Raw genomic sequence first — 122540 nt, 5'->3', positions numbered from 1 at the left:
CAAATGAGGGACTGCGGGTTGAGCTGTCAAAAGAGGGACTGTCCCTCCGAAAAAGGGACAGTTGGGAGGTATGTTGCATACAGCAGTAAAGAGTGATTGAAGTTTATCAGAGCACAACTTACATGACTAGGGGCAGCTGTGAAATTGACAATATGTCTAGCCCCATGTCAGATTTCAAAATTGAGAAATGGATTTCAGCTCAGAATTCTGCTGGAGCAGCACTATTAACAGATTCATTTTGAAAAAAATGTTTTTTCCCATGACAGTATCCCTTTAATACAAGTGAATTTTGTTACAACAGCGCCACCTGCTGGTCATTTTCCACCAGTCTGACCACCAAGTAGTCAAAGAAGTTGTCAGGAGAAACAAAGATGTTGCTCTGATGTTCTTCTGCTTAGGAAAAAAATTAGAAACCTTTCTCACATCTTTCCTAACCAGAAGAACATCAGAGCAGCCTCTTTGTTTCTCCTGACAACTTCCTTGACTACTTGGTGGTCAGGCTGGTCAGAAATTGACCAGCAGGTGGCGTTGTTGTAACAAAATTCATTAATATTAACAGTACATGTATCCTTTAATATCTTTGAATTAAAAAAATAAATAATGAATGTACATTGCAAACGTTCTTAGAATAGCACTCTCCTCAATTTTACATTCATTTATTTTAAAGGTTTACTTATCTTTTAAAGAAATGTAACCCACTCCTACTAACTTTTGCAGTTTATTATAATTACATTAAGAAATTACACACATTTTTTTTATTGTTTGAAACATCACCACCTAACTGGCTTCAGTCTGCGGAAAAGTCATTTTGTCAGGAAAGTAAAATCTTATGATGATGCTCAGCTTTATACTGAGATGTTCTACTCACTAATATCATTTTGTAAGCAAAGAAATATCACAATAAATTGCTTTCCTCCCAGTAGCCAGTTGGCAGAAAATTAATTTTGGGGGAAAAATAGCATCTTGTGATAATACTGACCAGAAAAACATCAGATGGCTCTTTTTTGCTTAGTTTTCTAAGCTGAACAACATCGTAAGACATTACTTTTCTCCCCAAATAAATTTTCATCCAACAGGCTACCGCTAGAAAAAGCAATGCCATGTGATGTTGTTCTGCTTAGAAAATTAGGTTGGTGAGCAGAGAAGAGTCTCTGCTCAGTTCTAAGCATTCCAACATCACAAGACCTTTTTCTAAAGACATACATTTTCGGCTGATAATTTCCAATCAATCGAACTGAATAGCAGGCGACGCTGTTGTTGCAAATCCAGGTATCTGCTAATATATTGAAAACAAGAAAAAAAACCATTGAGGGGAGTTTACATTTCCTTGAATTCTCAGCTCTTATTCTTACTTGCATTTCTCCTCCTGTACGTTCAATGTATTTTTAGAAATGTAAAGCACTACGTATACCAGTAATACTACATAAATTGATATTGTATGTACAGATATCTGCAGCGCTGATGTAACTCTACCTCCGATAGCACTTTACTTTTGTTGCTAACGTCTAATCGCCGGGCTACGCTCTAAGGCAAGCTAGTTGGACGCACTCTAGGTTCAGATGTTCTCTTTGCAAATGGGATTCCAAGATGTAGAGTGCCAGTACTTTTACTTGTGTTTTGTTGCGTAACTCAATGATGATTGACTGATTGATCTGTCCCGTTTCAGTTCGCCGAATAATTCGCTAAACAGCGGAAACAATTAGCGAAAATTTGCAAAACGCATTGAAGTCAATGAGGTCAAAATAATTTTGACGCGCAACAATTCTGACACGAGCAATCATTTTTATACGCGTGACTATTTTGTCCAAATGCATTAAAGTCAATGGGCGAATAATTTTGACACGCGACAATTTTTTTGGGCGTGCTGGATTGTTTGCCACAAACTTTTGGCGCAGTTTCGCAAATGTTCGTGGGTGGCAAAACGTGGAAACGCACCGCAAATCCATGCCTGGCGAATTTATTCCCCCATCACTAGTGCCCAGTAATAGCTTTTTACCACCATTTAGCTCTATTCATTATATTGTTTTCCCCGATGAAGGTTCCTGTGTGGAACCAAAACGTTCGACTGAAATAAACCTCCACTTTTTTGACTTTTTGATCATGTTGAAAATCGCCCTTGGTGCGCTGTCACTTTTTGTAGTATATATATATATTTATTTAGACCAACGTTTTTTTCCCTGATGAAAGTTGCTGTGAGGAACTGAAACGTTGGTCTAAATAAACCTCTACTGATTTTCAAGCAGACCCTGTTGTAAAGATGTCCATGGTGTGCCGTCAACTTGCCTTCGATTTCAATTGTTTCTAGACTGGCACCCAGTGATTTTTGGGCGAATGGAGCTCTGTATACACTCTCTCTCCCATCCCCCTCCTGTGACGTGACGTGCATGAAGGCGCCACGACGCATGAGGGCCCATGAGGGTTGGAGCCCACCGGGTTTTTTCCCGGTGTCCTGCCAGGCCAGTCCGACACTGGCGACTAATCTCCCCGAACTGCCTCCTGCCGGCTTGAATCTAAATTGCCAGCGGGATGGCACTCGGAGTGCTTTGTTTTCCAAAGTCTCGAGAAGTTTCCTTGTGAGGCAACTTCGGACGACTTCGGAAAATTAAGTGCACCGATTGCCATCCCCTCGGCGATTTACATTCTAGCCGGCGGGAGGCAGTTCGGGGAGATTAGTCGCCCCAAAGAAGAAGAGATTTGCCGCTGGGCAACTAATCTCCCCAAATCTGAGCCTGTGTCTCTGCCCTTAATCCTACAGTATAGTGAATATTTTCTGTTGTGCTTCTCTGCATATCCAGTGGCAGGTTATAAATAAGAAGAAATCTCCAGTAATTCTGGACCAGCTCCTGTAGTTTCTCACAAACAGTAAATAGTTCTATTATGTTAGGTGAGGGTAAGTGCATGGCGTGCCCAGTCCCACGCTGACTCCTTTATCTGAAGCAGAAAGCGTTTCTCTCTTGCCGTGACTCTATATACAGAGCAGAAATGAAAGGAAAAGCTGCAGCTGCAAATACAAGTTGTTATTTTCATTATTCTCTGTTATTTGCTCCAAACGGCTCGTGTGAGTTTTGCTAAAGGAATCAGTTTGAGGCCAGAAATCCATGAGTATGTGGGGGAGGGTCTCCTCTTGTATTTTATCCCAAATAAAAGCTTTTGGTGTCAAGCTGTTGAGCCCAGGATAGTGGTGGAATCATAAATTACTGGGCTCCACAGCAAATTATTTTTCAGATCCCCAAAATGTCTAGAGATTGACCGGTTTCATCAATACTTATTGATATTTTATATGAATTAGTGCCTCATGGGGCCCCCTACAGCTCTTGGGCCTCCCTGCAGCCGCAGGGTCTGCTTCCTCTGTAGTTAAATCCCTGACATGGGATATTTTTTTAGGGATGCACCAGGATTCGGCCTTTTTCAGCAGGATTCGGATTCAGACAAATCCTTCTGCCCGGCAGAACCAAATCTGAATCCTAATTTGCATATGCATATTAGGATTTGGCAGAATATTTTGCAAAGGATTCAGGGGTTCATCCAAATCCAAAATAGAGGATACGTTATATCCCTAATTTTTTTATTCACATAGCACTACTTGTATATGTAGCTCTGCGCATTACATTAAAGGGGTGATTCACCATTAACTTTTAGTATGTTATAGAATGGCCAATTCGAAGCAACTTTTCAATTGGTCTTCGTTATTTCTTTTTTATAGTTTACAAATTATTTGCTTTCTTCTTCTGACTCTTTGCAGCTTTCAAATGGAGGTCACTGATCCCATCCAAATACCAAAGTCTCTGTAAGGCTACAAATCAGGCCCGGACTGGCAATCTGTGGGTTCTGGCAAATGCCAAAGGGGCTGCTATAAGGTCCCATAGAAAGTCAGTATTTAGTGGGCTGGTGGGGGCTGTTTGGGCCTCTATGTGGGCTGATTGGGCCTCTGTGTACCTGAAATGCCAGGGCCTATTTTAATTCTCAGTCCGGACCTGCTACAAATGTATTGTTATTGTTATTTTTTATTATTCATCTTTCTATTCAGGTCTCTCCTATTCTTATCCCATTCTCTTATTTAAATCAATGTATAGTTGCTAGGGTAAATTGGATCCTAGCAACCAGATTGCTGAAATTGCAAACTGGAGAATTGCTGAATTAAAAGCTAAATAACTCACCAACTACAAATAATTAAAAATCAAAACCAATTGCAGAATATTCCTCTCTATATCATACTAATAGTTAACTTAAAGGTGAGCAACCCCTTTGAAGGGGGCATGAATGCACCTGTATTACGTAATGTAAATGACATTTTAAATTGTTTCAATGCATTACAGTACTTATATCATGAATGTGTAACAAAAGAGTGCCCTTGCTGTTCTGACTGGGACAGGGGCTGGATAGAATGTTTAATTACTGATGCAGGAAGCAACTCCTGACATTTCTCTGCTCAGTTCTATCACTCAATGGGACAGGAAAGAGAATCATCAGGAGATGCTTCTAGCATCAGTACAACATTTTGCCATTATGTCCAACCCCTACCTGGACAGAACAGCAGGAGGAGCGCCAGTCACACATTCATGATATAAGTAGTGATAAAAACAGCTAAATCTGAAATCTAAATTTCTAAAAAAAAAAAAAGTAAATTGCAAAAGTGCTCAGATGAGTGCTCTAAACAATTTTACATTAAGCATATGATCCCTTTAAGAGAATAGACAAGGAACAATGCAATAAGAATACAAAGAGTATAAATAAACATATACAAATTAGTTATCATATTTAAGAGTAATGAAAAAGGAAGAAAGTCCATGCACCATAGAGCTTGCAATCTTAATCAACAGATGATCCTTTTTTCTGTTAGCCATAAAATCTACAACTTGTCTGTCTGGCATCTTCAATTAGGTCAGTACAGCTGCTTTGCCCTGGTTGCAGTTACATTTAGAGATACAGAACAGAACATGGATTCTTTATATCACCTGAATGATTGAGACCCGGAGGTTTTAGATTGCTAGCTTCATTGCTATACCCACCTCCCTAACTAGGCCAAATGAGGACCGAACCTCTGACCGAACAGAGGTTCATGCTGGCACAGAATGTGGCAGATACATATATTTTTTTCTGTTTAATCCTCTGTCTTTCCGTGTTTCTGCAATGTGTAGAGAAGGACAGGCCACAGGATAACCAGAGCTGCTGTATCTCTGTTTCTTTACCTTTAAGGCAAGGACAGAGATAAATTGTAGCAGTCAGGGGAGCCACCCAAGATATGGATTGGCATTAATCACGTAGCTGCTTTGCATTACTATTGCTCAGTGTAGCCAAAGGTGATTACAACTGAAATCCAAACTGATTATTGGGGTCTCTATTGGGGTCACTGACCCCAGCAACCAACTTCCAAGCTACTACCTGGTTAGTAGGGCAATGAAGGCCCTAGCAACCTGATAGCTGTTTTAATTCCAAGTCTGAGAGTCGCAGAACTAGCAGCTACAGGAATCCAGCCCTGGCACACGTCTCACATTCTTCTCATACTGATTTTATTTGCCCTTTGGAAAGATAAAGTCTTGGGCATGGGGTGAGGCCAGCAGAGTTTGAAACATGGCAAAGTGTGACTCAGAGCTGTTTCCAGGCCTATCATTTATGATGCATTCAAATGTAGGAAGAGATCATCCAATAGTAAAGTAGTAGCCAAAAGTATCTAATAAAATTAAAAAATCATTATTAGGACCTATGTAAGCCTGAAACATTTCGAGCCTGGAGTGGGCACTTACTCATAGGCTCACAGCCTATGAGTAAGTGCCCACTCCAGGCACGAAACGTGTCAGGATTACATATTTCCTAAGAAAGATTTTTTAATTTTATCACATACTTTTGGCTTCTGGACCAGAAACGGAGCCACACACCATTATCTATGCGGTGATTTCTCATCTTTATGATGTTGTCTATATCTCCCACTTCTACTTGTAAACTCTAGTGGGCAGGAACCTTCTTCTCCTTGAGTCTCGTAACGCTCACCACTTAAAGGGACCTCCACCTAACTGTTGTTTGCATAATGAAAGACTAAAATCACTTACATTCTACCCCAGGCTGGTGCTTATTTTCTTCCCTGTCCCTTGCTTGGTTCAAACACAGTAAAATAAGTACATTACTTATTTTTCGGACGCCGTCCCCCTTGCACACAATGTTTGCCTTTTTGAGTGTCAGAACAGGGCAATTGCATTCTCTGCACTAGAAAAGCTGTAATTCTGTTTGAGTGGAATCTTGGCTCTTGAAGTTACCAGGATCATCTTTTTTGCTGCCCTTGGTAACTTGCAAGCTGCTGCCCCGATGCAAGTTTATCAGCTCCCCTGTGTGCATGTGCCCACCACATATTATTTGGGGTTTTTCAGTTCTTTAGCTTTTTATTCAGCAGTTCTCCAGTTTGCAGGTATCTGATTATTAGGTTTCAAATTACTCTAGTAACCATGCATTGATTTGAATAAGAGACTGGGATATGAATAGGAGAGGGTCTGAATTAGTTAGAAATCCTTGACCCGCACTGGACCCGCACTCGCTCACCCCCACCTTCCCCCCTCCATTTATAGACTTGTGCCGACCTGCCCTGCCAGTAGGTTTGCCACCTGTCTGGATTCCACCCGGAAAGCCTGGTTTTTGGATGGGCTGCCCCGGTGATAAGTTCCTGTCCGGATTTCCAAATTAGGAAATCCGGACAGGACATGGATGTGAATGACATGGCGATCAGCCAATTGCTGATCACCACGTCATCATGCCCCTGCCACCCGCCCCACCTTCCCACATAACCTGCCCCACCCCACGTCACCAGCCCCCACGTCACCCCCACGTCACCAGCCCACCCCCTGCCGTTTTAGGGGGGGAGGAAAAAAGTGACAACCCTACCCACCAGTGACATCACAAAAGGGGTGAGGCAGGTGCAAGATTATAAAACAGGAAGACGGGAAGTCCGAAAAAGGAGCGGCGAGGTCGGCCCGAACCCACCTGAGGGTATTACATAAATAGCCTGAATAGAAAGATAAGTAATACAAAGTTACAATAATGATAAGATTGCAACCTTACACAGTATTTGTTTTTTATATCGGGTCAGTGACCCCCGTTTAAAAGCTGGAAAGAGTCAGAAAAAGAAGGCAAACAATTCAAAAACTCTAAAAAAAAGAAAAAATGAAGACCAATTGTAAAGTTGCTTAGAATTAGACATCCTATAACATGCTATAAGTTAACCTAAGGGTGAACCACCCCGATAAAGAACAGCCTGGGATATTCAGTAAGGGATTTTAGTCGCTCGGGGGGGCCTGATGAATTGGCACCTTCAATAAAAAAAGGAACCGACCCAAGCAGAACAAGACTCCCATATTGATACTGTTATCCACCCCCCCCCCCGGCACCAACAGAATCCCCCTTTCTCTTTTCACATCTGAATGAATCTCCAGGGAATGAGGCCAAACACCTCCCATTCAGCAAGTTGTTGTTGGACGGACAAGAAAAGTTCTTCAGGGAAACGGGAGGTCTCCCCCTCCAAGCTGAGCCAGCACGTCTGGAACGTATGGGGGGCCCCATATATAGATGCTTTCCTTGTCTAGGAATCATTACTTGTCCTTCCTCACACTTCCCAACAGATTCCCATTCCTTCAGCAGTCGGACATCTCCCCGTGTCTGACAATGGCTCTCAATGTCCCTGGCTTGGTCGCCGTCATCTTCTTTTATGCCATGACTCTTCTCACCGGGCTCTGGGCTGCCTGGAAAGCCAAAAAGAGTGAGAAGAACAAAAAGCAAACAGAGGTGGCTATCGTGGGGGGTCGCAACTTGAATGTATTTGTTGGACTCTTCACCACCACTGGTAATGTACTGGGAGAATACGGCTCATTTCATTAGATTTCAATGGGGATTTTGTAGAGTTATTGGGTGGGCAGTGTTGTTATTAAATCCTCAGTTCATGGGCTTCTCAATGCTTTTTTGGCTTTGCATCTCTCCCCGTTGGTGTTTACGTTGCTACCTGGCCCCTATGGGTCTGTGAAAGGTCGGGAGATGAAGTGGAAAAGGTCCGAAATAGAATATGAATACGGGTATAGGATCTATCATCCAGAATGCCTGGATCCTGGGGTATTCCAGATAAGGGGTCTTTCTTTAATTTGGATCACCAGACCTTAAATCTGCTAAAAATGGTTTCAACTTTAATGAAACCCAATAGGATTGCTGGATCTGGTACAAGGTACAGTTTTATTATTGCAGAAAATAAGGAAATCATGTGTAAAATTTTGAATTATTTGATCAAAATGAGAGACGGCCTTCCCGTAATTTGTAGCTTTCCGGTTAACGGCTTCCTGGATAACAGATCCTTTGCCTGTAGCAATAAACAGAAAGACTCGCCGATCTGCTTTCTACTTGCTAAATACCCTAGTAACCAGATGCCAATTGAAAACATTGTAAATTTCAGTTGAGAAAAGGGGTTCAATTTCAGTATGTTATGGAATGACCAGTTCTAAACAACTTTTCAATTGGTCTTATTTTGTTATACTTTTTGAATTATTTGCTGCCTTCTTCGTCTAACTCTTTCCAGCTTTCAAATGGGGGTCAGTGACCACATTAGGCAATAACTATTGTCCTGTGAGGCTACAATATTATTGTTATTGTTCATTTTTATGAACAGGGCATCATTTATTATAAGGCTTGCCTAGCCATTATATGGTTCCATTACAACTTGTCATAGGTGGAGAGGGATATAGTAGATTTATTATGTTTTTTAGTCAACTGTATAAAGAAACATTTCAGTAAACTTCACACCCTCAGTTAAATAATTGTTTTCTTTATATCAGCTTTTACCTTTAGAAGTAGGTGTCCTTTCATTGTATCCCCTCATTATTTAAGACTGAAAGTGGGTAATGGTAAATTCAATCCAAAAAATGTACCCCCTACTGTTAATGATAAGGATTTTTGAAGTCACTGAGAGGGTTCTTTGACCATATAAAGGCACAAGGCTGCAGGCTGAGTTATACAGGGAACTCTGAGTATCACTCATGTATTATAAGGGATAATGTACCCCCTACTGTAAATGATAAGGATATTACAAGTCACTGAGGGGTTCTGTGACCATATAAAGGCACAAGGCTGCAGGCTGAGTTATACAGGGAACTCTGAGTAACACTCATGTATTATAAGGATAGTGTACCCCCTACTGTAAATGATAAGGATATTATAAGTCACTGAGGGATTGTTCTGTGACCATATAAAGGCACAAGGCTGCAGGCTGAGTTATACAGGGAACTGTGAGTATCACTCATGTATTATAAGGGATAATGTACCCCCTACTGTAAATGATAAGGATATTAGAAGTCACTTAATGGTTCTGTGACCATATAAAGGCACGAGGCTGCAGGCTGAGTTATACAGGGAACTCTGAGTATCACTCATGTATTATAAGGGATAATGTACCCCTACTGTAAATGATAAGGATATTAGAAGTCACTGAGGGGTTGTTCTGTAACCATATAAAGGCACAAGGCTGCAGTTATACTTGCCATGGAACTCTTAGGTAACTTCTAATTCTAAATACACAAGTTTCAGTGAATCATGTGACTTATGTGACATCAGTGATGACATCATTGAACACCCTTACAAAGATATATTTTATATGTTTTGCATTTGTTTTTGCCTTGTCTAGCCACATGGGTTGGAGGTGCCTACATCAATGGGACGGCAGAAATTGTCTATCTTCCCTCAAGAGGACTAGCGTGGGTCCATGCTCCCTTAGGGTTTGCTGCAACCTTCATTATCGGTGAGAATATTTGTCCTCCTCTACTAACCTATAACTGCCACTCTGCCTAATGCACAAATATTTCATATAATCACTAGGACAGAGGGAGGGAGCTTGTGGGAATAGTACATGGGTGATTCCTGGGCAGTGTCGGACTGGGACACCAGGGGCCCACCCAAAAACCTTTGACCAGGGACCCACTCTCATTACTATTATTCTCCCTCTCCTCACTCAACCTTTATTCTCCTAGTCTCTTTTCTTTACATACTATAATCTATTATTCCATCTATTTAGCCTCTTTGTTCTCATAGAAATAGGGAATTGCCATGAAGTAGGTCAAATGTTAAACAGCATGAGGGCCCCCTGACACCTGAGCCCACCGGGAGTTTTCCTGGTATCCCTGTGGGCCAGTCGGACACTGTTCCTGGGCTTAAAGGGTTAAAAAATCCTGTTGTGATTATTTTGAAGAGGCTTTGGCTGGAGGTTAGAAGGGGCCCAGCTGCTGAGCTGCAGGAGTCTATTTGTGGAACCTGTATTGATTCTGCCTCCTGCACATTTCCCTGTTCTCTGAAGTCGCATATTTACCGACTGAGAACTGATGTCACATGAAAGAAAAATAAACCGAGGCCTGAGGCTGGTCAGTCCCAACTTTAGGATATGTTTAGGGGCCTCCATATAAGAGGGGCCCCACGAGAGGAAAATGTAGTAAAATAAGCAACATGCCATTACTGGTATTGAATCTGTTATCCAGAACCTGGGGTTTTCCAGATAACGGATCTTTACATAATTTGGATCTTCATACCTTAAGTCTACTAGAAAATCATGTAAACATTACTTAAACCCAATAGGCTGGTTTTGTTTCAATTAAGGCTTAATTATATCTTAGTTGGGATCAAGTACAAGCTACTGTTTTATTATTACACAGAAAAAGGAAATCATTTTTAAAAATTTGTATAAAATGGAGTCTATGGGAGACAGCCTTTCCGTGATTTGGAGCATTCTGGATAACGGGTTTCCGTATAATGCATCTCATACCTGTACTAGGTACAAATAAATAACTATCAATGCTTTGTTAATAAAGAGGTGGTTCTTCTTTAAAGGAGAACTAAACCGCCCATGATGATAAGTCCCCAATGGCCCCCCTCCCTGCCTCCCCCCTGCTAAGTGTTACCCCAGAATTGTGTCCCCTGTAGGATTACTGACTAGCTAAAGGGTGAATTTATTCGCCCAACGCAAATTTGTGGTGAATTCCTGTGATTCGCCGCCGACTGGCGCCATCTTCTTCTCTTCGGTAATCTTCGCAAAGTGAGCGCCGTATCGGTTGGAGCAGTCTTCCGGTTTGCGACAACATTCCAGTGATGGAAATTGCGGAAGGGGAGGAAGAAGACACAAAGATTACCAAAGCGCCGGGAGATGGCGCCCGTGAGCTCCGCTGCGCTCACTCTGCATGTGCGATCAGTAATTCGACAGGGGACACAATTCTGGGGTAACACTTAGCAGGGGGGAGGCAGGGAGGTTTAGTTCTCCTTTAAGTTAACTTTTAATATGTGATAAAATGGCCAGTTCTAAGCAACATTTCAATTGGTCTTGAATATATATATCTACGCTTAATTTTCATCTGATTCATTAAGAATTCTATTGCTTCATTATACATTTTACAAAGGGACTACGTTTTACCTGCAACTTACTTGCTGCTTTCAAAGTAAAACTCCCAAACTTGGCTGCCCTTTTATTAGACACCAGTGGGATCACCTGACTATAGCTGGGAAGGGTGGGAGCTACAACATGGAGCTGGTCACTGCTCCTGTATAACTATAACAAACAAGGGAAAGTTGTAAAAAGGGCAGCCAAGTTTGGGAGTTTTACTTTGAAAGCAGCTAGTAAGTTGCAGGTAAAACTTAGTCCCTTTGTAAAATGTATAATGAAGCAATTGAATTCTTAATGAATCAGATGAAAATTGAGCGTAGGACTGGCCAGATATGGGATGACTTTGACGTAGTTGGCCAGCTTAAATATATTGCAATATATGGACAAACAATCCCTGTTTTGTTTAAAGGGTAAGGCATTCTTCAGTAGCAGTATGCACAAAATGTCTCTGTCTTAAATATATTGATAATGGGTTGAGTGCAGAGGACTCTTGTATTTGACTATATGTATTTTGTGGTCACACCCTCATTGCACCCCCGCCTAATGGTTTTAAAAAATAGTGGTGAGCACAACGTTCCCTTGTATGTTATATATATATTTTATAGTTTTTTAATTTTTTGCTTTCAGCTCTCAAATGGAGGGTCACTGACCCCATCTAACAAAACAAATGCTCTGTAATGCTATACTTTTATTGTTATTGTTACTTTTTATGACTCATCTCTCTATTCCGGCCTCTCCTATTCATATTCCAGTCTCTTATTCAAATCAATGCACGGTTGCTGGGATTTTTTTTTTATTAATTGAGGATGAAGTCTTGGATGTTAAGGGTTAATCTATCAGCACACAGTGTGGTCAGTGGCCCATGTGTCCATGTTATTATTTTGTTGGGATGGAACAGCCTGTGCTTGTTTTCTGTGCTCTCTCCTCTGCTTTCACACTGCGCAGCTGGAATGGGGCTGCTCTCCCGACCACACACTGCACAAAGGCTTAATGGGGGGTTCACGCCTGTAGGATTACTGAGCGCTAACAATGGAAAGGCCATAGACTCCATTTTATCCAGATAATCTTAATTTTGAACTTTTTCTCTGTAATAATAAAACAGTAACTTGTACTTGATCCCAACTAAGATATAATTAATCCTTATTGGAGGCAAAACCAGCCTATTGGGTTTATTTAATATTTACATGATATTCTAGTAGATTTAAGGTATGAAGAAGAAAACCCTAGGTCCTGAGCGTTCTGGATAACAGGTCCCATACCTGTAATAAAAACCAATTGCAAAGTTGCTAGGAATTGGCCATTTTATAACTTACTAAACGCTCAATTAAAAGTTTAAGATTGCAATGCACCCAATCACGTGGGTTTGAGTTTTGAGTTGGGGTTGAGTGTTGGGTTTATAACAGTAAGGGCTCTTACACACGGCCGTTCCGACCTGCGCTCCCCTGCGTTCCGTTTTTTGGCGTTCAGCCGCAGGGGAGCGCAGGAATAGACGCAAGTCATTATTTGAAATGGGGCTGTACTCACTCAGGCGCGTGTAGGCGCCGAACGCAGGAAAAATGCAGCATGTTGCGTCTGAACCTGCGTTCGGCGCCTACACGCGCCTGAGTGAGTACAGCCCCATTTCAAATAATGACTTGCGTCTATTCCTGCGCTCCCCTGCGGCTGAACGCCAAAAAACGGAACGCAGGGGAGCGCAGGTCGGAACGGCCGTGTGTATGAGCCCTTAAGGAGGCAAATGGCAGGATTTATGAAAGACAATGAAAAGCCAGCCTGAAAACAGTGGAGAATTAGGCCACTTTAGACATTTTCAGTAACTAAAGGGGAAGTGCACCTTTAAATGAACTTTTAACAATTTCTGGAAGTGCCCAATATAAGCAACTTTGCAATTTGTCTTAATTTTTTTTTTTTAAAATCTAGTATGTGTTTGAGCTGTTATGAAATGTAGAAGAATAAACTCCACTGGAGAGCAAACAGCTGCAGCTTCTGTGTAGTTTAGTTAGAGACCTGTTGCTCTACCTGTTTCATGGGTCCTTTCTCTCTTACTTATATTATATTCTGACTCCCTAAATGCTTCTTGGTCGCCAGAAAAGCAGATTCAATTGATCCCAAACCTAAAAAATATATATATTTTTTAAAAAAAACATAAATAAATGAAGAGCAGTTGCAAAAATTAATTAATTTAAGTTAAAGGGGTGGCTCACCTTTTAGTTAATATTTGGTATGTTATAGAATGGCTAATTCTAAGCAACAAGTTGGACTGCATTACATCTTTTTTATAGTTTTTAAATTATATACCTTCTCCAACTTTGCAATGGGGGTCACTGACCCCATCTAAAAACAAATGCTCAGTAAGGCTACACATTTGTTGTAATTGCTACTTTCTATTACTCATCTTTCTATTCAGGCCTCTCCTATTCATATTCCTGTCTCTTATTCAAAGCAAGGTGTGGTTGCTAGGGTAATTTGAACCCTAGCAACCAGATTGCTGAAATTACAAACTGTAGAGCGGCTGAATAAAAAGCTAAATAGCCACAAATAATAAAACATGAAAATCAATTGCAAACTGCCTCAGAATATGACTCTCGAATTTGTACTAAAAGTTAACTTAAAGGTGAACTACCCCTTTAAATTACCCTATATAGAGGTACAGAAAGATCTGCCTAATTTGGTTTGAGAATTTACTTTTCTATTGCTCCCAAATAGGATGTTGGGTTCACAAAAATAATTAAAAAAAAACACACACACAAAAGCCCACTGCTCAATAGTAAGTTGTTTTTTTTACATGTGGAAGAAATGCACTTTTTTATTTCTAGGAAAGGGAGAGTACACATCTACAATAATATTGTTGCCCAATGAAACATACTGTGATTGTTTCAGAACACAAGTATTTACTGTATTTGCTCTGTGTGAGTGTGTCTTGTACAAATATTAATTTCTTCAAATATTCATGGAGCCACCTAGTGACAGTTATAAGTATTGCAGCAATATGTTTTAAAGGCAAGAAGAATAAAATCCCACTTTCTTTAATGAAAAAGAAATCTATAAAAAAATGTGTACTGTTTTTATATTAAAACCTGACAGTATGCAGTGAAATTCCTCCTTCGTGTTACTTGTTCTGACTGCTGCTGATAGGAAACTTCAGACGGTCCCTAACTGCTCTGCAGGGAAACGATCATACTTTCAAACAGCAGGGGGAGGGACTCCCCAGAACTCGAGCAGCTTTGTTTGTTTCCCTGTCGAGCAGTCGGCAAACTGTAGAGATTTGTACCCACAGACCCAGTGCAGTCTGTATATTCTAATTATTAATCAGTCTTGCTGTATCGGCTTCTGGCAGATATTATTTGACTTGTGCTGTTTTGATAATGTATGATGATCCCTAAGCAGCCCAGACCACACTGAGCATGTGCACAGTCTTGGTCTTGCAAAGATGTATAACAAAGTTACAAGATGGTGACCCCCTGTGGCCAACTTTGAAAGCATAAATCATTTGTTTGATTAGGCTTGTGGTGCACTACGTTCACTATTTTGGATTCGGCCGAACCTGCGAATCCTATGCTAATGGTTCTCAGAATACCGAACTGAATCTGAACCCTAATTTGCATATGCAAATTAGGGGTGGGAAGGGGAAACCATTTTTTACTTCCTAGTTTTCTGGCAAAAAGTCACGCAATTTCCCTCCCTAATTTGCATATGCAAGTTCCGATTCTGTTCGGCTGGGCAGAAGGATTCGACCGAATCCGAATCCTGCTGAAAAAGGCCAAATCCCGAACCGAATCCTGGATTCGGTGCATCCCTAGTTATATTTAGTAGTCAAAATACAGCATTTCTAGCATTATTCTATTTTAGACTTTAGTTTCCCTTTAAAGTGATGTAAACCCCAAAAATTCAATAAGAAAGGCTTGGATGCCCGTGGGTGAAATTTAGTCTTATTGCAAGGTTGATCCAGGTACTGCCCTTAGGAGCCAGAATTTCAGATTTTACTCCCTCTGAGCAAAGGGAAGTTTCCTTTTTAAAAAGGTTTTTCACCTGTAAACGGGTTGAGATAACTTAGTAAGATGTAGAGAGTGATATTCTGAGACAATTTGCAATTGGTTTTCATTTATTATTATTTGTGGTTTTTGAGTTATTTAGCTTTTTATTCAGCAGTTCTCCAGTTTGCAATTTCAGCAATGTGGTTGCTGTGGTCCAAATTCCCCTAGCGACCATGCATTGATTTGAATAAGAGACTGGAATATGAATAGGACAGGCCTGAATAGAATGATGAGTCATAAAAAGTAACAACAACAATACATTTGTAGCCTTACAGAGCGTTTGTTTTTTAGATGGGGTCAGCGACCCCTCCCCATTGGAAAGCTGAAGGCCAGAAGAAGGCCAGTTGAAAAAGTTGCTTAGAATTAGCCATTCTATAAGACTAATACAATTATTAGTAATTCTAGTAATTATTAATACTAAAAGTTAAATTAAAGGACTTCACTTGAACAAATGTTAGACATGAATCTTTACTGAACTGTTTTCCAGGAGCACTTTTTTTTGTCAAGCCCATGAGGTCCAAAAACTATGTGACAATGATGGATCCGCTCCAGGAGACTTTCGGGAATACAATGGGGAGTATTCTTTTCCTCCCGCCGCTGCTGGGTGACGTGTTCTGGTTTGCCTCCATCCTGGCCTCATTGGGTGAGTCGATTATTATTATTATTTACCATGAATATCCTGTAAATGATATCCTTATAAACGGTGCTTAGCGATGTCATTGGTTATTATCGCTGCTTAGTGATGTCATTCCTGTCACATGACTCACTGAAACGTGTGTATTATAATAAATAAAGTACCCCCTGTTGCAAAATATGAGGATATTAGAAGTCACTTCGAAGCTCCACGACCTGTATAGAAGCACTCGACCTTCGGCATTGTGCTTTTATATGGTCATGAAACTCCTCGGTAACTGGTAATATCTAGTGATAAACAGATTTATTCACCAGGCCCGAATTCGTGGCGAATTTCTGTGTTTTGCTGCTGGCGAATAAATTCGCAAATTTGCTGAGAATATTTGCGGGCGTCAAAGGTTTTTTCTAACGTCCAATGTCAATTTGTGGGCATCAAAATAGACGCCGGCGACTATTCCGATAACGGCGACAATTAAATGCACATCCATTGGCTTTAATGAGCATGAAATTGCCAACGGCGTCAGAAATTATCTATTTTGATGCCTGCGAATTGACGTTGGCATCAAATATCGTGAAAACGGGACAAATTTGCCCATCACTACTAATATCCTTATATTTTACAATAGGGGGTACTTTATTCACTATATTATGCTCTGGGGTTACTGGCGTATCTTTTCCAACTAATTTCCAGGGCACAAGCGAAATTACAGGGGCACGGAGAGGATCTCACACTACCCCATTTTCTTCTTTTGGAAAGTCATTATTCTGTGCTTCAGTACAAGCTGATTATACTAGTTCTATATAAGTTATTTCCTTACTTGCTGAGCTAAAAAAAATACATTTTGGGTACAGTTATTGAGTAGAGAAGAGTCTCCTGACATTTCACTGTTCAGTTCTAAGCAGAGCAACGTCACAAGACTTTCCTTTTCTAACTAACTTAATTTTCTGCCATCTAATTGGTCAAAATGAACAGCAGGTGGCGCCGCTGTTCTAAATTCATATAAGCGGTGAGAAAATGGAGCATGGATTTATAAAATGCTTAGAAGAGTGCTGTGAGCAATTTTATATGCATTTATTCTCTCTTTGCCTGCAGGAGCCACCGTGAGTGTGATACTGGATGTGAAAGGCTCCGTGTCTATTATTATATCAGCTTGCACGGTGATAATATACACATTGCTTGGGGGTTTGTATTCAGTCGCCTACACGGATGTGATTCAGCTTCTCTTTATGATAATCAGTCTGGTAAGCCATTGTTTCGACTAGATTTGTGTGCGTCAGTGCTCAGCTGCACCCAAACTCTTACTAACATTGCACCCAAGCACCCAGTTATTCAAGCATAGCTTCTGTGTTTAGTGATGAGCAAGTCGCGAAACTGCGAAAAAATTAGCGAAACAGCGAAGTCAAGTCAATGGGGGGCAAACATTGTTTTTTACGCATGCGACAATTTTTCTTGCTGAAAATGCATTAAAATCGGTGGGAATTTTTTTTCGTATTACGACTTTTTTGTCTCTGCAACATGTTTATCTTGGTGACTTTTTTGTAGTGGCAAATTTTTCCCACTACAAATTTTTGCCGCAGTTTCGCAAAAAAAAAAAAAATCACGGATGACGAAATGCAGAATTTTGCCGCGGATCCATGGCTGGCGAAAACATTTGCTCATCGCTATCTGTGTTCTCTAATGTCCTCGCGGTTGGTTGGGATAAAAGGAAACACAAATTAACAGAATGGATTACAGAAGGGTTCTTAGTACTGGTATGGGACCTGTTATCCAGAATGCCCAGAACCTGGGGCTTTCAGGATAAGGGATCTTTCCATAATTTGGATCTTCATATATTAAGTCTACTAGAAAATCATGTAAATATTAAGGGGCAGATTTATCAAGGGTCAAATAGTAAATTTGAATTTGAGTCAAAATTCACACATTCAAATTTGAAGCCCCCTATATGAATGTATATTGAATGTGAGATTTATCACAACTCGACCATGGAAACAATCCTAATTCGAATATTCACCAACTAAAACCTGCCAAGTTCATGTACAAGTCAATGACAGAGGTCCGTTGAGCCATTTGGAGATGTTAATAGCCTTCCTGACATTCGAGTTTTTTTCAGGAGAAAAACTTGATTCATACGTATCGAATTTACGTTCGATCAAATATAAGACATTCACATTTTTTCTTAAATAACCTCCCAGTCGAATTGTGAGTATATTCGAATTAAAAAAAATTCACATGAACTCGAAATTTTACCTTTGAGAAATGGGCCTCCCCATAAACCCAATAGGCTGGATTTGCCTCCAATAAGGATTAATTATATCTTAGTTGGGATCAAGTACAAGCTACTGTTTTATTATTACACAGAAAAATTAAATCATTTTTAAAAATGTGGATTATTTGGATAAAATTGAGTTTATGGGAGATGGCCTTTCCATAATTGGGAGCTTTCTGGATAACAGATCCCATACCTGTATATATGTGTAGTGCTCGTGCATTGCACCTTGGTATCACTGTGAGCACTGAAGTGAAACTTGGAGAGCTTTGTGTTCCTCCTGTCAACCAGTAGGATCTCAGCTATTTTACATGGAGATGTTACTCCCTCGAGAGGTTGGTGGAATTTTCCCAGTTGGAGCTCTATTTGCAATACTAGGACCTTTCAATTTTCCCATTCTAAAGTATTTTAAGAGAATGTCTTAGGAGCTGGAGTTGTATTTTGCAATCTAAAAACATCTTTCCAAATTCTTGTTTCAGAACAGCGATGCTTTTGCATGTCTATATGCATCTATGGTTTATTGAGTCTTGTTTTAGAAGTTCAGGTATGGGACCTGTTATCCAGTAGGGATGTAGCGAACTGTTCTACGGCGAACTTGTTCGCGCGAACATCGGCTGTTCGCGTCCGCCGCAAGTTCGCGAACGTCGCGCGACGTTCGCCAATAGGCGTTCGCGTCAAAATCGTTCGACCATTCGACCATTCGATCGCTAAAATCGAACGATTTTCGTTCGAATCGAACGATCGAAGCCATTGGATTGAATGAAATCATTCGATCGAATGGCTTCGATCGTTCGATTCGAACGAAAATCCTTCGATCGTTCGAATCGAACGATTTTCGGATGTTCGAAGTTCGCGAACTGTTCGCGAACTGTTCGCATTTTTTGCCGGTGTTCGCGAACGGCGTTCGCGAACACATACTCGGCGGTTCGCTACATCCCTATTATCCAGAATGCTCGGGACCTGGGGTTTTCCGGATAACGGATCTTTCCGGATCTTCAGACCTTAAGTATAATAATGTAAACATTAAATAAACCCAATAGGCTGGTTTTGCCTCCAATAAGGATTAATTATATTTTAGTTGGGATCAAGTACAAGATACTGTTTTATTATTACAGAAGAAAAGTGAAAAACATTCAAAAATTTGGATTCTTTGATTATAATGGAGTCTATGGGAGACAGACTATCCGTAATTTGACACTTTCTGGATAACAGGTTTCTGGATAACAGATTCCATACCTATACTTAGATGTGAGGTGGTCCCTACTAAGTGTCTACTCCCAGTGCACATGGGCCATGCTGGGACCCATGTATGTGCATACTGAATGAGTGCACCAGAGCCAGGAGATTGTACACTGAACATTCTAACCTGTCATGCAGAACAGGTATGGGACCTGTTATCCAGAATACTCGGGATCTGGGGTTTTCTAGATAACAGATCTCTCTGTAATTTGGATCTCCATACCTTAAGTCTACTTAAAAAATATTTAAACAATAGGATCTTTTATCCTCTGATAAATATTAATTATATCTTAGTTGGGATATATATATATATATATGTGTGTGTATGTATTTGCAAGGGACATATTTAAAATGTTATTGGGGCCCCAATTGACACACTATTATTTTGAACATGAATTTATAAAGCACCAACAAATTCTGCAATGTTGTACAACAAATAGGTGTATACACGTAGGGGCTGATTTATCAATGTTCTAATTTTGCACTAAAACTCCCGAACTCGAATTATAACTTTCAATCAAGTATTAAAGGAAAAGGAAAGCCTTGCAGCACTTGGGGTGCCAAATGTTAGGCACCCCCAAGTGATTTTATTGACTTAGCTGAAACTCCGGGCCGGTGCTCCTATCAGCAGAAAACTGCACTGGCCTGGGTTATACCAGTGAGCACTACGGAGCGATCCTCTTCCTTCTTCCTCTTTCCTTTGCGCGGCTGCGCATGCACAGTAAGACGAAAAGCCAAACTTTAACGAAAAAGTCGCTATTTTATTCAACTGCGCATGCGTTTGCCCCGGGAAATTTGAAGAAAGAAGAAGCCGGAAGAGGATCGCTCCTTGGTGCTCACTGGTATAACCATGGGCTGGTGCAGTTTTCTGCTGATAGGAGCACTGGCCTGGGGTTTCAGGTAAGTAAATACAATCACTTGGGGTGCGTAACGTTTAGCTCACCCAAGTGGGATACGAATTTCCTTCTCCGTTAATTTAAAAAAAACTTGTTGAGCAAGTGCAACAACCAATAAAGATTTATTTATATACTATAAGAAAAGATCAGCATGGACAGTTTGGTCTTGCTCAGGCACAAGAAAAGTCAACACCAGGACTGGCATCCATGGGCATTTGGTAAATGACTGATCTACAGTAAAATGCTTCTTCTTCTACAATATTTTATTGTCTTTGGACATATTTTTCTCTTCGAATTATTATATTAATGATATGGTCTCATACAACTCCATATATGGTGTACATCCAAATGTTGTTTTTATGACTTCCTCGTCCAGTGTTTTACTATAACTCCAATCAAAAACACCCAGTAGGAAGGATAAGCAATCCATATACTTTACCCACAGGCCATAGAGTGTTATTATTATTATTATTTAAAAAGTGCATCTTACTGGGGAATAGTCCCAAGGAAAGTCAGCCAGTTATCATTGCTCCTATCAACCAGCAGAATATTAACGTAAATATATATCCAATGGTGGACATGCCATTTGTTACATAGTAATGTAACACCCTCTTGGCCACCCGCCTGGTACCAAGGTTGTACTCTGCTTACCAACTCAGGTCCTGAGTTCCCTTTGCAAGGTGTAAGGTACTGGGAATTCTTCTCATGGCAGTGCCTCCACCTAATGTGATCTCGGAATGCACCTGCGGATGGCCCCATTAGGAAACATTCAACACACACACACACACACGCACTTGATTCTGTGTAACAAATAACTTTATACAAGATAAGGGCAGATTTAAAGGGGAAGTAAAATACAATCACATCACAATATGCATGTAACTAGCATGACCCACTACCCTGGGAATCCTGTCCTGGGAATCCTGTGCCAGTTCCATCCTGGTCTCCATGCCAGGCAAAATCCCGCACTACTCATTTGCAGATCAAAGTCTCAGTCCCTTATCCCAAATGAGCATACTTGGTCTCAGGCAGCGCTAGGAGCCCAAAATACCAGTTAGGTACTGGCTCCCTCGTGGCAGGCACACATAAAGCCTGTGACACCATAGAACCCCCACTTGATCCTTTCCCTTTCCTCTACTCTCCCAGGCAGACTCACCCGAGGGCTCACACACAGAGCTGGCAGGCTCACACAGAGCGTAACAGGCATCCACAGCGATGAGAAATCTTTATCCAACAAATGCAGCTTTGATGAATCCATTACTGAACTAGAGCTCCCAGCACTGCCTATAGAGCGAGCACACACAGTTCAGTTTTGGAAATCCGGAGCTTCTGACCCTCCTGGTCTTGCTCCCAGGCATGGGGTCGTCTACCCAAGCCTCAGATGCCTCCTGCCTCTACATAGTGGCAACTGAAATCACTATCTCCTTAGTAAAGTACAGTCAGCAGAAATCCTCCAGCAGTAATGGCTTTGAGCACATGGAAATCTCCTTTTATACGGTGCAGCAGCGACACCTAGTGACAACTTTTGGAATTGGCCATGTTGCACCAACACAAGGGCACTGCCCCTTAGGAAACCCTGTAGTTAGTCCCAAACATGGTTTCTGCACCATGAGACTCCGACCGGAGGGGAATTAAAGACACATGTCCATCAAGTTCAACCTTCCTGACTCCAAGATGCAATGGGACCAGACCTTGGATGTACTATGAGCTATCTTCCATAACCCTGTATTCCCTTCCTTGCTAAAAAGCCATTCAACCCCTTCTTAAAGCTATCTAATGTATCGGCCAGCTGGACTGGGAACTCTAAAAGACACCTATCTCAATATTGTTGATGGGGAAGGAAACCAGTAGAGGTGCCCCATGCCATGTATGTCAGTATCTGTAACTCTTACAACATAAGAAAAGCCTCAATTTCTAGCAGTAGAATATCATTTTGAGACTGAGAGGAAAGCATAGAGGAAGCATATCTCCGTGCTGCTGTTACATTATATATAAAAGTCACGTGACATACTAATCATCTCTTATTTTAAACGTAGTGGATTTGTGTACCATTTGCTCTTCTAAACTCAGCATCTGAAAACATTGCTTACACAGCAGTGAATGCATTGTACCAAGCGCCGTGGATTGGTAAAATACAGCCAGGATACATTGGAAGATGGCTGGATGATTTCGCATACCTGGTAAGCGCTTTTTTTACTTCTGTCTGTAGTGGAAACGAATTATACATGACATTATAGACAAGCCGTGCAGATACTAAAGATATATGTAGACATGCTCCATGTCTGGTCAAATGAGATGGTTTGCTCCTTAATAGTCTGGCATTAGTTTTTGTTTCTCCCACCAAAATACAGTCTACCTACCAACATGGTGGCTACATCAGGTCACTGGAATGTTATTGCTGGTCAATGTATTAGGTTTTCATAGGATTTATCCATGGTAAGGACCTCAGATCTGAAGGCATCTTATGTTCCTTCCTTCAATATAGGTTTCCTACTCCCAACGTATATATTAAATGGGTTAAATTATTTTTGTAAAGCTCCTCCAAATACAAGAGAATGTCAGCTCCAGCCATTGGACACACTCATTATTATAGGCGACTGATATATGTTCAGAGACTAGGAGAATCCATGTATCAAAGAGGACCTTGAGATAAAGTAGGTTCTGTGGTTCCCTCCACTGACTATACAATAGGCAACTACCCAGTCGGCCCAATTTTCAACAGGATCACAGAGTTTACCTTTCCATTGTATATCTCACATTTGATTATTTCAGAGCCTGGGAGGCATTGCATGGCAGACATATTTTCAGAGAGTACTTGCTGCTTCCTCTTCCAAGAAAGCCATGGTCACATCCTACCTTTCAGGGTTGCTTTGTGCTGTGATGGGGGTTCCGTCTATTCTGATTGGTGCTATTGCTGTCTCTACAGGTAAGGGAGCTAGTCCAGAACTCTCTCATGTGCCATTAAACCTTGTCAATGATATATACCCAAATGAATGCTTTAACACTACCTAACTCACACATGTTCTTGCCATAATTTAAGACTGGAACCAGACTAGCTATGGCTTGCCAACACCCTATGAGAGAAGAGAGTCGAACATGATATTACCCCTGGTCCTGCAGTATCTTTGTCCTACCTATGTGTCTGTTGCTGGGTTAGGAGCCATAGCAGCAGCTGTTATGTCCTCTGCTGATTCATCACTTTTGTCGGCCAGCTCCATGTTTTCGTACAACATATACAAAAGGTTGCTAAGGAAGAAGGTGAGCTACATTTTGTTGTTTTAGAGACCTACTAAGTAGACATCTCCCATAAAATCAAATGACAGGGGTTATCAAGGAGAAGACCTCAAAATTCAGATGATGGATGTACCATTAATTAATTTGATTAAAAACAGTTCATTGTGTGGTATCTGAGGAATGTGTTCATTTCAGCGCTAAAGGCAAAATAGTTCCTACCCTATAGCTCCAGATAAGGAATTGGGAGGATCTCATCTAAAATCCAGCTAAAATCCAGGCAGGGTTTAATGCTTTCTTCACAGAAGGAATAAGAAGCGCATTCCACAACCTGCTCTCACCGTGAAGAACCACCTACACTGCTTCAAATGAAAGCTCTGTCCTTCTAATCTAAAGGGGTGACCTCTGGTGCACTGATCTTTTTATGGGAAAAAGATGCCCCACTATCTGTCTATAACGCCCTCTAATGTACTTGTAAAGTGTAATCATGTGGCTTTGCAAGCGTCTTTTTTCCAAGGAAAACAACCTTAAATCTTCCATCCCTCTAACCAGTTTAGTCTCCTTAAGAACTAGAGCCCAAAACTGCACTGAATACTCAAGGTGAGGCCTTACTACCTAGGACCCATAAAAAGCCAAAATGATGTTTTCATCCCTTTTTTAATGACTATACTTTATTTGCTTTAGTAACCACTGGCTGACTCTGACTAGAGTTACACAGCTTGATGTCCACAAAAATCCCCAGATCCTTCTCTAATAAGAAACACATTGCCATTTAGTGCATAACTCCCATTTATTGTATTTCTTGCATTATCGATATTGAACCTCGATTTTCAAATTTAATTTGCTCTGCAAAGTAGCAGCTTTCTGCATGGTACTTATAGTTTTGCGCGGATCAAGAGATTTTCAATTTCCAACATGGGCAGCAAAAATAATTTCTGTTGCTCCCTATACAAACCAGAATAAAGTTGTTATAGCAAGTGACAAACCTAATTTTGAACTGTAATATACTGTATCAAGCCAAGGCATTTACAGAAAAAAAGGCAGATTTTAATCAGCTTAATTATTTTAATTGTATTAATTAAGAGCTGTACATGGTATCTATGTGAGGGGGGTACATGTCGTTTTTAGGGATGCACTGAATCCACTATTTTGGAATTGGCAGAACCCCCGAATCCTTTGCGAAAGATTTGGCCGAATACCGAACCAAATTCTAATTTGCATATGCAAATTAGGGGTGGGAAGGGGAAAACATTTTTTACTTCCTTGTTTTGTGACAAAAAGTCACGAGACTTCCCTCCCTACTCCTAATTTGCATCAGCAAATTAGGATTTGGAAATTGGTTTGGCTGGGCAGAAGGATTCGGGCGATTCCAAATCCTGCTGAAATAGGCCGAATCCTGCCCGAATCCTGGCCAAATCCCGAAACAAATCCTGGATTCGATGCATGCCTAGTAGTTTTACAAGGTCCTGTAAATAGTTAGTACTGACTATTTGAATATGGGTGTTAGAACAAGGCAGGACATGTTTATAGGGACTTCTTCTATTTCACTTCAAGCAGCCAGAAACATAATACAGCCATGATGCAGGTTCCATATTGTTACACCGTTTTTGAGATGGAGAGTCCCAAGTGGTCCAAAGTTAACACATGGGCAACTAGAGGGACATTGTATGGTGCTTCATGGTGGTATAATCCTGGAAGACAGATGAGTTGGTTGTGAGCTTTTGAAGAGACTGGCCACCCCGATTAGCACATAATACATTTTGAGTTATTTTGAGTTATTGCAAACACTTGTCTATAGCCATCTTGAGTATTTTCATTTGTTCACAATCTATTGAGCAGGTTACTGTGTGCAATTATAACTGTGTCAGTGGTTACTGACTTAGTGGTTGATTTGTCAGAAAACCAAATATAAATGGTTTAGTGATACTTCTTTCCATTTTTTGTGCAGGCTTCTGAAAGAGAAGTCCTCTGGGTGATGCGTCTCTCAATGGTTCTGCTTGGATCAGCTGGGACGGGCCTAGCGTTTCTGTCCAACTCTGTGTATGACATGTGGTTTCTCAGTGGTGAACTGGTGTATGCGATCTTGTTCCCGCAGCTTTGTTGTGCCCTCTTCATCCCTGGCACCAACACCTATGGTTCGGCAGCTGGCTTCATACTTGGCTTTGTTCTGAGACTTCTGGGTGGAGAAAGTGCCTTGAAGATCCCTCCTGTTCTCCATTACCCAGGATGCATTCTTGTTGATGGCGTCTTCATACAGCAGTTTCCATTCAAAACATTCACCATGACCGTGAGCTTGATCACCATTGTTGTCGTTTCTTATTTGGCTGAGTTTTTGTTTATGAAAAAAATATTGCCCCCTCAGCTGGATGTCTGCAATGTATTTAGAAAAGAGACGTCTCGTCTGTCTCAACAGGAGTTGGAGGAACAGGCGAGTCTCCAAAAGACCTGACTACAGGGAAACCACTGCTAGCTGCCATATATATATAAATCTGACATTATTTTGCTCTACCCCGATTATTTGCTTTTATTTATCCTACCTGATAAAACATACATAGGAATAGATAGACTATACGGTCATGTATCAATCAAACTGCTCCTTAACTTGACAGCAACAGGTAAACCATTACCTAAAGGGCACCAGTACTCTAGAAATATATATATATGTATAGTGTAGTGGCCTGTTGTGTTTTCTCTACAGTTATCATTTATAGGATTTAAATATATAAATATGTGTGTCCATGTGTCATTAAATCAAAGATGACAAAGAAACAATAAAATATAATGAAGAATAATAAAGTGGGACAACAGGAGGGGAAAAAATGGGGTCTGGAAAGAGCAGTATCAGACTAGAGGCCTACCAGAAATCCTTAGACAGCAGGCCCACCTTTCTTCGTCGACTCGACTCACACTCTCCTTTTCCTCTTTTCTTTTCATACTATTACCTTACTAAGTTTTTCCCTTACAGAAATGGGGAGTGGACCTGATATAGGAATAGAAAGTTGAATGGTTGGGGGACCAGGAGGGCCCATGGGGTATTTTGACCCACCGGATATATTCCTGGTATGATGGTGGGTCAGTCTGACATTGAGAAGGAGAAGAGAAAGAGATGAAATGCAAAGCAGGAAGGTATAGAGAGAAAGCAAATGGAGAGAAAGAAAAGAAGTAAGATTAGAGTGAATCATGGATAAACATAAGGAAAGAGGAAAAATGAGATCACAAAGAGGAAGAAGATGAACAGCAAGAAGACAAAACAATCAGGGAAGACAGCAGATAGGATGAATGTAAATAAACGTTTAATTATGGATTTTGCATCTCTTTACTAAGAAAGTATAACCTATTTTAATACATACGCATTATGGATGTAAGGTTATATATATGAATGTTTATAAAGAATGTATTATAATAAAAGGCATTTATTGAGCTAAAAAGACCAAATCAGAGTTTCTTGACTATCATTTCATTCAAATATGGTTTATTAAGAGGGATTTTTTCCCCCAGAACATTTGCCAGTGCTTATAGTTCAGATATAGGGTTATTACATCAACGTTCTCTTGTTTGACTTGATCTTGAGCGTTCATTTGGAATCCCTGCCATAAATTAGACAGGACTAATGCTGCTTGCTAAAAAGAAATTACAGAAATAGTTCGATTTCTCTATGAAGATAACAATAACTTTAAAAATGTTGTATCGTCAAGGCAATTTCCTTAATCTGAGATTAAAATTAATTCACTCAAGTAATTTACAGTCAGCTTTAAAGATGAAAGACAATATTGATACAATGATTATACTTCAGATCACAGAGTATATGATGGCATGGCATGATAATTAGTGATGGGCGGATAAATTTGGCTGGCACGAATTTGCGGCGAATTTCTGCCGCCGGTGAATACATTCACGAATCTCCCTCGAAAAATCGCCGGCGTCAAAAAAATCTGGACACGCGTCCGAAAAGTCACTCGCGTCAAAATCGCCATGCGTCAACACTATTCTGATGCCCATTGACTTTAATGCCAGCATCAAAATTGACGCGAGCTACTTTTTCGTCAATTTCCGATTTACACGATTCTTTCGTGAGTTAACTTTTGGTATGATGTAAGGAGCAATATTTTGAGACAATTTTCATTTTTTATTACTTGTAGTTTTTGAGTTATTTAACTGTGTCAGCAACCTGGTTGCTAGGGTCCAAATGACACTAGCAATCATGCATTGATTTGAATTGAGTAATAAAAGGTAGCAATAATAATAAATTTGTGGTTTTACAGAGCATTTATTTTTAGACGGGGTTAGTGACCTCCATTTGAAAGCTAGCAAGAGTCAGAAGAAAAAGGCAAATAATTCATAAAGTATAAAAAATAAATAATGAAGACCAATTGAAAAGTTGCTTAGAATTGGCCTTTTTATAATATATATATATATATATATATATATATATATATATATATATATATATATATATATATATATATATATATATATATATATATATATATATATATATATATATATATATATATGTGGGATCAAACGGCACTCACCATTCATTGGGTTTCTCGCCGGGTGCTAACCAATAAATCAATAAAAGTCCAGAGAAAGCACTCATGGCATTAACCATCAGTTATATATCAAAGTATATTTATTCGTGCATGGTGCATCAACCACTTTTAGGTGTCCGTCAAATATGGATGGATGACCTACAAGCATTAGTGGCACTAAAACAGTGAATGCAGACTATTACACAAAGGACAATACAGAGATTTGGTTTCTTCACTTATAGGTAAAATGCTATAGCATTTTCACTAACAATAGTACATACAGGGTTGGTGTTTAAGTGCAAAATCTGATCTGATATCTACATAAATGGAGGATCTTGGAGAAGTGCCAGTATGGGGAGCAACCTTCTGCAGAGACATGAGTCAAGATGGTTTGGGAATGAAATACGCACACATGTTTGCCCTCATCTGGATCAGTTTTGATAAGGATTTGCAAAGAGTGTTCATGACCATACTGTAACCAGATGACACCTACCTCTCTAAATCAGTGATCCCCAACCAGTACCTTGTGAGTAACATGTTGCTCACCAACCCCTTGGATGTTGCTCTCAGTAGCCCAATAGCAGGTGATTATTTTTGAAATTCCTGTCTTGGAGACAAGTTTTGGTTGTATAAAAACCAGGTGTACTGCCAAACAGAACCTCCTGTATATTGACGGTCCACATACCAAATAGTCAATCACAGCCCTTACTTGACACCACCCAGGTTGCTCCCCAACTCTTATTGCTTTTGAATGTGGCTCAAGGGTAAGAATGTTGGGGTTATCTAGATATCTAGATAAAGTAAAGCTCTACTAACATTTAGGTATATTTAGGATGTTATAACCAAATACAGAACTGGACAACAGAAGAGCAGAGTCTGCAGAAGACATGATGGCTGCTACAAAAGTTCCCATCCCAGCCACTGACACATACATGGGACATAAATGCTGCAACACAATGGGCAAAATCATACCGGATTCTCCTCTTTCATAGGACGTCAGCAAACCATAACTAGTCTGATTATTAGTTAACAATATTCTGGGTCCTATTTCAGGCACTTTCCAAACCAGGGTTGTCTATACACAATGAAATGCTCTCCCGTGGAAGCTGCAACCGCTCCAACTAAGATGGATGGGGTTGCCAGAAGTAAGGAGATATAAGCACTTAGGGTGGACGTCACTTTTGCTTGTGTGGTTGTAGCAGAAAAGACTCTTTAGAAATATATCTGCCGTGGAATATTCCCAAGGCCCTAGAGCAGTTGGTGACAATGTTATTTACACCATCCATGGAGACTTGCTCCTGTGGATCATATGCTGGATGCCAAGCTCTGAAAACACTCTACTAACCTACGTAGAATTACATTTTTATGTTTATGAGTAATCAACCAGCAGGGGACATTACTGTGGGGCCTGTATTAGATGCTGTAGTTATAGTAAAATCCTTTCTTTCTTAGCCTAGTCTTCAAAATGGCTTTTTGACTTTTAAGACATCACTATGATGTCTTGCCAACAGTGAATGTACCTTCATTTCATTTTTCTGAAAGGGCTTCAGGCTGTTATATGAATATGTGATGGATATGGGGTGAGCATAAAGCTAAGCAGGGGTACAATTTCTGTAAAGCAAGTTGCCATTTTACTGGCATTAGTGGTGGTCAAAGAGCTCCTGAAGGTAACACGGAATGTACTGTTCCAGACAGTGAGTTAACTAACCCTACTGAGCAGGATTTAAACTATTCCTGTTGTAATAAATATTTATATTTCTGTATGTGCCTTGTTTCCTTGTGTGTATAAAAGGGGAGGAATTCAATAGTTTTCTCTCTGGATTTACCTTAGTAGGTAAAAGTGATGGAGGATCTGAGCCAAGAGGATACCTCATTAAAAGAAGGGAAACCTAGAACCCTATGTTAGGTTGGGTTCAGGGACCCCATGAATAAGGGCTTTATTGAGGGACTGTCTACATCCTTTAATGGTGCACTTAGTAAGGACTTGCTAGCAAGAGCACTTCTGTGTTCCACCGAACAAAAAGGGGAATGTGGGAGCACTCAAAGGGCAAGTAAATTGCAATAGAAGTGCAACTGATCTGGCCAAATTAGCCACAAACATAGAAGAAAGAGGGGGATCTATCAATGAACATTCTCTGGGCTCCTATTTCATTAGCAATTTAGTATCTGTCCAAGTTCATATATTTTCAACAAACAGGTGTTTTTAGTTATAAAGCTATGGTGATAAAATTGTCAAGCCACCATTCCAGGTCAATGTAAACCCCACACTTTTTCACTTTATTGGAAGAGAGGGGATTGACCAATGCACATTCCTGTCTCCCCCATTTTCATTATTTTTCTTATTTAGTGTCTGTGCAAGTGCATCACAACTTTTATGTGGTTGTAGCACTCATCCCTTATACCCGTCTCCTTTTCACTCCTACAAAAGCCACAGTGGCCTTGGCAGTCTCTCTTCATACAAAGCTAATGGAGGCCAGTGAAACCAATGCCTATTGGGAAACTCCAATGAAGCCACCAGTCACCACAAAATACTTGCAAATCTTATAAGTGTCAAGAGACAAGCCAAGTCTTGGCACAAAAGTGAAGGTCTAAGCTAAGGATGGAGCTGGTAGGAAAGTGAGTCTTGAATATTAAATATTGGACAGCAACCAGTATAGGCAGCACCCAGAAACACTAAATTGAATGAGCACCATCTGTACAACAGAACATTGCCAAGAATTTTTACTCTGCTGAGCGTCTCAGTTAGACAGTTAAACAGGTTTTCTAGCACATGTTAAAATCTTTGTTTTGGTACTGGTTGTCAGTAATCAACAAACAAATGTAATCTACACAGTCAGGTGTTCAGGCAGCTTCACAGCATGATCGTCATGTGTTTTTGTGTTGCTGTCTACTGCTTTCATGCAGTTTGTGTTCCCGAAATGACTTAAAACAAAAGGAGAAAATAATCTGCTTGCGATACGGGCTCTAAACTGCTCTATAGACATTCAGCATTTGTTTTTCAATTGTCTATTACAAGTAAGAAAAATGGAAGCAATGGAAACCTGCACTCGGATACGTTTGTACCTACAGTACAAAATTAACCCCAGTAAATAACCTGAGTTTACCCAATGAAGCAAGTATGGCGGCAAACCAGAAAACGTCTCCAATCAGTGCTGGGATAAAGAGAAGGTTGGTCATTGAATTTCCTGAATAGGGGCCATCATAGTCATATAATTCTTGGATCTCATTGGGGTAATAAAAAATACTGCACCTGTTAAGAGGAATTCATAGATTGGTTTTATTATTGAATACACACAGATTGGGAATAACATATAATACATGACCATTGTGTCATCTGTTTTCTTGCTTGACCTTGGTCAGATCAACACTAACTCAATTGTCTACTAATCGACAAAATCTTGAGCTATCACATACGTTCTTAATTACTGGTTTTATAAAAAAAATCTCTAGAACAGATTTTGTTTTTCGCACCAAAATCTGTTGTTGAATCTTTGGTAAGGGTCCCCACTTTAGCCCATAACAAGGTTACAAACTCATGTCAACATTGCTGTATCAACAATTCAGCCAACTAAATGTTCACCCCAAATTCTTTCTCTTTGACCTTCTTGCTTTTATTTGAGGGATGTCTACAGGAGCAAATAAGCATTCTTCTCGTCTCTTACCCGAACTGGGCTTGAGGCTGGGCAACCCATCCACTGCTCCAGCCTCTCTGGTGGCAGCCCCACAGTTTGAGAAGCATTGCTCTGCGATGTTGAGCATCTTTAACACTGACTGTATCAATGGCACTGACATTTATCTTCCTTTTGGGTATTTAGGCGAATAATAAACAGCTAAACTGTTTAATTGTCTATAAATATGCACAATCTCTATGGTTGGGTTTCACTGAGGAAGGGCCATGCGGTCCCGAAACGTTTGATCGTTTGAAAAGTGTTGTATAGCACCTTTGAATACATTTGGGATCACCCCGTTTGCTGCAAATACAGGTATTGGCATTCTTCTTTACTTGGATATCTTTTTCTCCCCTGTGTGTGAGAAAATATGTGGTCCAGCTACCTTCTTAACCAAGTCTTTATCAAGGTTGAGGTAATAAAAAGCTAAATCTCTAGATATGGATAAGCCTCTGATGCCTCTATATACAGACACCATCTGACTGTGACCAGGGGATCCCTGCCTGTGCAGCCCTCAGCTGAAGGTAATATTGGGATCAGGTGAATGATAACTAATATTTTCAATCATGCAGTACAACTAAAAGGCTTGTACACTGGAAGGGTGTCCAAAACCCAAAAGTGAAACCACCTTTAATTTGCTTTGACATTTTGCAGTTTGGGTATCTCTTGCAACTTCACCAGCGGCTGGGCTTATTAGGGTTTGATGGGAGTTTGGGTTTTGTGATAAATTATTTGACTAGGGATGCACCAAATCCACTATTTTAGGATTCGCCTGAATCCCGAATCCTTTGTGAAAGATTTGGCAGAATACCGAACCGAATTCGAACCCTAATTTGCATATGTAAGTTAGGAGAAAAAGTGTGAAAGAGAACCATGCGCAGAAGGTGCAGTTAAAATAACTTTACTTCCTTTTTTGTGTGATGAAAAGTCACGAGATTTTTTGGATTCGGCCAGGCACTTGGATCCTGGCCAAAACTTGGTCGAACCCCGAACCGAATTCTGGATTTGGTGCATCCCTTCTTTTGACACAATGATTTCTTCAGATATTTGCATTGTTATTCCTGTGGAAGTGACCATTGACAGACTTGCACCCATTGAAGCTGGACCTGGTAACTACCAGTTGTCTGTTTGGGTTACTCCTTTACACATGTGGCCATTAGCACTAACTGGCCTTGTTTAATGCTATGACGCAAAGCTGTATCTGAGTTGGTTGTCCTGATATCACACCTTCTTTGGGTCAGGGCACACAGGCAGATTCCTCTTCTTCGAGGCAACTAGTCTCCCCTGCCTTCCCGTCAGCTAAAATGTAAATCACCGACGGGATGGCACTCGGCGCAATTCCTCACGAGTTTTCGGCGACTTCCGAAAACGAATTGCACCAAGTGCCATCCTGCCGGTGATTTACATTTTAGCTGACAGGAAGGCATTGGAGGCAGTTCAGGGAGACTAGTCGGCGAACAACTAATCTCCCTGAATCTGCCTGTGTCCCCTGACCCTTAGGGGCATATTTACTTAGCTCGAGTGAAGGATTAGAATAAAAAATACTTAGAATTTCGAAGGATATTTTTGGCTACTTCGACCTTCGACTACAACTTCGAATCGGACGATTCGAACTAAAAATCATTCGACCATTCGATAGTCGAAGTACTGTCTCTTTAAAAAAAACTTCGACCACCTACTTCGCCACCTAAAATATACCGAGCACCAATGTTAGCCTATGGGGAAGTTCCCCATAGGTTTTCTAAGTCATTTGGGATCGAAGGGTTTAATCATTCGATCGAACGATTTTTCCTTCGATCGTTCGATTGAACGAATTATCAAAGTCGAAGGATTTAACTTCGAGGGTCGAATATCAAGGGTTAATTAACCCTCGATAATCGACCAATAGTAAATGTGCCCCTTAGTGTATATTTTCTGCAGGAAAGCTTCATACATGGAAGCCTTTGTGAGTAAGGTTCATATTATGCATATTGATTTGGTCATTGGAGGGTTGGACTTCCCTGATTGTATAATATTTTTCCACTCTGATGAGGGTTTAAAATACTCAAAGCTGCCTTTTTCTCGAATTCTGCTAGTCGATAATAATGTTTCACACAGTTAGTGATTATCCAAGAAAATATCTCAGAATGATTCTCTCCAAATTCTATTCTAAATTTCCCTCTGGCTGTTCCCCATCCATTGTTCTGGGCTCCCCTTTAGGATGACAACTCAACAGTTGAAGGAACATTCCCATGGAGTGAATATAAGGGTGGGTATTGGGCTCTAACAGTCTCTAGAATTCACTTAAGGCTTTCCGGGTGGTGTGGGGAGCTTGTGAGCAAGTATTAACCAGTGGAGTCCACCTACATTAGTATACGATCATATCATTCCAAACATGGCTCTTTGGTATTTGGTTTCATACAGTAGATAGTAACACAATCATTTCATTTGACTGTCCATCAAGTTCAACCTTCTTGTCTTAATGTATCCTTCCCAGCTGTTGGGTTCAGAGACACAAATGTTCAGTTTCACCGTCACCATGGCAAATACCAAGCAAATCATAATCTCAACGTGGAAAATTATTTATTGAAAATAATTATGGAAATATTAGTACAAAAGCACAATGGTATCTTCTGGAACAAGATGCTGTTTTTTTGTACTTGATCTCATCAGTGATAGGAATTTACCAGTTGGAGCTCAGTTCAAGGCTTTTGTGACTTCTCTTTGACAAAATTCACCTTCATAGTTATAGCTTCTAGAGCTCTTAGACTTTCTTTGCTGCATATGTTACCATGGGTGCAACCGATTCCTCTATTGTAACCCACAGCAACCACTCAACAGTTATCCTTGTTTAGTCCAGTACAGGTAGTACAATGAAAGTCAATGTCTGGTTGGTTAGTTGGTTGGTTGGTTGAGTGACTGGGCTAGTGCAACTTTGAACACATTTTGGCATCTGTGCTGGAGTTAAGAGCAAGGTGCCCTGGCATTGAAGTTATAGGAATAATGAATAGAGCTGACTCCCAGAGAACACTCCAGCAGTTCAGTGCTGAAATTCAACATCATCTGTAGGACAATAAGTTGGACATCCCTGATGCAAAAAGTCAAGAAAAAGATGCTGTGTGTCCTGGACAAATGCCTTTTATTTCCTTCTGCTCATATACAGGTATCGGATCTATTATCCAGACTGCTCGGGACCCAAGATCCTTCCGTAATATGGACCTCTCTAACTCTAATAAATAATGTTGACATTAAATAAACCCAATAGGCTGGTCTTTTCTCCAATAAGGATTAATTATATCTTAGTTGGGATCAAAAGAGAAAAAGGAAATCATTTTTAAAATTCTGAATTATTTAAAATAGGAGTCTATGGGAGACGGCCTTCTGTAATTTGGAGCTTTCTGGATTGCAGGTTGTATCCCATACCTGTATTTGTAATACCGTATATACTCGAGTATAAGCCGAGTTTTTCAGCATCCAAAATGTGCTGAAAAAGTCTACCTCGGCTTCTACTCGGGTCAGCGGGCAGTAGCTGAGATTGCAGTCACTTTTAATCATTCCTATACCAACAGTTCACTTGGGGAGAGACTGCAATATCCCACAATGCCCTCTGTTGGTTATATGAAGAATAACAGTGACTGCAATATCACACAGCGCCATCTGTTGGTTATATGAAAGAATAACAGTGACTGCAATATCACACAGTGCCCTCTGTTGGTTATATGAAAGAATAACAGTGACTGCAATATCACACAGCTCCCTCTGTCGGTTATATGAAAGAATAACAGTGCGCCCTCTGTTGGTTATATGAAAGAATAACAGTGACTGCAATATCACACAGCGCACTCTGTTGGTTATATGAAAGAATAACAGTGACTGCAATATCACACAGCTCCCTCTGTTGGTTATATGAAGGATTAACAGTGATGGCAATATCACACAGCACCCTCTGCACATGGTAGTGGGACAGTGGGACAATGCACACAGTAATCCGTTTGGCAATTCTCTGTCACCATCAAGTTTTCGTAGGTAAAATTAGGTACCTCGGCTTATACTCGGGTCGGCTTATACTCGAGTATATACGGTACCTTAGAATTACGCACGATACACGTATGATGCCCTTATTGTGGCCCCTGTGGGCACACGGCTACATTATGTCTTCAACTAGTGCAGGAATGTTTTTTATCAGTTTTAGAATTTATACAACATAGAGAAATTGACTTCCAGGTTCTCCACAATTACATGTATACAAATATATATATATATTAACTTTTCCTAGAATAATGTTAATTTCCCGAGTGTCCTTCAAATACAAAAACACAATATTGTCATTTTCAGCTTAATTTTCAGCCGTCCGGTGTCACGCAGCTCAAGCAACTCCCGTCTAAAAGAGAAAAGACAAACTCAGAATCTGTTACTTAGAAATAGAAAACCTAATTACAATTCAAGCACTTCACCCCTCCCTGCAAACCCCAAAAACACATTTTTAAACATTTGAAAAAAAGGATCTCCATACCTTAAACCTAATTGAAAATAGTTTAGGTATTAAATAAAACCCAATAGGATTATATTCCCTCTCATAAGGATGAATTGTACCTTAATTGGGATCAAGTACAAGGAACTGTTTTATTATTACAGAGAAAATGGAAATCATTTTAAAAATGCAAGTTATTTCATTTTAATAGAGTCTACAGGACATTGCCTTCATGTAATTTGGGTTTTTCTTGATAATGGGTTTCTGGATAACGGATCCCATACCTGTAAACGTTTTATTTATGTAACGATACAACTTATAACCCACAAATGTGCCTCTCCGCAAAAAATAATCCTAGATAATTATTGTCCATGGATAATAATGAAATGAAAGGGTAACTAACCTTTCTCTTCCTCATGCATGTGCCACACAGAAATCCAATAAGGCCATTGATGACTTGAATGAGGCACAGAATGGCTTGAATGGCGCCGATACCCAGAAGGATAGAGAACAAGACGATGTTCCACAGCACAATGTTTTCAGGTTCCCTGCATGTGTCCCAGATCTCTGGGTTAAACAAATAGTTCTCCCTAGAGAGACAGAGAAACTCGAAAGCTGCTTTTATTATTGTTAGGATTAGCAAATGTTCCAAGAATAATATAAATCAGGGGTCTCCAACCTTTTTTACTCATGAGCCACATTTGAATGTAAAAAAGAATGCAGAGGAACACAAGCATAAAATATTTCCAGGGGATGCCAAATAAGGGCTGTGATTGGCTATTTGGTAGCCCCTATATGGACTGGCAGCCAATGGGAGGCTCTGTATTGCAGTACATCTGGTTTATATACAACCAAAACTTGCCTCCAAGCCTGGAATTCAAAAATAAGCTCCTGCTTTGGGGCCACTGGGAGCAACATCCAAGGGGTTGGTGAGCAAAATATTGATCACGAGTCACTGGCTGGGGATCACTAGTATAAAAATATTACATTTATTCTATTCATTACACTATACATTTTTACATATGCTGTTTATTTTCCTTTCATTTTATACCATCCCATTCTATCTTTCCTGTTTTTTAATCTTATTTTCTTTCACTTTCTGTTGCCTTTGTCTGTCCCTGGTCTCAAGCAATGAGAATAACGAAAGCCATCATTTGAGCGGTTGCTGCATGTTCAGTGGATAAAGGATAAGTAAACCGTTAAAATAAGTGAATGTAAAATTCATGTGTTATTTTAAGCACTTTTGCAATTGACATTCATTTTTTTTAAAATTCCAAGATATTAAAGGATACATGTACTGTTTACAACAGCGCCACCTGCTGGTCAGTTTTGGGCCAGGATGTAGTGGAGGAAGTTCGGGGAGATTAGTCGCCCCGAAGAAGAGTAGATTTGTCGCTGGGCAACTAATCTCCCCGAATCTGAGCGTATGCCCTGACCCTTAAACTCACATTTAGACCACAGTGGTCAGATATACAAAGCCATTGTAGTGCCGGCTGTTAAACCTTTAATTAGCAATGAGATATAAATGCTCAGCAAGGCATGGGCAACAAAACCACAGCCGTTTTAAAGGAGAATTCAACCCCCATATAATAAAATCCACTACCCCCTACCCTACATAGTCTCCCCTCTCTGCTCCCGCCCGCACACGTGATAATTCCAGTAATTGCCCCATATACTGTAATTAACCCTCGTTGCAGAGTAAGCGTCACAGAGCTCACGGGCGCCATCTTCTTCTGGGTTTTATTATATGGGGGTTTAGTTCTCCTTTTAAACTGCAAAAAACCGATATATTATTGTGATATTTGACTTACTCTTCGGTGGTGTTTCTGAAGGGATATATAAACATGTTATTTCCAGTGTCACACTTAGGTCCCTGTATCAAGCCCATGGCTGAGATAATGACACAGTACAGTCCCCCGGCAGCCCCCAGAGCCGACAGCAGGACTGATAACAACATCTGTAGGTGAACGGAGGAACAAGATGAGTATTACATATATATGATAAATAGTATTATATATATATATATATATATTTATAGACACTTGTTACTTGTATACATATACACAACAGCTAGGACTTAACTGAACCTTCTGCTTCGAATTTGCTGGAATTTTCACTACATTTTTGGGATTGTAGAAGTAGAAAAATGGGGACAATAACTACCCTCCTTTAAATTACTTTTTTTTTCTCATCCACCGATTTTAAAGTATTAGAGTGCCTCCTAGTGGCCAAGTGTTTCAAATCAGAAGCAAACACTGGAGCAATACAGTTATCCAGAATGTTTGGGACCAATTTGGATCTTCATGCCTTAAGTCTACTAGAAATTCATGTAAACATTAAATAAACCCAATAGGCAGGTTTTGCCTCCAATAAGGATTAATTATATCTTAGTTGGGATCAAGTACAAGTTACTGTTTTATTATTACACAGAAAAAGGAAATCATTTCAAAAAAGTTTGATTATTTGGATAGAATGGAGTCTAAGGGAGGAGGCCTCCCTTAGAGCTTTTTGGAAAACGGGTTTCCGGAAAATGTACCTGAAGAGAAATTGCCATTGTGAAAGCCGTCTACTATAAAATTTCTGGATCCTTACCCCACATCTGTTTGCACAGCACCCGTCACCTCCAGCCCCCAACATCATAAATGCGGGCAGAAAAGCCTGTGGGGCGAGAATATATCATGGTGATTATTTTGAATATAAAATATCCTATCAGTGTAAAAGTTATTCTGAGTATTTTATCACCAATTACTGACTAAAACCGGCCATACATTGAATTTATTTACACTGGTGAGTTTGGCAAACAGACAGATCTTTGGCCAATTTGGCCACCCATGTGCCACCGCCTGCTGATCAAACTGCAGCCCCACAGGGACCTAGAGGGGAAATAGACAATAGGTCCACAGAAAGCAGAATGAATCGCATTACTTTGCAGTTTACAAGGTACTTAGCATAGCTGGGTAGAAGCAGGTGGGACTTTTAGATCCGCACAACTCAAAATAAATCTAAATAAAGTCCCTGGAGACTGGAATATGAATAGGAGAGGCCTGGATAGAAAAGTAACAATCCCGGGACTGCAGGTTACTCTGTCAAAATCGTAACTGTCCTGCGAAAAACGGGACAGTTGGGAAGTATGTTTGGGTTATAAAAGAGAGTTTACATAGATGTCTGGCCAGCCAATATTTATATATAACTGCTCTATCGCCATCAAAGACTCTGCTTCTTGATCCTGTAACAGTTAATAGACTTCATCAGATGTTTCAGGCACTAGAAAAGCAAAGTTCATACCAGAAGTCCAGCTCCGACGATACCATGGAAGAACCAGACAAAATCGGTTATTTGATCCACCTCCAGAATCTGAGCATTGGGAAAATACAGGAGAAGATTGGCAACGATTGCGCATATCCCCAGGGGGAACAGGAGCACCCCAATGATTCTGGAGCATTTCCCTGTACACATTGTAACTGAACCTGATAAAGAAAAGATAAAAAAATCTGTACAAAATCATCTGTTTCTAACAAAATGCAGCATTTTAGCCATAATTGTCATTTACAATGTAATAGACCTTAGTAGAATCCCAGTACAACTGCACCTCTCCAATTTTCCACCAGACCCTATAGATGTAACACCCAAGAGCCCTGCACTGGTCCATTGCACCTCATTCATTAAAGGGGTTGTTCACCTTTAAATTAACTGTTAGTATGATGTAGACAGTGAAATTTGCAATTTGTTTTAATTTTTTATTATTTGTGGTTTTTGACTGATTTCGTTTTTTATTCAGCAGCTCTCCAGTTTGCAATTTCAGCAATCTGGTAGCTAGGGTCCAAATTACCCTAGCAACCATGCACTGATTTCTACAAGAGACTGGAATATGAATAGGAGAGGCCTGAATAGAAAGAGGAGTCATAAAAAGTAGCAATCACAATAAACGTGTAGCCTTACAAAGCATTTGTTTTTTAGATGGGGTCAGTGACTCCCATTTGAAAGCTTGAAAGAGTCAGAAGAAAAAGGCAATTGATTCAAAAACTATAAAAAAAAAGAAGACCAATTGAAAAGTTGCTTAGAATTGGCCATTCTATAACAAACTAAAAGTTACCTTAAAGGTGAACCACCCCTTTAAAGAAGGCACAACCAGCAAAGTGATGCACAGTGTTAGTAAATGAGCACATGTGCAAGTGTGACGTGTCTGACAATTTCAATTCAGGGAATTCTTTCACCCTCTTTTGTGCTTTGTGCAGCACCTCTACTCTGAATCACTTCCACTGTATCCAGGAATCGTGCCTGTTACAGGGAAGAACAAATCTAGTGAGTACTGCCTTCAGTGGAGGGTTCAGTTTATGCACGAACCACTATGAAGACATTAAAGTATTGGCTGAGACACACATATGCCTCACTTTATTCCAAGATATTAAAGGATACATGTAATGTTAATATGAATGAATTGTGTTACAACAGCGCCACCTGCTGGTCATTTTCCCACCAGTCTGACCACCAAGTAGTCAAGGAAGTTGTCAGTTGAAAAAGTTGCTTAGGAAAAAAACTAGAAACCTTTCTCAAATCTTTCCCAAGGATAAGAATATCAGATAAGCCTCTTTGTTTCTCCTGACAACTTCCTTGACTACTTGGTGGTCAGACTGGTGGGATAATGACCAGCAGGTGGCGCTGTTGTAACACAATTCATTCATATTAACAGTACATGTATCCTTTAATATCTTGGAATTAAATCTAAATACATAATGAATGTAAATTACAAAAGTGCTTAGAAAAGCCTTCATCAATTTTACATTCACTTCTTGTAAAGGTTTACTTATCCTTTATATACAGTGATAGATTTGCCAAGGCACAGCGAGTCAGTCCCACCTTCATAAAGCTGTGGGGGAATCAGCAACACAACATGATAGTAAGTGTATATTCTATTTTCTACTAAACAAGTACAAATGAATCTATTTCATGGTGAGAATCTATAGAGAAATCAGTAATTGTAGGAGGTGAAGAAGAATTTATTTCAGTGTAAATAGTTTAATTTTCAGTTCAGCCAGTAGGTGGCACCAACCCCTAAGGTTGTCCTGTTGGGGAAATTTCGCCTTCAGTAGCTTATAACAGGGAGTGCACAGGTGGGTACATCCTTTTTGACCTAAGAAGATCCGATGGCCGTACATACTAAGGATAAGGGGGCTATATTTTGCTAGAGTTATTACTATTAATATTAGAGTCCTAGAAATAATATGAATAAGAACTTGGTCAAACGCAGTACATTGCTGCAAAAATTGTGCTTTTATTGATCCACTAAAGCAAAAATGTACTGCGTTTGACCAAGTTCTTATCCACGGTTATTTCTATGAATTGAGGCTTCATTGAATCCTTTTCTATATTGTTATTGAATATTAATATTAGAGTGTACATAAGGATGAGTAAGAACAGGGTCGGACTGGACGTTGGGGGGCCCACCGGGTTACAAACCTCCGGGGCCCCCCACGTGTATGTACGAACGGTGCTGCACAGCCCACATGCACAAATGGTGCCTCGCATGCGTGAATGCCGTTGCGCTGCGCCGCAATTAGTTTTTGTGAGGGGCAGGCAGATTAAGAGAGGGAGGGGCCGGTGGGGGGCCCATTAGGGCCAAGGCCCACCAAGTTTTTCCCGGTGTCCCACCGGCTCAGTCCGACCCTGAGTAAGAACTTGGTATAAGGTAGTGATGTGCCAGCCTTGCTTTTGCCGACCCACACGACCCGGCCAGGGCAAACTGCCAGGGCAAACTCTGCATAAATCCAATGAAAACAGCAGCACTCCGGTATTATTGGCAAAAGTGAAAAACTGTATTTAAAATGCCTTAGGCAACGTTTCGGGCTACGCAGGCCCTTTGTCAAGTGAAAAACTTTACTTTATCTTGTGTTAGGGAGCTGCTATCTGGTTACCTTCCCATTGTTCTTTTGTTTGGCTGCTGGGGGGGGAAGGGGGGTGATATCACTCCAACTTGCAGTACAGCAGTAAAGAGTGATTGAAGTTTATCAGAGCACAAGTCACATGACTTGGGGCAGCTGGGAAATTGACAATATGTCTAGCCCCATGTCAGATTTCAAAATTGATTGTAAAAAAATCTGTTTGCTCTTTTGAGAAATGGATTTCAGTGCAGAATTCTGCTGGAGCAGCACTATTAACTGATTCATTTTGAAAAAATTATTTTTTTCGCATGACAGTATCCGTTTAAAATGCCTTAGGCAACGTTTCGGGCTACATAGCCCGAAACGTTGCCTAAGGCATTTTAAGTAAAGTTTTTCACTTTTGTCAATAATACCGGAGTGCTGCTGTTTTCATTGGATTTTGGAATGGCCAAAGGCACTCTGCTAGTGTTGATCCACAGGACAGGGGTACTAGAGGATTCTGGGAGGAACACTGTGAGATGATGTGTGTATTGGTGAATTAAAGATATAGCAAAGTCTGATCAATTGTGCCATAATTTATTGATATATTTGCACTTTGCCATCCTCTGTGTGGAGCTGCTTAATAAAAGTCTGTGTGGTTCATCGCATTGAGGTGGGAGAAGTCTGTGTTGCACAGAAAAGACCTTCGCCAGCCCCTTTTCCTATGTGAGGAGCTACTCTACCAGCTACGGGGAGCCAGTTCACAAGTTCACAAAAAAGGGGGTGTTTTACATGCAATTTGAAGATCTTCATACAGTACCCACAACCATCTGCCCCTTTAATTCACTTAATCCTACCGGCACTTTAGAACAGAACAGGCACAGACAGCACCAACAGTTAGGCCGACCTCCTGCTGATTCGCTGTAAAAATTGGAGGTTGTTAACATACCCCCTATGTGTTTATTAAAGTACCCCCTCCCCCGACACACGTAGGTACAATAAATTGAGTATCCAGGAGGTTCCTAGAATATACAGCAGTTATTTCTGAAAGTCACTAAGGTCACTTAGCCCTCTGGGTAACTAAGCACCGCAATAGGCTAAATCAATAAAAAAAGTAAATGCAACTGACAGATCAACTATATAACCCAACTCAGAGCTTCAGGTCAGCAGAAGAACACTGGGAAACAATATAATTACAGTCATATCAAAACGTTTGGGAACCCTCCTCAGCCTGCATAATAATTTACTAATAGATAACAGTGGTATGTCTTTTATTTCCCAGGAACATCTGAGTACTGGGGTGTTTTCTGAACAAAGATTTTTAGTGAAGCAGTATTCAGTTGTATGAGATTAAATCAAATGTTAAAAACTAGCTGTGCAAAAATGAGAGTACCCTTGTAAATTTGCTTATTTGAATGCATGTAACTGCTCAATACTGATGACTGGCAACACTAAATTGGTTGGATTAGCTACAGTAGTTAAGCCTTGAACTTCATAGGCAGGTGTGTCCAATCATGAGAAAAGGTATTTAAGGTGACCAATTGCAAGTTGTGCTTCTGTTTGACTCTCCTCTGAAGAGTGACAGCATGGGATCCTCAAAGCAACTCTCAAAAGATCTGAAAACAAAGATTGTTCAGTATCATGGTTTAGGGCAGTGGACCCCAACCAGTGGCCCGTGAGTAACATGTTCCTCCCCAACCCCTTGGCTGTTGCTCCCAGTGGCCTCAAAGCAGGTGCTTATTTTTAATTCCTGGATTGGAGGCAAGTTTTGTTTGTATAAAAACCAGGTGCACTGTCAAATAGAGCCTCCCATAGGCTGCCAGTCCACATAGGGGCTACCAAATAGCCAATCACAGCCCTTATTTGGCACCCCAGAGACTATTTCATGCTTGTGTTGCTCCACAACTCTTTTTATATCTAAATGTTGCTCACGAGTAAAAAAAGTTGGGGATCTCTGGTTTAGGGGAAGGCTACAAAAAGCTATCTCAGAGGTTTAAACTCTTAGTTTCAACTGTAAGGAATGTAATCAGGAAATGGAAGGCCACAGGCACAGTTGCTGTAAAACCCAGGTCTGGCAGGCCAAGAAAAATAAAGGAGCGGCATATGCGGAGGATTGTGAGAATGGTTACAGACAACTCAAAGATCATCTCCAAAGACCTGCAAGAACATCTTGCTGCAGATGGTGTATCTGTACATCGTTCTACAATTCAGCACAATTTGCACAAAGAACATGTGTATGGCAGGGGGATGAGAGAGAAGCCCTTTCTGCACTCACGCCACAAACAGAGTCACTTGTTGTATGGAAAAGCTCATTTAGACAAGTCACAGTCATTTTGGAACAAAGTGCTTTGGACTGATGAGACAAAAAATTTGTTATTTGGTCATAACAAAAAGCGCTTTGCATGGTGGAAGAAGAACACCGCATTCCAAGAAAAACACCTGCTACCTACTGTCACATTTGGTGGAGGTCCCATCATGCTGTGGGGCAAGTTCAGGGACTACTGGGGCCCTTGTTAAAGTCGAGGGTCGGATGAATTCAACCCAATATCAACAAATTCTTCAGGATAATGTTCAAACATCAGTCACAAAGTTGAAGTTACGCAGGGGTTGGATATTCCAACAAGACAATGACCCTAAACACAGTTGGAAATCTACAAAGACATTTATGCAGAGGAAGAAGTACAATATTCTGGAATGGCCGTCACAGTCCCACAACTTGAATATCATGGAAAATCTATGGGATGATTTGAAGCAGGCTGTCCATGATCGGCAGCCATCAAATTTAACTGAACTGGAGAGATTTTGTATGGACGAATGGTCAAAAATAGCCACATCCAGAATCCAGACACTCATCAAAGGCTATAGGAGGCGTCTAGAGGCTGTTACATTTGCAAAAGGAGCTCAACTAAGTATTGATGTAATATCTCTGTTGGGGTGCCCAAATTTATGCACCTGTTTAATTTTGTTATGATGCATATTGTATATTTTCTGTTAATCCAATAAACGTTATGTCACTGCTGAAATACTACTGTTTCCATAAGGCATGTTATATATTAAAAGGAAGTTGCTACTTTGAAAGCTCAGCCAATAATAAACAAATCTCCAAAGAATTAAGAGGGGTTCCCAAACGTTTTCATAAGACTGTAAATACATATATACCACTATATCTAACGCAATTCACACACATACAAACACTGTATATATTTACAAGTGACTGAAAATGTATTTGATTTAAAGTAGCAGGCAAAAGAAATAAAGAAATAAAAGTGAAAAGTGACTAGATTTTGTGCAGGACTGTTCATATTATGCATCATTTTTATTCATCCTCTCTCAAAGAGCAACAAAAGATTACATGCAAGTGCAAGAATAAATTAACAAAGAAAACGTTCTGCCCTTTAATTCACACTAACGAGCCCTACTGATCCATAGCAACTGATTCCTTCCTAACTTAGCTGCACTGTGATAATTCAAGCTAATTGCTCATTGGTTGCTAGAGGTTACTACTAAAGACACTTCAATGATAAAGTTCCACTTACAGAATGTGGGAAATGAAGTTGGCCATATAATACTCTGTTAAATATTACAGAGTCCCCAGTGTGATCAATATCCTTTATTCTAAATGATTAACTAGATCTTTGGGGCAGGAATACTGGTGTTTATGCTGGAACTTGGTACAGGTATGAGACCTGTCTTTCTGTAATTTACATCTTGCTAGAAAATCCAATAGCTTGGTGTCGGAAAACTGGAGAGTACAACACTTTAAATTGATCTATTTAGGATATGGAAAATTGTATAGGAAGAAATCGGGTTCTCAGCCTTTCTGTCTGAAATGTACCCAAGTAAATGTAGACTTATTTCACTATCTTTGGAGTTGTCCTAAAGTTCAAAGGGTTTGGATAGCTTTGGAGACGTTTTTGAACCTTGAGTTGAAGCTTCATATTAAAGGGGAACTATTACAAAAAAGGAAATTTAATATAAGCTTCATCATACTGAAATAAGAAACTTTCTAAAAACAATCAATTAAATATTCTGCATCGTTTCTGAAATAGTTACATAGTTAGTTAGTTAGTTACATAGTTAAATTGGGTTGAAAAAAGACAAAGTCCATCAAGTTCAACCCCTCCAAATGAAAACCCATCATCCATACACACACCCCTCCCTACTTTTAATTAAAATTCTATATACCCATACCTATACTAACTATAGAGTTTAGTATCACAATAGCCTTGGATATTATGTCTGTCCAAAAAATCATCCAAGCCATTCTTAAAGGCATTAACTGAATCAGCCATCACAACATCACCCGGCAGTGCATTCCACAACCTCACTGTCCTGACTGTGAAGAACCCTCTACGTTTATATTCACGTTTATATTCAATATTCCTCTCTCTGCATCTGTTTCTGCATGCAGCAGTCGGGTGTCAGATATTCGACAGTTAGATCCAATATGTCTTATAGGGGGGGCTTCCTTTCCTAGGAGATGAATTAGAGTTCACTCAAGCAACTGATTCCAGTACAAATCCTGCATGTAGAGAGACATGATGTCTGGTGATTATAATAGAGTGAGCTCTAATACATCTTCTAGGAAAAGGAGCCCCCTATAAGCAGAGGCGTAACTAGAGGGGGGCGGGCCCTGGCGCGGGACGTGCAGCCGGGCCCCGCCCCCCCCCGTACGGCCGGAAAATCTGCAGAATAGAGTGGCGCGCGAGTTGCCGGGGGGGCCCTGAGGGGGTGCGGACCCTGGCCCAATCGCACCCCCTGCTCCCCCGGTAGTTACACCACTGCCTATAAGATATATTGGCTCTAACTGTCAATGAATATCTGACACCCAACTGCTGCATGAAGAGAGAATGAAGAGAAACAGATGCTGAGAGAGGAATAGTGAAGATAAACTTGATTATTTCATAAACAATGCAAAGTATGTAAATAGTTGTATTAAGATGGTTTCTTATTTCAGTATGATGAAGCTTATATTAAATTTTCATTTTCGCGATAGTTCCCCTTTAAAGTAAGACCATAATTTGCACTACTCCATCTAGACTATTCAGGATTTGATCTGAAGGGGCCTAAATAATCCACTTTTCAGTCTAATTTTTTTGTTTACAGCTGCCACTAAGAAATTATTGTTCTTAAATTGGCTGCCTGAAACCACCCCCTCATTAATAGATATCCAATCTCTTTTAAATAACCTCTGCTGGCAAGAAGCCATAAGGATTAAATCAACTGATCCCCTTCACAAATGAATATCTACAGGAAACTTGGTTAATAATTTGCGATCAAATTGATTCTAGCCTTAAAGGACAACTAAACCCACTTTCTAATAAAAACCCCCTACCCTCCATAGTCCCCCCTCCTGGCTCCCCTCCCCCCGCACAAGTAAATAGGGGGGGGGGCTATGGAGGGTAGGGGTTTGTATTAGAAAGGGGGTTTAGTTCTTCTTTAAATCACTTATCCTTGACTCGTTACAGATATAACCTAACCTGCAGTGGTTGATCATATACCTCATTATATTTAATTTGCATTCCTTACTATATAATTGTATAATTTATTATATCAGTTTAATATTCACTGAGTTTATTTTCTTTTGGTAAAATGCGGCTCACCAATTTTCATCGCTATTGTATTTCTCTTCAATGTCTGGAGTCACAGCAAACTGTTTGGATATGCCTCATAGTACAACTTTGTACATTTGTTAAAATCTTGCTTGTTTTATTTTGGAAAATCCAATAAAAACATTCCAACCAGAAAATCCAATAGGCTGGTTTTGCTTCCAATAAGGATTAATTATATCTTAGTTGGGATCAAGTACAAGCTACTGTTTTATTATTACACAGAAAAAGGAAATCATTTTTAAAAATTTGGATTATTTGGATGATATGGAGTCTATGAGAGATGGCCTTCCCATAATTTCGCGCTTTCTGGAAAACGGGCTTATGGATAACGGATCCCATACCAGGAAGCTTTAGAGCAGAGATACACGTGGAGATTCAGGGAGAGTTAGTTGCCCGGAGACAAATCAGTTCTTCTTTGGGCGACTAACCTCCCAAACTGCCCCTGGCTAGAATCTAAATCACCGGCGGGATGGCATTTGGATCGGTTTTCCGAAGTCGCTCCAAGTTGCCTCACAAAGAAACTTCAGGTGACTTCGGAAATCGGAACGCTCAGAGTGCCATCGGGGAGATTTGTAGATGGGCAACTGATCTCCCTGAATCTCCATGTGTGTCTCTGCCTTTAAGGGTAATGGGTTGCTGTAAGCTGTGTCAAATGAAGTCTGGAAGTCCTGTGGCTCACTTTGCACTAAAAATATGACTATCACTTGAACCTCACTATAGGAAGCATTAGGAGAAACTATCAATGGCTACAAAAGAAGAATAGGTGTCATTGAACAGAGAAGGGGGTAATACTATAGGTATAGGATCCGTTATCTGGAAACTCGTTATCCAAAAAGCTCCGAATTACAGGAAGGCCGCCTCCCATAGACTTTCCTTTTTCTCTGTAATATTAAATCAATACCTTGTACTTGATCCAAACGCAGATATAATTAATCCTTATTGCAGGCTAAACAAGCCTACTGGGTTTATTTGATGTTTCGATTTTCCAGTAGACTTAAGGTATGAAAATTATAAAAAAAGACCCCTTATCTGGAAAACGCCAGGTCCCAGAGTCACATTGACTATCAATACCCTGGGGCATAATAAGCAATTTCAATGTACCTTATATACAGCATCATATTTGCCAAATGTATCCATACATAAACTGTACCGTAACAAACAAATATAAATACCTACTTACCAGTTTAAAAAGCTTTCATGCAGATAACCGGCAGGCAGGAGAGAAAACACCCAGATCCAACAGATATCCTGAGATTTTAAGTGCCAGGCGCTAGACAGGACAGAAGCCCAGTGACCAATCCCAGAGCAGCATATTATGCAAAGAATTTGGAATGACCTTGGCCCCTCTAACGCTGCAGGTATGTCAGATAACTTGTTATTGATTTTGTGAACATGAATGGAGCTCTGTTCTCTTGGTCACTGTTCCTGGTTTCTCTTCAATAACAGATGAACATTTGGTCAAGAGATGTATATTATTCACTATATGTTTCTTCCTGTGATGTCAGAGAGTATTCGAAGATATTTTGCTGATGGCAGTGCCCCCTTCCAGACAGTTGCGCTGCATGTACCTGCTGTGTAATTTCAGGAACCGGAGACCACTTGAGGCGAAAGACAAAGTGTATTTGACATAAGCTCTGTGAATTCTGAACTTACAAAGAATTAGGAAGCTGAACAAATTAATTGCAGGGTTTTTATAGAGTAAAAAGGGAGTTAATGTTGGGAGAGCATAGAGATATCGCTCCACAGCACTGGAAAACAAAGAACTGCTCTTACAGCCAAGCAGGTGAGTCTGCCCTCAAGGCCAGGATACTAGTGACCAATGCTAGCCTGAGAACAGAATCCATCCAATTTAAGGGGTTCATGGGCAAATTTGAATACATGGAATTTTATTCTATTTCCTTCCCAACTGGCATCCATTCGTGCACACATTCCTGTCCCAGAGAAGAATCACAGGGAATCAAGGAGTTGGAGCCAAGCTGAGGCCAATGGTGCCCGAAGTAGCAAAGAATTTAGATATAAAATCCTGGATGTAAGGGGTTCTTATTATTAGTAACATGTATTTTTGGAGCACCAACATATTTTGCAGTGCTGGGTCGAGAGATATCAGTGTATAGACTGGGTATGATAAAGCAAATGAAGGTGATATTGGTCATGGGGGTTAAAGGAATGACAAAGGTAGGGACTAAGAACCCTGATTTGCTAGTTAGGTCTCGGCCCTGCACTTGACATTGTGTGTATTATAAGGCATAATTGGGGGAATGTAATAAAAGTCGGTAACGGAAAAAATATTCGCAATGCTAAAGTTATGCCTCTGTGCCAACAAATTTTCCTTTGTGCTAATTTAATATAGCTTTTGCGAACCCGTTAACTGTTTAGCAACCACTTCAGACAGTGGAAGAACACTTGCGAATTTTGTAGTTTGCGCTAGTGCACAGTGAATGGAATAAAACTTGTTACTGTAAAAGTTGTGTTGCGGAGCTGTGTCCCCTGGGGCCCCTTCATTGCGCCTGGTGAATAATGATGCAGGGGGACAGAAAAATGCCCATGAGCCTCACAATTAGGTCTGACTGTCTGAGCCCCATACTGTAGCAAATCCAAGTAAACTGTAGCACACTGATCCAGTTTTTAAATTGCAATGGTGATTTATTGGCTCTTAGAATACAAAGTAAGGCAACGTTTTGGACCACACTGGGCCCTTTATCAAGGCTCTTAGTAGACAAAGTAGGCAACTTTTCGAACCACACTGGGCCCTTTATCAAGCCCCTTGATAAAGGGCCCAGTATGGTCCGAAACGTTGCCTTACTTTGTCTACTAAGAGCCAATAAATCACCTTTGCAATGTAAAAACTGGATCAGTGTGCTACAGTTTCCTTGGATTTGCTTATGACTTGCTTTGACCTTGAGCAGGGGGTCTGATAGACTGGTTAGCACCTGATACCCAAGAGGGTATTTTACAACAGGTAGAGCACACTATATTTTTATGTGGAATTGGTGAGCCCTATGCTGTAGGCACAAAGAGTCGAGTCTGATGGCTCACGGAAGGAGGGAGGGGTGATAGGGAACACTGTGAGCAACAGACATGGCACTTTGCAATTTGCCCCTTCTCTGTGGTCTCATACCTTTATATGATCACAGACGTGGGAGGTACATTATACCTTATATTATTATTAGCATAGGTTTGCATAGAATTAGATTGTGTCCCCTTTTGTGAATTCACCTTCTCATATTCTTTTCCTCCTGCAAACTGTGGCCCCCGTCTGTTTAGCTCAATCATCTGATGGGCCAAAGCTATACCCATCCTCAGCTGTAGCAAAACCCAGAAACAAAGGAATTGCATGTGAATGCTAAGTATATATATATACTCAGTCCGGTTACTCTGACCCTTTGGACACAGACACGCCTCCATCAGTAATTGTCATATTCATGAGTCCAGTGAAACTGTACAACCCTACACAGTATCAAGGTCTCCTCCAGTGAGTCACATCTATTTATTGTGCGGCCAAAGTGCTTGAGTTCAGAGTCACTATTAGTTTTTCCAGTCTGTATTTATTTTTACAGAGTATTGACTATTTTATTTTCTGACCCCGCTCCAAACTCACAGGAAGGGAATGTCTGACTCACAAATCCTCGTATCAGAATGTTCAGTCCAGATATTCTTACTCTGTGGACACTGACTCGGCCAGTCAGACTGTCAGCAATTCCGAGCTCCGGCAAGTTCTTTTCCTTGTAAAAAGCTGACGCTGCTCTAGTTTGCCTTAGAATATGAAAATGACTGCATTCTTACTGTGGATGCCAAGGTCAAATAATATAATAGTGACAGTCTCCCATTGATATCGGCAGACAGTATCGGACTGGCCCACCGGGATACCAGTGGACCTTGCCATTTGGCCTATTCCATGGTCATTCCCTATTTCTTTATGGGGAAAAAAAAGGCTTAATAATAGAAGAATAGAGTATAAATAAGAGTATAAATAATAAGGAGGTTGAGTGAGAGGAGGAGGAATAATAGTTTGGAAAGTGGGCCCTCTGTCTAAGCTTTTCTGGTGGGCCCCTGGTATCCCAGTCCGACACTGTCGGCAGATAGGCAATACACGCAGAGATATTATTAGCCGATATAAATCTTTTAACCTTTCCGATTGACTGAACGCCTAGTCACCATGGTAGGACAAATGTCTGGATACTCCACACACTGTCCAAAAATTGTATGAAACAAAGGACAACATTGGGGACTGCCAGAAAGGTGGTACATTTGGTCTACCCCATCCCCCAGTCCTGCAAAGCCCCTGTTAACTGTACATTGCTCTGCTCTGTGTAAAGGAAATATAAAAATATGAATAAGCGATAACTATAGGTAAGTGATTTCCACATTATGGCCCCGCTGGAGTTGTCCTGTGGCACTGAGCAACAACATGACAGGCAACAGCTGAAAGACCATGAGTTTGACTGTCATGTTGCAGGTGTAGGACCCCCCTACATGCCCAGTTACATGACTCCCTCTTGAGTGCTTTACAATGTTAGATGACTGGAAGCTGCCCCAAAGAGTAAATTAGCCCCAGAAAATCTACTATTCAAAATAGCAGTTTTGAAATCAGACCCAATTGCGCAATTTGTAAAGTAGACAGACTCTGCCATCTGCTGGTAGATGAGTGACACTACTACCTGAGACTGGGGAATACAATAGGATGCTCAGCAGTTACATTTTGACCCAATTTATTACCAGTTTCTTGAGTAATGCGAGAGTGGTGTAACAAGCTGACACATTTATCAAAGTTTTATCAATGAATAATGAAGATGAGATATAACCAACCGTCCCCAAACCTCTTACTTTTTATCCAGAGGCAAATTAAATCTCATTCTGAATAAGTGTTCAGTTTGCCTTCCTGACTCCATAATGCCATTGACCTAGTTCCTCTGACAATACCCTATAAATGTATTATTCCATTCCCAAGGGATTCCCCAAGGAGCATTGTTCCTTCATCAGGGGCGTAACTATAGAGGAAGCAGACCCTGCGGCTGCAGGGGGGCCCAGGAGGTATAGGGGCCCCACGAGGCCCTAATTCATATAAAATCTCAATAAATATTGGAGAAACAAGTCAACCCCAAAACATTTTGGGGGCCTGAAAAATAATTTGCTGTGGGGCCCAGTAATATCTAGTTACGCCACTGTCCTTCATTCTAGCAATTAATAAGCTTGTTATCTTCCAGTCGTTACATAGGGCTCGCCATCATTTTTGTAACACCCATATGTTTTCCCCCCACTCTACACTCTTTTTCACAACCCTTTCCTACTTCTCCTAGAAATGTCTTTTTCTACCTCTTTTTTTTCCCTCTTTGAAATCCCTAAACAAAAGAAGAGAATGTAAATAAATGCCCCCCATGAACTAATACCCTTCTGCCCAGCAATGTATCCCAGAAAGACGTCAGTACGTCTATATATAGGTGCAGAGATTATTTTATTATTATTATAATCATGTATTTATATAGCGCCAACATATTGCGAAGCACTGTAAAGTAAATGTGATTATACAACTAAATCACATGAATTATATACATAAAACATATGGAGTTACATACATCACAATCAATACTGGTACAAAAAGGTGAGGCAGGCCCTATGCATAGGCATAAACTCTAAAGGGAAGGGAGTAATACACAAGGTGTGGGAATGGGCAAGATCGAATTAAGTGGGTGAGAAATGTGGTACTGTATGTGGTGTTGCGTTTGGTAGTTAAGCAGAGTGAGGGTAGGCTTCTCGAAAGAAGTGCGTTTTAAGAGATTTCTGGAAGGTAGAAAGGTTGGGAGAAAGTCGGACAGACTGTGGGAGAGAGTTCCAGAGGAGGGGTGCAGCCCTTGCAAAGTCTTGAATGCGAGCATGTGAGGAGGTAATGAGAGAAGAGTTGAGTAGCAGGTCAGTAGAGGAGCATAGTAATCGGTTGGGTGAGTATATAGAGATGAGTTCAGAGATGTAGGGTGGGGCAGAGTTATGAAGTGCTTTGAAAGTCAGTGTCATTAATTTGAAAGGTAACGGAAGCCAGTGCAGGGATTGACAGAATGGCGAGGCAGAGGAGGAGCGGTTGCTGAGGTGTATGAGCCTCGCAGCAGTGTTCATTATGGACTGGAGAGGTGACAGTCTCTGGAGGGGAAGGCCAATTAAAAGAGAGTTACAGTAGTCTAGACATGATATGATGAGAGAGTGAATAAGAATTTTGGCGGCATCTTGGGTGAAAAATGATCGTATTTTGGATATGTTCCTTAGGTGGAAGTGACATGGTTTAATATCTAATATTTAAGATCTGAATAAATCATAAAAATTCAGCACATTTTGCTTGGTGAGTGCCATCTGATTTCTCTTTGTTATTGCTACATCCGACTGTATATAAATGTCATTATCATTTAATCAGAAAACAAATATAGCAGCATTGCTTCATATCATTAATTCCATTGTGTTGCATCACCTTTATAAACAGCACAATAGGTTAATCAGGGTGAGGTTTCAACTTTTAAAAGGATCACTATAAATAAGGCAGGATGATACATGTTAATAAGGTGGCTACTAGCAAAACAAGAGTGCTTTTGTGTTTGAGACGGATAATTAAATACTTTTTTACACATATTCCTTCACAGTATCCCAGGGCCATGTATAATACCCCAGAACACACAGCAGGATAAATACAGTGCCAATTCCATGTATAATACCCCAGAACACACAGCAGGATAAATACAGTGCCAATTCCATGTATAATACCCCAGAACACACAGCAGGATAAATACAGTGCCAATTCCATGTATAATACTCCAGAACCCACAGCAGGATAAATACAGTGCCAATTCCATTTATAATACCCTAGAACACACAACAGGATAAATACAGTGCCAATTCCATGTATAATACCCTAGAACACACAGCAGGATAAATACAGCGCCAATTCCATGTATAATACCGCAGAACACACAGCAGGATAAATACAGTGCCAATTCCATGTATAATACCCCAGAACACACAGCAGGATAAATACAGTGCCAATTCCATGTATAATACCCAGAACACACAGCAGGATAAATACAGTACCAATTCCATGTATAATACCCAGAACACACAGCAGGATAAATACAGTGCCAATTCCATGTATAATACCCCAGAACACACAGCAGGATAAATACAGTGCCAATTCCATGTATAATACCCAGAACACACAGCAGGATAAATACAGTACCAATTCCATGTATAATACCCAGAACACACAGCAGGATAAATACAGTGCCAATTCCATGTATAATACCCCAGAACACACAGCAGGATAAATACAGTACCAATTCCATGTATAATACCCAGAACACACAGCAGGATAAATACAGTACCAATTCCATGTATAATACCCAGAACACACAGCAGGATAAATACAGTGCCAATTCCATGTATAATACCCCAGAACACACAGCAGGATAAATACAGTACCAATTCCATGTATAATACCCAGAACACACAGCAGGATAAATACAGTGCCAATTCCATGTATAATACCCAGAACACACAGCAGGATAAATACAGTGCCAATTCCATGTATAATACCCCAGAACACACAGCAGGATAAATACAGTGCCAATTTCATGTACTGTATAATACCCCAGAACATACCTAGAATAAATACAGGGTCAATTGTATGTACAATACCCCACAACACACAATAGTATAAATACTTACAATAGAATTCTTAAAGCATAGAGTAAATTGTAGTTATGATGCCATCCAGCTATGTAATATAAAGAGGTATGAATCTTGCAAGAATTTCATCAGGAAAAGGGTGACTGTTCAGTAAAAGAGGCTAATGCATTGCTTGGGTAGCCATTAACCATTAAACCCAGAAATGTAAATTCTACAGCGTGTGACAGCCAGGCCCTTGACAGTCAACTGTCATGGTCTATGATGTGCTGCAAGGAAATGAAGCAACATTTTGCAAGAATTTTTCAAAGTAATTCTTCACAAATGCCAAACATGTATATCCATACAGTATATAATAAATACAGTGTCAATCCCATTTATAATACATTAGGGCATAGTGCCAATTCCACGTATAATACCCCAGAACATGGCAGAATAAATACAGTGCCAGTTTCATGTATAATACCCCAGAATACATACAGGATCGGCTAGTGTATGACAGCCTATACAGCCCCTATAACATATTACCTTATAATATAACAGATTGTATTCTTTTCAGAAACGTTATCAATGTCAGGTAGGATAGAGATGCCGTGGAGTGGAAACATGTAGCACAGAGTACAAAGCACATATACTTTGTTATAAATGAGATGTTTTCAGAAAATACCCCAGGGATCTCCAACCTTCTACAAATGAGAAATACCAACCCAAAGCTTCCCCCATCTTTTGCTCACTGTTTGTAGTGAAAAAGAATAAAATTCTGTGAATTCAGATCCCACGTGAGCCCCCTGACTTGGATGGATTCTGTTCTCGGTCACTATTACCCTAGCCTTGAGAGCAGATCCACCCGCATGGCTATTAGAGCAGCTCTTTGTTTTTCTGTGCTGGGGAGCTATATATCTATGTTCTACCACCGGTAACTCACTTTTACTCACGTATGTTCTCATGTCATATGTTCCCAAGTCTCTGATTCTTTTTTTAGGGGTTCTGACTCTTTTTGAGTTCAGAATTCATGAATCCCTAGTTGTCCCCAGTTCCTGAAACAGTAGGAAACACAACCTCTCAACTCATCACAACAGAGGAACCACAACTTCTATGGTACATTATTCCCTATATAAGAAGCAGCTGACTTGTATAAAGACCTCTGGCTTGATACTTTTAGATTCTAGCAGGGGGTACATTGTACACTTGTTAAAGGCACCAACATGATATTTGTAGAAGAACTGTCAGACTTATTGGATTTGTAGTCTTCCTCTGAGAGAGAAGGTTACAACCCTGGTTTGGGGCACAGCATTTTAAAAAAAGTCCTCTCATTTCTGAGGTCCAGGGTAAATCTCTTCACTGCTCTACACTGATCCCCCTTCCGATTTCTCCCAACTGCATCAGCTATTAGGAATTCCATTGCAATCTATTCTCCTGATTCTCAGCCCTTGGGATTGGCAAATGAAATGTGCAACCAGTAGATAAGGTTTCAGCTTATTAAATATCAAAAGGAGCTTTCTTACCTGCCAGTGACTGGGGAAATGACATGAACAAATATTTTTACATGTGCAGAAATGTGTTTTTGCTGGTTTAGAATTACAGCAGATAAAGGAAAGAGAGTTAAGTGATCCGATCGTATGCAACAGCGATGTCAGATAATCTGCAGATTAGCAGAATGAAGTTGGGATCATGTACAGTGTGTCCAAATTTAAATGTTCACCGGGCATTGCTTAAAATGACATTTGTACCTTCAGGTATTAAGGGTGGTTCACCTTAAAATTAACTTTAAGGTTGTTATAGAATGGCCAATTCTAAACAACGTTTCAATTGGTCTTTATTATTTATTTATAGTTTTTTTTAAATTATTTGCCTTCCTCTTCTGACTCTTTCCAGCTTTCAAATGCGGGGTCACTGACCCCATCTAAAAACAAATGCTCTGTAAAGCTACAAATATATTGTTATTGCTACTTTGTATTACTCATCTTTCTATTCAGCCCTCTCCTATTCATATTCCAGTCTCTTATTCAAATCAGTGCATGGTTGCTAGGGGAGTATGGACCCTAGTAGTGATGGGTGAATTTGTCCCGTTTCGCTTTGGTAAAAATGTTTGCGAATTTCCAGCGACATTCACGAACCGGGCGTCCAGTAATCATCGCCGGCATCTAAAGTGTCACCGGCACCAAAAAAACGTTGATGCGGATGTCAGAACCATCGGTGGCATCAAAAAAATGTTGATGCTGGAAAATTCACAAATTTATTCGCCAGTGGCGAAAAGCAGAGATTCGCTGTGAATTGGCGCCTGCCAAATAAATTCACCCATCACTAGACCCTAGCAAACAGACTGCTGAAATTGCAAACTGGAGAGCTGCTGTATGTAAAGCAGAGATTCGCTGTGAATTGGCGCCTGCCAAATAAATTCATCCATCACTAGACCCTAGCAAACAGACTGCTGAAATTGCAAACTGGAGAGCTGCTGAATAAAAAGCTGATGGAAACCAATTGTAAATTGTCTCAGTTTCAGCCTTTGAGTTTGCCATTCTATAACATACTAAAAGTTAATTTAAAGGTGAACCATCCCTTTTCTACACAGATTCCTGCATTGTATCCCAGGGTCTATTGCACTTATAATTACTAACAACATGTGGCAGGGTTAAGCCGATTTCATGTAAAACACCTCCTAGAACCCCAGTGACTGTAAAGCCCAGAACCTTGAATTTATTAGAAGTGCCCCCCATTGAAACTGGTCTCCTCAATACACCACTTTGTGTTCACCCCACTTTGAAGATGGCAAATACATAGTCATGTTAGTGGGTACAAGAAGAATATTTGAATATGAAACCTTCACCCCCATCCTCAGGTATAACATCAGAAACATTGGGGCCTGCACGGGTTATTTATATGGGGCCGCCATGAAGACAAGCGCACAATACCAATACAGGTATTATCTGAAAATTATCTACTGAAAGGCTGTCTCCCAAAGACTTAAAGGAGAACTAAACCCCAGTTAATCAAAAATCCCCCACCCCTTCCCTCCATTGGCCCCCCTCCCTGTTTTCTCCCTCCATAGTATCTGAGTTGAAAAAGTGTCCCTGGCATTTAAAAAGTATTCCCTATTTTTCTGTAATAATAAAACAGTACTTCTTTATTGGAAGCAAAACCAGCCTATTGTGTTTATTTAATGTTTACATGATTTTCTAGTAAACGTAAGGTATGAAGATCCACATTACAGAAAGATCCCTTATCTGAAAACCCCCAGGTCCTGAGCATTCTGGATAACAGGTCCCATACCTGTACCAACATTTCTGGTCATGCCCCTTGCGTGCCTCCCCAACCTAAAAAAATCACCTTTTGTATCTGTCAGCACCCCCTAGTAATCTGCAGTGTGTCCCCCTAGACTACTGTAACCTGCTACTAACTGGTCTCCATCTCTCCCCACTACAGTCTGTATTACATTTGGCTGTTAGAATTCTCCTCCTCTCATCCAAGAGAGTCCAGGCCCCTCTGCTGCTGAAGTCCTTATCATGGTTTCCCATAAAACAAAGAAAAACTTATAAATTCCTTCTCACAACCTTCAAAGCCCTTCATTCCTCTGAACCCCACTAAATCTCATCTCTTGTATCTCCATACATTCCTGGCCAACTCCTCAGCTCCAATCTGAGCAACAGCTTGTGGCACCCCCACTATTAATGCTGTTTGAATCTTACTGCTCCTCACATTTGGAACGCCATTCCTGAATTCTTCTGGAGAGAATCCTCCCTCAATGTCTTCAGAACTAAACTCAAAAACTCCCTCTTGGAACACCTGCATAATACCTGACCCAGTTTTGGCACTAATAATGCAGTGTTACCCACTGTAACCTGCAGCACTTAATATCCTCCTATTTGTGTTTGTATGTTACCCTCCCATTTCGATTGTAAGCTGTACGGGGCAGGAGCCTTCATCCTCTTCTCTTTAACACTTAGGGGCAGATTTACTAAAGAGCGAATAGGGTAACACTAGCGATAATTCGCTAGCATTGCCACCCGCATCGACATCGTTAATTCGCTAGCAAACGGGACCATCGCTAGCGTTCATTCGCACTCTATCGTCAGGTGACTTTTCGCTCTGACATACGATCCTTACTCCGCAAATTCATTAAAGTGTGGATTTTACTGAACGTTACCTCTTTCGCCTCAGACCAGGAGAAGTGCTATAAAGCAGCCAGATCTTCCTCAATCTTCTGTCACTTACATCATATCCTGTCTGCCGAAAATGCATTAAAGTTCAAAAAACGCTGGCGACTTTTCCTTTTTTCAGCGTGATTAGCTGCAAAGGTCCTAACTTACTTTTTTTGGGTAACCGGTTTTCTCCAGACATTTTATAACATATGGAACATTAATTTTTCAGTGGGCTCATGTGTAGGGCATTATATTAACTCTCTTGTCTTTATTAAGGTTCCCTGGACATGTGTAAGAAAAAGTGGTAACTTCAAGCATTTGCACCAACATTTATAATAAAGACGTCCATACAACTTTAAATTTCCTGCCCTATGCAAACTGACCTAAGCGCAAGATCACTAGCGAATTTTTACTAGGCACAAAGTAACACTAGCAAAAAGTCACCGGAGTTCAACGCCTGGGACGAAACCTTTCATTTTACGGAACTAGCGTATTTGTAGCGCATTTGTGTCTGGCAAAGTGGTGCGAGGGGTGCAAAGCTGACTCTGGTGAAATTTCGCCCATCAGTGAATCTGCCCCTTAGCTCTTTGTACTTTGTATTTAATTATATCTATTATTGTAATGGCCGTTTGTTCTATTATTTTTTTGTTTCTGCCGTACAGTGCTGCACACATACTAGCACTTTATAAATAAAATATACACGCATACATTTTTAGGTTTTCAATGTAAAACCTTTAAAATACATTTAATATTTTTTTTTATTCCAAGATATTAAAGGATACATGTACTGTTAATATGAATGAATTTTGTTACAACAGCGCCACCTGCTGGTCATTTTCCCACCAGTCTGACCACCGAGTAGTGAAGGAAGTTGTCAGGAGAAACAAAGAGGCTGCTCTGATGTTCTTCTGCTTAGGAAAGATTTGAGAAAGGTTTCTAATTTTTTTCCTAAGCAGAAGAACATCAGAGCAGCCTCTTTGTTTCTCCTGACAACTTCCTTGACTACTTGGTGGTCAGACTGGTGGGAAAATGACCGGCAGGTGGTCAGCTCTCCCTTAGGTCTGTGTTAATCAGCTGGCATCTGCTACATTGCTGCAGGAGTCAGACTTGGCAGTGCAGAAAATATAAGCTGCCAGACACGCGCCGCTTTATAACAGAAAAATTATATGTACAAATAACTTCAAAAACCACTGAAGATTTTTAACGGCTGAAAATATTGGAAAGTTGATTAGAATTGCAGTTTTTTTTTAATATCCAAAAATAAAACAGTTTTTGGGTTGACTAATGCCAAATACAACACACTGAGCCCATTGTACAGGTTCCGGGCAGCCTCATCCCAAACTCCTGCTGTTATTACATCCGAAAGGCCCTGGGAAATCCCCTTGTGTCCCCCCCTCCCTCCGCAGCAGTTAGTGCCACAAATCCATGTGAATGATTGTGTAATGTGCGAATGATAAATCACTCGGATTGTACTACATACAGGACTTTCCCCTGCCAAGTTTGTTGCAGTGGGATTTGGGTTAAATGCTAAGGATGAGGCAATGCAGATGTAATGACTTTTTTGTTGCTACTGGTTAAAGTGGAATTTCTGCTCAAAAAATGTTTTTTATATTATGAAAGAAATATCGTTCTAAGCCCCTTTTCAGTAGCTTTCCATTCATATCTGTAAATGCCGTTGCTATTGAAAGCGGTATTTGTTTCTCCCCCTTTACTTCTCTGGTTTTGACTCTTGAAACAAGGTAGCGGAAGTCTGCTCTCCCTTAGGTCTGTTAATTCAGCTGGCATCTGCTACATTGCTACGTGCCGCTTTACAACAGAAAAATTATATGTACAAATAACTTCAAAACCACTGAAGATGTTTAATGGCTGAAAATATTGGAACGTTGCTTAGAATTGCGGGGTTTTTTTTAATATAAAAAAAATAAAAAACAGTTTTTGAGTGGAGTTCCCCTTTACCCAGTGTGAATAAACCTTAAAACCAATTAGAGGGAACCTTTATTACTAGCAGGATTTCAGCACCTTTTTGCTCAGGGACGTCCAACTTACAGCCTGCCTATATAAAAAAGGACTGCCATCCAACATGGCTATTTTAATTGTATGGCTACAATTAACAAGGTCTATGTGTTGGCAACCATTAAGGATTCTCAAACTCTGTTTGTCCAAAACAGTGTCAGTGATGGACCTGGAACAGTCTGTGGACCGGTTCAGTTTTCTTCCATTGCCCAGGGTTATACTATAGTGCTCTCTTTGTTCATGGCACCTGATTGAACCCAACTGTTCCACCCAGGACCGCCATCAAACATCGCAGGGCCCCGTACGACAAAATTTCCTGGGCCCCCTGGGCTGCGCCCACCGCAAGCCCCACCTACAGGTCCGCCCTCCCCACCACATAGTAAAAAAACAAAAAAAAACATTGTTGGTTAGGGTTCCCACATGTTAATAAAAAATAAAAAGATATTGATGGCCAGGGCCCCCCCATTAAAAAATATTGGTGGCTAGGACCCCACATGAGAAAAAAAAATTGGTAGCCAAAATTGGTGGCCAGGGCCCCCTCATCCACATTATAAGAAAATTGGTGGCCAGGGCCCCTTAAACGTCCATGTCTTCCCGAAGTCAGCAGTTCTCAGAAAGATGGGGGCCCGGCTAATCAAGTAAGTGTGGCGTGGGCGGGGGCCCCCTTACCCTCGGGCCCCCTACAACTCTCCCCCCTGTCCCCCCCTGATGGCTGCCCTGACTTCCACCAAAGAAACAGCACACAACTGAATGTGGCGTAAACATATGCCCAGGTCTCACCACCACCTCCTGGTGCTTATTTGGTCATGGCAAAAATTGTACATTGTTTAATAATAGGCACAACATTTTGAAGCCAATTTTTTTTTTGCTGATTTTCATTTACAGTGAAATTCTGGGAAACATTGCATTGTGGGGAAAATAGGTGTTTTTTTGGACTTACTAAATAAGGCAATGGGGGGCCCTGAACCGTCAGTGCACAGATGGTAACAATAAATGGGGTAAGCTCCCTGCCTGCATGTTATATACAGTAGAGGGTATGTGGCTCCTTTAATAACTTGTGCTGCAGTGTATGACGTATGTCTATCATTTTGGGGAGCAGTGTCGGACTGGGATACCAGGGGCCCACCAGAAAACCTTAGGCTGAGGGCCCACTTTCGAAACTATTATACCTCCTCTCCTCACTCAACCTCTTTATTTTCCTAGTATCTTTTCTCTACATACTATACTCTATTCTTCCATTATCAAGCTTCTTTATTCCCATAAAGAAATAGAGCATGGCCATGAAACAGGCCAAAGGTTAGAAGCAGGAGGGCCCACTGACACCTTGGCCCACCGGGAGTTTTCCTGGTATCCCGGTGGGCCAGTCCGACACTGTTGGGGAGTCTGCACCACCATTGTAGTAGAGTGGGGATTGCAGGCAGTGTTAGACTGGGGTGTCCAGGGCCCACCAGGGATCAACCTCAGGGACCCCCACCTCAGACACAAGCTCTACACCCGTCAAACTAGTTATGTGTGGGACAGCCCTAAACCCGTGGCACCCGTAGGTTTACCCATGGGTCGGGCAGGTTCGAGCCGACCTTGTTGCTCCTTGTGTGGGTCCCTAGTGGGCCCAGGTTGCCTGCTCTACCCGCCTGCCACCTTAAGCTGGCCATAAACGCAAAGATCTGATCGTACGAATCGACGATTCGTACGATTTTCGGAACGTGTGTGGAGAGTCCCGAAATTTTTCGTCCGGCAGAGATCGGTCGTTTGGTCGATCGGACAGGTTAGAAAATTTCTGTCGGCTGCCGATAATATCTCTGCGTGTATTGCCGATCGTACGATTTTCAGTGGGAGACTGTCACTAGCTTTGGTTGGACATAGATATCGTACGATTGCCGTCAGGGGCAGAACATTGCTGATCTGTTCTTTAAAGGAAAACTATACCCCCAAAATGAACACTTAAGCAACAGATGGTTTATATCAAATTGAATGACATATTAAAGAATCTTACCAAACTGAATATATATTTACATAAATATTGCCCTTTTACATCTCTTGCCTTGAACCACCATTTCGTGACTCTATCTGTGCTGCCTCAGAGATCACCTGACCAGAAATACTACAACACTAACTGTAACAGGAAGAAGTGAGGAAGCAAAAGACACAACTCTGTCTGTTAATTGGCTCATGTGACCTTACATGTGGTTTGTATGTGTGCACAGTGAATCTTACGATCTCAGGGGGCGGCCCTTGTTTTTTAAAATGGCAATTTTCTATTTATGATTACCCAATGGCACATACCACTAAAAAAGTATATTATTATGATAATGGTTCATTTACATGAAGCAGGGTTTTACACATGAGCTGTTTTACTCAGTATCTTTTAATAGAGACCTACATTGTTTGGGGGGTATAGTTTTCCTTTAACTAATCTGACTGGTAAGACTTTGATCTGAATGGTTAGTGGCGGGTCGGGAGATGGGAAAGTCCGATCGTACGATGATTCGTACGATCGGATCTTTGCATCTATGGCCAGCTTTAGGCTTGTGCCCCCTTTTGTGACATCAGTGAGCGTGTTGGCGCGGGTCTATACATGGAGGGAGTTTTTTGCAACCCGCACATCACTACGCCAAAGCCCCTTAAACAGGCCCACACTTCCATATGAGTGGACCTGGGTCGCGGATCTCACTAGGTTTTTCCCGGTGTACAGCCAGCCCAGTCCGATGCTGATTGTAGGTTGCACGGCTGCGTAGACTCTGAATAAGGACCAGGGCCTTGATGGTTTTGGCACAGCTGATTCAGTTGGGTGTTCCCCTGTAGCACTGAATCCCCAAAAGGATTAACATGAAGGTTTATTCTCTTTAATCCTGAACTTTTTATCCTAATCATGTTGTTACCCAAGAGTAAAGTGACACCAATTCCTATACATGAACCTGGGTGAGACGGAAGAGTTACGCACTGATAGATGGTTTATTGACTTAGTGAATGGAAACACAGTTATTCACTGCAATCCTATCCCCCACACCTTAATCAGCTGTTTATTTAGTGCTCATATTCACCTTTTATTTGGGCATTCTCTGCCCCATCATTTCCCAGAATGCTCTATTTTTAGTTCTTAGTCTCCAGCCAAGACTCAGTTACATTTCATTGCTTTCTTCTTACTCATATGGATTTTTGTTTGCTTATTGGGCGTGATAATGTGGCTGAGCAGGGCTTCCTTCTGATTTGTGTTCCATGGCACGATAGGTGTCCCAGAACAATCCCCAAGGTCCCAGTCGTGGCTCATTACTCCACCTATAACAGCCACCTTTCACTTCGGGAGGAGCCCTCTGCTACTCGGGTGCCGCCAGGTCATTGTTGTTCACCTTCAAAACACTTTTTTCAGTTCAGTTGTTTTCAGATTGTTCCCCAGAAATGAAGGGGCAGATTCCCTCATTTCGGAACTTCGCTGATTTTCAAAAGATAAGAAATGTATCAACTAAATGTATCAATTTAGAACAGTTTACAGGGTCGGCGACCCACCCTCCCAGAGTTGCTTTAGAAGGTGAAAAATTGCACTTTACACTTCAATATTAGAAAAAAGGTAACACATAGAAAATAGAAAGTAATTGGAAAACATAGTTATTTCTGGTGATCTATCTGAAAACAGCTAGTTGTTTGAAAATGAACAACCCCTTTAACATGAGAGAACCAGGGAGAGAGTTCTGGGCAGGCAAGGGAACCACATGTAGTACAGGAATGGAGAACAGAAAGTGTGGTTGAGGGACAGGCAGAGTCAATACAAATGAAATCAGGCAGTACGGATACAGCAGACGGTCACAGGTCAGGTCAAACACACCCATATCGAAGTACAGACAGATGTGGGACTTTGTCCCTTTCCACCCATCAGTAAATAAGCCCTTGGGTACACTACATGGCCACAAGTATCTGGACACTTTCCTGTCCAACAGCTCATTCCCAAACCAATGGGAAAAATATAAAGTTATCCCTCTCTTAGCTACTATAAGAGCCTCTACTCTTCTGGGAAGGTCCTCACTAGATGTTGGAACATTATTGGTGGGATTTGCTTCCATCCAAACACTGGAATATTGGTGAGGTTGGGCGCTGATGTTGTGGGTCAGGCCTGGCTCACAGTTACCAGTTCACTTTATCCCACAGATGTTCCATTGGGTTGAGGTCAGCTCTCTGTGTCAAGTTCTTCCACTTCCTTCTCAGCAAAGCCATTCTGTATGAGCCTGGCTTTGTGCATGAGGGTATTATTATCCTAAAATGGGAAAGTGCCTTCCCCAAACTGTAGCCGTAACATTTGCTTTGACTGGAACCAGAGGAGCAAACCATGGAAACAGCCCAAATGGTTATTCCTATTCCACCAAACATAGCTTTCAGCATTAAAAGAGAACTAAACACCCCAATAAGAAAAGCCCCATCCACTACTGCCCAATAGCCCCCCTCCGTGCTTTATCCCCGCATTAGTGCAAAAAGTGTCCCTGATTGCCAATCTCACTTCTCCATGCAGAGTAGCGCAACGGAGCCCAAGGGTGCCATCTTCCACATCTTCTGTTTTCTTTGGATCCTCTTCTCTCTCTTCAGCAATTTTTTCAGAGCTTTCCAGTGCATGCGCCGTTGCTGCAAATGCCTAACAGGCTCCAACTGCACATGCGCCAAATAGCTCATTGTCAGCGGTCCCTTTCAGAAGAAAACAGAAGATGCGGAAGATGGCGTCCTTGATCTGTGCTGGGCTACTCTGCATGGAGAAGTGAGATTGACAATCAGGGACACTTTTTGCACCAATGCACTATGCAGGGAGGGGGAACTATAGGGGGTAGTGGATATGGCTTTTCTCATTGGGAGGTTTACTTCTCCTTTAAGCATTCAGGCAGGTAGGGATCTTCTGGTATCTGCCAAATCAAGACATTTTCATCTGGTGGTCAGAAGGTGAAAAGACATTTATAACCCCCAAGGAAGTGTTTCCCCTACTTAAGAGTCAAACAGTGGTGACCATTAAACCACTCCAGCTGACACGTGCCATTACCCATGGTGATCTTAATTTGGTTTGACTCATCACCTGTAAACCCCCCTCACTGTGGTATTTGTGCTGACACTGCTTCTGGAGTCAGTTTGGAGCAGCCAGTGCTCCAGCTGAGGACATTTTAACTGTCTGTAGGGGTGATTACCCCCAGCCCCTCAATTTATGGGGCTCACATTAGGGAAGACGAAGGTAGGAAAAGCATGGAAAAGCTCAAGATTGCACCTTGATGTTAAGGAGAGTGTTTGTAAGATTAGATAAGTAAGCAATAATGGCTGATCAGTGGGACTGCCACAGTACTTTATACTAGTGTTACCAAACCCACATCCCTGTACCAGTCGAATGCCAGTTGGAAAGCTATAAATAATGTCTCCACATTGTCTGTTTTGCTTCCAATCTTTCCATCATTAAAGAGGGTCCAGCCTGCAGCCTGCCTTCTGTTCCAAGTAATAGGAAAAACATAAGGCACAGAAGAATCAAGGCATGTGGCAGCTCCCACTCCTACAAAGAATAAATACAGAGAATGTTCTGTGCCCACAGTGAGCTACAGTCCGTCCTCATGTGCAATTGTTTATTAAAAGAAAATTGAGATTAGAAGCGGCTACTTTTAGCTGCCAACTCATAGGGTTCGTTGTTTCCAGCTTGGCAAGGTTCATGGGACAGCACTGGGTTCTTCCATGGTAGATAATGGCACCTAAATTTAGGCGTTATTAATGTCTCCATGTGACATTAGCCTGAGTATAAATAAGCAGAGAATGGACCGTACTTACAAAGAGGGGATTCTGGCAGAATTGACCATAGGGTTAGTGCAACCAATCAGCAATGTTCCATATGACCACCTTCTGATTCCCATACTGGGAAATATAGTTCCATACTTTCATCGTAAGCGCCTAATACAGAGAAATCGGAGAAATGAATGTTAGAACCCAGATGATATAATCCATTACCCCATGGCATGGGAACCATAATAATGTGCCCCTGGCAGTTATATGCCAAATGTCTGTACTAAAATAAACCAAATGGGACCACCATTGCCAGGTTGGGGTTTTGGTTTATTTTAGTACAGACATTTGGCATATAACTGCCAGGGGCACATTATTATGGTTCCCATGCCATGGGGTAATGGATTATATCATCTGGGTTCTAACATTCATTTCTCCGATTTCTCCGATTTTTACAAGAGCAAACACTATGCCAAGATTGCTCCCGACCATTGGCACCATTGCTGCCGACCTTAAATCAGCGGAATTGTTAATTTACCCCATGAGACAGTGATCCTCAACCAGTAGCTCGCGAGCAACATGTTACTCACCAACCACTTGGATGTTGCTCCCAGTTTCCTCAAAGCAGGTGATTATTTTTAAATTCCAGGCAAGTTTTGGTTGTATAAAAACCAGCTGCACTGTCAAATAGAAACTCCTGTTGGCTGCAAGTCCACATAGGGGCCATCAAATAGCAAATTATAGCCCTTATTTGGCACCACAGGAAGTTTTTGCAAGTCTGTGTTGCTCCTCAACTCTTTTTATTTCTAAATGTGGCTCACTGGTAAAAAAAGGTAGGGGACCCCTGCCATGAGACAATATTCCTAGGACTGCGATTGGGGGAGGGGAAAGCTACGACTGTTGAAGGGAGGGGGCTGCAAATGTTAAGCCTGGAAGGAATATAACCTCATTTCCCACCCATTTATTTGTATACAGTGATATTAGGTTCTCCCGGTCTTGCGCATGAAAGGCAATATCTGTGCCCCAGACCCAGTGGTGCTGAGCTGGTCATACGGAAGGGTCTCAACCATTGGGTTGTCTGGTTCCCCAAAATGCTGGGGGACTGTTTATAACGCCATTCAATTTGAAATGACCATTGGCAAATAAAGTCCTGCTGCTGCAGCCTGTCTGTCTGCTGTGGTCTCTGTGTGTCCTGCTTCCAGCAAATAAACAACAAACAATCACATACCTTGTTTCCCTAAAGTGCCAAATTCTCTCTCTTTTTTTAAAAAAAAAAAAAAGAAAAAGAAACTGTCATGGGCCCTGTCACTATAGCAACCACCTCCTTGGCACAACTGGTATCTGCTTGCACAATTCCCCCTCAATGTCCAGCCCCAAACTGTACGACTGGGAGGAGTTGTCCTTTGTTCATTCTGTATTTAGAGTTGTGTAAGGGAATCTGCACTGGGCTGTAGCACTTTCCCCATTCACTGACTGACCGCCCGCTGCTGCCTGCACTGCAAATGCCTCCCCTCCCCTGTGTCAGCTGCATTCTTGCTCTGCAGCTTGTCTGGCCTCTCTTTCAGCTCGTTGAATCCAATACAAGGACCTATTATATTGGCATTGTGGAGGAGACCTGGGATTATGCCCCCACAGGCAAAAATCTCATTAATGGACTCAACATAACAGAGGACAAGTAAGTACATAGAAAGTGCCCCTCTCTGCATTGTATTCCCTGGTATCTGCTTGTATTTAAATCCCCTAAATCATGTATTATGTGCTTATGCTATATATATATATATATATATATATATATATATATATATATATATATATATATATATTAATTTAAAGAGAAGGACATCGCATCAATGTCGTTTTAGCCAATTCCATTTTTAGCTCCAGCACAAAAGGCCAAAGACAGAATGTGCCCCTTACTGGCTCTTCTGAATGAACTGATTGTGTCGCTGCACTTTGTTAGTCTGATTGTTACTTACGGCACTTTGCTCACTTTCTTCTAGTGCTACAAGGAAACTGCGTGCAGTCACTATTGCACCATGACACTAACACTTATACTGAGTCTTATCTACATCATAAAGGGATATATATATATATATATATATATATAACTACTACAAGAAGGTCCGCACTCTCAGGACTTATGAAAATCATAATATTAATTATAAATGACTAACGTTTCGGCTAGGTCCCTAGCCTTTCTCACTTTGAGAAAGGCTAGGGACCTAGCCGAAACGTTAGTCATTTATAATTAATATTATGATTTTCATAAGTCCTGAGAGTGCGGACCTTCTTGTAGTAGTTATGGATAATTTATTGGCACTGCACCCAGGCAAATTTAAGTAACTTTATCGAGAGTGCTCGCAACCATTTGACTTGTATATATATATATATATATATATATATATATATATATATATATATATATATATACACATTACGAATTGGCTTGAGAAAGAGAAAAGGTAACTACAGATCAGCAGCAGTTCAATAATAGGTATTATACTGCAGTCTCTCAGGGGCTGATGGGGGATGTGGTTTGATGTCTATCTCCACAAAGTTTTTCCATTCTTTAACTTTCTTTAAAGGGGAACCATTGTGAAAAAAAAATTAATATGTTTCATCATACTGAAATAAGAAACTTTCTAAATACAATTAATTCAATATTCTGCATGGTTTCTGAAATAATCAAGTTTGTATTCACTATTCCTCTCTCAGCATCTGTTTCTCTTCATTCTGTCTTCATGCAGCAGTTGGGTGTCAGATATTCATTGACAGTTAGATCCAATATATCTTGTAGGGGGGCTCCTTTCCTAGTAAATGTATTAGAGCTCACTCAAATAACTGATTCCAGCACAAACAAAATCCAACAAAATAACTGCCCTTTGCACAAATCCTGCATGTAGAGAGACATGATGTCTGATGAGTTTAATAGAGTGAGCTGTAATACATCTTCTAGGCAAAAGGATCCCCCTATAAGATATATTGGATCTAACTGTCAATGAATATCTGACACCCAACTGCTGCATGAAGAGAGAATGAAGAGAAACAGATGCTGAGAGAAGGATAGTGAACATAAACTTCATTATTTCAGAAACGGTACAGAATTTTTAATCAATTGTATTTAGCAAGTTTCTTATTTCAGTATGATGAAGCTTATATAAAATTTTCACAATAGTTCCCCTTTAAATAAGTTGATTATAATTATAGTTAGTGTGTCTAATACAATAGAACAGCAGGATTTGCAGTTGGCATGTAGGGTTTATCCAAAGTGGATTAGGCTGGGCTACATGCACTGCTTACATGAATGGAAGGAGGAGGGGAGTCAGATAAAACACTCCATATGCGAGGGCTTATTTATGAATGCAAAGGTAAGTGCACCTACCTGTGGTCAAACCATACTCCTTGTACTTCTGAATGTGATGTAGTTGTAAATGAACCCTATAGATTGTCATTGGCCATCAATCATCAAGCTTATTGCCCCGTGAAAAGGTGGCCATACACAATAAGATCAACTCGTTTGGCAAGGTCACCACGAGCGGATGTTTCCCCAATATGCCCACTCACAGCAAGGTCGATATTGGGATAATCTGAACATTCGGCCCTAGGGCAGAACAATCGGATTACAATAAAGAGAATGGGCATCGACAGATCGTAGGAACGCATCAACTAGCCAATGTGGTCCTTGATCGCAGGAAAAATCAAACCTGTCTGATTGAAATCAGACAGATTTTTGTCCTGATATCGATCAAGGAGGCCTGTCGGAATCCCCCCCACACATGGGCAGATAAGATGCCCAATTGGTCTAAAGGACCGATATCGGCAGCTTTAATCTGCCCATGTATGGCCACCTTAAGGGTCCAAAACAACCAACTCCATGAGCAACATCTAATGACTTCTATGTCAGATATCTATCAGGAAGAAAGGAAGATCTTCAGGGGCAAGGACTGCAAAGAGACATGGATTTGGTCATTTCTTGGTGGGTCTGGATGGGACCCTCATGTAATCCAGTTCTTTCCCTGGGGAAACTTGGGGAGAATATTTAAGCCCCAGGCAGCTGGCATTTATGTTAGATGCAAATGAGAAAGGATGGAGGGGCTCATGGGACCGTAATGATGGTGATTTTTTTAATGCCATCTGTTTGTCATTACAGCGCAGTTCCCTTCAGCGCTGACATATACATTCTTCTTGTACTGGAACGTCTAGATCTGGCTTTTGTCTTATAGATAGTAACGCTCATTGTATAACAGTTTCACACTGTTGGATTGCAATAGGGAGGGAGCAGGGAGTTACCTAGTTACATAATAATCTGCTGGGAGTTTTTTCAAGAGTCTTTCTTTACAAGAAAGGTCAAACCTGTGGTCCTCCAGATACTGCTGAATTATGACTTCTACTGATAGCCAAAGAAAGGCCCTAAAGCAGGCCAACACATGTAGGCTCTCTGACCGACTGGCCCTCAGGCCAACAAGATGTACCAGGGACAATGCACTGGCCCATAAGGTGCATCAGCAGACTATGGTATCTAGTAAGATGAGTGCATTTAACCAGGTGACCAGTAAATGCAACCTACTGAGTGGTCACTACATTACAAAACCCCATAATTATAAATTAGCAGTTATCTCTGTTAGATTGAATTAATTTCATCCCATTTGTATGTAAATGAGGCCCACTGATCTCACTGATCCTGACTGACCCCAAACTGATATACTTTCTTGAAAATGTTTCACCACTCACCCGAGTGGCTTCCTCAGACGTAGCTCAGATACAGTATGTGGTCAAGTAAACTCAGAAAGGCCAGTTGCTTTAGACTTGACTGTACAAGATACTGTATATCATGACACGGATGAGTAAGAATATTCATAGTAATATATAGATAGGTATGCACACTCAAAAGAAGGCAAGTATGGTATATTTAAAATAAAGTTTTACTTGTTTATGCAAATAATACACACAAAGCCACAATAGTAGGCCTGTATAATACAATACATAAGCTTACATGGTATATACCTAACGTTTAAACATAGCCACAATTACATAACAGTAAACAGTAAGTATTACAATTATACAGCAAGGAGCAGATACACCTACCACCAGTATGAGAATGGCCCCAACGTTTCGGCGTAAGCCTTTGTCAAGGGGATTCTCTTGACAAAGGCTTACGCCGAAACGTTGGGGCCATTCTCATACTGGTGGTAGGTGTATCTGCTCCTTGCTGTATAATTGTAATACTTACTGTTTACTGTTATGTAATTGTGGCTATGTTTAAACGTTAGGTATATACCATGTAAGCTTATGTATTGTATTATACAGGCCTACTATTGTGGCTTTGTGTGTATTATTTGCATAAACAAGTAAAACTTTATTTTAAATATACCATACTTGCCTTCTTTTGAGTGTGCATACCTATCTATATATTGTTACGTTGTGGGGTACCCATTGTAGGGGTACCCTTTTGATGTTTGCACCTCTTGCACTGTTTACCTACAGCATTTGCTGAATTGGTGTGCCCTCCACCCATTACTAAATTCTGTAAGAATATTCATAGATCAGCACATTACATTTTTCAAACCTGCCTAATCCCCTGAACCAACTAATATCCTTAGAAAATGGGATCAGTCAGGATCAGTGAGATTCGTGTGCCATCATTCACATACAAATGGGATGAAATGAATTCAATCAAACAGAGACAACTGCTAACTAATGATTAAGGGGTAAGATATGAAAAAAGAAAAAGCGTTCCTCATGAAAGTTGTTGGCTCTTTATTCATTTGTCTCTTGTCCTCCTTAATCCAGTACCCAAATATACTGTACTTTGTATTCTTTTCAAAAAGTGTAATTTTAAGTTATTTACCCTGATACCATAGATCTGTTTTATGATGTCAAGGCATGACCATCATGTACTTATGTCATCATACTACTGGGGTCTATGCAAGTCGGGAGCTTCAAGGAAAAGATTGGCTGTAAGGGCTCCTGCTGAAACATTATTCAGCATTTTTATAAACGACAACCACTCACAATTGCAGCAGCTTCAGCAACTCCTGCCTAACTGGGAATGTTGGGAGTTGTAGTTTGTAGGCAATTGTTAAGTAAGAGCCTGTGGTACACCGCTAGTAAGCCACAAAAACATCCACATTGGGTCATTATTACAGCATATGTCATTGCTCGGCTCATTACTCTTTTTGGCTCCGTAGCACATTGTATTCCATGTGTTAAGTGCCCGGAATTCTTCACTTACTCCATTTATAACAAGAACAGTTTCTCTTCTCCCCCCCCACCCCAAGTTACTATCACAGAATTATTTCCAGACTTGAACTCCTCAGAGAGAACAGACAGCACATGGAATTTCCTCCAGCCGAGGTTTAAACAGAGCAATAACTTCTGTTTAGTTTAGGTAGAGGCCCTGGGTATATGAGGTCCATGTCTAGATGCCTGTTCTGACTCTAATAGGGTAAGAACAAGTGAGCTGACCCAGAAATCTTGATCTGGCCTCTTTGCCTGTCAATATTATGTAACAAAATTGTTTATCTGAGACCACTGGTGAAATATTCTGTGCTCATGCAGGCAAATAAATGTCATCATGAAACACATTCCACTGGTGAACTCCACGGCTGGAGATAAAGACAAAGCTAAAGCAAGCAAATTCTTCCTGTCTAAAAAGATAGATAAACCAGGGATATGGAACCTACACACCTTAGCTCTTGCTAAACTGTATCTCCAGGAGGCCTGACAATCTTGCAGTTTAACAATGGCTTCTTTTTACGAAGTCGCCCGAAGTTTCCTCGTGAGGCAACTTTGGGTGACTTCGGAAAACAACGCGCCACGTGTGCATTGCCACAGTCGATTTTCATTTTAGCTGGTGGAGGACAGGGGGAAGGCAGTTCAGGGAGAAGAGTTTGCCCCGAAAAAGAGGCGATTTATCGCTGGGGCGATTAATCTCCCCGAAACTGTTCGTGTGGACTGAACCTAAGGGCCACTTGTTGGACAAGCTGTAATTTAGCAAGGACACTTACTGTTCTTTCTGAAGCTGGGGGTTCATATCAAATGCCATTTCATAAAATATTGGGTGGTTTTGTGACAATCCAGCAAGAACCATTGACCGCTCAGAACTTGTAGAAAGTGTTGTGAGAATCAGAGGGTTTCTCTGAAAAATGGGAGCCTGTAATGTAGAACACTAATGATTTGACCATTACACTGGTAAACACAAGCAGATACAGCTGTGGGACCTGGTATCCAAACAATCCAAGTTGTGGACAATTAGGTCCATCCATTTAGATGTACAGGCAATTTGTAGTTAGTTATAGCAAAATACAATAAAATGAAGTATACAATTAGTAATGAAGCTTCTGTAGCCGTGTAGGAACTTTGTAATAGGTAGAATTGTGCCTGAGATCAGTCATTAGTTGGAGAATGCAGCATTTGATAGCTACAGCAGGAACGAGCAGTCGGATGTGGGAATTGTGCTTTTAAACAGGTATTTCACTAAAATGCGAAGTTGCTTCCTTATTGCTGAACACCGGCGACTTTTCACTAGCGTAACTTCGACAGTTCGAGCATTTTAAAGTGAAATTACGCTATTGATCGATTCTGCCTAGTGAAACTTCATTAGTTCTCTTATGTTTAGGTCAATTTGAATAGTGTGGGTACTTAAAGTCATATGGACTTCTTTATTAGAGATAGCTAATTCAATATCTAGAGCTCAAGACATATGAATTGCAATGTGAATTGATTGCGGTATTTAAAACCACATTTTTTGGCCAGAAATCCAAGTGCTGAGTGGGATCTGCCTGTGTTCTGATATTATGGAACTTCTCCAAGAAATACGAACCATTGCTGCCATCAAGCAATGTCAAGGTAAACCCCACATGGTGGTCCTATATACTTCTGGTCATATTTTTCATAGGCTGCCACCTCCCTGCCCGGATTAGGTAATTTTAGGAAATATGTCTTCCCCCACGGTAGCTTTTCTAGGGGAGTGACCTCCAAGACCAACACACATTTTTGAAGGCATAAGACCACCTTTAATAAGACGGGTTGGGGGTAAACAGAATAATAATGTTAGAGGTACTCACTAAATCCTTTATCTGGCAATTTTGGGAAAAGCATAATTACATAATTCTGGGTCAAAAGTAAAGTACCATCTTACATAATGTGGTGATATCTGGAACAGGCTCTAATGTTCATTATGTCATCTGTTTGGCAGCAACTTCCTTTCTCAGAGTTTGTTATTCTTAGTGAAATCACCATCTCTCTGGGTTTATTTTGCAGTTTTGGAAATTAGCTGATGAAATCCTTCCCAGATCCAAACCTGAATCCCCCTAGCCAACATGCAAATCATCTTTGAGGTTTGTTGCAGCCCATACTGATGGAGTCAAACTGCATTCCATGCAGGAACTTTGACCTCTTTTCTGAGAACTTCAGAAATGTATCAATATCAGGTTTCTCATGTTTGCGAAGTAGTATTTATATCACCCGTGTTTGGTCTGAAACACAATCTGAGAAATCAAGAACGTCTGCCCACATACCCAACAGTTTATATACTTTAACTATGAAGGTCACATCTTGTTATAACCAGGTGTCCATCCAAGACAGGCATTTCCTTTACCTGTCCAAATCCCATCTATTTTAGTTAATTGTGCACATGCACACATGTAGGAGAAACCATATTCTGCTTCAAAACCCTCAAGCAAGCATTTTTCAACCAAGGCCTGTTTTACTGGTCTGTATGCATTATGGGTGGAAAGGGGAAAACATCTTTTACTTCCTTTTACTTCCTTGCTTTGTGACAAAAAGTCACACGATTTACCTCCCCGCCCTTAATTTGCATATACAAATTAGGATTCGGATTTGTTTCGGCCTGGCAGAAGGATTCGGCCGAATCCTGGCGGAATCTGGAACCGAATCCTGGATTCGGTGCATCCCTACTTTTCATAGATCTTCCCAAAAGAGGAAATAGAGTGCCGTGCTTAGATGAGAGGTACCAACCAAGTCCTCGAGGCTCCCAACAACCAAATAGCTCAGTGAACATAGCCAAATTGCTTGCCTTGCCGGAGACAACCTCCAGAAGCAGCCATTGTACAAGCCTTTCCCTTCCAACCAATGGTACAGTGTCTGGCAGTGCAGAGGTCACTTGTGGAAGGACTTTAGGAACTGACCAGCCACGTAGAGTACAGTTGGGGCAACACAGAAATATCTTAAATGCCTCCAAGTTCTTTTTTGTAGACCAGGTAATGGAGATATGCTGGGCTTCTGAAATGATTAAAAAGTTGGACTAGTATTGGAAAGGTGTTGGACTGGCCAACCAGAATATACCAGGGAAATACCCGGTAGGCCTAAGTATCCATAGGCCATCCTATCTCCCAACTGTTCACCTTTCTATGCATATATCAGGCCCATTCCACGGTTCTATATGATACCAAAAAGGAGAAATAGAGGGAAGATAGATACTAGAATGAAAAGAGAATAGAAGAAAAGTATGTGAGTCAATAGAAGAGGTTGAAGGACCCTTGTGATCTAGGTAGGCCCATGGATGTCCAGTTGGATACTGATTTGAAGGGCATGTGTTATGCTTTATAAATCAATGGGAATGAGAGCAAAGTCACATTGTGAAATGGATCCGATCATCCTGTATAGAGATAGGTTTACCGCAAACAAGAACATGAAAGTATATCTCAAAGGAAGGCTGACTTTGCTTAATTCTTTGTTTCACAATCCCTCTCAGAAGTGAATCAGCTCTTGACCAAAGGTCATTATGAAGTGGCAGTTTATATATTTATATATATATATATATATATATATATCTTTTTCCTTGAAATTAACTCCCCATCAAATGACTGAGTAATCCATTCTCTGTCTCAGGAAATGTAATTGTCATACCCTTGCTATCAGTAGTTCTGTCTGGAACATACTGCACTGTAATCAGGAGAGCTCCAGATATATCATTATACACTACCATGGCCTACAAAGCACAGTGCTGCCTTGTCTCTGTAACCTTCATAAGGTACCATCTGGTTCAGCACACAGAAATATATATCCTTTGACCAAGCTACTAATTTAATGCATCACTGTAATGGGGTTCTCTTTTTAATTATTACCAGGGGAAGTTCTACTGATTGATGTGCTTCTGTCAAATGAAGAAGAACAGAGGTCCATCATGCAGAAATTGCATTATACACTTATAATTACTGTTCTGATCCTTATTAAACACCAACTTTTTTAATGTCCTGTATGTCTCTTACTGTTTTTTTTTGTTCTTAAGGAACATAAAGATTTATGGGCTTATAGGCTAACAGGGCGAAAATCAGTATTTTCAATTGGGCACAAACTTTTGCTAAAAATGTGACTAGGCTACAATTTGTATCTGCTTCCAAATGGTGTGCAAGTTACATCTACATCTACATTTCACAAGTGTGGGTGTACACAAAGGATACCCTGGACATACGATAAGGTCTTTGAGGGTTTTACATATTGGGTTCCCTCTGCTTGTTTATGATCCGGACACTATGCGTGTGCTTATAGTAAATAAAGCACAAACTAAACTAAGCTCTTCAAGTACTCCAACGTCTATTTCAGGCATGTGTTCACATTTGCTTAAAGGAGGAGGTGCTGTTGCTCTTACAGAAATTACTCAGGAGGAGCTTTCAGTCAACAGGAGCACAGGCCCTGGGGTCTAAGCGATTATCTTCATTGGAAGGTGCCTAACGACAACCCCCCATTGTTATTATATCTTTCCTTTTCCATAAACATACATGTAGATGTACTTATCCTGTGTCAGTCACAACAACTTGCTCGAGCTGAACCAAGCCAATAGAATCTTACTATTGACCTCTGACAAAGAATAACAGGTTGATGATCCAATTATGGACGGCTGGAATGAGAAATTAGCCCTTATCTTGGTCATAAATCGCTTTAAAGAAGGAATTTGAAGATTTTTACCTGTGAACAAACACAAGGTGCACTGACTGGACATTACAACATGCAAGTCAAGTTAAAAATAATTGTTTTTCCTGAATACAATAAGCTGTTTCCAAGATAATAGTATTAAATACTAGCTTTTGCAGTGACAAAGTCGGTAGAGTGCTTGCAGTCACTTCCGGGGTCCTTTTATAGACCCGCGCCACCCCGCCGATGACATCACAATGACATCACAAAAGGGGCGTGAATTTTCAATAAGCACAAATAAATGCTAGCGCATCTTCACTATGAAATGCTCTCACTGCCGAAGCAACGTTAGGGAAAAGTTGCTAGCGTTCGGCGCCCAGGATGAAACTTCGCATAGTGAATTGGCGAAGTCGTAGCGCAATTGTGCAAAGTGGTGCGAGATGTGGGAAGCTGACGCTGGCGAAAATTCGCCCATAAGTGTATCTACCCCCATGTCTGTAAATAAAAGGTCCCTCAAGTTTATTGTCTCTATAGTGTTCCTAACCACTATGATGTTTGGAAACACCAACATAAAATCCCTTATAGAATTACCAATGAAGCTCATTGCTCTGCATTTAGCTGAGATGCCCGGAGTAAATGCTTCTTAAAATAAAGTAAAGCTGCTTCCTTACTAGAGGAAGTTGCAGTAGATAGGTCATGTTATTTGGTCTGACTTCAACTTTAACTTGGCCTGAATCTACCAATTCCTCATCTTATGTATCATACCCATATAGTGCTGTTACCTTGCTGGTTATCCCAGGGAGTAGACCAGCAATATACACATTACAGGCCCACCATTCTTTGTTACCAAGGGAATTATGTCTTTTTGCTTTCCCTAGAAACGCAGCGGTATACCTGGAAGGTGGGCAAGACAGAATCGGGAGCATTTACAAAAAAGCCATATACAGACAATATACAGATGGCGATTACACAGAAGAAATAGAAAAACCTGCCTGGCTTGGCTTTCTGGGGCCTATCATTAAAGCAGAGGTGGATGACACGATCATTGTTCACCTGAAGAACTTTGCCTCTCGCTCGTATACTCTGCACCCACATGGAGTCTTCTATGCAAAGGATTCGGAAGGTAAAAATGTGCTTCTCCAATGACTTACATACACCGGTGGCAGAAACGACCCATGTGCCACCAGCCTTAGGTCTGTTTTCCTGCATTCTTTAAATTACAATATTGACAATGTTTTATTTCACAGTAGAATACTTAATTAACTAAATATGAGAAAACAGTGTGCAAATACCAAAAGAAGGCCACAATTAGTCATTTTTTTTTGCATTTTGTTTCCTGTGGTTATAAAACGACCACACAATTAATGCAAGGGTTGGCCTGAAACCTGTGTGACACATGGGTTGACCTGTGGATTGGGCGGGATTAGGCCAACAAATTGCCCTCAGCTTCACAACCGTTCTGCACTAACCCTTCTTCTCCAATGACATCAGAGAAGGGGTAGTTACTGTATATAAACTGGCGGAGCAGGCAGGTCTCACGTTGGGTTAGGATGGGTTAGAGCTGAAAAGTCTTTAAACTTGCAAGAGGAGCACTAATGGTGTTTGCTCTTGCACCCCTTAGCACGCTAGCACTTGCATCCCAGGAAAATGTGCAATTTTATTTTATGCAATAAAAGGCACTAAGTTTGCCCAGGAGCAGTAACCCATAGCAACCAATCAGCCTGTAGCATTTACTGGTCACCAGTTTAAAAGCAAATATCTTTTTGGATGATATGGGTTACTGCTCCTGGACAAAGTTAGCTCCTTTTATTACATATGGAGGTTAGTCTTAGAATTAGTTTTCATTTGCCTTTTCTGTTGTTACTATAACAGAAAAGTATAACAGAGAAAATAAAAATAAAAATTGAGATCGGATCCCCATTGGATAAATGGCAACGTGTACATTTTTTTTTTTTTTTTTTATGTCTTTCAAAACTTTTAATATGGACCATATTTTCTGTTGACTTTTTTCTGTATAATAAAAAAAACATTTTGGCAACTTCCCAATTTCCCAATAGCTATGCTATTAACATGCTTCTAATGTTACTTCTTCTTCTAGGGGCTTTTTATCCAGATGGAACCAATAAGTCTGATAAACATGATGATGCTGTTCCTCCGGAGGGCCAGCACACTTACACCTGGATAGTGAAGGAGCAATATGCACCTACTGCCGAGGACCCCAACTGCCTGACCTGGATCTATCATTCCCATATAGATGCCCCCAAAGATATTGCAAGTGGACTAATAGGGGCATTACTGACTTGTAAAAAAGGTAAGAAAAATTGGAAGCCATTTAGAATATACAGTCTTTTTCTGAAATCTCAAGTCTTAAATGTTAAAATGCACTGTTCATTTATATTATGGTTTTTTTTCAACATTTGAAAAATTTTGTGTAGGTTGTGTAGGTGTTTTAGCTGTTGTATTATTGTCCTCTTATCTGTCCCACTGACCTTAAAGTAATACCATAAACTAATAAAATGTCTGGGATTCCCCTCTAGAGGTTAATAAACAGCAAGGCACAGTCACCTTAAAGGCACATACATGTTTAGCTAAAATAAGGTCTTATCTGCCAGAAAAAAACAATGTAGATTTAGGACACGATTTATTATTGGTACGATTGCACTCTGCCAACAAATGAGGACTAGGAGATTAGGCCACAATGTATTCCAGATTTAGGGGTATATTTATCATATAGTGAAGTTAGAGTCTGCTAGCATGAAATACCGCCTCTCCATTCATTTATATGGGATTTTTAAAGGCGTAAATATTAAATGGTGAACTTTCACTTTCACCCTTTGAGAAATATGCCTTTAAAAATGCCATAGAAATTAATGAAGAGATGCGGTATTTCACTCTAGTGGACTGTGGTGATCTCTAACTTCACTCTTTGATAAATATACCCCTTAGACTCTAGAACAGTGATGGCAAGAAACATGTTGCTCACCAGACCCAATGGATGTTGCTCTTAGTGGCCTCAAAGCAGGTGCTTAAACTTGAATTTTTGGCTTGGAGGCAAGTTTTGGTTGCATACAACCAAGTGTACTGCCAAACACAGCCTCCTGTAGGCTGATAGTCCACTTAGGGGCTAACAAATAGCCAATCACAGTTCATATTTGGAACCTCCAGTAACTCCTCAACTCTTTTTAGATTTGAGCATGACTCATGGGTAAAATAGGTCGGGGACTCCTATGCTAGAAGATGGGAGAGCCCTCCTGGGAACTAACTAAGTCCATGCTATTCAGATATGTGCTGAGCCTGCTGAATTGTTGTTAAGCCCCTGAACAAATAGTCGAGTGAACCATTAAGTAAATAAAGAATTAAAGGCTTAATGTAATAAAGGGTGCCAAAAGGGCCTGTTCTTGAGTGCAAGGAGTACATAGACAGTGTGTTAAACATGTATTCTGGTGAAAATTATAGGAATGAGAAAAAGAACAGAAAATGTATTTTTGGGGGTGGGCTGAAAATCAGATAGTAACTGGAAAAGGTGATTGTCTTAGGCCCATGGAGGACTTGACGGGAGGCCATTTGACTTAAGAAAGGGAGAATTGGCAGATGTATGAGGTGGACCTTTATACTGAGTATATATTCCTTGTGGTCATCTGCTTTATTACTTGTTCAGGGACAATGGACATGTCTTTCAATCGAAAGGACGTTGATAAAGATTTCATTCTGATGTTTACTGTGATGGATGAAAATCATAGCTGGTACTTGGAGGAGAACATTGATACCTACTGCTCTGAGCCTGGGACTGTAAATTTGGAGGATGAAGATTTCCAGGAAAGCAACAAAATGCACGGTGAGCAATCACAATCAGACCAAACGTAGCTCAGTAGGAACTGTGGCTAGTTATAGGCTTTTCTGGGTCACTGGTGATCTGTGGGTCTGCCATGTCAGCCTTGCATCACTGGAGACCAATGGGAGGCCTGGCTGCATATGTACTAAATGACTGTTTTGCTAGAACTGGGAGAGGGCCATTGGGGGATGGTTGTTCCCTGTTCAGGGTCGGATTGGCCCACTGAGATACCAGGAAAACTCCCGGTGGGCCCAGGTGTCAGTGTGCCCTCATGCTGCTAAACATTTGGCCTATTTCATGGCCATTCCCTATTTCTATGAGAACAAAGTCTCTAAATAGATGGAATAATAGATTATAGTATGTAAATAAAAGAGACCAGGAGAACAGAGGTTGAGTGAGGAGAGGAAGAAAATAGGGTGGCCCCAGGTCTAAGGTTTTTTGGTGGCCCCTGGTGTCCCAGTCCGACACTGTCCCTGTTCATAGGATTTGATGCATAGATGTAGGAATAAAATGGATCAGCTTGGGCAGGAGAAAGGCATGTAAAACAGGCCAAGTCAAGGTTGAACTGAACAGGTCAAGAGATAATGGATCAAACAAAGAACACAGTACCCAAATCATGTTTCTCATGTTGATGCTGGGGTTGTTTTCCCAATATTACTCAATGTAGATAACTCACTAAATAGAATCCATGGTCCAGGTGCTCCAGGCCCTGATCCTCAGCTTAAGGAGTTGAAAACCATTAAATATATAACAGTATGGGCCTCTCGATACTCCCGGAAATTGACAAGGCCACAAATATGAAAATAAAAACTTTTATTGAAAAATATTAAAGCATAGGCATTGCCAAGGGCCCTACACATTTCCTGCATAAGATATGTACATAAGAATGTTTCTTATTTTGGATATCTTATGTACATTCCAAGTTGTTTTTGATTAAATTGCTGATCCTGTTTTTATTGCTGTACATATTTTGATCTAATGGGTATTGTCTCTGTAAAGGAACAGTAACACCAAAAAATGAAAGCATTTTAAAGAAAATACAATATAATGTAATGGAGCCCTACATTGGCAAAACCAGTGTGTTCACTTCATAAAAACAATTATAGTTTATATAAACAAGCTGCTGTGTAGCCATGGGGGCAGCCATTCAAGCACAGGATACACAGTAGATAACAGATAAGTACTATTATAGTTTATATAAAAAAGCTGTTGTGTAGCCATGGGGGCAGCCATTCAAGCACAGGATACACAGTAGATAACAGATAAGTACTACTATAGTTTATATAAACAAGCTGTTGTGTAGCCATGGGGCAGCTTTTCAAGCACAGGATACACAGTAGATAACAGATACGTACTACTATAGTTTATATAAACAAGCTGCTGTGTAGCCATGGGGGCAGCCATTCAAGCACAGGATACACAGTAGATAACAGATAAGTACTACTATAGTTTATATAAACAAGCTGCTGTGTAGCCATGGGGGCAGCCATTCAAGTACAGGATACACAGTATATAACAGATAAGTACTACTATAGTTTATATAAACAAGCTGCTGTGTAGCCATAGGGGCAGCCATTCAAGCACAGGATACTCAGTAGATAACAGATACGTTCTGAAGAATCCCATTGTATAGTACGGAGCTTATCCGTTATCTGCTGTGTTCCCTGTGCCTTTTCTCCTTTTTCAGCTTTGAATGGCTGCCCCCATGGCTACACAGCACCTTGTTTATATAAACTATAGTTGTTTTTCTGAAGTAAACACACTGGTAATATGAGTGCAGGGCACCAGTACATTATATTGTCTTTTCTTTAAAAAAAAAATTAAATTTTTTGGTGTTTTGGGGATTTTTCTGTGGCCCTGTGGATTTTCTAGAGTGCTGGGTGACCCACATTTGATTGTTTTCCCAACATGCCTCAGTTAACCATCAAAATCACCATTTAGCATTTACTGGTCCTCCATTGCTATGAGTTATGAGACCCGGAGCAAACTTTCTTACCTCCTACAACATGACCTCCCCTTGATGTTTAATGTTTTCTCCAGCTATCAATGGCTTCATGTTTGGAAACCTGCCTTCCTTGAATATGTGTCTGACTGACAAGGTGTCTTGGCATTTGTTCGGAATCGGCAACGAAGTTGACATCCACTCGGCCTATTTCTATGGCCACACTGTCACCAACCTGGGTCACAGGACTGACGTCATCAATCTGTTTCCCGCCACGTTTGTCACGGTGGAGATGACGCCAACGTCTGCAGGAACATGGATGCTAAGCTGTCAAGTAAATGACCACATACAGGGTAAGAATATTCCATGCGCTGAACTTCCTATGGATGGTGCAATTATATATTTATTAGGGATGCACCAAATCCACTATATTGGATTTGGCCGAACCCCCGAATCCTTCACAAAAGATTGGGGCGAATACCGAACCAAATCCTAATTTGCATATGCAAAAAAAAAAAAAGTCATGCAATTTCCCCTTCCCATCCCTAATTTGCATTTGCAAATTAGGATTTGAATTCGTCCGGCCGAATTCGAATCCTGCTGAAAAAGGCTGAATCCTGCCCGAATTCCGAACTGAATACTGGGATCGGTGCATCAATAATATTTATTTTTTTCTCATTGATTAAAAAACGGTCAATTTCCATTTTATATTCCCATAGCGGCTTGTGGTATCTTGGGAAAAGAAAGAGATGACATTTGTCCTGCTTAGCAAGGGATACCCTGATATCTCTGTCATATATTATATTGCTCATTAGCCTCTCACCTACTTACCATATCTCCCCTCCTTCTCTATGTGAACAATCACAACCTTTGTCTCTCTGTTACTACACATCCTGAACACAAATAGCCTCTTCAATATTTAGCTACAAATTGTATTAGTCCCACAGTGAGGCTGCTAGCTTATGAACCCTGCTAGGGGCTGCAGAAATCCTTGTTCCAGGTAAACACAGTGGCATGATGGGTAAAAACTAGACCCTTAGAGTCACAATGAAATTGCCTAATGGGAATATTAAAAGCTGTAAATTTGTTTATTTTCCATTTGCTTATCAGAAGGTGTTTCTGGCTTACCCTGCAGTTTCAGCCTTGCCTAGACTACCATTGTCTGAATCCAAGATGGACATAAGCTTTTTTTTACCACCTCTCAAAGCTCCTATTGTGTTTGTAATACCATTCTAAGAATCTAGTGTGAGCATTGTTTTAAAAGTAAATGTTGTGTTGCATGACATCACATGACTAAATCACCCACTAGAGCCAGGGCCCGAATTAAAGGGAAACTGTCATGAGAATTTTTTTTCTCCAAAATGCATTAGTTAATAGAGTTGCTCCAGAAGCATTCTACACTGAAATCCATTTCTCAAAAGAGCAAACAGATTTTTTTATATTTAATTTTGAAATCTGACATGGGGCTAGACATATTGCCAGTTTCTCAGCTCCCCCTCAGTCATGTGACTTGAGCTCTGATAAGTTTCATTCACTCTTTGCTGCAAGTTGGAGTGATATCACCCTCCTCCCCCCAAGCAGCGTAACAACAAAACAATGGGAAGATAAACAGATAACAGCTCCCTAACACAAGATAACAGTTGCTTGGAAGATCTAAGAACAGCACTAACGGTCAGTCCACACAAGCAGATTCGGGGAGATCACCTCAGAGACAAATTGCCTCTTCTTCGGGGGAACAATCTCCCTCAACTGTCTTCCCCCTGCCCTCCGCTGGCTAAAATGAAAATCGCCTGCGTCAATGCAGCGCTTTGTTTTCTGAAGTCGCCCGAAGTTGCCTCACGAGGAACTAATCTACCTGAATCTGCTTGTGTGGACTGACCCTAAATAGTAAAATCCAGGTCCCACTGAGACACATTCAGTTACATTGAGTAGGAGAAACAGCAGCCTGCCAGAAAGCAGTTCCATCCTAAAGTGCTGGCTCTTTCTGAAAGCACATGACCAGGCAAAATGACCTGAGATGCACCTACACACCAATATTACAACTAAAAAGCTGGTTCAGGAATTTAATCTTATATTGTAGAGTGAATTATTTGCAGTGTAAACAGTGTAATTTAGAAATAAAAACTACATCATAAAAATCATGACAGATTGCCTTTATGAACTCACAGGCAATGTACTTACAGGTATATTTGTAACATCCCTCCCTACACTGTCTTTCTCCAATAACCCCTAGATATGGATATCTCTTGCCCATTTCCCTGGCCATGTCCCCACCTACTATATACTATGCCCAATATTTCTGCTCATTCTGTCCATGTCCCCACCCACTCCACCCCTTTCCCTGCCTTTTGACATCATCACCCACCTCTATATGACATCACAGTCCACTCCCCGATCTGAGGCTGTCAACCCTAGGTGTGGCCAGTCTAACATGGCTGTAAACGTTAGTTTCCAGAACATGTTTTTCTTTTATGCTGTACAGAGACACACACCACAATTCTATTCCAGCATAAGTATTCCCCTGTAATAAGCACAATTTTAGTGGAAAAGATGATGGTATTGTGGCCCTTTAATGATTAAAGGGCCACAACTCTATGTTTTACCAACACTTTGTTCCTCACAATTTCCAGGTACCAACACAATATTTGATCTTTGCTGTAGTCAGTGGCTTAACTAGATGTTACTGGGCCCCACAGCAAATTAATTTTAGGGCCCCAAGCATATCCACAGGTTGTGCTGTTCTACCAATAGATAATGAAAATACTCATTATTTGGGCCTTGTGGGGCCCCGTATACCCCTGCAATTGCAGGGTCTGCTTCCTCTGTAGTTACGCCCCTGGCTGTAGTTAACGAAAGTAACCAAATCTTGATAGCCATGTGCACTGATGTTCCTCAGTTTTGTGGTTCCTAAAAAGGTATTGTCCATAGATTAACATTAACCTACAAACATGAATGTTTTTATGGACCTGTGTAACAAATAAAGTCATTTTTCTAAAAGGCTAATTATTCTGCTTGCATTTTTAGCTGGGATGCTGGGGCTGTACCATGTGGAGACTTGTGGACAGGTTCCTTCATTTGTGATGTCTGGAAAGATCAGAAACTACTTTGTTGCTGCCGAAATGGTGCTTTGGGATTATGGGCCTACAGAAAATGACGAGTTCCATTCTGAGCCTTTGGATCAGCCAGGCAGGTAACCAACTTCTATCATGCTTTTCCATTGAATTATATTCATTATTTGGTTTTTATCTGGTTGTCCTTTATTTTGCAGTGGACCCAGTATCCAGTCAAAGCAATATATTGGCCATTGGGAGCATCACCAGGGTGTGTTTACCTCATAGGCACCCAAAGGCCCACACCTAGGCAGGCAGCAGCTTTAGGGAGCAGACCTTGGTTGTCTATATGGTATCATCTGACATTGACGTGGTCCTCAGAGAAGGGTCCATGTTGGCCCAGTCCAACAGATGGATCAGATCTGAGTGTAGGTTGTCAACTGTATTTATTTCAATGGGTGGCCAGGTGAAGGCTTATTGGAACACGATAAATCCAATATTGCACTTACTCATTTTGACCAAAGAAGATCAGAGCTTGGGCAGTAGGAATTGCTATATCTTTGCAAACTCTATAGTATTTTAATAGTTGCAACTTATTAGTTTTATACTTCCAGATTCAGGTTTAGAGTAGGGTTTGAATGGGCTCATCGTTAGTGCTAGCAGTGGTAGAGGAAAAAACATTTGTTTTTACCTGCCTAGGCATGGGCCTTTGAGTGTATGGCATATTTCTCAAAGCTAGGAGGCGCCACTCTGGCCACAGAGACAATTTAAAGGAACAGTAACACCAAAAAATGAGTGAAGTGTTTTAAAGTTATAAAAATATAATGCAGTGTTACCCTGCACTGGTAAAAATACTATGTTTGCTTCAGAAACACTACTATTGTTATATAAATAAATTGCAGCTTAGCAATGGGGGCAGCAAAAGGCTCAGGTTACACAGCAGATAGCAGATAAGCTCTGTAGAACATAATGGTGTTATCTGTTATCCTATATTTAACCTGTGCCATATAGTCTTTAAAACATTAAAACACTTTCATTTTTTGGTGTTACTGTGCCACATAAAAGAAAGTTGGATAGCAACAATAGTCATGCAAAAAAAGTTCCTAGGGGTGCAAAATTCGGGTTATGATTGGCAATTAGTGATGAGCGACTCTGTACCAAAAATTTTCCAAACGCATTGAAGGCAATAGGCGTCAAAATTTTTTTTTTCTCACTCCAAATGCATTAAATTCATTGGCCGTTTTTTTTCTTATGGAGACTTTTTTGTCTAGGCAACAGTTTTGCCTTGACGACTTTTTTATTGCGGCAACATTTTTCGCTGCAGATTTTTGCCGCAGTTTCACCAAAAAATTCACAGATGGGGAAATGCGTAATTTCTCAGCGAATCTATGCCTGGCGGAAAAAATGCACTCATCACTATTGACAATTGGTAGCCATTATGTGGACCGGCAGCCTGCAGGAAGCTCTGTTTGGCAGTACAGCTGGTATTTATATCATTAAAGCTTATCTTAAAGCCAGGAATTGAAAAATAAGCATCTGCTTTGATGCCTCTGAGAGCAACATCCAAGGGGTTGGTGAGTAACATGTTACTCATGAGTCACTAGTTGGGGATCACTGCTATAACCCATTCAATGCTCTACAGCATTGACTTTACAATGTCCAGAGGGTAAGCTGTTGTCTCTCTGATAACATGTAGATCTTGGCAAACTCCATTTATCTTTTGCAGCAATTCAGCAAAGTATTTCACGGCAAACAGTGAAAGAATAGGAGGTAAATACTGGAAAGTTCAATACACAGAGTACACAGATGAAACCTTTAACTATAAGAAGGTCCGCTCCGACGATGAAGAACATCTTGGAATACTTGGTAGGAGTCTGAACAAACTTTCTTTATACCTATTCTTGTTCCCTGCATATTTGTAACTAAACGAGGGGACATAGCTATGTCATAAAATGGACTATCTTGCGCCCCCTAGCTCTCCAAAAAAGGTATCCCGAACTTAAAGACAGGATAATAATATTGTCAAATGTTCATCTCGACTAGACATACAAGCATTGTGCTATTATCTACCTTCCAAAATTAGATTTTCCAAAAAAGATGTAAATTGGTCTGTGCACCTGACCCACACTGGTAACACCCATTGATACCCCTGATTTACCCAAAACTGCCCATTTTTGGGTCTGCGATTTGGAACTATCCCGCGAAAAACTGGACCATGGAGAACAGGGCTGCATCTGGAAAGACCCAAAGTTGCACCCATGCTAATGAAAAGCACCCTGTCTGACATACAAGACTGTTACAAGTAGACTTACATATTTTTAGGTGGAGATCCACATCTTACCACTCCGTATGTGTCAGGAAGTCAAAGCATCCTATGTGACATTCGCCTTAACGGGGTTGTTCATCTTTTTATTAACTTTTAGTATGATATAGACATGGGGTCCCCAATCTTTTTTTTTACCCGTGAGCCACATTCAAATGTAAAAAGAGTTGGGGAGCAACATAAGCATGAAAAAATAATCCCTGGGGGTGTTAAATAAAGCCTGTGATTGTCTATTAGGTATGTGGCCTGGCAGCCTATAAGTGGTTCTTTATGGCATTACACCTGTTTTTTCTGCAGCCAAAACTTACCTCCAAGCCTGGAATTCAAAAATAGGCACTTGCTTTCAGGCCATCCAAGGGCTTGGTGAGCAACACTCCAGAGCCACTGGTTGGGGATCACCGATATAGAGAGTGATATTCAGAGACCATTTGCATTTGTGGTTTTTGAGTTATTTAGATTTTTACCAGCAACTCTCCAGTTGTCAATTTCTAGCAAACTGGTTGCCAGGATCCAAATGACCTTAGCAACCATGCACTGATTTGAACACAAGACTGGAATATGAATGAGAGGGAGAAACAAAAAAGTCATTTTTGAAAATATTTGAAAGCTGGAAACTTTCAAATTGATTGAAAAACTAAGAAAAAATTAAGGCCATTTAAAAAGTTGATTAGAATTAGCCATTCAATAACTTTAAGATGAACCACCCCTTTAATAACTTCTGGTTTTGGGGGAGGCTATTTCTTTTTCACAGCACAGTGCTGCCATCTTGTGGCTCATTAGCTAAACTCAACTCCTGGAGTTTTAATCTGGCTCCCAATATACACAAGCATTCAGAAAATAAGTGATCCCTAGTAGGAATGCATGTCAAACTTTTTTAAACATTAAGGAGCTTATTTACTAAAATAAAAATTCTTCAGAGTATTTAAATAAAAAAAGTCTGACCAAACTAGAATCCACAATTGAACCTTATTTATTATTTCAAAAAAGCACAATTTTATTGAAACAGGGACAAACTCGGTAAAACCGTGCAAAAGCCCGAATCGTGTGATTTTTTTCTGGAGTTTTTTACCGAATTGCTCGATTTTGTTTCGGGCTTTTTCCCGAAAAGCCCGAATTTTTGGCATTTTTACCCGAAAAGTCCGTAATAGTCGGATTTTTGGGCTAATTCCAGCGAGACCACAGAAACTTCCAAATAGGATAGGGACCTCTCCCATTGACTTATATACAGGTCTAATATGCCAGGTTTTTGGATTCTGACTTTTTGCAGTATCAGGCTTTAATAAATCCTGAAGGTTTTTAACGTTTGGACTAACCCCCTGAGTAAAGGGAACTGCTCATTACAAATGAAGTATATTTCCCTTTAATTGCCTTTCTTTGTGTTTTAGGGCCAGTCATCAAAGCTGAAGTAGGAGATACCATCACGGTTACATTTGCCAACAATGCAGACAGAGAATATAGCATTATGCCCCACGGGGTGTCCTTTATGAAAGACTCAGAAGGAGCTGAATATTTAGATGGTAAGTCATACAATGCAAGGCTTATCCCTAAACGAAATAATAGGGATGCACTGAATCCACTATTTTGGATTCGACCAAAACCCCGAATCCTTCACGAAAGACACGGCCGAATACCGAACCAAATCCAAATTTGCATATGCAAATTAGGGATGGGAAAGGGAAAACATTTTTTACTTCCTTGTTTTCTGACTTTTTTCCCTCCCCGCCCTGAATTTGCTAATATTCGGATTCGGATTCGGTTCGGCTGGGTAGTGAAATTCGGCCAAATCCAAATCCTGCAGAAAAAGGCCGAATCCCGAATTCGGTGCATCCCTACTTAACAACCAGGCTGGGCTTTACACTTTCCATTTAAATGTCCCTAAAGGATCTGTGAAATTAGGAGCTCGTGTGGCCCCGGGTACCAGTTTCACCTACACATGGACAGTCCCTGAGAGTGTTGGACCCACTGCTCATGATCCCCATTGCCTGACATATCTCTACTACTCAGCGGTTGATCCGGTCAAAGACACGGCTTCAGGCCTTGTTGGACCTCTGCTTGTCTGCAGTAAAGGCACCCTCAATCAGGATAATACCCAGGTACCATTGATATAGGTATAGGATCCATATTCCGGAAGCCTATTATCCAGAAAGTTATGAATTACAGGAAGGCCATCTCCCATAGATTCCTTTTGAATAAAATAATTCACATTTTTAAAAATTATTTCCTTTTTTTCTGTAATAATTAAACAGTTCCTTGGATTTGATCCCAAGTAAGATATAATTAATCCTTATTGGAGCCAAAAAAAGTCCCATTAGGATTAATTAATGTTTATTATGGAAATATCCCTGATCCGGATTCTGGATAACAGGTCCCATACCTGTAAAAAAAAGTTGCATTTAGGAAACGATATAATTTATTTACTGATGATAGTTGTAAATAATTTGGGGGTAATATCCTGTATGTTTGGTGCATGGGGTATAGGATAAACCCCTGTGCGGTAATTTACATAGGAAATAATGTAGTAGAATACAAGGATATCAGAAGTCACCAACGAATTCTGGAATTTAAGGACTTTTTATTCCACAGATGGCTTCCAAAACCATATAATGGCACAAAGCCATTGGAGCATTATAATGTTTTCTGAGCAGGGGGCGCATTATTCCTCATAAATGAGTGATGTCACTGATGTACAATTGTAACGCAGTGGGGCTCATTTATTAACAAGGCCACAAGGGCTGGTTTCTCCTTGAATTATAGCATGCAGAAGCAAATCTAAGAGAATCCACTTAAATCCTACTTTTCTGTACCATTTGTGATTAATAAACTACATAATGAACATTGACTCATAGGTCCATGTCTGTGGCTTTGCACAGCCTTATCGTGGAACCTGATGATGTCACTACTCGTGCAGAGAGCTCTCCTGAGGTCACTGAATGCTCTCTGTGCATCCACAGTTCTAATTTAGATGGGGATATTATAAAAACCAGGAAATACCATATAGCAGGGGTCCCCAAGCTTTTTTACCCATGTGCCACATTCAAATGTAAAAAGAGTTGGGGAGCAACACAAGCATGAAAAAGTCCCTTGGGATGTCAAATAAGGGCTGTGATTAGTTATCTGGTTGCCGTTATGTGGACTGGTAGCCTACAGGAGACTCTACTTGGCTCTCTACTTCGTTTTTATACAACCAAAACTTGTTTCCAAGCTGGGAATTCAAAAATAAGCACCTGCTTTGAGGAAATTGAGAGCAACATCCAAGGAGTTGGAGAGCAACATGTTGCTTGTGAGCTACTGGTAAAAAGTCCAGCCCATTATTCACAATATTCCATTGTATCTAAGTTGCCAAACACTGGATTGAACTAACCCCTAGACCTAGATCAACAACAAAAATCTTTTTTAAAATCTATTGTTTTGAATCTGACGTATGTGAATATGTTGTATGTGCCGGCACAATTTCTTTCTGGGTGTCTTTTTGTAGAAAATCACTGATATTGAAACAAATTCCCTTGAAGCAAATACTTAGGCATTAATGTCAGTTTCTACTATAATGTGGAATCATCTGGACATGTGTGTCCAGTATAAGACTGGGATACCAGGGACCCACCAGAAAACCTTAGACCCTAGGAGGCTTAATCTCCACATTAATTTCCCTCTTCCACTCTCTCAGCATCCTTATTCTTCTAGTCCCTTCTCTTTATCACACTTTTCCATAACATCAGCTAGACCTCAGAAAAGCGGAAGGACCAAGATATAGGTTTAAAAGGCATAATGAAAGGGCCCACTGGAATTTTCCAGTCCCTGCTACTGGGGGGGGGCGGCAGGGCACTGATGTGTCACCCCCGGTGGGCCCTGACCCCTCCAGTCCAACCCTGGTCCCTGCATTGAAGAGACCATGTACAGCAGCAATGAAGGTACACCCTGCTTTCAGCCTTTACCCTAAGTGGAATTAATACATCCCTAAGTCTGTACACTTAGTCCCTACTCTGGGCAATTACTACCCAGGATCTTAATCCCACTGACACTCCTCGTAGGAGCCTCAGGCTGCTCAGCTAAATAGCCTGTCTATTTGTCACTCCTAGAGTGAACTCTTAAGGTGAGTAGCCTATCCTTACTAGACCTGACTTGTCTAGGTTCCACTTGAGCTCTGCCTGCCTGCCCAGGCCAGGGCTTACACAAAATGGACCCTGAGCACATGGCTGCTTAGGCATATATACTTTGGCACAGTGTCATCTGCTGGACACTGGTTGAACTACAAGGGGGTATAGCTGAAGGCAGGATAAGGAAACAAGTCTCCCTCCCAACTTTACTTTAGGACCTAGTTTAGGAGTTTATAACACTAGGGGACTGCCTATTAAAGAGAGACCAATTTACCAGTCCCCTACACTAATATTGTAATTTGTATACAAGACAAGGCAAAACAGATGCAAAATTATACTTTCCCTTCATAATTGATATCTGTTACGTAAGGGTATAGGCTTTTCCCTGCTAAAATGAAACAATTGTTGCTGGTATTTTGTTAGGAACAGAAATCCTGACACTGTAATTGTACTTCTTAACCTCAGTGCCTCGGTTATTCTAACATCTATACATACTGATATTATAACTCCAATCCTGTCTTCCTCTACACATTTTATTTCAGGTCCATGTAGATAAGGAATTTTACCTTTTGTTCACGGTCTTTGATGAAAATTTAAGCTGGTACCTGGACGAAAACATTGAGATGATTCCGGATTCCTCCATTGACAAAGAAGATGCTGATTTTCAGGAGTCAAACCAAATGCACGGTAAATACTGTTGTGTTTCAGATATTACTCTTACTAACTACATATGTGTTTTCTACTGGTTTGCCTAACCAAGTTCAAGTTCATTGGGAATATAATGGTGAGAGAGAACCAAACTATGTTTATGGAGATTCCCCCGTGAGTCCCACATGACTTGGATGGATTCTGTTCTCAAGCTAACCTTGGTCACTAGAACCCTGGCCTTAAGGCAGAACCACCTTTATGGCTCTAAGAGCAGTTCTTTGTTTTTGTTGTGCTGTGGAGTGATATCTCTATTCTATCTCACTGGTAACCCCCTTTCATTTCCATATGAGTATTTTCTCATGTCATATGTTCCCAAGTCTCTAAAACTTTGTGATTCCTTTGTTCAAGGTTCTGGCTCTTTGTGAGTTCATCTTTTATCTCAAGTGGTATCTGGTAACTAAATTTTCACGACAATGGTACAAACTTATATGTGCCTTAGAATATCCTTCATACTACTTACTAGGAGGTGCACAATACCTTATTTCAGTAGTGGTCACATTTCTTGTTTATGGTGATATAGCATGTGGGCACTTATTATAGACTAGTCCTAAAGGCATTGTTACCCTTTGAAAATTGGTTGGACACAATACATAGGGATGCCAGGAAAACTCTGGCTGGGCCCAAGCATCATATGACCCTCCTTCTCACCCAATCATCTATACTGTGGCCATTCCCCATTTCTGTATGAGACCAAAGAGAAGAAATGGAGAGAAGGATAGATGATGAAATCAAAGGAGAAGTGATTAAGAGAATAAAGAAAGTAAGTAGATAGAGGAGAAAAGATACTTTGGAAAGTGGGACTGTAGTCAAAGGTTTTCTGGTGGGTCCCTGGCATCCCAGTCCCACAATGAAATTTTGGTCAAAATAAAGTCTCAGTGAACAGTGGAGAAAGTCATCCACCTGTTAAAGAACAATGCAGTGTGAAATGATGTAACAATTGAGCTTTTATGGACAGCCAATCATGGGCCAGTAAATGTTTTTTCTTTATTCTTCTTTAGCTGTGAATGGATATATGTTTGGAAAACTCCCTAGCCTGTACATGTGCCTGCTGAGTAACATATCATGGCATTTGATGGGACTTGGCACAGAAATTGATATACATGGCATTTACTTTGAAGGGAACACGCTTGATCTTGGAGGAATGACCAGAGACACTGTTAGCCTTTTCCCCCATACATCACTCACAGCGTACATGCGCCCAGACCAACCTGGTATGTAAACTTAACAGATTTGCCAACTGGGGGTTTCCACCATCGAGGGTTTTCGTCTTGGCAGTCTTTGAAGACAGTCTTTGAAGACAGTCTTTGAGCATTGAAATTCATTTTTCAAAAAACAAACAGATTTTCTTATATTTAATTTTGAAATCTGACATGGGGCAAGACATATTGTTTCCGAGGTACCCTCAGCCATGTGACTTGTGCTCTGATGAACTTCAGTCACTCTTTACTGCTTTATCGCTAACATATTAACATAAAAGGTTGCATTGTTATGTTAATTTTTGCAAACTTGGAAAATATTTAATTTTAAAATCTGACTGGGGCAAGACATGTTGTTTCCCAGGTGCCCTCAGCCATGTGACTTGTGCTCTTATAAACTTCAGTCTTTACTGCTTTATTGCTAGCATATTAAAATAAAAAGTTGCATTGTTATATTAATTTTTGCGAACTTGGAAAATAAAATAGCTTGACAACAGTATATACAAGCCTGACAGGTTTTAGCTGGTGGATTTTTTCATTTAAATTTGAAAAAAAATTTTTTTAATTGACTGAAAAATTTGGAATTTTGGTTTCAATTTTCTCTCTATTAATTGGTAATTTCTATGTAATGTCTCTCTCTTGGTGTATAAAACATTAGAATAAAAAATACTATAGAAATATTCTAATTTTTTTAATAAAAATGTACAATACTTGTTAAAAAAACATGATACCAAGATCTGTTTTTCTCATTAGGGGGATTTGAAGTGAGTTGCCAGACCACACATCATTATGCTAATGGAATGAAGCAGATTTATGTTGTGGCTACATGTAATGATTCTTATACTGAGCGCCAGTACGGCACTATGAGGACCTACTTCATTGCCGCTGAAGAGCTAGAATGGGACTATTCTCCTGACAGAACATGGGAGCTGGGAAAACATAACTTAACGGAGGGCGAAAACAGGTAGGAAAAAATAGTTATATGGATAATCCAATTACAAGAGCAAAGCTCAGGTTGAGAAGCCCAAAGCAACAAATTAATTTGATTTCAAACTGCAGACAAATAAATGTTAACCTACTCAAGGGTTACTATGGGTTTCTAGACCTGTTGGCTCATCAGAAAAAATAAACACCCATTGCAAATAAACTAAATGTTTACTTTCTTTGGGGGGTGCCCTCACTCTCTAGACCCTTCTTAAAAGAAAGTGTGGGACTACCCACCAGGTTCCCACTAGTCCCACACTCTCATGCAAGCCCTGAAGTTAAGCCCTGAATCCGCCATTTTTGCATTTGACCACATAACAAATTGTCCACAAAAGATTTAGAATGCATCATCTGTAAAAATAAAAATAAAAGTTGCCTTTGGTTCTCTGGTTTACTAAATCCAGGTTTACATTTGGTTTGAATAAGTAATGTGGATTCAGATGAAGGCAGAAATCTGTAGCCACACCGCTGATATTGTCATAGTTTTTTCTATATTGTATTACAGTCCTGGACATATATTTGTGAGCAGAGAGGAAGACTGGATTGGGTCTAAATACAAGAAAGTAGTATACCGGGAATACACAAACGGCCAATTTACAGAAATGAAAAGGAGGACGACAGAAGAAGAACATCTCCAGATACTTGGTAAATAGATGTTTATAAAGTTACAGATGGGGCAGACACAGGAGTAAAGAGAACAGGGAAGGGAAATGGGTAGGGTTGGTTCTACAACAGGTCAGAGATGGTGTTTGCCTTAGGAACTAGTCTCAGAGTGGGCTTCTTGCATAGAGACGTGACCTTTACCAATGTGCAGGCTACATTTTGCAGTATCCAGATAATTATAAGAATTTAGGAAAAACAGTAGCATGGAAATGTTCTTCTGTGGACAACATTTATAGGTGGGCTACACTTACCAGCTTCTAATAGCACCTCTCGCATGTGTGCTTAGCTAGTCTGTGGGAGGTTTTAAGGAATTTAGGGGAAAAAGCAAAAGCAAAATCAAAATGTATTTCTTAATAGTTTTTAAGTTAAGCACAAAGGGAAAATACCAAAATGAATACATAATGGCTAGTAATGAGCGAATCTGTCCCGTTTCGCTGAAAAATTTGCAAAACTCCAAATACATTAAAGTCAATGGGTGTTTTTTCTTAGGGTGATTTTTTTGTCCAAATACATTAATTTCAATGGTCGTTTTTTCTTATGGCAACTTTTTTGTCCAAATGCATTAAAGTCAATGGGCGTTTTTTCTTATGGTGACTTTTTTGTCCAAATACATTAAAGTCAATGGGCGTTTTTTCTTAGGGCAACTTTTTTGTAGAATGCATTAAAGTCAAAGGAGTGTTTTTTTCTTAGGGCAACTTTTTTGTCCAAATACATTAAAGTCAATGGGTGTTTTTTCTTAGGGTGATTTTTTAGTCCAAATACATTAAAGTCAATGGGCGTTTTTTCTTAGGGTGATTTTTTAGTCCAAATACATTAAAGTCAATGGGCGTTTTTTCTTAGGGTGATTTTTTAGTCCAAATACATTAAAGTCAATGGGCTTTTTTTCTTAGGGTGATTTTTTAGTCCAAATACATTAAAGTCAATGGGCGTTTTTTCTTAGGGTGATTTTTTAGTCCAAATACATTAAAGTCAATGGGCTTTTTTTCTTAGGGTGATTTTTTTGTCCGAATACATTAAAGTCAATGGGCTTTTTTTCTTAGGGTGATTTTTTTGTCCAAATACATTAAAATTAATGGGCGTTTTTTCTTAGGGTGATTTTGTAGTCCAAATACATTAAAGTCAATGGGCTTTTTTTCTTAGGGTGATTTTTTAGTCCAAATACATTAAAGTCAATGGGCTTTTTTTCTTAGGGTGATTTTTTTGTCCAAATACATTAAAATTAATGGGCGTTTTTTCTTAGGGTGATTTTGTAGTCCAAATACATTAAAGTCAATAGGCGTTTTTTCTTATGGTGAAATTTTTTGTCTTGGTGAATTTTTTTTTTGCTTCGAATTTTCGCCGCAGTTTTTGAATTGCTGAATTCATGGCTGCTGAAAAAATTTGCTGATCACTTATAGTGGCATTTAATTAATAGATCCTTTAATTAATATTTCTTTTATAATGCTTTCTAGTAAATGGGAAAAACCTGTAAGCTGGTGTTTTTTTCAGGCCCCTTTATTCGCGCGGAAGTTGGTGACAGCATTCTAATTGTGTTCAAGAATAAAGCCACAAGGCCATACTCTATAAATGCTCATGGTGTTGTGGAAGTCACTGGGGGATACACAGCAACACAGCCAGGTGAGTAGATTCTGGAGGCAAGACAGTAGGTACAATTAGATTTACCAGTAAACAACTTACTTCTACTTCATACATGTGGATAGCCATATTGTACTAATACAAAAGGCATCTGAATTGGTGAAGGAGTGCAGCCCTGCCACTAACTGGCAGCTGAGGACCTACCAGATATGGAGGTCACTATATTATATTGTTTTTAAAGGATAAGTAAACCTTTAAAATAAGTGAATGTAAAACTGATGAGAACGTTTGCAATGTGCATTCATTATTTTATTTTTTTCTACCAAGATTTTACAACAGCGCTACCCATTTATCCACCATTCGGACCACCAAGTAGTCACCGAAGTTCTCAGGAGAAACTGCTCTGATGTTCTTCTGCTTAGGAAAAAAATTGGAAATATTTCTCAAAACTTTCCAAAGCAGAAAAACATGAGAGCAGCCTCTTTCTTTCTCCTGACAACTTCCTTGACTACTTGGTGGTCAGAATGGTGGGAAAATGACCAGCAGGTGGTGCTGTTTGAACAAAATTCATTCATATCAACAGTACATGTATCCTTTAATATCTTGGAATTAAAAAAAATAATAATAATGAATGTACATTGAACAATTCTTAGATAGCACTCTCATCAATTTTACATTCACTTATTTTAAAGGTTTACCTTAAGCCTTCCTATTGCATAGAAGATTGATAGATCAGAAGCATCACAATGCTTACACACAGGAATCAATGGTTGGTACAGGTATGGGACCTGTTATGCAGAATGCTTGGGATCTTGGGTTTTCCAGATAAGGGTCTTTTCTGTAATTTCAATCTTTATACCTTTTGTATACTAGAAAATCACATAAACATTTAGGGGCTGATTCACTAACTTCGAGTGAAGGATTCGAAGTAAAAAAACTTTGAATTTCGAAGTGTTTTTTGGGCTACTTCGACCATCGAATGGGCTACTTCGACCTTTGACTACGACTACGACTTTGAATCGAAGGATTCGAACTAAAAATCGTTCGACTATTCGACCATTCGATAGTCGAAGTACTGTCTCTTTAAAAAAAACTTCGACCCCCTACTTCGGCAGCTAAAAGCTACCGAAGTCAATGTTAGCCTATGGGGAAGGTCCCCATAGGCTTTCCTAAGTTTTTTTGATCGAAGGATATTCCTTTGATCGTTGGATTAAAATCCTTTGAATCGTTCGATTCGATGGATTTAATCGTTCGATCGAAGGAATAATCCTTCGATCGTACGATCGCAGTATTTGCGCTAAATCCTTCGACTTCGATATTCAAAGTCGAAGGATTTTAATTCCTAGTCGAATATCGAGGGTTAATTAACCCTCGATATTCGACTCTTAGTGAATCAGCCCCTAAATAGACCCAATAGGCTGGTTTTTCCTCCAATAAGGATTAATTATATCCTAGTTGGGATCAAGTACAAGTTACTGTTTTATTATTACAGAGAAAAAGGAAATCATTTTTAAAAATCTGGATTATGTGGATAAAACGGAGTCTATGGGAAATGGCCATCCCATAATTCAGAGCTTTCTGGATAAAGGGTTTCCGGATAATGGATCCCATACCTGTTTGAATATGGCTGAAACAGCACGGTGCAAAATAGATCTATAAATGGGCCACACAATAATCTGGCGCTTTATTCAACAATAGATATTTAAAGTGGATACAAGGGCATTTCATAGTAAGAAGTTTTTACCATTTTATTGTGAAGCTGTTGTACTGGCAGATACATTAGACATTTTCAAGAAAGGGTCGCATGGCTTTTGTAACAAGGGACAAAATAGCAGCTTAATGGTATTATTAATTATAATGGAAAACTGATCCCAGTGCTTGACATTTTGCAGTCAAGAGGGCACTTTTACATCGGTGCAAAAGTGCAGTTGCCAATAGCAACCAGTCACGTCCTTGCTTTCGTTTTTTTATTAGCCGTCGACTCTTCAAAATGAATTTCTGATTGGTCACTTGTGCAATTTAGCACCCATGTCAGTTAACCTGTATCAGCTATTATTATTATTTTATTGACGAGCATTTTTAGAGCGCCAATATATTGCGCAGCGCTGTGTTATGTGAAATGTTGGACATTTACAGCAACTCGGAAACATGTTTTTGCAGGAGGCATACAAACGTACCAATGGAATGTTCCAGAGAGATCCGGACCAGGAACTAATGACCCAGATTGCTTAACCTGGGTTTATTATTCCAAGACAGACTTCATCAAGGTGAATATATTAAAGGAAATACATGTAGCTGAGTAAAATACTGTCATACAGTTTTATTTGTACAGATATGGAGCCTGTTATCCAGAATACAAGGGACCTGGAGTTTTCCGGACACGGGATCTTTCTGTAATTTGGATCTTCATACCTTAAGTCTGCTTAAAAATTATTTAAGCATTAGGGGGCAGATTTATCAAGGGACGAAGTGAATTCGAGGGAATTTTCAAAGTAAAAAAATTCGAAATTCGAAGTAATTTTTTTGATACTTCGACCATCGAATAGGATACTACGATTTCGAATTCACTTCGAATTCGATTCAAAGTAAAAATAGTTTGACTATTCGACCATTCTATAATCGAAGTACTGTCTCTTTAAAAAACTTCAATACTTTGCAAAATTAAACCTGCCGAATTGCTATGTTAGCCTATGGGGACCTTCTACAAACTTTTTCAAAGTCTTTACACATCGAATTAAAATCCTTTCGATTCGATCGATTGCTGAAATCCTTTGAATCATTCGATTTTAATTCGATCGAACAATTGCCAAATTTGCTGAAAAAACTTCGACCCTTGATAAATCTGCCCCTAATTAACCCAATGGGATTGTTTTGACTACAATAAGAATCAATCATATTTTAGCTGGGATCAGTTACCAGGGACTGTTATATTAATACAGGTATGGGATCCGTTATCTGGAAATCCGTTAACCAGAAAGCTCTGAATTATGGAAAAACCGTCTCCAGTAGGCTCCGTTCTATCCAAATAATCCAAATATTTATTTCCCTTTTCTCTGTAATAATAAAACAGTAGCTTGTACTTGATCCCAACTAAGATATAATTAATCCTTATTGGAGGCAAAACCAGCCTATTGGGTTTATTTCATGTTTACATGATTTTCTAGTTGACTTAAGGTATGAAGATCCAAATTATGGAAAAATCCTTTATCTGGAAAACCCCAGGTCCCACGCATTCTGGATACCTGTATAGAGAAAAAGGAAATCATGTTAAAAAATGTGAATTATTTGTTTAAAATGGAGTCTTTATTACATAGAAAATATTAAAGTTATGGGATCATTTATCCAGAAACCCTTTATCCAGAAAGCTCTGAATTACAGGACAGCCATCTCTCATAAGGGTATATGTATCAAAGAGTGAAGTTAGAGATCACCAGAATTCACTAGTGTGAAATTCCGCCACGTTCCATTCATTTCCATGGGATATTTACAGGCGTATTTATCAAAGGAGGAACTTTCACTTTCACCCATTGATAAATACTCTTTTCAAAATCCCATGGAAATGAATGGAAAGTGGCGGAATTTCACTCTAGAGGACTGGGGTGATCTCTAACTTCACTCTTTGATAAATATACCCTTATGAGAGATGGCTGTCCTGTAATTCAGAGCTTTCTGGATAAAGGGTTTCTAGATAAATGATCCCATAACTTTAATATTTTCTATGTAATAATGTACCTCCTACTGTAAAATATGAGGATATTATAGGGGTGGTTCAGCTTTAAGTTTACTTTTTGTATTTTATAAATTGCCAGTTCTAGGCAACTTTTCAATTGGTCTTCATTATTTATTTAATTTATTTAGTTTTTTAATAATGTGCCCTTTTCTTTTGACTCTTTCCAGCTTTCAAATGGGGATCACTGACCCCATCTAAAAAACAAATGCTCTATAAGGCTACACATGTATTTTTATTGCTGCTTTTTACTACTCATGTTTGTGTTCAGGCCTCTCCTATTCATATTCCAGTCTCTTATCCAAAGCAATGCATGGTTGCTAGGGTTGTTAGGACCTTAGCAACCAGATGGCTGACACTGCAAACTGGAGAGCGGCGGAATAAAAATCTAAATAACTCAATAACCGCAAATAATAAAAAATGAAAACCATTGCAAATTGTCTCAGAATATCACTCTCTATATCATACTAAAAGTTAATTTAAAGGGGAACAACACTTTTTAAGGCAAGTGCTTTTATACAGGTCATAAAAGGCTGAAATTGATGTATGTGTCTTTTTTTAACCTCATCTTTAATGTAATTATGCAAAGGATTTGTTAAATCCTCTGATTTTACAATGGGTGTATTATATTTTTATAATTAACACATTTATGAGCCATGTAATGCAGATGACATCACTAAGCATTGATGTAACTGATGACATCACTAAACAGAATTCATTTATTTATTCATTCTATACGCATTGTTGGAATGATATACAAAAGCTACTGTGTATTGAAATATTTGAGTGTCTTACATTTAGGATATCTACAGCGGCTTGGTTGGACCATTAATAACTTGCCGCAAAGGCGTCCTAAATGACCAGGGTGTGAGAAAAGACGTCGACCGCGAATTTGCGTTGCTTTTTCTGGTATTCGACGAAAATAAGTCCTGGTACTTGGATGAAAATATTCGACTTTATATTCACAAAGAGCCCAGCGAAGTGAATGCAACTGACGAATTCGTAGAAAGCAACAAAATTCATGGCAAGTAGCTTTCTACGTTCTAATTTGAAAAGGGTGTTTTAAAGCATGATGGGAGATGTAGTCCAGAAACATCAGGGAGGGATTCTTAAAGCAATATTGCTTGCTAAAGCTTTTTCTGAGCTCTCCAAGGCCAGAGATCCAAAGAAGAATATCTCCCCAATCTGTGTACACCCTGTCCTTTGTTCTTGTGTTGCAGTTTGAGGCTGGTGTAAAGTACAATTCATACCTTGGACCTATTCTGGAAGCAGGTGCATCCGAAGGGTCCGTTTGGTGAGATCACCATACAAGCAGACCTTTCCCCGATATGACCACATTGATTTGGGCAATATCAGGCTGATCCAATTTGATCACAATGACAGGGATAGCACTATCTACATCATACTTAAAGGAGAACTAAACCCCCTAGGTAAAAAAGCCTCAACTGCCCTTCATCGGCCCCTCATCTCTCCCTTCCCGCACAGTCTATTTTGTAAAAAAGTGCCCCTGTTTGAAAACCTGAGCTAAAACTTGAATTCATCTCACCTTTTTATCAAACCACGCTTGACCAAACTTTCATCCGTGATTTTATCTTATTTATCAATAAAATAACTCATAAAAGTTGGGTCTGTAAAAGACTCAATAAAATCGAGCTTGAACGCGAATCTTACCAATTTTTTGGATTTTCTACTCAAATCGTTTTTTTCGGATAATCGCCGGAAAACCCCCAAATTTTTCAGATTATTTTATGAAACCTAGCGCATATCACGACATCTTAAAATTGTAAAAGTAACATCTGCTACATGACCTTGGCAGGGTTGAGAGGCGGAATTTTGGATTCAGACTTGTGGCAGCTTCGGGGTATAATAAATCTCAAAAAAAATTTCCTCTAGAAATTTTTGGCCAAAAAAAAATCAAGGTTTATTACTCACTTTTATCTCAGGTTTTCAAATAGGGGCACAATTCTATGTAATAGACTGTGTGGGGAGGGAGAGGTAAGAGGGGCCGAGGGGTTAAGTTCTCCTTTAAAGTTAATTTAAAGGTGAACAACCCCTTTAATGAGCTGATGTGGCCATCGCCCCAAACCATAGGCTAACATTGAGTTCGGTAGCTTTTAGATGGCGAACTAGGGGTCGAAGTTTTTTCTTAAAGAGACAGTACTTCGACTATCGAATGGTCGAATAGTCGAACGATTTTTAGTTTGAATCCTTCGATTCGAAGTCGTAGTCGAAGGTCGAAGTAGCCCATTCGATGGTCGAAGTAGCCCAAAAAACACTTCGAAATTCGAAGTTTTTTTACTTCGAATCCTTCACTCGAAGTTAGTGAATTGGCCCCTTAGCCTTAAGCTTTTTCTGGAAATCAATGTAACTGATTAACAATTCTTCAGTGATATTTGTACCTAACGCTGCACTTTGCGACCATAAATGAGCCCTCATATCTTATTAATAGTCTTGCATTAAGCAGACAGCATTTTCTCTCCAAGCCTCGGCTGTTACTGGAAAGAAACAAAGCTCCGTTTCCTTTGTCTGCAAACTGCCAGCAGATACAGACTGTCGGCTGTGTGCCAGTAAATAACATATTCATTTAGCCAAGACACCAGCCACAGGCACTCTGCCCTCCCCTTGAAGCCCAACATCAGACATATGTAAAAACCCACATATTTCAACCTAAAAAGCAGAAGAAAAATATTCCCCAGGAAATAAGAGTCATAGCGATACTACCAGTACTAATAAGCTGGTTCAAGTTCAAAATCATTTTTATTTGGTTAAAAGTTAAACTAGCCTGTTGTTCATCAATAAATGAAATCACAGAATTTACAGTGTTTACTTGTATAGCAATAAAATATTATTATTACAGTCAAGGTATGGGATCTGTTATCCAGAATGCTCGGGGCCTGGGGGCTTCCGGATAAGGGGTCTTTCCGTAATTTGGATCTTCATAATTTAAGTCTACCAGAAAATCATGTAAACATTAAGGGGCCGATTCATCAAGCTCGAGTGAAAGATTCGAAGTAAAAAAACTTCGAATTTCGAAGTGTTTTTTGGGCTACTTCAACCATCGAATGGGCTACTTCGACCTTCGACTACGACTACGACTTTGAATCGAAGGATTCGAACTAAAAATCGTTCAACTATTCGACCATTCGATAGTCGAAGTACTGCCTCTTTAAAAAAAACTTCGACCCCCTACTTCGGCAGCTAAAAGCTACCGAAGTCAATGTTAGCCTATGGGGAAGGTCCCCATAGGCTTGCCTAAGTTTTTTTGATCGAAGGATATTCCTTCAATCGTTGGATTTAAATCCTTCGAATCGTTCGATTCGAAGGATTTAATCCTTCGATCGAAGGAATAATCGTTCGATCGTTCGATCGTAGCATTTGCGCTAAATCCTTCGACTTCGATATTCGAAGTCGAAGGATTTTAGTTCCTAGTCGAATATCGAGGGTTAATTAACCCTCGATATTCGACCCTTGATGAATCTGCCCCTAAATAAACCCAATAGGCTGGTTTTGCCTCCAATAAGGATTAATTGTATCTTAGTTGGGATCAAGTACAAGCTACTGTTTTATTATTACAGAGAAAAAGGAAATCACTTTTAAAAATCTGGATTATTTGATTATAATGGAGTCTATGGGAGACAGCCTTTCCGTAATTCTGAGCTTTCTGGATAATGGGTTTCGTGATAATGGATCCCATACCTTTATTACAAAAACAAAGCTGGTTTAATGCCAGGCTGCTATGCAAAGATTTTTTTCTGTTCGAGGTTTTTAGTGGGAAAACTAAAAAAACTTGAATTTTTAGAGATTTATCATACCTCTGAACCTGAAAATACTCCATCTCAAACCTGTCGAGGTCATGTAGAAATCAATGGCAGATGTCCCTGAAGTTGTTTCTTGACATCATGATCTGTGCAGGATAATCCGATAAACTCTGGGTTTTCGTTCGATAATCCGATAAAGTCGAGTTTTTGCAACGATAATTCAATATAGTTGAGTTTTTGGATCGTCAATGGTGCGATTGTAATTGACGCACTAATTTGTCATGACGCTTTTTCGCTCCAACTTTTTCGAGAACAATTATTGATAAATGAGTTCCATTTGGCGGATAGGAGTTTGGTCAACTGAATAAAAACCAGTTAACAGACAGTCACATCCCTAGTCCCAAAGGCCAATGGAGTAATTAAACATAAATGGTCTGTTTCATAAACATATGTTGATGTTGTTGGGTTCTGTACATTCTTGGGCCCTCCAACAGCCACAGAGTTTGCTTCCCAAAGAGGGGTTATTCACTAAAATCCGAATTTATCTATTTTATTCCAATTTTACTTTATTATTAATCGGTTCAGGTAAAAACTCGATAAAATTGAGGGAAAACCCAAATCAAACAATGTTGCTAATGTTAAACAGAATGTTGAATGGATGTTGCGAGAAGATATTTGGGGCAATGATTATTGGCTATTATTGGCAGAAAAATGTGGCAGCTACATAAAAGAGGCCAATTTATTTACTTTATGGTAAGGATGCACCCAATCCACTATTTTGGATTTGGCCGAACCCCCCAAATACTTTGTGAAAGATTCTGCTGAATACCGAACTGATACCAACCCCTAATTTGCATATACAAATCAGGGAGGCGGAGCTGTGCTCATAGCAAAAAAAATTTACTTCCTTGTTTTGTGACAAAAAGTCACATGATTTTAAGGATTCGGATTCAGCGAATCCAAAACCTGCTGAAAAAGGCCGAATCTTGCCCGAATACCGAACTGAATCCTGGATTCTGTGCATCCCTAAGTATTAGCTCTAAAAATCTAGCATGTGAAGAATGGTTTACGAATGGGTTGTTAAGCGTAAAATCCATTAAAAACTTGAATGTATAAGTACATCATCTAAAAGCTGTTGAGATCATGTAGAAGTCAATGGGATCTGTCCTTAGCAGATTTGTAAATATTTAGGTACGTTGAGGGTTGACCAAAAAAAAAAATCGGATTTCGAGGTTTTCATATTCTGTGTTTTTATTTGTTCATGATTTTTATATTTGGATCTTTTGATAAATAAGTAGACACCCGTTTTTTTTTTTTTCAAATGTGAGTTTAGTTGTGGTTGTCAAAAACGACACAAATTCCAATGTTTATAATTAGGCCTCCCTGTGTACTAATAGGTCTTACAATGGAAAATCCGATCATTCCATTTTTTTCATTTATAGCAATTAACGGGAAGATCTATGGAAATCTCCATGGCCTAACAATGACTGAAGGTGAAAATACCAACTGGTATCTTCTGGGCCTGGGAAATGAGATTGACATGCACACTGTACATTTCCACGCAGAGAGTTTTATTTACAAGGTCAGTGCTGACATTCGCTCCTACTTTAGTTAAATATATGCAAATCTATTATGGGGAGTAGTTACCAGTCATATAGCCATTACTGTTTGAAGAGTTGTGTGTATTCCCAAAAGAAAAGAAAAATACAATACTGAAGGCCAGATTTGGTGGAAAGGAGACTCCTGGTGATATCAGTTTTTGTATTGGAATATCGCCGAATAATAAACAAATTATTACTCATTACAAAAATACGTTTATTTCTCAAGGACATTTTCTAGTCTGCAAGCTCCCACTGTAAATCATGTATTCTCTGCTGTAAAACTGCCCCTAAAAAGTCCAAAACTAGGTTCCCATAGCCACAAACATACGTATAATGAATCCATGGTCTGAATGCTTGGTAAGTTCATGCTTGAATGTGTTGCAGAAAGATAAAGAACATCGAGCCGACGTGTTTGACCTCTTCCCTGGGACGTTTCAAACGATAGAACTAGTGGCCGACAATCCTGGAACGTGGTTGTTACACTGCCACGTGTCGGATCACATCCACGCTGGCATGGAAACTGTGTTTACTGTAAAGAAATCAGGTAAGTTAGTCAAGATAAACCAGCAACATGAGGGCAATCGGTGCAGATGGTAATATTAGCAGCAAGGTCATGCTCACAACTATGTGGATAGACATAGGTTCTTTGGGGGTTCTTTTAAATTTTATTTAAAATCCGAGTCATTTTTACCATATACCCAGTGGCGTAACTAGAGTGCGCCGGTTTCCCTCTGCAAAAAAATCTTCAGAAGGGCCTGGCACACTCCGATCCCCATCCTCCCGCCCACTAAATGTCCTGCCTCTGCCCTGCCCATGTCCTACATCCAGGGTTGGACTGGGGCTTCTGTATCAGGGCCCCCCTCCGGAGCCTGGGGGCTGTCTCAGGGCCTTCCGTTCGGCAAACCCCGGCCGTGCATGCCAGTTAGCCCACACTTGAGCATGCATGTCAGCACTCGCACTGCTTTTTTGCTGCGACCGGACGTGGCAGGAAGAAAACCAGGGTACGGATCTGGGCCGGCGGGAACCACCGGGTTTTTTCCCGGTGTCCCGTCGACCCAATCCAACCCTGCCTACATCTCCCACTCCCCACCTGGATTTGCGGCCTGGTAAAACTCAAGTGCTTAAATTTGCACTAAAATGTTTTTCTGATAGAAACTCAAGGCTGTTGAGGAACAATGGGGGCCCTGGTCACAGCAGCAGGGATTTCCCCATGTATATAATTTATTTTATCAGCTTTTGCTCTGAAAATGCATTAGACCCTTCCATTTCCTTTTCTATAAACACTACTTATTTCCCCCACTGAGCCAAAGCAATTACTATACCATTTTAAAGAATCAATAGCCAAGCACTTACTGTCTTAATTCTAATTACATCACTTGACCTGGAAACCTCTGTTCTAGGGAAAAGTATTTTTGGAAATGGTTCTACATCAAAAACTCCCATTGTTTCGTCATCAGGAAATGGTTCTGGTAAGTCATCTAGTTTTCCAATTTGTGAACTGTAGAAATTCTCGTAAATCTCATTCTAGTTTCTGAGAATTTGCAGTTTGAGTGCCTTTATATAGAGGCGCTTAAGTAAATAGCCTCATATTATTATATCATAATATTATATTATATTATTATATTAAGTAGGGGTATATTATTTTTTAACATATCCAAGTTTAAATGAGTCAAGTGACACAAGTGACATTACTCAGCACTGGATATAACTGGTGACATCACTAAGCATCATTTAGAAGAATATATTTGGAAGATTGGTTGTATTATATTCTGAATAATAAACCAGTTACTAGTTACAGGGGATACAAAATTACTCTCACTTGACTTAAAGGAGAACCAAATCTCAGCAAATAAATAGTGCAGAATGTTGTACATGATGTTTTGTGCTTCTGTATCAGCCCAAGGCAACCACAGCCCTTTAGCAGTAAAGATCTGTGTCTCCAAAGATGCCCCAGTAGCTCCCCATCTTCTTTTCTGCTGATTCACTGCACATGCTCTGTGCTGCTGTCACTTACTGAGCTTAGGGACCAATGTACAAGATACTAAATATATATCATATAAATGTCACAATATAAGGCTGATTAGTAAATAATTTGGATTTGGTACATGGCAGCTCAGAAACAGCACAATTAGCATCAGAATTTAATAATCAGCCCTGTAGCATCAGTTTATATTACATACCAACCTCATTTTTTGATTAATAATTTGCTACGACCCCTAAGCTTAGCTTCTCAACAGCTGCTCAGAGCCCACTGAGCATGTGAGTGTTGCAGACACTACAAAATAAAATCCAAGATGGGAAACTCCAGTGACAACTTTGAAGGCCTGGATCTTTACTACTATAGAGATGTCGAATCATTAGACTGGTTCAATACGCTTAGTTTAGAAAATATGGCATTTCTGGCCATATTCATGATTATGGTTTAGTTCTCCTTTAAATGATAGCGTTACAGTTGTAGGCAATGTAAATGTAAAGTAAAGTAAGGGGTCTTCAACGATGTTTATAGTATGGTGAATAGTGCCAGCTGTGGTTGGGGGTAACGCAGCAAGAAAATATAAAGGACTGTTGCCAACACTAAGGGGGTTATTTATCAAAGTCCAATTTTATCTCAACATGTTCTGCTACAAATTCCGATCAAATCTGCTCAGATTTTTTACGCTTATTTATTATTACATTATTACATTTGCTTTGCGGGAAAAAAATCTGATTTTCATGTTATTTTCTAAATTTTTACCCAAAAACTCCAATTTCTTATGCTTTTTGTCCAAAAACTCCAAAAACTTTGGGGTATTGCTGGAAACCCAGCACACATCAAAAAAGCATTGAGACTTCTCCCATTGGCTTATGTGCAACCTTGACAGGTTTGAGATGCTGGATTTTCTGATCCAGACTTTTCCATCCTCGGGGTTTTATAAATTTTGAAAAAAATTGTGATTTTTTTTAAGTCAGATTTTATTGAAAAAAAAGCACAATTTTTTTGGGATTTTTACATTCGGAGTTTAGTAAATAACCCCCTAAGGGCCACAGAGAACACGAGGAATGTTTGATTGGGAGGTTCCCCTATAATAAAGATTTGTCATTTATCACTTTTTGTTTGATTGGCAGCTGAAGAATCAGCCGGAATACCATTCCTAGGCAAGATGTTATCCAACAATGAAGCAAACATGGCCCTGATCTCACTTTTAGCTGTTGGTCTCACCCTTTTGGTATTGTTGGTGATACTGGGAGGTCTCCTCACCTGTGCAAAGAAACGCATGTACTACAGCACAATTGACAATGGAACACTCCCCATTCATAATTTGTGACCAAAAAGTACTGGTCCCAAGCCTACAACCTAAAAATGCATTGGACTTAAATATTGAAGGCTATATATATATATATATATATATATATATATATATATATATATATATATATATATATATATATATATATATATATATATATATATATATATATATATATATATATAAAAATATATAGCTTATTGTGTTAATGACACACTGACCTCCCAAGTGTATGAAAGGTATTTGAGACTATACACCCAATGCCTATATATAACATGCTAGCCTTGAATTGCACTTTAAAAAAAAAAAAAATCTTATTTTGTACTGTGATAGTTATACCTCATTTCATGGATGACGTTTTGCTGTTGTATTTGTCATAGAACCAAATAATTACAAAATAATTTAACATTTTGCTTTTTATAGATAAAATATTGTAAATTAAGTTGCCACCAAAATAAAAAAAATGACATTTTTTAAATATCAATTCGATACATCGACCTTCAGGGAACTAAGTCATGGTCATGCCCACATCATTATGCCCAGTATAATAAATAAAGTACCCCCAGTTGCAAAATATGAGGATATTAGAAGTTACCTTGGAGTTCCATGACCTGTATAAAAATACTCTGCCTTCAGCCTCGTGTTTTTATATGGTCATGAAACTCCTCGGTAACTTATAATATCCTTATATTTTACAAGAGGGGGTACTTTATTCACTATAAATATATATATATTCCTATTCCAATGAGATCCACACTCTCAGGTCTTATTCAATTAAAAAATGTTTTATTCCAAAGCTACAGACTGACGTTTCGGCCTACCCGAAGGCCTTTCTCACTTTGAGAAAGGCCTTCTGGTAGGCCAAAACGTCAGCCTGTAGCTTTGGAATAAAACAGAAAGGCCTTCGGGTAGGCCGAAACGTCAGTCTGTAGCTTTGGAATAAAACATTTTTTAATTGATTAAGACCTGAGAGGGCGGATTTTATTGGAATAGGAATGGATAATTACATTGGATACTGCACCCAGGCATATGAACCTTTTTTTCGAGAGTGCCAGCATCATGGGGTATAGATATAGATATAAATATCCACAACCACAGCAATGACCTATTGATAAAGGGCTGAAAATGTGCAATAAAAAGCATTTTTTTCATTCTTAAGCAAGTCCTGTGAGTCATTGCTGTAGTTGTGCTGAACTACCACTTGGCACCTAGGCAGTTGGTGGATTTTTTTGTGTGTGACCTCCATTACTATATATATATATATATATATATATATAGATTGCCATGGCATACAGTACTGTTCCTTCTGATTTGCTATATATATATATATATATATATATATATATATATATATATATATATATATATATATATATATATATATATATATATATATAGTAGAGCAAACAAACCGCACTCGCAGGACTTTATGAAGGTGCAAAATCAAAAATAATGTTTATTTCAACGTTTCGGCTATTCACTTAAGCCGTCATCAGGAAGTGATGACGGCTTAAGTGAATAGCCGAAACGTTGAAATAAACATTATTTTTGATTTTGCACCTTCATAAAGTCCTGCGAGTGCGGTTTGTTTGCTCTACTATTGATTTATTATTACCAGCACCTAGGCAGTTGCGCTTGTTTTGTGTGCACCAGAATTTGGACTATATATATATATATATATATATATATATATATATATATATATATATATTAGGGATGCACGGAATCCACTATTTTAGGATTCTGCCAAATCCCGAATCTTTGCCAAAGATTTGGCCGAATAGTGAACAGAATCCGAACTCTTAAAATTTGCATATTTAAATTAGGGAAACGAGGCAGAAATAGAACCATGCTCTGTGTATGTCTATGTGTTGACTTCTTTGTTTGTGTAATGAAAAGTCAAGTAATTTTTTGAATTTGGATTCAGTTCGGGCAGATACTTGGATTCCCCGAATTCGAATCCTGCTCGAAACAGCAGAATCATGGCCAAATCCAGTACCCTCCTGATTTCAGTGCATCCCTAATATATACAGTATATATATAATTTGTAACAAAAGACAGCACTCCATCTCCAACGCAAACCAAGTGCAAGGTAAAAAAATCCATATACGAAAAAAAGACCAGCAACACCGGGAATTTTCTTGACAAAATTATTATTGTATGTGTGTATATATATATATATATATATATATATATATATATATATATATATATATATATATATATATATATATATATATATATATATATATATATATATATATATATATATATATGCACTAACCCAACAAAAAGAAGCAATTATCACCCAAGAGCCAAGGCGGCATAGTTGTTTTCTTTCCAATGATATTTGAAACATCTCAAAGTATTTCCTATCTTGTCTTTCTTCATCTTGTGGGCATATGCATTTAATGAGATTGTTGAATTATATTTTTGTATGGAAAACATCATCTGCCTTCAGTTTACATTTTGTATATAGAAGACGGAAACTTATCACTTATGATCATATGAATTATTTTAGTAGTACGGTGATATTGACAGAGAGAGGAAGGGTATGTGAGTAAAAGCATTTTTGTGTATTATTGTGGTTATTTATGTCTGGTTATGGGCTGCAACTTTACTGCATTACTTTTAAATCAGTTAGATAGTGGGCAGTGTTCCTAGAATGTATTTACGTTTAGTGGGATATTAATTACAGGCATGGGTTGGGATATATAATGTGCTCCAATCAGCAGGCTGTCAATTATAATATAAGGACCAACCAGAGAATTGGAAAGGGAATAAAAGGATGACACAAGCTTATTTATAAGATCTGGGATCCAGGGAAACAGCTGTACAGCAGGGTTGTTTGAATGGCAGTTTTCAAGCCAAATTGGGCTTCTAACTAGCCAAGGTATGGATTTGGGCTACTTTTTGGGCCTTTGGCTGGTTTGTACTTTGGAAACCAGCCACGTTTTTTCTTACCCTGATGGGTCAAGCCTGCATCTCCCAATGTATGTTGGGTGATGTAGTTTTTGTTTGCCAACTGCAATAAGGCTACAATAACCAGCATGCAATGGGACTGACTTGTGTAGAAGTCGTGACTTACTCGATTTTGGGCTCTGTACCCCAGTCTCTCGTCCCTCTTAAGCATTCTCCCATTTTCTGGTGACTTTCCTCAATTTCAGACAATTTTGAGGCAAAAAACTGCCGGCCACCAAAATATGTAGAGGTAGAGCTGTTTTACCAATATCCATTGAAATTGTATATGTATTAGGACCTAATGGGGCCCTATACCTCCTGTGACCCCTCTGTAGTTACATCCCAGGTGACGGGCGAATCTGTCACATTTTGCTTTGTAGAAAAGGTGTATTTTTACATATATTCATTTTTTTTTAGACTTTTTTCACTGCACGTATTGGGCTATTTTTGTGCTACTTTTGAAGTGCCTCTTGGCTACTTTTTGGCTGGTTTTGTAGCCGACATTGGCTGGTTTTGAAAATTAGACCTGGCAACCCTGCTGTACAGGTCGGAGGGGCTGTGAAAGCAGATAAAAAAAAATAAATCGAAAGAAAATGCTGTGTAGCAAGGAGGTGCTACATTATGTGTAGGCCTCTGCTGCCTCCCACTGGGAGGCTCCTTTGCATGCACACAAGCAATGAAACATGAGCAAACAAGATACCTCGATCATTTTGTTTGCAAACTTGTACAATAATGGGCATCAATGTGTTACTTTATAAGTGGATCATGGATGTAAAATTCATAAACAGTATGAAGAATAATGTATTACTTGCTAGACCACCCCTGTTTTGCACTTGTGTTGTCTCCCAATGAAAAAGACATTTTGCACACATAGCATAAAATAAATTAAAGGGAATGCTAAATGATACAGGTGAAGACAACATCCATGCAATCGGGCACATGGTACTACTATAGGGGGTCATTCTTACACTCCCCCCATGCTATGGGCAGTTACAGTGATTATATCTCTGGGCCAACACTGAGCATATGTCAAATGTATCACCAGTACACAATGACAATTAATGGGTCAATAATACAATAACCAGCTCATGTATTCACAGTAAGGTGCCAAACTAGAGCCCCCTCAGATCTGCACAGAAAAATACATCTCTGTGTAAATGTCTATCGATGACTGTTACATAATGCAACCATTATTTTGAGAATTATATTTTCATAAGGTAGCACTTTTGTTATAGCACTTATGTTATACGGGTATGGAACCTGAATGCTATTGACCTGGGGTTTTCCAGATAAGGGGTTTCCCCTGTAATTGAAATCAGTTAAACGCTCATTAAACCTAATAGTATTGTTTAGCCTCCAATAAAGATTTTAAGGTGGCCATACATGGGAAGATTTAAGCTGCCGATTTGGGGCCCTCCAATGGCCCCCCAGACCAATATCAGACTGGGACACCAGGGGCCCACCAATTACTCTTAGACCAGATGCCCACTCTACCTCTCCTTTCTTCCTCTCCTCACTCAACCTCTATTCTCCTAGTCTCTTTTCTTTACATACTATAATCTATTATTCCATCTATTTAGCCTCTTTGTTCTCATATAAATAGGTGAATGGCCATGAAATAGGCCAAATGTTTAGCAGCATGAGGGCACACTGACACCTGGGCCCAAAGGGACTTTTCCTGGTATCCCGATGGGCCAGTCCGACACTGTCTGCCAGTGTATGGGGCCCTCCAACGGCCCCCAGACCAATATCTGGCCAAAAAGTCAGGCAGGTCTGATTTTCCTGCCCAAGGACTGCATTGGCTAGTTGATGTGGTCCTCATCCCGTCGGCTGGTATTTCGTCATTGTAATCATATTGTTCCAATATTGCCCAACTTTTGGTGGGCATATCAGGGAAAGATCTGTTCATTTGTTGACTTGGAGCTTTGGTGACCCTAATTTGGAGCTTTCTGGATAATGGATTCCATACTTGTATTTGTTCATAAATGGGTACATCAAATATACAGATCTGAGAAATGTTCGTCTTTCATTATAAGAGCCACCTATTTGAAATCAGGTATATAAATTAGCTTGTAGTGTGCAAGGAAAAAAACCAAAGCTGATTACTCTTATAGTATTCCTTTGGAATAAAAAATAGGGACATGCAAATGCAAATACCTTGCTAGCAGCCGGATAGTTGCTAGGATCAAGGAGTTTCATTGCCTTTTCTATGTGAAACTGGTGATTTGCAGGGAAAAAAGTGCAATGAAACAAAGAGCAATTGTGTCTTAAACAGGTATGGGATTCATTATTTGGAAACCCATTTCCAGAAAGCTCTGAATTACAGAAAGGCCATCTCCCATAGACTCATTTTTAATCTAATAATTCACTGTTTTAAACATTATTTCCTTTTTCCTCTATAATAAAACAGTACCTTGTACTTGATCTTAAAGGGGAACTCTGGCTTCCAAACCAAAATTTGATAAAGAGACCACATAACACAGAAACCCCTAATATGAATAAATGCCATTTTCTATGCTGAAATCCAGCTGTTTAACAGTTCTTCTCTTTCTGCATCATTTGAAATCCTAGCAGGGAAGGAGGGACTAAACACTGATGTTACAAATTGTAACAACTACTCCACAGCTTACAGACAGCATGCAGGAACTACATAACCCACAATGCATTGCACAATGATGTTCTGTTCCTTATTGAAATCACGTGCTGGGAATTGTGGGGTTTAGAGGATACAGGCTGAGGACAGATGGCTGTTTATATAAAGTAACAGTAGTCAGCCAGCTCAGCAAAGTAGTTAGAAAGATCAGTAGGAGAGCAGGGGGCTAGGCTTAGAGAACTGTCAGAAACCATTAAAAACATGAAAAGTCTGCAAATTTTTTTAATTGATGTATATTGCAAAGTTGCTTGAAATTATGTTTACTTTTCAAAAAGCTTAAGTTATGTTTTTGTGGAGTTCCCCTTTAACTAAGATATAATTCATCCATATTGGACGCTTAACAATGTTATTGTATTTATGTATTTTTTTTTAAAGTATTTTTAGAAGATTTAAGTTATGGAGATCCAGATTACAGAAAGATCCCTTATCCAGAAAATCCCTGGTCCCGACCCATTCTGGATAACAGGTCCCATACCTGTTTCACTGTGTACATCATACTAAACGCTAATGTTAAGGCTTCTCCTTTAAATATAGTGATACAGTACCAAAGTTATATTGGCTATAATTGTGGTGTTAAAACTCCCGACACTCCACGATTTGTATTTTGTACATTTAGATTATCGTAAAGCACAAATCTTAAACTGCATTTCTCTGATAAATAGTAATGCTGATATTATGAAGAGATATAATGCCTACTGCTATTTTAGATGACCTGTTAAAATATGCTGTATATTTGACATACACAGGTTTTCTACCGACCTATGCACAAATTAGACAATAATAAAGTATACACAATTAGAAGCACGCTGACTTGTGTTGTTCTTATTTGTATTGAACCAGTGTCTGTGGAATTTACACAAACCACCGATTCTGGCAATTTGGGGTTGGGGTCTTTTGAAGGGATTATGCCCTGTAAATCTATAGTTCATAGGAGTCAAAAATAATTCACAGAAGCGACTCGATTCAGAGTGGAACCAATAGCAAGCTGGAGGTGGAGTATTTATAACCACTGGGCAAATTTGCACCAATCAGTAATTAGCTTTATTTCAGCCAGCTGCAGGTTCAGCAATGAAAGCAATCATCTGATTGGTTGCCATAGGTGATAGCCCAGACGCTAATCTGCCCACTGTTTGTTAATAACCCCTCTTATTCTTGTAACTGCCAATAAACTCGTACCAATGACAAAGGCTGCGGAAGGCTCGCTGGGCAAATACTTGAGTAAAGGACACACAAAGAAGAGAAGGGAAATGGAGAAATACGGCATAATCAGAAGGGTGCATTTAAAAAAAGGAGGGAAAGCTAGAACAGAAAAAAATTAAAAGTGCAGAAGCTGGAGAGAAGAAGGGATGAGAGGATATGTACATATGTATGGGGGAGAAATCAAAAGGGTTTCATTAACAGTGTTTGGGCCTGGGGGCCCTGAATATGTGCTGAGTTTAAAAGTCTCTGTTTTATATCATATATTTCTAAACAAAAACAATTATATGTAGCATTTTAAAGGAGAAGGAAAGATCTTTTTACTTGGGGGCAGGGCCGCCATTAGAAATCACGTCCACCCCAGCCCCCAAACCAGATCCAACCCCACACCACTGTTAAAAGACCACACAGACATCAGCGCTAAAAACGGTAGTTATAACACATTATGAAATACCATTGATGGTCAGAGCCCCCCTATAAGTTGAAAAAAACTTTGGCGCCAGACCCCCCCATAAGGGTTTTTTAAAAATCCTTAGTGGTCAGGGCCCCCCATAAGTGAAAAAAAATTTTGGCGCCAGGGCCACCCTTACAAGTTAAAAAAAACATTGGTGGCAGGGGCCTGTAGAGTATTAAAATAATACGTTGGTGGCTAGGGCTTTAAAAAAAGTAACAAACACACATTGGTGTTCAGTAGAACTGAACTCGCGGCTTCAGGACTTCACGTTCGGCTCTTTTCGTGACTTCTTGTCTTTTCTTGACTTCAGGACTTCAAGTTTGGCTCTTTTTATGACTTTGGGTCTTTCCGCGGCTTCAGGACTTCAAGTTCGGCTCTTTTTATGACTTTGGGTCTTTCCGCGGCTTCAGGACTTCAAGTTCGGCTCTTTTAGTGACTTTGGGTCTTTTCGCAGTTTTGGGACTTCAAGTTCGGCTCTTTTAGTGACTTTGGGTCTTTTCGCAGCTCAGGACTTCAAGTTCGGCTCTTTTTGTGACTTCAGGTCTTTCTGTGGCTTCAGGACTTCAAGTTCGACTCTTTTCGTGACTTTGGGACTTTCCGCGGCTTCAGGACTTTAAGTTCAGGTCTTTTCGGACTTCGGGTCTTTTTGCGACTTAGGGACTTCAAGTTCGGCTCTTTTTGTGATTTTGGGTCATTTTGCAGCCTCGGGACTTCAAGTTCGGCTCTGTTCGTGACTTCGGGTCTTTTCGCAGCTTCAAGACTTCAAGTTCGGCTCTTTTCGTGACTTTGGCTTTTCATCGAACCAGGACTTTCGAAGAGGCAGCAAGACTTCGGCGCTGCCAAGGGGGGGCAGGCTATTTTAAAAACTGCATCACAGCCGGGCCCCCCCTTTAGGCCAGGTACACTTGTACCCCCTGTGCCCTCCTGATGGTGGCGCCAAAAGTTAGGCACCCGCAAGTGATCACATGTACTTACCTGACACCCTGGGCTGGTTGCTCCTATCAGCAGAAAACCGCACTGGACCGGGATCCTTCCAGCGAGCACCACAGAGCAATCGACTTGCAACTTCTTTTATCCTTGAATTTCTCGGGGCAGACTCATGCACAGTAGAACGAAATAGCCATCTTTTTTGTTAAAGTTCAGCTTTTCACGCTACTGCACAGCCACGAGAAAGAAGAAAAAGCAAGAAGAGGATCGCTCCATGGTGCTCGCTGGCAGAATCCAGGCTCGGTGCAGTTTTCTCTAAAAAGGTGCACTGGTAAGTACATGCGATAACTTGGGGTGCCTAACTTTTAGCACCCCCCAAGCAAAAAGACCTTTCCTTCTCCTTTGAAAGCCAAGTACTCCGTATTGCATGTAAATCTGTCCACGTCCTCACTAAAAACACACATCGCCATAGCAACCATACCTGGCAGTTAAACATTCCATTATTTCAGTCAAGTAGTACACCACCTGACTGGATTTTCTTGTTGGAGAACTTACCACAATACAAGGTCACAGGTAGCAACCGAGTCATTGGTTCTACAGATACTGTCTTTTGCCTTTTAATATTTTTTTTTTTATTAAACTCATTAAACCCAACCCAAGAGTGTACTTTAACAGAATTTCTCTGTAGTTCTTGGTGGTACACAGAGCTTGGGAGAAGCACCAGCTATCAGTCAGCTGTACAGGGAGTGATTTCAGGCCCGAAGCAGCTTTGTGTGCATGAAATGAAGTAGATATGAAGGGGACCATGTTGATTGAGGGCAATGGCACATGGTAAGATTAATTAACTGCGGTTAAAATCTGCGCCAACATTAGAATCGCTGCAAGTAAATGACATTACTTGGCTTAATCCCGAGATTATGCATCCCTTCATATTTTCCTGCATTGAAGCAGAATCACTGCAAATCATGGAATTCTGAATACGCCAGTATCGATGGCATGCACGGTAGAAGCCATTGCTGCCAACCAAACATTTTCTTTCCTAAAGTTTCTTTTCTTAAAACAGCTTTTTTCATTTCCACCACTTTATAAACAACTTTGTGTGAAAATGCCAAATTTGTTTCCTACCTAAGATCTGGGGAAAAGATTTTAAAGGGGGTGGTTCACCTTTAAGTTAACTTTTAGTATGTTATAGAATGGCTAGTTCTAAGCAACTTTTCAATTGGTCTTCATTATTTCTTTTTTTTTTTTTTAAAGTTTTTGTATTATTTGCCTTTTTCTTCTGACTCTTTCCAATGGGGGTCACTGATCCCATATAAAAACAAAAGCTCTGTAAGGCTACACATTTAGGGGGTTATTTATCAAAGTCCAATTTTTTCTGGTTGGACTTTTAAAGGGGAAAACCACAATTGTTTTGTATAAAAAAAAAACTCGAGTTTTTTGTGATTTATTAAAGCCTCCTGATGTTAAAATTCTGAATAAAAAAGTACTCCAACTCAGACCTGCCGAGTTCATGTAGAAGTCAATGGCAGATGTCCCGAAGTTATCCTGATTTGTGATGGGTTTCTGAAAAAGTTGCTGTATTCGCGCATCAAAGGACAAAAAGTTGAGGTATTCAGGTGTCAAATCTGAAAAAGTCACGGTATTTGGGACGTCAATTCCGAAAAAGTTGCCGTATTCGGCCGTCAAATGCAAAAAAGTTGTGAATTTCGATTTTTTTTACAATCTTATCAAGACTATTCCAGCACAAGAATTTTTCGGGAAAATTGAATAATAAATAGAGGGGAAAAGTCTGTGGGGATTTGGTGTGGCTTTCCAAAAATAGTGAGATAAATTCAGATTTTGATAAATAACCCCCTTATTGTTATTGCTATATTTTATTACTCATCTTTCTATTCAGGCCTCTCCTATTAAGATTTTAAGCTTTTATTCAAATCGATGCATGGCCACTAGGGTAATTTGGACTAAGGGATAACTCCCGAAACGCGTTAGGTTTTTCCAGCAGGAATTCCAATAAACCCTATTTTCAGAAGTGCCGTCTGCCTTTCGAGTTTTTGTTGTAATTTGGATTAATAAAATTGCAAACTGGAGAGCTGCTGAATAAAAAGCTAAATAACTCAAAAACCACAAATTAAAAACGAAAATCAATTGCAAATTATCTCAGAATATCACCCTCTATATCATACTAAAAGTTAAAGGTGAACAACTTTAATGTATAAAATAATGTATCACGCATGACAAGTTTTTTGATGTATTGAATCCCTCTACATGGGATTTCCTATTACTGAGTTGTGCTTGTCCCACCTCTGCCACTTAGACTGCTGGAAAAAAATGTGTTGGCTAGAACATTTGCATTTAAAAAACCCAACCTGTCAATAACTTTGTAAAAGTCACACTGAAAAAAATGTAAAATAGCAAAAAATATCTCTCACATTTTACAATTTCAGTTAAATTTCTGTATCCACAATGAGGCTGTTGTATTTCAATAAAAACCATCCATGCAGTAAGGCAGAATTAATTTCTACTTTGAGAGTCTTCAGAATCCAGAATAAGAACCTCATGCCTGGAGCTGACCACCAGGGTGCAACGCTATTGGAGGGTATCATGGCTTGGCATTTTTTTTCTGGGCATTTTATGGAACCAGGGAATGTAAAAGCACATGGGAAACATAATATGAGTCAATTCTTATATTTTAAAAAAATCTGTTTTGGAAGTGAATGAACGTAGAAATATTTCAAAGAATGTGTTTAGCCTTCATGGATTTCATTTTATTTATAAATAATAATAAAGGCTACAGAGGCGAGAGCCTTCACATAAGAAATATTTAAGGGGGTGGTTGACCTTTAAGGTAACTTTTATTATGTTATAGAACAACCAATTCTAAGCAACTTTTCAATTGATTTTCATTATTTATTTTTTTATAGTTATTTGTCTTTTTCATCTGATTCTTTGCAGCTTTCAAATGGGCGTCGCTGTCCCCTTCTAAAAAAAAAAAAATATGCTCTGTAAGGCTACAAATGTATTATTATTGCTACTTTTTATTACTGATCCTTCTATTCAGACTCTCTCCTATTCATAGTCCAGTCTCTTTTTCAAATAAATGCATGGTTGCTAGGGTAATTTGGGCCCTAGTTACCAGATTGCTTCAAATGCAAATTGAAGAGCTGCTGAATAAAAATCTAAATAACTCAAAAACCTTCAATAATAAAAAATGAAAACAAATTGCAAATTATCTCAGAATGTCACTCTCTACATCCTACTAAAAGTTTTCTCAAAGGTGAACAACCCCTTTAAGTAGACATATAGCATAGCTAAAAACTCATCCTATTATTATAGGCAATATTAAATGATATATGGTGCTGGCTTCACTTTGGGCTAAAATGTAATATTAT

The 122540-nt window shown here is 39.9% G+C and overlaps 3 protein-coding genes across 3 annotated transcripts; 2 read left to right on the top strand and 1 right to left on the bottom strand.

Annotated features, from left to right (window-relative positions):
* The first annotated feature begins 7447 nt into the window (after positions 1-7447).
* LOC108708751 (high affinity choline transporter 1) lies at positions 7448-27118 on the top strand. The gene is made up of 8 exons (XM_018247779.2): positions 7448-7825; positions 9647-9760; positions 15905-16060; positions 17144-17292; positions 22489-22632; positions 23225-23378; positions 23493-23710; positions 25632-27118. The coding sequence occupies exons 1-8, from the start codon at positions 7552-7554 to the stop codon at positions 26130-26132; spliced, it is 1710 nt and encodes a 569-aa protein (XP_018103268.2). The 5' UTR covers positions 7448-7551; the 3' UTR covers positions 26133-27118.
* An 8757-nt stretch (positions 27119-35875) lies between these two features.
* Positions 35876-49108, bottom strand: LOC108707577 (transmembrane 4 L6 family member 1). The gene is made up of 6 exons (XM_018245571.2): positions 48984-49108; positions 39619-39800; positions 38926-38991; positions 38145-38290; positions 36737-36923; positions 35876-36243 (listed from the first exon to the last, which is right to left on the bottom strand). The coding sequence occupies exons 2-6, from the start codon at positions 39787-39789 to the stop codon at positions 36229-36231; spliced, it is 585 nt and encodes a 194-aa protein (XP_018101060.1). The 5' UTR covers positions 39790-39800; positions 48984-49108; the 3' UTR covers positions 35876-36228.
* Positions 49109-68754: 19646 nt separating this feature from the next.
* Positions 68755-111094, top strand: hephl1.L (hephaestin like 1 L homeolog). The gene is made up of 20 exons (XM_018247778.2): positions 68755-69019; positions 79098-79342; positions 80318-80530; positions 81878-82054; positions 84092-84346; positions 87018-87183; positions 88770-88909; positions 90752-90883; positions 91248-91459; positions 94003-94147; positions 95167-95379; positions 96118-96328; positions 96854-96993; positions 98500-98628; positions 100747-100853; positions 103115-103337; positions 107514-107653; positions 108057-108216; positions 109073-109141; positions 110778-111094. Exons 1-20 carry the CDS (start codon positions 68847-68849, stop codon positions 110975-110977), a joined length of 3450 nt encoding a protein of 1149 aa, XP_018103267.1. The 5' UTR covers positions 68755-68846; the 3' UTR covers positions 110978-111094.
* The last annotated feature ends 11446 nt before the right edge of the window (positions 111095-122540 follow it).

This window comes from Xenopus laevis, chromosome 2L, assembly GCF_017654675.1.
Source record: "Xenopus laevis strain J_2021 chromosome 2L, Xenopus_laevis_v10.1, whole genome shotgun sequence".
NCBI lineage: Eukaryota > Metazoa > Chordata > Amphibia > Anura > Pipidae > Xenopus > Xenopus laevis.
Note: the sequence above shows the minus strand (reverse complement) of the source record. Positions and strands in the feature narration are given on the sequence as shown.

Coding starts and splice junctions, on each gene's coding strand:
- LOC108708751 (XM_018247779.2), top strand. CDS start 7,552: ATGCTTTCCTTGTCTAGGAATCATTACTTGTCCTTCCTCACACTTCCC. Junction 9,761..15,904: donor TGCTGCAACCTTCATTATCG/GTGAGAATATTT, acceptor ACTGTTTTCCAG/GAGCACTTTTTTTTGTCAAG. Junction 23,379..23,492: donor TGCTATTGCTGTCTCTACAG/GTAAGGGAGCTA, acceptor CCATAATTTAAG/ACTGGAACCAGACTAGCTAT.
- LOC108707577 (XM_018245571.2), bottom strand. CDS start 39,789: ATGTGTACAGGGAAATGCTCCAGAATCATTGGGGTGCTCCTGTTCCCC. Junction 38,992..39,618: donor TCGTCGGAGCTGGACTTCTG/GTATGAACTTTG, acceptor CTCGCCCCACAG/GCTTTTCTGCCCGCATTTAT. Junction 38,291..38,925: donor GCTGTGCAAACAGATGTGGG/GTAAGGATCCAG, acceptor GTTCACCTACAG/ATGTTGTTATCAGTCCTGCT.
- hephl1.L (XM_018247778.2), top strand. CDS start 68,847: ATGCCTCCCCTCCCCTGTGTCAGCTGCATTCTTGCTCTGCAGCTTGTC. Junction 90,884..91,247: donor AGGAGCTGAATATTTAGATG/GTAAGTCATACA, acceptor ATGTCCCTAAAG/GATCTGTGAAATTAGGAGCT. Junction 109,142..110,777: donor GTCATCAGGAAATGGTTCTG/GTAAGTCATCTA, acceptor TTTGATTGGCAG/CTGAAGAATCAGCCGGAATA.